Genomic DNA, 144,179 nt, shown 5'->3' on the forward strand with positions numbered 1-144,179 from the left:
ACAATTCTTATAGCACAGGCTGGTATGGGAAACAAATGAGCCACTTTTTACAATAAAAATAAAACACAAAGCAGGTGGCAAACCAGTCAGCTGGAGAATAAAAACCCCAGTAGCCCTTAAATCTTGGGGGAAAAAAATACATTTAACCCCGTTTATGCCTGATTTCACTTAAAAAATATATATTTTCTAAAAGTCTTTTACACCAGAGTTTTAGCTCCAGTGTTTACATTCATTCAACTATCATAACTCTTCAACAGTTTACGCAATTAACGTAATTCTACTGGATTCTGAAGCGGAGAAAAGCAGATTTGTGCTGATATGCAACACTTTACAGTAGTGAAGTGTTTACGCAATCAAATCAGTAAATCAGCTGATTCTGGCGTGGAGAAAAGCAGTCTTGCGCAGTTATGCAACGTGAGTGAAGAGTTGCGTGTGAGCCTGCCTTTGCACTAACTTAAAGTGTTGCATAACGGGACAAAGCCAATTTAAAAAGCTCTCCACGTCAGAAGCAGCTGAACCATGTCGATAGCGTAAATGATTGGAGATTTACCGTATGCCAAACATGAGCCAGAGAGCGTGTGTATTTAAGTGTCAACGGTCACATCCCAGTGTTAAAGCGTTAATACTGGAAAAAAATAAATACATGAAAAATAAACTCAATTCTATTAATTCTTCAGACTCTTGCTTTGTGCACTTTATTTTTTCATAGGTGCAACAAAAGAAGCTAACATTTCTCACTCTTTTGGTTTCCAGTCAGCCCATCCATGTTCACACTGTAGTGAACCGAAGAAGAGTTCACTTGCAAGTGAACCATAATCTGAGACTTTTTTTTTTTTTGGTCCACCTTAGTAGTTTGTACTACGGGTCAATACAAAAGAAAACTAAAAAAAAAATTTAAAAGCAGTGTAAATTGTCCATAGGTGTGAATGTGTGTGTGCTTGGGTGTGTGATTGTGGCCCTGCGACAGACTGGCGACCTGTCCAGGGCGCACCCTACCATGGCCCAATAGTTGCCATGTTAGGCTCCGACGGCCTCGTGACCCCGCAAGAAATAAAACAGGTTCAGAAAATGAATGAATGGATAGATGGATGTTTGTGACGTATTTCAATGTGAAAAAAAAAAAAATTCTTCCTCATATTGTTTGAAATAAATGAAAAAATAACATATATTCCTATATGTTTCATTCAAATAAGTATGTTTTCAAGTAAATAAACTTTTAAATAAATTTAGTTTAAAACATGAAAATGGAAGTGTTACTAACGTAAAGTTAGCCAAAAAGTAATTTTTCTTGGGACAAATTTGTCTTAACAGTTTTTACCATTAACAGAGAAGAAAAAGTTTTATCTAACTTTCACTACTAACTAGCATCGTGAACATTGTTTACAGTCCATTCAGGAAGTTTCCTTTCAATCTCTGCTGCTTTCATTTTTGTGAAGTCATTTGAAGCTAAGTCAGTAGAAGTCAGACAGTCCGCAAAAACTCAAAGACCAGTTTTTTTTAGCTTTCTTGGTCTCCTCAAAGCCAAGGAATGCCCTGAGGGGGAAGCAGCGGAATAATCAGACACGTCAAACAGCTGTTCAGGGAGGTTTGTCCTTTCTCCAAAACAAGCCTCAGATATTGCCTGAACATGGCCTGCGGATTAGTTTGTCTTAATGTGGTAAATCCGGACTCGTGTTTACACGAGGCAGCGGTCCTCACTGGCAAAGCCCGGCTGGACACAGAGCGGGCAAACACACGGCACTGACTGACGCCATGTTTACCAAAAACTGTTTGTCCAGCTGCTGAAGGGACACAGCGAGGAAGCGGGATGGCTGTTAATTAAAATCGTGATTCGTCCCTTTTTCCCCTGGATCAAACGAGTCGAACATTATAGACGACACGACCAAACAAACAGCAGGGATGCCAGTCGACATGTTTGCTAACCTGCATGGTTTGCCACCCTCGGAAGGGAAAAGTAGTTCAAAATTTTTGCTGCGCTTGACGAATATTTAGCACAGCAGACAGTGCTCACCTTGGACACTCATATAGCATCTGAAAAGATGATAAACCTATGTTTGTTTGTTTTTTTGCCTAAAAAGTTTATATGTTAAATTTGACAGCTGGTTCAATAGCAGAAATTAACACGACAAATATTGACATTGACATTAATCTTTCTGCTGACTGTTTGATCTAGATTTTCCTATTTTTTTATGTTGTCCTTGCAACTTTGGAGCACACATTTCAATGTTTACCATCAAATTATTTATTGGCTGTCCGGGCAGAACTTTGGTCACACGTTTGCTTAAAAACAATGACATAATGTATTTCTATAAATGCCCCAGAATGAAAAGTTTTGATTGCTTAAATAAATTATTTTGGGAATGCCATAAGGCAAATATTTTGGGACCTTCTTCCATCATAGGTCAAATTTCATATTAAAATGCTAATATTAAACTATAAGATAAATAAATAAAGAAAAATGTAGTGATTAGTGGTCCTTGCCAGTCCACTCATATAAAAAAGCCTGCATTAAGGATTTAGTTCAAAGATAACATTTTTTCACATTTAGGTCTCAAAGTTGGTGTTACTACTACGAAAAGCATTGAAACTTTTTAACCACTGTTAACATTTGTATTCTGCACATTTCCCACTACATAACAATAAATGAAAAGTTTTGAGTTTTAAATCACATTTCAATTCTACGCAGTTTCGTGTTGATCATTATTTTTTGTGAGTTTTCAGGGTATTTGGAGACACATGTCACGCTCACATAAGGCTCTAAATTACGCGTTAATATGACAAGCTTTTTTTTTTGTAATTTTCTTTTCGACAGATGTAAACGATCCACCGGCTCCACTGACCTTCTGATGCCACGGCCATGCTGTCGTGAAGTTGCTGTCAGGAGTTGAAATCCAATTTGCCCCCAGCCTAAGAAGTGTACCAAATATGAAGGATTGGTTAAACATGGTTAATAAATGCAGCTATTTAATACAATCACAAAGATAACAGAACAAATGAATGTTTGAATCAGGCTCAATTAAACGAATACACCCGATTTGCAAAGTAATGCAGTGTTTTGTGTCAAATAGTGCGCTGGTGCTAAAGATGGCTTGGATTTTATAGGTGGAGCTTCATATTTCCATTTTTAAACATTAAACCTTCCCAAATTAGTTTATGTGTCTGTAGAGTACATAGATGCACAAATAAAACCTCATTTCCAACTATAGTAAGTGACGTGTTTCACAAACTGAGTCACTGAGTTTGCAGCTGTTTTAATTAATCCTTTAAACATTATGACTGCATGTAAGCCTCTTTGTCAAGCAGTAAATGATCCAGTCCTTTCAAGTTTTTTTAACCTTTTTTTTTAAAACCGGGATGATAATGAAAATACCTCAACTATGTGATCAGATGTTCAAAAATGCATTTTTCTTTTTAATTACCCCTTGACACCTTTATTTCCAGGTATAAATAAAACATTTGCTTGCATGCATATGCTAAATTAAGGTAATTTTGGAGCCAAATTGGTTTAGTGCATCAATAGGTGTCAAGGGGTTAATTTGCTAAATTAAAAAGATTTGTTTTCCATGTAAAACTTTATGAATTTGAAAAAAGGAGGTATGAAGGGCAACAAATATCAACTTACAAAAGAGAAAGTGGAGCACAGTGTAGCAGTAGGGATGTATTGTAAAAATAGATCAAATGTCGTGTAAATAGCTGCGTTTTGTGATTTTAAAAAAGTGCTTTAGTTTACATTTCTGCAGAAACAAAGAAAACGTATAAGCGACCGAAGCCACGCCCAGTTTCTACTTTTTAGTACAAGAAATAAATGTTTTAATCCCTGCTTATCGTGTAATTTTGTTTTGTCTTCAGTTATAGCAATAATTTAGAAATTTGTGATATATTCAGTTATTTAAATACAAGGTTTCTGGGAAACTAACCTGAAACAATGTCTGTCAAAACCATATTTCTGACTTTTTGCGAAAGTTTTGTCTTTTCTTTGATCATGTTTATAGTTTACAAAGTACTATGAGTTGAACAGAATAAGAGCCCTGCTTCTGTTTAGCATCAACCTGTGGACTAAAGCCAGAAACACAGGTGTGGTTTGGGGTTAAACACCAGAGGAGAGAGTGGGCATGGCTTCTTATTACAAAGAATATGAGGGAACGTCTGCTTATTTTTTAAGGATGAAAACAACAGAATTTCCTAAAAAAAATAATATTTACACTTTATCAAGCAGAAGAACTTCGTACACATCTCTAGAAACTAAGAATGCATGTTATTTAGTGCCAAATTAAGTTTGAACTGTTTGGTACATTTCACTTCTGTAATGAAGCGCATTAATTAAGCACACTATTTTATTAGGTAATTCTAAAAAAAAAAATTTTTATTTCATGCTTTCACTGCTACTCCTTTTCTGTCAATATTTTTATTTAGATAAATTATCTTTTCTTTTTTCAGCCCTCATAAATAAGAACACCTTTATATTTGGTTTAAATTGCAGGAATATAGAGGGTTGCATAATCTTCAACAAACTTTTATTCCTGGAGGAAGAACAAACATTAGATTACTGTATTCAAGGTCCCTGTTGCAAAAAGTGTCAAGATGAAAGTCTTTTAAGTTAACAAAAAGTTTTAACAAAACTTTATGTTACAAATTATGTTATTTCAACCACCTTTTGGTAAGAACGAGTTTAAACAACTGTGAAACTGGGATTTCAGCCAATACAGTTGAACTTTCTCTAAATTCATAAAAACTAAATCTTTGTGTAGCTTTCATGAGCACCATCAAACTTTGCTGTTTAATTTTGAAGCGTCTTCGCAAAAAAATGTTTCTCTGGAACGGTTGAATTTCAATACGAGTTTATTATAACGACACGAATGTACATCTTTCGAGCTTCAATGCAACGCAGACATCATGTGTCCAGTTCACATTTGTATTTTTTCTCTGCAAAGAACAAATAGGAAAATCTGTCCCTGTATAAACAAGTGCCGCATTTCAGTCTCCATAACTGACAGCCGCAGGCCGGGAGGGGATTCTGCTCCAGATCCAGATTAAAGACCAAAGGATTTTTTATCACAGTGTGACCCGTTTTATCGCACCGTTCTGTTTCTTTCAAGAAAAGCCCAATCAGAAGTCCGCTGACGGCTCTTTTCTCCAGTCTGTGTTTCTCAGAGTTTGTGGTCCAAGAGTTCCTCACAGGTTCTGCTGATCTTTTACTGGTAAAGGCCTTGGAGTTAAAAACTGGGTCAGTTTTTCTTGAGTAGAAAAATAATCACCATGCTCACGGTTTCAGTGCATCCTCAAACATTATGGAAAGCAGTTCTAAGGTTCTACCAGTGTGAAGAATCTCCAAAATAAACCAAGTTGCATTCAAAGAAGTGGAGTCACAGCACTTGGAAACGCCATGAGGCCTGGTCTTTGTAGTCCAAACAGTCTGAGGCGTTGAAGTTGAGCTTCCAGGCCGAAGCCGCCGCCTGCTCTTTGTAATCCAGACAGTCCGTGGAGTTGAAAGCGAGGCCCGGCGCGCTATACGCCTGGTGGTGATGTGTGGGGTGGTGGTGATGGTGGTGGTGGCCTGATGTTTGGCTGATGTGGTGGTGGGGGTGTCCTGACATGGAGCCACCTGTCATGGCGTTGAGCTGGTGCGGATGGTGGTGGGAGTGCATCGGTGCCAGGTAGGAGCCGCATTCCATGCCGCCGAAGTAGGAACCCGAAGCCGAGGCGGGGTAGCCCTGGCTGTAAGCTGCCTGGCTGTAGGACACCGGGTAGGACGGCGTTGATCCAGCAGTTGAGGAAGATGCAGAGCGCTGCATGCAGGAGGCGCTGGCAGGGACCGCTGAGTCTGGCAGATTGGCCGGCGCCGGGGCCGGAGAGATTGGCGCCGGGCTCCAGATGGACGAGACTGGAGCAGTAACGGAGGTAGAGGTGGCAATCAGGCCCAAACCAGAGGAGACGGAGGAGGAAGAAGAGGAGGTGGATGAAGAAGAGGTGGAGGAGGAGCTAGGCACAGGCGGTGGTGTGAACTGTCCACTGCTCTCTGACCCGGTGCTCTCTCTGGTCGGAGATGGCTTCTTCTTCATAGGCTTGACCTTGGCGCTGTTGGTGCTCTGCTGCTGCTGGCGACACTTTGCTCGTCTGTTCTTAAACCAGACCTGAGGTAGAAGCAGAACAGAGAAGGTCACCGTCACACGCCAGATGGGTCGCAGAACCGCCACGCCTCTTCCACCTGATCCCATTGAGTAGCTGCAGCTCTGACCTCTGACCTAACTCCTCTGCTGCCACATTTACTGCACTTCTGTTTGATGGTTTTATGCAGATTTTGTCAACAAAACCGACATTTAGATAAATATTTTATTAATTAGACTGGATCAGAAGACATTTTGCTGCTGCTTTTAAGCCGTTGAGGTAAAGAAACACAAATATCTGCAGATCTTCTAGAAAAGCCCCTTTTTTTCTCCAAAACTGCTCTTCCTGTATTTCAGGTTTCATATACATTTCATTGCGGTGGCATTTAAGAAGATAACTGATTAACTTTTTAAGTTTCAGCAAGGTCAAACTAAAAAAATTGCAAATTTTTACTCAATACTTGAAGTATTTGGTAACTTAAGAAGAATGAGACATTGCCATAGGACAGCTTTCATCACTGCTTAGAACTAAGAAAACAGCAAAAACTTCATTTTTCTATAATAATCTATTAACAACCCTTTGTAATTTTCCGTCTTAAATATATAATTTGTAAAGTGAGTTTTATAAAAATTAAAAATTGAATTTCTATTTGCCTTTTTACTTGAACTACAGGCTTGAAAGAAAACAATTAACTCAAAGTCTTTCTTTTCTTAAATTTGATCAATCTGAAGTTGATGTTTTACATAAAAGCAAAGTTTTCGGACGCCCAAAAACCTCCAGAATAGACGTTTTCCTTTGTACTATTCAGATATTTTTGTTTTAATATTTTGAAATAACTGAGTTTTAAATTTTGTTTTATTATTTATTTGAGCCAGTGAGGACAGGTGTGCGAGTATTACACTCTCATTATGAGCATTGCATAAAGCAATACGGTTGGTTGCAGAAAATAACATTTTTTTTTTGTTTTTCCTGTTCTGTTAAATGAACAGTTGCTATTATACACATAAAGATCAAACCAGATTTAAGAAAAAACTATATATTAAACTGTCTATATTATCTCTGTACAGTAAAGCCATTTTTACAGATTTTTTAAAAGTTTATCAACAAGGAAAAATGCTTCAACTTTTTGTAGTCTTTGGAAAAAAAGATTCTGCTAAACATAAATGATAATAACACAAGAATAAATGAGAAAGATCTGATTTATTTGCAGCAGTTTCTTTATTAAAATCCTTCCTCAGTTCTGCTAACTTTGTAAGAACCTGTTGCATATCACCTTTTCTTCTTTTTGGCCTAAACATTTCACATTATATGTGCAGTTTCAAGGTTTTTTTTGGAATCTACATTAAAAATAAGGACATTTATTTGTTGAGAGAAAAAAGGTGACTAAAATATTTTGCTCACTTTTATTTATTTTAAGTTTTTTGTATGTATTCGTAATTTACTTCTATTTTAAATTAGATGTTCAGCTTTTATTTTTTTTAATAAACTAAAGACAAGCCAGAACTTAACATCAGTTTTAAAAAGGTTTTGATTCTTTTTTCCCCCAGAAAGGTTTTGATTCTTACGTTACAAGGACCAAACTGTTGTGTAAAACTTTAAGGTTGACATGATGAGCGCGTGACCTCGGAAAGTCGCGGTTAAATCGGCGGTTTTGTTTCAGTTAAAACAGCTTTATTCCTCGCGCTCGCAGTACAGAATAAAAAGCTTTTTTTCTATACATCAAAGAAATGATCGCGCTGCCAAACTCTCCTTTTTCATGAAAGACTTGTCTCTACTGGATCTATGAGAACTCCCTTTCCTTTGGTTGATGATCAGACTTGGGGAAGTGGAGGAGTGGAACAGTCAAATTTTTTGAGGTGTTTTTACAACTGCTTCTGCCGCAGTTTTCTATCTATCCTCGCACCTGACGGCGTCTCACCTGCACTCGGGACTCCGGCAGGTTGATCTTCAGCGCCACCTCCTCCCTCATGAAGATGTCGGGGTAGCGCGTCTTTGCGAACAGAGACTCGAGGATGTCGAGCTGCGTGCGGGTGAAGGTGGTGCGCTCCCGCCGCTGCTTCCGTGGGTTGGCTGCGAGAAAAAAGAAAAGAAAACAAGTTTAAAAAAACTGCCTGAAATTAAAACAAACTACTCATGGAATAAAAAATACAACTTTTAAGAGTGTGCACATTGGATGCGTGAAATAACTTTTACGCATCAAAAATGCGTAAAAGTTAGTTTTTAACAGAAACGTTATTAAGCCACAAAAACCGCAAGTTTATTAAAGTTTATAATCTTCTAATTCATATACCTCTAATTTATGTGAACAAATCAGATAAATTATTAAACATCAAAAGCGCCAGAGCGGCCCTTAAAAAGGAGCTTCTGAGCGCGTGCTCGCGGACTCGCGGCCGTACCCGGGTATCCCACGGACGGGTGCAGCAGGTCCATGGCGGCTCCGCTCAGGCCCAGTCCGTTCATCCCGTACGGGGCCTGTTTGAGATAAGACATCATGCTAAAGCGGGGCGGGGGGAAAGGCGGTCTGCGGGGACGGAGCAGGTGCGGGGCCCCGGCGGTTTGGAAGCGCTGCGGGATCCTGCACAAGATAAGGGTCCGAGAGTCAAAAAGGCAGCTTTATAACAACTTTTTAAAAAAAATCCACAATAAAAACTTTTTTTTAACAATTCAAGTTTATAGTAAATAAGAGCAGAAAATATCATTTATTTAGGATTTTATTGGTTTATTAGAAATGTTTTGAACTACTCCTTGGGGCTTCTTCTTATATAATAGATCAACGACGATTTTTTTTTTATAAATTATACATGCAGGAAGCACTCTTAATAGTATTTTACTTAGTTTTAGATTTTCTTAAGTATCCTTATAAGAGTAAAAGTTATTATTAAGAGAAAAACACATTCTCGCCTTATTTCCAGGGAATTGCTTCTTAAAGTTTTGTTTCCAGTCCATATTTTTAAGATAATATTTATTTTTAAAAAAAGAAAATAGTCTTAGTAGATGTTTGAGAAAATCTAACGTTTAGAAAAAAATTCTTTGTGGTTTTCAGATTCAATTAGGGCTTTGATTTCCATTCCACCTTTTTTTAATTTAATAACTCATAATTAAATCGGCCTGCGGAGACTCAAGCTTACTGACTTCTTCACAGCTTCCAACTTCACTGCACAGTTTGTCCTGTTTGTGTTAGTCTTTTTTTGTTTGTTAATTTCTTAAAAGTGATTTGGCTTAAAAAACGTGACTCTGGCGCACGTCCTGAAACTCCTGCAGCAGGACTTGCTGTTTCTTCTGATTCTTCTTCTTAAAAGCTAAATTTTTGTTTAAAATGTTTTTTTTAAATTACCATCTGAAATGAACAAACTTTAGTCAGCAAAATAACTTTCATGTCTGCATGAATTGTGTCATTCTCCTCGTGCGTCTCTGCTGTATTTCGATGGACATTTCCATAATCCACTGGGGTCCGTTTAGCTGAGATTGCAGCCCCGGGTCCCCTGAAAACTGCCCCGGGCCTCACAGCGCAGCAGCCTCATTTCCATAACCGCAGGAAGGAGCTGAATTACGCAATGTAAATGCGCCAAAACTGTGTGCAAATGAACTCCATTACAATTTAGATTAGATCTGCTGCGCCACAATTAGCGGAGAGCTCTTATCGCTGCGGCCGGGGCTGCAGATCAACAAACCAGCCCTCTCCAAAAACACACCTGAATACAGTTTAGTGGTTTCACCCACAACAAATATGCTCTTTTTAAAAGATAACTAATAAATGTGTAATTATTATTTCTATTTATTTGTAAGAAAGAAACAAGAAAATAAGGAAAAAGCATAAGAGACCATTAAAAAATATTTTATGTCACGTTATAGACGGATTTTACTTTTCAGATTTTGAAAAGTTACTTTAAATGAGAGAAACAATTTATTTAAAAAACGGCCTAAATCAATTAATTTCACAGAAGATTATTAGGTAAAAACACTCACCTTGTCAGTATTTATTTCTAAATTCCCGTTAAAAAGCAGTGAGATCCAGAGTTTTTTAGGAAATAGATCCAGGTGGAGGAGCTTTGATTTCTACAGAGGGTAAAGCGGCGGAGCTCCGCGGGCATCGCACGAATGTCTGCGAACGAAAAAGCGACCGAGTTGATCCGAAAATTGCTCCACCGACGAGCGCTGCGAGGGTCTGCGGCGCGGCTGCTCTCTCGGACGGACGGAGGTTGACGGAATCCTCCGAGGCCGGAGCTCGTCTATGAATCAACGAAGCCGCGCGGTTTTTACTGACGCCAGCCAATCAGGACGACCGGAGCCGAAGGAGTGACCAATTAGCTCTCGAGTTGGACTTCAAGATCCCGCCCATTTCGAACAGAACGTGGATCACGTGACGTGGAGTGTTTCAAAAAGTTGCAGAGAAAAATACAAAACGCGACCTTATCAAGGCCACACACACAAAGAAAAATAACCGGATAAAACTATATGTTGAGGATTAAAAAAAAAAATTCTATTTAAAGTCTTTTTTTTTGCTTTTAAATCAACAGAAACAGTTGCCGAATATGGATTTGTCAAGGCCGAAACGGTACAGAGTGCTTTAAAAAAAACACAGCAACATTGATATGAAAATTTAAGCTCAGGTATTTTTTTTTATTGTTAAAGCATAGAAAACATAAACAAGAAGACATAAATCTTCAATTATTTTCATTAAAGACATCCATATTTAATTAGTTGATAACTGGGGGGGGGGGGGGATCCACTTCTATATTTACCCAAAAATGTTGTAAAAGTAAATTTTTTTGAGAAGCAGAAAAGGCTGGTGCACTAAAGCTGCTATAAATCATTGATCTCAATTTACTATGTTATTACTAAAACAGATGAGTTTAAATACATGGTCAAAAATCACTTCGATTTTTTAAAGTTGTTTTTTTATATTCATTTAGTTAAGAGCCATATTTGAAGGATATGAATGTATCCAGTTTTTAAAATAATAGGAAATGTGCATTCTCTGTCATCAGGCGGGCCGTGATTGATGACAAGTATCAAGATATCAAATGAACGGAGTCATTGTTGTTGTGGCGGATTTGGGGGCTTTAATCCCAAATTGCAGGAGTATTTTCTTAATACTAAACCCTTAAATCCAGGGATCAACTGCAGCCTGTGAGATGGAGGGGGGGTCTGGTTTGCAGAGGCTTCTCGCTAGTGTTGTTGGCAGTTATTAAAAGCATGATGCATAAGGTTGTCAGACAGGCAGGAAGGATGTAGGAATGCAGAGGGCTGCAAAACTGTTTGTCTGCGGCTGAAACGACAGAACGGGGAAAAAGATTTCTGCTCCTTTGAGGCTACCAGGTGAGAAAACTGTCACTTTTTATCGTTTTTGTAATAAAAAGTTTAATTTGCGGTCTTGTGCAGAAACTGAAGAAAAGAAATGCTTAAAATTGTCACCTTCAACACAGAAAAGGGAGGTGTGAACCTTAAAGTTAGTAACATGACTAATATAATTATTGACATCCTGCACAACTATTTTTTTATAGCTTTTTGTTTTTTGACAAAATACATTTTCAACTCAAGAAGACTTTAAGCTTGAGGGCTCTTTCTTTTTTTTTTTCAGAAATAAATAATTTACCTTAAAAGAAATGTCAACGTTTTGCTTATGAGAGATGTGCTTCATAATCTGCTCATTTTAGGGAATTGATTTTGAGAGCAGATATTTACAGTGGAGAGCGGAGTCACTTGACCTCTCAGTGGCGACCTCTCATCAGAAATTATGAAAGGCAGAGCCTTTAACAGCTCTAACCTGACTGCCATCTCTGAAGAGGCACAGATTAAAGGCACCAAACGCAGATTAGCTGCTTTAATCTGCACGTGTGGTTATACTATAAATGAAATGTGGAAATCTGTGCTTCTGCTCCATAACAACCTCAACCTCCACCCTCCCACTCAGCGCTGCTTCTATGTGCGCTCATGAACGGCACTTTGCAGAAACACTTGCATCAGCTCTGGAGAGGCCTGTGATTATGCAGCGGGACAGCTGGCTCAGAGCGAAAACCCCGTCAGCAGATGGTCTGAGCCGGAGCTCAACATGTGGAGACGGTCTGAACAGCCAGGAAGAGACAGAAGAAACAGCCTAAATGATGATAATGCAAACAGATCCCTTTTACTTTTACTGGAGAGATTTTTCTTAAATGTTTAAGGCTGAGCATCAGGATACCATCCAAATTTAATTTTTTTTGGCAGCAGAGAGCAGTACAAGCAACATTTCCCACATTGAAAAGGATAAGAAAAGTAAAAATTTGGCTACCAGGAGATGAAAAAGAAAATGGAATCAAGCTTACGCATAAATGAAAGGCTACCTCAAGTGAATATAGTCATAAAGTCATTTCTTTGCTATGTCAACATTTTTCAGAGCGCACTGAGCCTTCTGCCTGTTGTTCATTTTGTTTGATATAAGCTCTAAAAACCAGCCCCTCCCAGTGTCCATGACAGCAACTGCCCCAGATTGTTGAACATTTTTAGTCATGAGGTCCCGCTTTAGTCTGCACCCAAAAATAGCAAGAAAGAAAACTGGATAGAAGGATGGATCATGTTTGTAAACCTGCTTACCCTGCGCCTCTTTTTCTGCCTGTTTCTATTCAGGTTAAGAGGTTAATCTGGTGGAGGGGTGTTAGAAAGAGTAACTTCAAAGCTCAAAAACCCTTTCTAACTCCTAACCAAGTTGTATTGTAGCACGAATATCAAAACCTACGTGTTTTTCATTGAGCTGTGGTCAACTTTAAAGCTCTTGGGGTGAGAATCAGCACCTCCAAGTTTGAGCTTACAGCTAGGAAAAAGGGACATGCCCTCGTTGGGTTAGAAGTTGGTCGCTACTCCAAATGTAGACATCTAAGCATCCTGGAGTTTTGTTCACAAACAAGCAAGGAAGAGAGTTTGAGGTCAACAAAGAAATATGGCATATCTGTATTTCAGTCTTTTGTATTTCAGTCTTTTGAACCTATAAGTTAATGACAATAAACATCAATTCTATTGAGTTATCTCTACTCGACAGTCAGCTTTCTACTTTATGAGTCTAAAAATATTAGTTGCTAAGGAAGTCACACCAGTGAGATTATATATCTCTCATTGAACACCTGGGCATCTTTCTGAAAGAGGAAGAGCTGGATTGTCCATTTGCTTATGACTGTTTTACACTGAAAGGGTGTTTGAGTTACAGCAGAGTCCAACCGCTGTGTTTCTTCTGATTAAAATAAAGATCTTAGATGCTTTCAACAACAGAGAGATCAAGTAAAGCAAAAGTATAGCCTGAAAGCCCCCTTATTTGCCTACTCAAGCTGAAGTGGATGGATGGATGGAAAGATGGATGAATGTGTGGGATGGATTGATGGAAGGGGGGTGAATGAGTACGCAGCTGTGACGTCTTATAAAACCAGAATTAACCCGCGCACACCAGAGCTTTTCTTTGACAACCATAACCCTTTAACTGTTTACCAAATTAGAGTAATTACAGCAGATACAGTCACTGAGAAAAGTGGCTCTGTACCGGAATGCAACACTTTGAGTTAGTATTGTGCTGCATATCGGTGCAAAGCTGATATAAAAAGCCACTTTACTCTACATTAAATCAGCTGATTGATCGAAAACAATTACAAATTTACAATACGTCAAAGAGCATGTGTTATTTAGTAGTCACATGTCCAGTGTTAAAGGGTTAAAGGCACGGCTTATGAGAGCAGTTCATTTTAAGTAAAAAGCTGGCTTTACCTCACTTTTCAACATCAATAGATGAACTTTAGACAAAGCTGAGTGGACAGATGGTCTAGCTTGTGTTCCTGTGCTGTTTTTGTCATATTTTGATATGTAGATCTCAAGTTTCCTGCTAATCGAAGGTATTTGTATAAAATTGTTCACTTTAAGAATGGATTTCAAACATGTTTATCGGCTGAAAGGTTCCTTTGTGAAGCATGGATAGAGTCTGATAAGGTGATGAGACAATTGAGACTCAGCTTTATTTCTGTGTTTAACTTCTTTTTTCATTGCTGTCCAAACAAACAAATATTTGGGGTCTAGTCCGGGATTGAAACCCACTCCATCATTAGCGAATGAATCTGTGGAAATGTTTTTACAACATATCCACAATTTTTGTTTGTTAGCCTCTGGTACCAACACTGTATAACTCAAAAATAAAAACAAAAAAATATTTGCAAATGAAACAGCTTATTCTTTTCATATATTTAACATTTGTATCTTTCTTTTCAAACTGACCTTCACTGTATTGCACTGGGCACTAAAACAAGCTAACAGCTCTTTAATAAGGATTTAAAAGGTTATTAAAAAAAAAACAAGTGGAGAGGCTTCTGGCTTTTCACGTGAAAATTTCCCCCATACAATTTGAGTTTGAGGGCCGGTCTTTTTAGGTTTTATATTTGCTTGTTTGTGTTTTTTGTTTGTGTGGCTCAGAGCGGCTGTTCCTCATATGAGACCCTGACAGACTAACAGACACCCGGGGAGCCGGAGCAGAAATACGAGCTGCCCTGAGTACAGTAGAGATGGCAGCAAGTCCTGACAGAAACACAGTGGAGAAAGCTGAGAGAGGAGCATGCAGCTGTCAATCAGAGCCCAGAGGCCCTGCCCCTCTCATTAAGAAGGCAAACAATGACAAAGTGGGGGGGTGGAGGATGGAGAAATCAGACACCAGAATCCAACTGACCCCATCCAGTACCCATCACCCCCTAAGACACAGGGAGGGTGTGTGAAAGGAATTACTCAGATGCATGTGTGTGTGTTTGGGGGGGTGGACTTCAATCCTTTTAGGATTATGCCCCCCCTCCCTCCTTTCCTCTCCTCTCTCTGGCTGTGTTCTTCACTCTTTTACTCTGCTGCCCCTCGGGCAATCACCTTCAAACTTGCACGACCGGTGCTCATTCAGATATCTCCAACAATGCGTAGCAGCGGTAACCATGTGAGCGCCGGCGAGGCACGCAGGAATGCACAGATTCAGATCCCTGACACCCTCCCCGAAAGGAAAAAAAAATTATAATAATAACTTCCCAAGATGTCTAAAAGAAAATGAAAGCTTATTATAGAAAAAAAGAACTTTCTGTGACTTTCCGTCATATAAAAAGGTTTTTTAGATGAGGTCACTTTACCTTTGAAATTGTAATCCAACTTCAGAGTGATCAAGATATTTCAGAGTGATCAAGATTTTTAAATATGGCAGAGACCCGAGTAAACATAAAATGTACAATTCTGAAACATGACTTTTTTTTTTAAAGGTAATAAACAAGTTAAAGTCTTGAAACTTTTCGAGGTTTATCAGTTTGTCTTCGAGTCTCACACTGCTGGAATTTCAAAAACATCTCCAGAAAAAGTCATTAGTTTCTCAAAATAGTCCTAGACAGTTCGTCTATCCTAAACTATTCTTGATTAAAAGCAAAAAGATCAAGAAAAGTGAAAAAACATTTGAACTCTTAATGTGTCTGATCTTTTGGGCTCATAAATGATCGATTTTACTCACATTTCCATTCATAAATGAAAACGTCAGGCTCCAAATTTAATCAGGAATGTTTACGACATTCGTTCATTGCTAATTTATTGCTGAGTGGTGCCAGGTTTGGGATAAAAATTTTAACAAACTGAATGAATAGGTCAAGAGAATGGACACAGAAACAAACTGGCATTCACAAAAAGTGGATCAGAACAGAGATAAATAAACGTGTCAAGATAGCAACAAGACAAATAGATGAAGTAGATAAAGTAGACTTGTCTCAAGTGACAAACAATTCTTCCCCAGGAGAAGGAAACAGAATATTTTAAAAGGTTTACAATACTCAAACACGGTGGCGGTACTGTGATGATGTGGTGCTGGAATCGATAAAATCCATTTTCCTAGATGAATATAGGGACGTGGAATGTTGTAGATCATTTCATGGGATCAATTGGCTTCTGCAGGGGGAAAAAGGATCCAAACAAAGTAGCAGGTTCACATGCAAATGAATCTAAGAGCTCAGAAAGAGATGAAGACTAGTTCTTTTGGGCATGCAGAGAAAAGAAGTATGATCGATCCTGTTAGGGTTTTGTGTCACCAACGGACAACTCAAAAGCCCAGACACACCCATTAATCATCCATCCGTCCATCCATTTTCCATACCCACTAATTTCTGTGTGGGGTCAGAAGGATCCTTCAGCCTACCAAACTACTTCCAGCCAAAGGTGGGGTACACCCTGGACCCGGAGCTGGTAACCTCAAGAGTATCAACTCTGCCTGTATTCCAGCTCTTCCTGTCCAGGGATCCTAATGAGCTGACTCATGGGATTTCACATCCTAACAGACTAAATACAGCTGATTTAGGTAGTCAGCATCACGCAGTCCAGGGAGACAAATGGGCAGGGTTGTTGTGAGGACCGGCATTGGTCAGTCCTGCCCTGGACAACTCAACAGTCCAGAACATGCAAACTCCACACAGAAAGGGCGCAGTTGCCATTTGAACCGGTCTCTTCTCGCTGTAAGACGAGAGTTCTGACCACTACACCATTCTTCAGCCCCCCCTATATAATGTAGGTTCTCCATTATACAGTTTTGCTCTGTATGCGACGAGAAATACTGCAATGTGTTTTCGCTCAAGACAAATTTCAATTAGCTTAAAATCCAACTTCAAAGTGAGCAGGCAGCCCAAAACTCTGCGGATGTCCTCGTGTGTGCGGGAACTTTGTCTTGTGTAATCACAAAAAAGGAAAAAAATCGAGGCAACAGTCTAATTTTTCCAGCTTCCAATAAAGCATTGAAATCATAATGTTTCAAACCCACAACGACCGTGGAGCTTGTGTCTGGGTATATTATAAAGCTTTTAGAGAAAAAAAATGTCAAAGAAATATCCAGAGTTGCCCTTCTCTAGTCTGTAAACATCAGACGTGTCCTCAGTCTCCAGTGACTTGACCATTACCACAGCATTAAGGGTTTGAAAAAAACGCCACTAAAGGGAAATTCATAAGAAACCTTTTGGCTAATTTAGAGCCAATTTAATTTAGAAATTGCTGTTTTGACCGGAAACGATTACATCAAATCTCCTTCGTTCTGAAAATATGGAACAAAGTTGCATCTGTTTTGTAAAAAAAAAAAAAAGGCAACAACCTTTAATGAAATGAAACTAAGCATATGACCTAAATTTTAGTAAAATGAAAAATAATTAAAACAATATTTATTTAATGATTTTTTCGTCTAGAATTTTTGAAAAGGAATAAACATGAATGCCAAAAACAATGATCCATCAGAATAGCACACCAGTTGTGCTTACTGTCACTTTTCTTTGACCCCTTTAACTTCAAGCGGGTCTCTTTCAATAAAGCCTTCAGTTTTATGTCTTAAAATGTGAGCGTCCACCTTCCACCTCATCCTGTTTGGAGCCACACAGGAGCAAAGGGCAATAACAATTGCCGCCTTCTTACCCCCCAGTTCGGACAAGCAACGGAATTGCCATCCGTCCTTATCTGGAAGTCCAGTCAACTCTAGGCTGCCAGAGAGTTTGCTCCATCATCAGAGACGGCCATTTGATAGGATTCTGCTGCTGCAGCTAATCAATCTGTGGCACAGAGCTGCCAGAAGACCTGTAACAAAGCTCAAAGAGCCTCACAAATGGCCCGGTCCTGCGGATAAGCCTCTGCACAGGATTACATATTGATTTTGAACGTCTGAAAAAGCTTATCATCTGAAACCGCAGCAGACTACAGAAGCAGCGAAGTCTATGCATGAATCCGCCTTTCAGAGAAGAGCATCAACTTTCAAATACAGAGACCCAAAGCATGAACCAAAACAGAAATAAATGCCGGAGAAATCAATGGTACAGCAGCACGTTGTTAACATCCCAACTCCACCAAGGGGGGTGGGGAGCGTCTTTACCATTGTTACCCATTAAGTAAATTTATTCAAATACTTTTGCAAAGTTGTCATTTAAAAACTTTAATAAAATTTTGCTTTTGGTCAAGTAGCAGTCAACAAAAATCAGGTTTATCTTTAAAGCGACTGAAAGTTTTTGATTTTAGAAAAACCTTCACATGTAAAGTCTAGCACTTGAGACAAAGGTTTCTTTGTGGTTTTTACAGGAGAAGGTAAGCGAGCCCCTTAACACACAGGGAGAGGCAGATCCTCCGGGGTAAGATTTTTTGACTCAACATTTCTGCCCCTGCAACTTCCCATATCCAGGTGAAAGGAGAGCAGTATGAATATTTGATCTGAAATCTTATGAACATTGAAAAAGAGGTCTGTTTGTCCAAAACACTCAACATTCAACAACAACTCAAGACTTAACATTTTGAACCCACACAAACACAGGAGCTTTCACAGGAGTGAAAGCGAAAGTGGATCACAGATAAACAATTTATTACAATTCATTTATTTTATATTGAGCAGATAGGAAGTCTCTGAGGTAGAAAGAATGATAAAGGGATTAATTGTAAGAAAATATACTGGAATAAAAAAAAAAAACAGCAGGCAGACTCCTTGCTGTTAACTTATAATCTTGTGAGGTTTGCAGTTCGGGCAGCGTTTTAGAGTCCCACTCGGATCATCATTTGAATTATTTTAAAAATCTAGTGTTCCCAGTGGACTTTTAATTATGATGATATCGTTTTTAACCAAAACTAAAAAACTTGTGTCATTTTCTAAGACATAGTTTCTGCAGAGCAGCAGGACTTCTTTGAAATTCACTTCTGACCGTTGGCGTGGAGCAATCCCACCCCCCCCCTTTCCCTCCCCGTTGCTGAGGGCTCGATGCGAGAAGCTTCTGGCCGCCTGGCCTATTTTGTAGGTCAAAATATGTTTGTTTTTCAAACAGCATTTGTCGTCTATACATCTAATTCACAACCATTTGAATAAAAACAATATTCAGAAGTTGAATTTTGAGCTTCATTTTCTTCAAACATGTCCTCCATCATTAAAAAAATGCCTCAAGAACATGTAAAAAACACCAAAAACATAATTTTAGTCAGAGTGGGTCTTTAAGGCGCTGCACCTTTTTGCAAACAAAGAAATGATCCACGCATGATATGTATAGTGAGTCTGGCAGGCGTGCTGGGACTTTAGAGAAAATGTCAACAGCACCAAACTGAAACCAGAAATAACCGCACCTCTTGATATGCCTCCCAAGAGTCCGAAAGGACCACTGACAATGAAGACAAATGCAGATAAACATCCAATTGCAGCCATTCAAGTCCTCAGTTTCAGTTTTTACATGATTAACCCAGAGAGAAAACATGACTTTTCAAATATTCTTCCTCATAATTGCCAACTGTCATTAAAGCTTTCTCATGAGAAAAATAAAAGGTGTCCAAAATTCATTCATTCATTCATTCATTCATTCATTCATTCATTCATTCATTCATTCATTCATTCATTCATTCATTCATTCATTCAGCACCTTCCACCACCAGCCAAGGAGGCCCAAAGTGCTGTACACAGGAAGAACAAACACAGAACATTGCACAATCATAAAACATACAACAATAAAAAGCACAAAACTAATTTAAAACAGAAATTCAAACCAGCATAATCACAGGCTGATGCTAAAGCACTGAATGGAGAAACAAATATTTTTTTAAATTCTGTAAGAGTGTGACCTCTCCAATTGTCTGTGGCAACTGAGTCCAAAGTTTAGGAGCCAAAACAACACTTGTACAGCTTAGGTTTGGTCCTGGAAACCATCACCACAAACTGGTCGGCAGAGAGTATGAATATTTTAAGACCAGACTGGAGAGGTAAGAAGGGTGTCGTACCTGCCAGGGACTTAAAAGTGAAAAGAATTCCCTCTAAAATGAGCTGAGAGGAAACTAATGTCTCTCCACCTTGATGTGCAGAGCAGTCACAGGTTCAGAAGGGTTTTCCATCAATATTCCTCACTAATAATCAGGAGATTACCTGATACCAGCTAAGCAGATGACTGATGAATGAATGACAGGAAAGCAGCCCCTGCACTCCTTCTTAGTCCTTGCAAACACAAAACTAATGAGAATTGATTTATTTTGGATCGGTCGTCTTATCAGGTGTCAGAGGGAATTATGACGCAGGGAGTTGGGCCGCAGTGAGCTGCTGCACAGTTTCTGACCGACAAATATAAACCCCAGACTTAAACTTTCACTGGAAATGTGAGGGAGAAAAATGTATCCTAAATCCTTCTGAGGAAAACTTGCTTTCCTAAAAGCATCACCACCTTCCTCAGAGGAAACCCACTCTTCCTCTTCCTCTGCCTCGTCACCTCAGCGGCTCAGTTTCTCTCCCCGAACAACTTTACAAACTTCATCAATATGTTAATGACCTAATCTTTAAACACTTAAAGAAACCATTAATAAACATCGATTTGAACACTGACTCACATTAATCCAGTGCAAACAGCTGAAACATGCAACAGAGAGCAATTTGGGGAGGATTACCCGGGCAAATTCTAGGAGCGACAACTTTGCACTTCCTGCAGCCGAGACGAACATCAGACAACAGCTCAGCCTTCTTCTTCTTCTTTTTTGTTTTCTTCTTGAGTCACTGAGGTCAACAAGCAAAAAACACCACACTTTTTTAAACAAAGTAAGCTTATTTAAAAAATGATGCCAGCTTATTAAAATAAGATGCCAGCTAATTAAGATAATAGGTAACGTAGGAACTAATAATGATTAAAAAACAAGAAAAGTATAAAAAAGACAAAAGCAAGTGAACTGACATCAAGTCAGTAACGGGATTTGATGTAAAAGTGAAGATAGACAGGTTCTCCAATCTGTCAGAAAATGCTAAAATATTGTGAGATAATTTTAAAATTAACAAATTATTAGCATTAAACATCAAATTTTAACATTAAACTTCAAAGGTTTTGTAAGTCAACAATGCAGAACGCAGAGAAACTGGAGAAATCTCTGTCTGCTTGGGACCAGCACCTGCATCATTTACTGACATGTTTATGTCAAAGAAATTTCTATGAAATTCTTCAAAGAGCCACAACTGGTATGCTATTCTGCTATAAATGAATTACTGGTGATATACAGATGTTTAAATTTTATTCAAACATGGCTTCCATTATTTATGTTCTCGGATTAGTAAACTCTCATTAACACATATGCAATAAAAAAAAGAGCACAATTCATTTATCGGCATACATTTGCTATTGATGTTTCACTTTAAACTCTTAAAAATTATTACTAAGCTCAAACAGGTTGTGTACAGAGAATATTAGGGCCTGCAAGCTAAAATGAACAGTCATGTACTTTAAAATCTTCCACTACCCCAAATTTTCTTGAAAAGTCAAGTTTTATAAATTCCTTAAATGAGTATTGGCTTCTTCTTTGGAAAAAAGCTTGATGAAGTTATTTTAAAGAAATGAATGAGTAGGTAAAATGTATAGCTTTGATATAAACATTTTCCAAAAAGTTCTTTGGAAGAAATCAATAGAATAAATCTGTAGTTAGATTGCACTTTTAGTTCTTTAATTTACTAAAGCACTGTGTTTATTAACAGATTTGTGAGAAAACTAAAAATCATTCCTATAAAGACAACAGTCAGGCATCAGGCCGTCAGATTTAGCAATCCCAGATTATACGGTCATCAGACCTTTTAGGTGTAAAACAAAGAAAACTGGGAAAACAGAACTGATTCTGGATCATAAATTCTCTATAAGCAAGTAAAAATATACATGTCAATAGCAGAAGTTGATTAACTTAATTTTTATATCACAATTTTCCACATCTTTACTTTATTTAACGATCTTCTTTTATTATGAAAAAAATATTGAGATATTTGCAAAGAGAGCATCATTTTTGCCCTCTTGCTGAGTGGCTTGAAGGGTTTTCTCTCCCGTGGATAATGAATATCTCAGGGATAACACACTGAAATCTCCACAGATACATTTAAAGCCGTGTTCTTGCACTACATTTTTTCCTGTTTGCTTTAGATAACAAATCTTCGGTTGACCCCGAGGGTTAGAGGAGCATTACAAATTAATCCCAGTTTTAATAAGCCTGTTTTAAGCCTGGGATCTTTCCTCCAAAAGAAAGAAAGAAAGAAAAAAGGGGGGAGGGAAAGAATAAAGGGATCTGAGAGGAAAAGAAATATATTAAACCCTGTGATCACAGGCAGCTTTTCTTGTTTGTTATCCCTCCGTTTTACCTTTAATCCAATACTTGCTAATCCAATTTGTCTTTCGGGCTCCGACCCGAACTTTTCCTCTTCCGTTTGGTTTTTTGTTTTTTTAATTCTCGAGCTTCAAGAGGAAGTCAGCGCTCCTGAGAGTCCTGATGAAGCACAGCATCGATTTGAGGGTATTGGTGGCAAAATTAAAGGAAAATTGCGTGAAATTGTTGTGTTTTGACTGTTGAGCTTTAAAAACGAGAAGTTGTTCTTGACAAGTTTAGTCTGAATATGCATGAAGAGCCAAAATCAGATCTGGCGCAGTCACTGAAGGGGAATATCGGTGAGCACAAAGGGATTGATTTAATTACTTGGAGTGGGCCTGTGCTCTGGAGCTGCCTTGTTAGGAGCCAGTGAAAAGGATGGCGGTATCCTTGTGCTATTTTTGTGAAAAGAGGAGGGTTGAGGGGGGGGTGCTGTTGCAGATGGTGGGGCCATGGAGGTAGTCTAGCTTCTTAAGTCACCAAAACTAATCCCGAGTATAAAGCTCTCGGGACTGAAAAGGCATGCATTGATTGCGAAAAACGGAGGGACAGCATTTAACGTCAATCTGGCAAATATTGGTCCTTTCCTTCGCTCGAAGGCAAAACGCTCCAATCCATTATTTCTTTTATCAAAAAAGACTAGTAGAAGGTTAATGCTTTCACAAGTGCAATTAACATTTTTGCTATTTGTCTTTGTCGGGAGACAATGACAGATTGAAGGGTCTTTAGGGAAAAACAAAACACTTCAGGTGTTGTGAAGAGGGTGCAGATGTTAGGCTCCACTGCAGACTTCACCTGATGGATCCCTCAGAGGTGTTTTCACCAAAAGGGCTGCTATCTTCAACGCAGACTTGGACAAAAAGCCAGTCAGAGTGGATTGTAGTGCCTTGTGCTTTACAGGCAGCGGTGACAACGAAGCCCTTAATCATCTCATGACAAAAGCCAAAAGGCATCATCCTATTAAGCAGTGTGCTTCACTGCTAATATGAGCTACTGCCCAGGAGCCTTTCATAGAGCGCTGTGCTATTAAAGTGCTTCTGAACCAGCCAGCGGGAACCTAGGCCCATTCACCTTTCATCTGGGGGCCTGTTGTTTGCCGGCTATAGCGGGGGCCGGCTCAAGATGTTAGTGATCTCATTACAGCGGTTGTGAGAAAAAGCATCTGAATTTGAGCATCTCCAGTCCCATTCTGTCTGGTGCTTTTCAATTTTCCCAACCGGCAATTCTTTCAAAGGCTTCGCCCTTGTGTGGCCATAAATTGATTACTGCTCCCGGTTCACAAATATGTTCCCTTTCCTGAAAAATTTACTCATCCGCACCCCCTGCAGCAGCCTCTTTCTTATCTTCTCTCCTTTAGGGAGGTGTGCTGAAAGGATGGGCAGGTTGAAAAGCAAGAAGGGCCCCCAGTGTCACAAAAAACGTTCAGATTTCTCATTTAGTTGTCTTTATGCTGTTAGCGCCATGTGGTCCTTGAAGGTGTTAAAAACATGGGAAGCACCGGAGGGATCAGAGCAATCTCATTAACATTCGCTCGGAATTGGAGTGGCCCGGCTGTGTGCCGAGTTCTCTGTCGGGCGGCCCGAGGCGGCCGGCGCTGGGCCCTCCGCCTCTTTGTGCCTTTGTGTCCTTTCAAGATTTTCCTTTTTCCATGTCAGGTTGCTTTTTCCTGGTGGGACCTTGCAAAGAGGATCATGGGAAAAAGGTAAATACTTTGGACATGGTACAAGAATTACAGTCAAGCCTGATCAAAGAGCACCTTTACTGAAAAACCTATAGATGGGCTGAACTTTAGTAACGTGGAGATGTCACCACCTAAAGTTTTAAAATTCTGTTTATTTTAACATTGGAGTCTAGAAAAAAAACTTGGAAGTGTCTTTCAGATACAAAAGGTACATGAATTGGACTCAGAGCTGCCAATTCACTGCACTAATAGCTTTGGGCTTAGAACATATGAGAACTGGACCAAGTGAGAATGACGTCATGCATCAAAAAGGTTTTTCTTCCGACTCCAACAAAATGAAGGCAATTCAGTTGACACTTTTGACAGCGCAGATGCCACAATGTTGGAGCCAGATGAGGTCAGTTAGTAGTGACTGGATCTGAGTAGGCCTAAGTCTTCATTTCAAGCCAACCTCTCTCATCAATCAGGAATGCGCTTGTTAGAAGTCCACACCCCGACCATTGGAAGGCGGGCTCAGGAGAATGTCAATCAAATGTTTTGAACGTGAGACCGCATACTTTTACTGAGGCATTTGATTGGCCAGTTTATAACCTACACTACAGGGGGGAAAAATATGAAAAAAAATAGGATTAACAAGAACATGTTAGAAGAGGTAACAGTGCAGGAATGGTTATTCTGACAAATATAATGTCTGAGTGACAGCTGTGTATTTCTTCATGGAAGTCAATGGGATATTGGCTTCTTGGAGCCATTGGGTACTTCTTTGAACGGTGAAGGGGTGGGAGTCACTCAGTCTATTTCTCTTACAAATATGTAGTCAATGAATCGGACTCAGAAAATTTCGAGAAATTACCCAAGTTTTAATTTTTCTTGGATTTATACTAAAATGGTTTTGCATAAACAAGATAGTGTATGTGCACAACAAATGCCAAACTATCTGTTTTATAAGTTTATTGAAATTAAAAAGTAGCACATAGACATAATTGTCTGATCTTCTTCATAACGGAGCCGGTTAGGTTTCTATTTCAGACAAATTTTGCATTTTGTAGCATGGGCATCAAATTCGGAATGGATGTACTCTAGGATCCATTCTTTCAGAAATGAACGTCAGAACATTTGTAAAGATAGCAGCCATACACTCAATTGTTACAAAAATATTTAACGTCTGTTTTCCCCAGTCTCAAAATATTGGCTGATGAATTGGTCGTCCCACGTTTTTGTGATCTGCTTTTTTCAAGTTTCTGCATCAGATTTAAGCTGAGATTTCACAAAGTGCATAGCTCCGTAAGTATTCAATGGAAATGCAAAAAAAGGTTCATGAAGTGCTTTTTGAAACAGTTTTACATTTGTGAATTGCTTAACTTTGCCTTTGTCTTTGGAAAGTTTTGTTTACTTTAGTAAAGCCATCGTCAATAGTGGTAAATTCTAACTCCTAAACACAATGCCTAGCTGACATTTTGAAAAAGTAAGTAGGAAAATCAGGAGGTTTGAAGTTGGTCAATGTGGCAAAAGCAGAAGCTTAAAGTTCCTTGAAAAGTCATCAAAGTTTTAACAGTTAAAAGAACTGTGTTGTGTTGTGTTGTCTGAGTGAACACAACAGCATTGACAGCTTTGTAAAATAAATAATTTGATGGATTTCTGGTTATTATAAAAGCAAACTGCTCCTGAACTAGCTTCACTTTGTAAAAAAGGACAGAAGATCTAAACCGCTTCTTGGCTTTTATTTTGTACGTTTTTTGCGTGCAGATCTTTTGAGTCTGATTTTGCCACAGCATTGAAGAGGTTGGATTTGATTCCCCTCTTGAGTGGCCCTCAGTGAGAGGCATTCATCAGGGGTGGTTCTACTTACAGCCCCCCTGTCTTAACACTTAACATGTAGAAATTTCCTTGATGGATGACATGTGACTACCCTATGTACTGGAAGAGGGAAAATGAGCTTCTGGGTTCTGGAAGATGTAGTATTGGGCTTGTTCAGGGATTTCCTGGAAGGTCTTAAATAAAGCTGCACATCTAAATGAAGCATTTTAAGTTTGGACATCTTCTCAAAGTCTTATTTTTCTTTAGTAATTCCAACAAAGGTACTTTTCTGACTACAGGAGGAAGCATCAAAGCAGACCAAGGACCTTCAAAACAGTTATATGAGAAGCTGCAAAAGCTTTTTAACCCTTTAAACAACGATGGCTTAAGTTTCAGTATTGACATCATCAAAGGGGCACCCGTGGTGCAATGGTAGGTAGTTGACCTCCAATCATAAGATTGTGGGTTTGATTCCCGTCTTGCCCGCCCATGTGTCGAAGTGTCCTTGGGCAAGACACTGAACCCCACCTTGACTCCAGTGGAAGGTTTGCGCCAGTGTTCGGCAGCGGAGCCTCCACCAGTGTGTGAATGGGTGAATGGATCTGTGACTGTAAAGCACTTTGGGCCTTCGAGTAAGGTAGAAAAGCGCTATACAAGTACACGCCATTTACCATTACCATAATTTCTCACTACCATAAATTTCTTCAACAATTTATGCAATTGATGTAATTCCAGTGGATTTTGAAGTATAGAAAAGCGACTTTGGATTGTTATGCAACACTTTACAATAGTAATGTGTTACGCATTGATGCAAAGCCTACATAAAAAGCCGCCTTTCTCCACGTCAAAATCAGCTGATTGATCTTGTAAACAGTCGAAGAGTTACGGTACGTCAAAGAGCGTGTGATTTCCACTCGTCCGTTTGTGGTGCATAACTGTTGCGTTGTGTGGAGAGTTTGTCTCATGACAATCAGTTAGTTTTCATTGTCTCCAATGCGTCTTTGGTCCCCCCCCGCCCAATTCCCACGATTTGGACTGCTTCGATATTTTGCACCAAGCCTCTTCAAACTGTAGGTGTCGGACATGCGCTAGTAAATAGTGGAAAAAGAAGAAGCCCCTCCCTGCTCGTCCAGTGTGCACGCCATGGGCTAAACACGTGTTCAGGAACGCACATCAAATCCTCAGTGTGAATGTAACTCAAAAGGTTGAGGAGATGTGGGTTAGCAGATGAAAAGCTGCTTCATCTGCCTTTAATGATAACTTATTAATCTTATCCAAAGCAGTTACTCTAGCCTTGAGATTTGAACAAACCTTGTTTAAAGAAAGTACAGATTCTACAGGGGATTTCTTGAAAACAAGCTTTTTGTTGTTCATGATTTGAGGTATTGTTTTGGTTTTTTTTTTATTTCCCCAGGGAAGGAGGTCTGAGGCTGTATATTTCCATCTTGGCTGCAGTTACCCACAGTGACATCACAGACCTGCCGGGCCCCAATGAGTCTTCAAGGTCACCTCCTTGAAACATCATCTCTCCTTTGTCCTCTTCCTCCGTCAGGAAGCCCATCACATAGCCAGTCCAGCTGGACTTGGATACTTTGCCTCATTTAATACAAACTGTGCAAATGTTGCCAACCTGTCTCTAGTACAATATGGGATTAAACCAGGCAATATAAAGTGGCTAACTGATGTAGTGAAATGTGTAATGGGTGTAGGTCTCAGCGGAGGGGGTTTATCTTCTAAATCCCAGCAGTTGGCCCTGCTATCATGGACAATGACCCAAAATAATGTCAACAGCTCATTTCCACCAGAGCCGGGCTTATGTGTGGGGGAGTGTGTATGTGTGTGTGTCCTGGGGACACAGAGGTATACAGTACATAAGCTTCTGGCAGTGATACTGGCTCAACAGCAGGCTGATGTGATTGATATGAGTTTTGCTCTGCTCACCACTTTTAGGGTCAAAGAATCCATAAGAGGTTAAATTTAAAGGTGCTGAGTCAAAGAATTGCTGATTTAATTCAAGTTATCACTCGAAGGTTTGTTGCTTTTGTTTGAAGTTATGTACAGAAAAGAAATCTCCAACTATTCAATAAATAAATGTTGGAAAAGTTCTACTTTCCTGCTATGGTGTTTTTCTTTTTTATTTATTTCTGCTGGGAAAACATAAATGAGAAATTTTAGCCATGTAACCTAAGCGAAATGAATATTAATTTTAACCTTTAAAGCCCCACTGATGAAAATATTTTCTGATAATGGAGGATATATATTTTAGGAAAAATAAGATTAGAGTTATATTTCTAAGTATTTCTTTATTCAAATCTGTGTGAATCGGGAGATAACAAAAAAAAGCTGTTTGAAAAAGAGCCTATTTGTTACGTAGAAAATAAAATGGTCGGGCCGCAAGCTTCCTGCTCTGCTCCATTCTGATGCATCTACTTGTAAACAAATAGATCCATGTCTGTCTGTGTTTTCCTCGTCTGAGCTGGAATCTGGCTCAAAACTGTACGGCTGGATAGCTCCAATATTGCGCGCCATTTTTGTTGCACCAGTAATGTTAGGGTTGGAGGTGGAAGCTAGCCGAAAAGCATGTAAACGGAGAGCTCTCAGCAATAGGGATAGGAAGGGGAGGAGGGGGTCGCTCTGTGCAAACAGTCCTACCCGTAACTCAAAGGGGAATTTCTGATGAACACCTGTCGCTCCGCAGAAATTATGTCACATAATTTTTTGATTTTGGGTTAAAAACAAGGCATAATCATAATTAAAAGACCACCAGGAAAGCTTTCACAACAGATGAAAAGATGATTCGTGGGGATCTTTTTTCCTGTCACAAATTAGTTCCCTCAAAATATTCATTTCTGGCTTTTCAATTTAATTTCTGTGAGTCAGAAGATCCAAGAAACCTTAAAACTATGTGTGGAAATGAAAGTATTTGTTTATATGAGAAGTAGGTCAAACCCAGCAGAATATAGACCCTTCAATATGTAAGCCAGAACACTCCGTCCATCAGTCACTGGAGAATATTACCAGGTAATGTCAGGTTAAAATTGTTGCTTTTTTGTGTATTTCCTCTGAATACTTTTTCTTAAAATATATATATATTAAATTTTAAATGAGAAAAAGTATTTTACAAAATACAAATCTTAACCTTAACATAAACTCTTTTTGTTGCTGTGTCAAAACCAGAAAATGGCCTCATTGCCAAGCAGAATTTAAAATAAATTAGCTTCACTTGTTGGTGCTTTAATCTTGTTTATTTTGTGATTGGCGAAACATAGCGTGACAGTTGATTCGTACAACAGTTTTCCCTTAAATCCCCTCAGTGTGGCTTGGTTTCCCAACCACGTGCTCGTTTTAGAGGCTGTCACGAAGAAGACGGGGCGCTGAGCAAATCCAAAACACTTCAGAAATTCATCATTAGTGGGGTGCTACGTTCTTTCATTACCGAGTTTATCAGAGCAACCAGGCGCTGGTTCATGCACCCCTGAGCACAAAGACTCAAGTTGTTCTACATTTACAGAATCATTTAACTTCTTTAATTATTCTTTAAATTACAATTGCAAATAAAGGCGCTGCCCGTGGTGGATATGCATGGCCTGCAAAAAGAGCAACATTTTTAATGATTACTTTTCACATCGTACCAAACTAATCTCCCATGGACAAGAAATGAATGAAAAAGGGAAAATTTTCTCTCCCATTCTGCTTTAATGGAGGGTGCATCCGTCATCAGGCGCAGTGACTGTTCTGGACCAGATGTTGCAGAACTCACCAACAATTGGGCTGAAAATAGAAAAGGAGCAGGGGCACGGAGGTTGGAATAAATTAATTGCTAATTTCGCCGTCTTTGATGGAATTAGGCTCACTTCTTTTTCCCTATGTGCTGTGAGAATGTCCATGCGTTAAACGTTTTTTCTTCTCTCGCCAACCCCTCTCCCCTCTTCGCTTTCCCGATGGTTAAGGGCCACCCAGAGGAGAGCGAGTGATGCAAAACCAAGAAGTAATCCCTCTGTTTATCTCGGCTTCGAGGCTCGGCCCCAACCTCTGCTTCTATTATCCTGAGGATTTAAGGCAAACTTTCATTTATTGGTCGGCCTCCCTTCTCTATCCCGGCTCCTGAGCTCAGGATACCCCCTTCCCGAGCCTGTGTCCCAGTGTGAACGGATTTGCATAGAGCAACAAAGCATGTTGCCAAGGCAGTGGCCAGTCAGCAGTGGGACGAGCCCGCTGTGGAGCACAGTTTGCTCAGGCTGCACATGGTAATAGAAGAATGTGGCCTTCGGAGGGGGGGGGGGGGCAACGAGCACCTGCACAGCGTGGCCGCCAGGCCCAACGCCACCGAAAGCAGCAGATGTACGGCAATATGGAGCCTGACTTCCCCCTCTTTTTATTCCTCCTTCACACAAATGAACAAGCAGGGCAGGAAGTAGATTCACAGATGGGCATTTGGAGGGGAACGGAGAGATGAAGGTTCAACCGCTAAAGTCAAAAACATTCACCTCAAACACCAAGAAGCTTTGTGACTTTGACGGTTGGTTGAAAACTAAAAACATCAAAAATCTCTTTTCTTTTAATGCAACCCCTTTCTTTTAGCAAACCAAAGAACTATTTTTCTGTGAAACAAGATTGTACTTTTATATTAATGTGAGCATTTATATTAGTTCTTTATTATTGAAAAATGTCTAAGAATCCAAAACAAGATCTGGAAATCAAATCCACATTGGATCTACGCATAGCTGACAGTGAACCATGTGAAGACAATGGATGTTTGTTTCTACGAAGTGAAAAATATGTCCTCTTCGTTTTTGAGTACATTAAGACGCTTTCCAAGCAGAGGTACATCATTTTCTTTTAAAAGTACCTTCATTAAATGTGGTTTGTTCGGACATGGCAACAACTTCAACAGCGAAATAAATAAGCTGACACACAAGTGAAAATTCCTAAAAATGTAAAATCTGAACCAAATCCAAAACAAAAGTTGCAAACCAGAGGACTAAAGATGTGACAGGAAGTCATCAAAGCAGTGGGCTTATTTACACTGAAGAAGAACGATCAGAAGCAGTAGCAGCTGCCCTGATGACAAACTCAAAGCTGGTGTGAACTGGGAAGCAAAAAGAAACAGAACCTAAATGAATTAACAAGAAAAACAATCACAAAATCAAACAAATATAAATAAAACCCTAAAAACAAAACCATAGTAAAAGCACATTTATCCTCCTGACACAAACTATACATGTATGTCAGTGATCAAGACAAAGAGCTGATTCTGGGCATCATGTTGACTGAAGCTTCAGCAACAACTACCGTCCTGTTAACATCAACGGTGTCAGCAGGCAGTTATTCATTAGATTTTTGTACTTATAGCCAGAAATTTTAATTTTTAAATTTAATTTTAAGTTTAAACAAGCAAACGATTCTTTAGTTGGTCAAATTTCATTTGCATGACACTGACCTGCAGGTTTTCTTGCTGAGAAAATGTGAAAAAGTTAGAAAATATTGACAGAAGGAATCATTTAATTTCATAAACTCTATATGGAGGGGTAAAGAGTAATAAAACTGTCTAGAAAAAACGCCTTCATTTTTTTTCTTTTTATGTGTTTTGTTAAAAAAGAAAATCTAAATAACAACAAATCCCACCTATCTTATTCTGAACAAGTGGTAATAAAACATTCAGTGTCTTCCATAGGATGTCCTATAATTCAGGATAGGATGGATAGGATAAAAAAAAGAATGTTGTAGAATTGGTGATGTCAACTTCAGAGAAAATAAATGAAACCTACTTACAGAACAAAAGTATTCAGCTGGATGATTATGTGCATAATTGAAAACACTAACATTTTTTATTTTAGTATATTTTTTTAACCCCCTGGAACAGAAAAAAAATTAAATCTCACACACTATTACATTTTGTTTTTATGAGTACTGCTATTTTGCAATTGGTTTTATAGATAGATGACACCAAAAATAATTTAAATATATAATAATTATTTGCAGACTTTAATAACATTTTTTTCCAATCCCCATGCACTATTTTGTAATTTTACCAAAATAAAGGATACCTTATTACATTATTTAGATTAGGGTTACACAACAAGGAAAGTCATGACACTGGAAAAACATTTTGCTTTGGCTGTAACTGAAAACATGGAGCACTGGGTTTTTGTAAACTGCTGCGCTAATTATTCCTAGTATTATTTACCACGAAGAAAGACGGTTCACTGACCAAAAAATGAATCAAGGCCATCCTAAAACCTAACTTTACTGGTTATTGGACAAATGGTTCTCTTTTTAATGCATCATTTTGTCCTAGAATATCTTTGGTATCTCAAAAAGTTATTGGAATCAAATGCAAATCAAAGCAATAGTCAGTTAATAGCTGCGGTTTCTAGGCTACTTAACCGTTAGAACTTAACATCTCCTTTTAAAAAAAAAAAATCAACTTTTAACAACCTCACGTACATTTTGCTGTTATATAGAAAACCAAATAAAGCAAAGAAAGCAATTTTAGACATCAGTTGTATCAAACCTTTCAGGATGATTTGAGAAATGACAGCAGAGAAGAACATCTTCAAAGCGGAAGCATAGTCTTCCCGCCAGACTTTGAGCTCATTTCACCACATTTCTATGGCTGCCTTTGTGAGGGTCTGCATGAGGAGCAGGGCCAGATGTTTCTCAGGATCTTGTTCGGTTTTTGGGATGACTGTTGACAAAGCCGTGGGGGGACACAATGTATAGAAGTAGCCTGCAGGGAGCTAAAACCCCCTTCAGCTACAGGTAAATAAAGACCACCCAGCCCCACATTCAGAGCAACGGGCCTTATCTCCACCCAAAGCATCCACTGCTTCTCTCCCCGCAGAAGATAAAACCATGAGAGAGGGCCTACACGAAGGTCGTTTCCATTCCTAGTGTCAACCAGCTCTCCTGACAAACGAATCATCTCAGTGATCGTATCAGTAAAGTGTCTTTATGTTCAAAACTCCTCTCATGTCTTCCTAGTCAGTTAATAGGAAATGACCACAAGCTATTGGCATGGAGATCTCCACCAACTGCTCAGTTAAACTAAAGATCACGTGTATTTTCAAAGTGTTTCCATAGATCTAATCTGTAGATCACATTTGTAGACAATTAATAAATCACAGTTACGACACCCTTTATGATTTTATGTCTTTTTTTGTTTGATGTTTTTAATTACTCCTGGATACAGATTTTTGGTAGGGTAGTGTTTTGGCAAGAGTCTGGCGGTACGATATGTATCATAATATACATGTCAGATATACACAGAGATGATACAACCACTTTTATAATGTTTAAAGTTTGAAAACCTTTGTCTAAATAAAACTTTTATATGAACATAATTGTATAAAATAAATTTTATATAATTTTTTTGAGCATTAAAGGACCTATATCATGGTTTTCTTAAGACTCTCAGAGCAAACTTTATACTCATATATGATAATATATTACCTGTAGCACTCTAAAGAATTTTTTTTAGTGAAATGTTAGTTCTTTTGCTACACAGAAGTAAGACGACTTGATCTCTGAGGTACCGGTTGTCGCTCCATATGGGTGCCGCCTATTTCGTGATGTCAACCTAGAGCCGGACTCAGTGTTTCGTCCATGACAACAAACAAAATCCAAACTTTTGTAAAGATGGTTGTGCATGTTGTACATATAAAATTAAAGCGTCTTTTTAGCCCATCACCGCTAGCTCTGTTGAGAAAGTGTGTGTGTGTGTTAGCCTGGGGCAGAGCTGACAGTGCAGACTCTTCCTGGAAGGGGCGGTTCTCACTGCTATACATCACTATGTGAGAACCCGCTTGTTTTTGTGGGTAACTCAGAAACAGACCAAAATACCGCTTTGGGGTCGTTTACACCGAGGAATGAACATTGTAATACATTTAAAAGCACAAAAAAATGATTTTTCATAATATAGGCCCTTTAAGCATTACAACTGTATCTCAAGTTTTACCAAGGCAAATTCCATGTGATTTAAAAAAAAACAAAAAAACGGAATACATGTTTTATCACTAAACGTTCTCTGGTTGACATTACAAGATATATTTTGGTATTAAAAAACGAAACTCAAATATGCCAAAACTAATAAGGTTCCTTGTGTATGATTAAGAAATTAGGTGCCAAGTCTTTCCAACACTGCTTAAATGCATTTTATGATGTAGCAAATAGCTGCTGGATTACAAAAAAAGTGAACCATCTCCAACTCAGAAATCTGTCTATTTCCATTAAATCTGTCTTTGAGCTGTGTAACAACAAGACAAATAAGCAAACATTTAACGCAAGATTGTTCTCTTGTTGTTTTAACGTGGTGTGCTGCCAACTAGTGGTCTGGTTTTCCATTAGAACACAAAGTTAACATGCTGAACTAAATGCTCGCTTATTCTAACTAAATTTTTCTTAATCCAGATTCAAAAAATCATGTGCAAAATTTCAAATTCAATGTTTAAGGTTTCCAGTGTTTAGCATCTCCATGTAGTCGCCTTGGACATCTGATGTGAAAAACATCAAACTAACCCTTTATTATAATGTCCACTTATATTTGTAGTTAAATCTTGCTCCACATTAGCTGTAATTGTATGTCTGGAACATTCCCAGAGTTTAAAGTTTGCATCTGTTAATTCTGCGCTCAACCGTTTCCAGGATTTCCCAGCCTCCTCTCCTTCCGTCATTCGTTTTCATATTGGAGGAAGGCTGTGAGTTTGTTGTGTCAGAGGAGGCTGGGCCGCCTGATAGCACACAGAGCTGATATGGCCCTGATATCTGTTGACAGTCAGCTCCTCTCTGCATAATTGACTCCTCCTCCCCCATTAGCAACGGCTCTGTTTGGCTCCCCGGGGCATGTGTTAGAACAAATTTGAGGAGTGTCATATTGCACGCATTTCAACAGGGCCAACAGGGTTAGACTCACATTAGCGTAATGAATCAATCTGCTTGGCTAATGGCTGAACTAACTCCATTAGGACAAGGAGGCATTTGAGGCGAAAGATTCCACTGGGGAGGAGGCAATCCAGCTCATCATCGGTACAATCAACTGACGATTTATTACAAACAAAAATGTGAAAAATATAGTGAAGTCAAATCAAGAAGAGTTAAAGCAAAATAAGGATCTAATCCCCACTTAAAAACTCTATTAGAAACAAAGTCACTCAAATAAAGAACATTCGGTTAAGAATATTTGTATATTCTGTTGACAAGCAGCAGCTCAACAGCAGCATCACAATTTCTGGCATGTGGATGTTTTGTCACCAAGATGCATTAAGGACAAAAGGAAATAACAACTAAGGTATGGTGACTTTAGCACGTGAATGGAGGTGGATTATTGGAGGGGGGTGCCTCAAGGGGGGCTAATTACCTGATGAGCATCTGAATTGGAAAATGTAACAGACTGCTGATAAAAAGCTGATAACCACCTGCTGATCCGTCAGGCCAGAAAAAACTAAACCTCAAGCAGGTGATCAATTAGTCAGATCTGCTTTAAAAAAAAAAGGGACAGTCTGCAGTAAACTATGTTATTACAGCTGATCTATGAGAGTTTTCTTTTTAACAAAATTTGTTTACGGTGGCTAAAAGATTTCACTTGGGATTTTCAAAATAAAACCAAACATGCATTTTGCACTGTTTAATCTTTAACAGTTTTTAACTGAGTAATTTTCTGCTTTATCATGCAAAACATGATGCTTTGGACACGTATATTAGAGAATGGGAGGTAGATATGTTAGTGAAAGGATGTTGATAATCACACTGCCTAAAAGGAGAAGAATCTTAGAAGAAGACCAAAGAAGTTGTAGTGGAGGACATGAGGGTGGCTGATATAAGCAAAGAAGATGCAGAGGAAAGGATTTGATGGAGGCAGATGATTTACTGTGGTGACACCTAAAGGAAGCAGCAAAAAAGGCTGTTGCTCCTCGTCTTTGGAACTCCCTCTCGTCAGATTGACTCCGTTGAGTCTTTTAAATCTCAGATCAAGACAGTTTTATTCCGAAGAGCTTTTAGTTGGTTTTATTCCTTGCTCTACTACGTTTTACTGTGTTTTGTTTTATTATTATTATTGTATTTTATTACTTCTTTGTGTTTTGATCTGATTTTATGCTCCTTTTGTGAAGCACTTTGTGATTCGTTCTGGTAAAAGTGCTATATAAAGATATTCTATTATTCTATTCTAATGACATTTGTTTTTTGAATAAGTCAATAACAAATGTCATATATCTGTCAAACAAACTGACTGAATCATATCTATGGTATCTCCTGGTATTAATGTTTGCTTGTTCAATGTTTGATTGTATGTTTGAACATTGTCAATAACCCATTAGATTTTGTAAACAGTTGCAACTATTATTAAACAAAAGTGTTGTAAATTTCATGTTTTTCAGATTATTTAAGATAAAAGATATGTATACAAATCAAAACAACCCCGCAAAAACATGCAAACATAGTTGTCATGAATAGGAATTAAAGTTATACGCATTTAAAAAAACTTGAAAGTAGCACTTTGAGATTTTTCCTCAAAATGTAAAGCGCATTTTAAATGTATTATTATTATTATTAGCATTTCCATGTGTTTATTTTTGGTGTAAACCCTGATTTTTTTAGGGTATGTGTCAATAGGAAATTTCTACCAACTGCAACCTGCCTCTAGTAGCTTTTGGTGGAACTGCAACGTGGAACCGAAGGTGCGGTCAAAACAGACGATCCAATACATCTTTAAACTTGAATATGTCCTTCAGAAATTAAGTAATTTTGCATTTTCTCATGAAATCAATAGAATAAAATTTTTTATGGTTAAAAAAAAATCTAAAATCTGAAAACAAAAACCCTGCTTGCAAGTTCTGATAAGTGGCAGTCTTTATCTTTAGAGCAGGGGTGTCAAACTCATTTTCACTGAGGGCCACATCAGCATAGTGGCTGTCCTCAAAGGGCCAGACAAAACTTATACATGTAACTAAATGTAATGATAAATAATGTAACTACTCCTTCATGTTAAATAACTCATTATTTATTTATTATGACTTTTTAAAGTGACAATTACAGTTGCATAGAAAACATATGTTTGATTGTTACTCTATCATAAATAATTTTAAATTTAATTCTGACAGGTTAGGTTATATAGACAGTGCCCAATAGTTGCCCAATCCGATATTTCAAGTCCAATTCCCCCTAGATATGAATAAAAACACACCAATCTTATTTTTTATTTTAAGAAATTAAAAACTTGTATGCTCTCGCAGGCCTCATAAAATGACATGGCGGGCCACATTTGGCCCGCGGGCCTCGAGTTTGACACATGTGCTGCAGATGGTTGGTCTGTAGTTGTAGAATCGTTTTGTTTGGTTTAGTGGAAAAAAGTTGTAAGCACGGAGAAAACAAGCTAACAACCACAGTAACTGATGATCTTTACATTCAGTGGAGGAGCAGCTGTGGTTCAAGCACTTAGAGCAGCTAATGGTATAAAAAGCACATTTTTAAAAATAAAGAAAGTTTGATGTAATGTAATTTAATTTATTTCAATTTGATTTCGAAGTCTTCACCTATCCAGCAGAGACACATTCACTCCAAAATGTTCTATCAATCAGGTTTGCTGATGATAAAGTCATTTTCCACAACATGATCAATATGCTTCACATTTAGGGATGAAAGGTCAAGGAAAAAATCCTGGTACAAAATATGTCTTCAGAAAAGATTAAGAAAATAGCATTCGTACCTTCATCTCCTGCAGGTTGGATTACTGTCACTGTCTTTAAATATTTAAAAAACCTTCGTTTTGGACCAAAACAACTGATTGACAACCCTCTATGTCCTCAAATGTGGACTTAAATGCACAGCTATATGAATGGTCAGGGGCCTAAATTTATGATCCCTGATGTTGCATACAACCAGCAGAGTACAAAGAAGCAATGGTAGAACCAAACAATTAGCTTAAGTGATCCAACTGTATCCACATCACCATATATGATCATGGGAATTTCAGGATAATAACTGCACACATAAGAGCAAATGGCTGTATATTTACTGTTTGTTCCTGTAAAATATTTATTAACTTAATAAGAAGAATTTTTTCTCGTTTTTTACTTTACAATTTTCACTTTTACTATTTTTAACCACAGAAATTGAAGTTTCTTTCATTTTAGATTTGAATCTTAATTTTCCCTTTAAAATAAATTTCACTGGAAAAAGACGTTTTACTTATAATTCTCCCTACTGGCACAAATGGAAGAAAGGTACAGTGTGAAAATGAAACCAAACAAAGTAATTTGGGAAAGAAAATGTGACATTTATTTAAAAGAAAATCTAACAAATGGTTGAAAGAGAACTTTTACACACAAACAGTAATCTTGTTAGTCGGGAAACATGAGTGAATCTGTTGATCAGGAATTTTGGTTTATGGAGTAACTAGATTTCTAAAGGACTTCGCCAAATATCTCAAACCCAGCACAGCCACCTGCCTCCAGTCCGTATAGGCTCCACCCCCTTCCCTTTTGAGCATCCCTGCCCCCCATCCCACCAAAACGAACCCAAACCGATGCCTTTTTTTTATCTGCAGATTGTCAGACAATGCCTAGAGGATCCCGTAGCCTAATCTCCCCCAATCCCTCCCGTCGCCTTTATCCCACTGTTAAAGAATGTTTGAAAGGGCGACAGAAAGCTGAAAAAAAGAATCAAAAAGGAAAAAAAGAATAGCGGGATCTTGGGGTGTGGGGGGGGAGTAACATCTGGGATGGTATATGAGCTAAAAGGGGGTTTGGGGGGGGCTTAGAACCATGGCTGAAAGGACAATAAATGACATTAAAGAAGATATCAAAGACCGAATTTGTGAAGAATTTGCGTTGTAGTGTGAACAAAAGCAAAAATAACATTTTAGATCATTCTTTTATTCAAATATTAGACATATTTAAGTGAATAAGCTGAAATTAAAAAGTCTAATATATTAAATTATCTCAAAATGGCATTTCATGAAATGCAATTTCATGATTTTGGACATCTTTTTCAAAAAAGATTGAAATGTCATCATGTTTGTGCCATCTTTACATAAAAAACAGAATCAAAGCCGAGAAAAAACAAAGAAGCCGGAAAAATCAAGGTTGACTTTAAACCAAAATTTCACAGAGCACCACTTGAGTGTCACGCAGGCCCACTCAGAGTTTAGAAGGGTATTATGTTTGAAAGACTTTATTCCTCCCATTCCTGTGAAAGATTATACCAGTTATCCCATCAAAGTTGAGTAAAAACTCCATTCTTGTGTCTTTAAGCTCTTGCAATGGAGGTCAATAAGACTGCGCCTCTGCTTACAAGGCTGGGCCGGGTGTAATCTCGCTGAAGTTACATTAATTAAATGGTAAGCTTCTTTAGCAATACGTTGCTAAAAGAACTTGGCTGATAATGCACTTATAGCGTTTGCCGGCTGCTTGTTTCAAAGCCAGCAGACGTTTAACCATGCGGCTCACGTACGGCGGCTTAAAACCTTCCACCCGAACCACAATGAGCCAGCGCAGCCTGGCACCAGAAGTGAAATTCAACTTATCAAAGGAAAACATATTTGCTGCAGCATGTTTGTTTTGCACATTAAGAGTCAGAGCTGAAACCTGAAATATTGGAACATGTGCAACAACTTTGTTGATCATTTGGACTTTTGACGCTGGAAAAGGAAGACATTTTATGGGTCAAGTTTGTGAGCATTTCTAAAAACTGAACATTTAAGGGTTTTCTGAGACCTGGATTTCTTGAAGTTAACAGAATTTTACGCCATTATATCACCAAAAGACAAAATGATTCTAAGAGGTATAAATTAACGCTTAATATGATGTTGTTTCTAATTAAAGGGTACTCAAAACCATGCATTGTATACCCATTTCTGTTGTTTAAATGTAATAATCCTCAAAATATATAGGAGTACATGAATTTATTATACGAACCAACAATCATAGAATCAATTCTATAAACTTCATCATTGCTACAATGAAAAAAATACACTTTTCTGGGGTTTTTTTTCCTCTTTTGATCATAAGTTTTTAGTTGTTTCGCAATCTAAGGGGTTGTTTCAATTTGGTTTTGAATTCTTTCAAATTTCTAGTTTTTGCAAAAAGTTAAAAATCTTTCAAACTGTACTAAAGCTAAACTTTTTTTTTAAGAGTGCAAAAAAACCTGGCTCACAGTGACCACATTGAACTAGGGCTACGGATTATTGTTTTTTTTGTTTATTTATCTATTATTAATAATTTAAATGGTACTTCTGGCTCTTATAAGTGCTAATTTACCAATCCTATTAATGACACTGGGTTCACAATTTTATTCCACTGTGAAAGAAGGAAAAACAGACTTAAGTTATAAACAAAAAACATTACAGATTTTTAAAGTGTGTCTGTGAGTGTGAAAACTAAAAAAAAAAAAAAACAGTCAAAAAATGGAACAAGATGAGTCAGTTACAATACTTTTCTTGGTACAATTGTCCTGGAAAGTAAAAAAAAATTCAGATTAATGCACTTTTGGTAGTTTTTCATGGTTAGTTCAGATAATTGTGTGCTTGGATTTTAATTTTTTTTAATGTAAAAACTGGATTTAATTGGTTTTCATAAAAACTCTCAAAGGGATCCACAGCTTAGCTCAGGTGTTGCTATACTTTTCTAAAGAAACTTTGAATGCATGAAGTATCAGAAAACTCAGAAACTGTATGTTGGTAAAAAAAAAAAAAAAAAAAAAAAAGAAGAAAAAGGTTCAGGGAATGAGAGATAAAGCATATTAAAAGAAGGACCTTTTTTTAAAAAAACAAAAAAAAACAAATACACCCTTTTTTGTGTTTTAATTTGTGATAATCATAACAAAAGTGCAAGTGACACTAGATGGTGTATTTTTCTGCACATAAAACCCAATACTGCTGGACCCCTGCTGGCAGCCCTGGCCTCCACCATTGATCAAATATCCTTCACAAATCAATTTTACACTTGATCGCAACCCGCACGCCCCCCTACCCAGATCCCCTCCTCTCCAATTAAGCACCCGCATTAGCATATATATGTGTGATATCAGTGGAAAACATCAGTTGGCTGGTGATTCACCAACGCTCCTGGACAAAAGGAGGGTTGAACACCTATTAACCCCGAAGCAGCAACACTGAAACCAGCTGAGAAACTCCCCAACCTTCTACCATTGGACGAAAAGAGGAGGCGGAGAGAATGAAAGGCTTTGATGATAAAGGAGAGGAATGGTGCAATCATATCTGCGATAACTGCTTTAATGAGTCAATTCTCAATAACAACCTGGATTAAAAACGGAAAGAGAAGCTGATTGATAAATCTGTTAGAATGTCAATTGTGATTTTGGATTTTAAGGTTTTATTTCGTCAATTGTGATGCTTAAAAACAAACAGACAATCTATTATGCGAAATTGAAAGAATCTTATTACAGAGGGTCTAGTAGTATAATGACAGCTTGTTGTGTAATCACACTGCACTTTTGGGAAAGGAGCTATTGCACTGTTTCTGGTCAGTAAATATGTGGCCACATGCCTTCTTGGTTCAATAAACTTAAATAGCCCTGGAAAACCGGAGCTATAGCTCCAGTATTTACATTCTTTCGACTACCGTAATTCTTCAACTGTTTGCGAAATTAACACAAATCCAGCGGACTCTGAAGCGGGAAAACGCAGCTTTGCACTAATATACAACAGAGCATAGTAGTGAAGTGACAGAAGATTCTGTCGAGAAGAAAAGCGGCTTTGCAACGTTATGGCGGAAAGTCGCTGATTCCATTCACTGCGTAAACGACCGAAGAGTTAGGCTACATCTAAATTCATTCCCTACCCCTAAATTTAGCTCTTCAAGTGGACAGTTAAGGAAAAACAGTGTCTTTAAATCGGACGTTGCTACCACTCAATGGTGACATCGATGGCTACCAGTCATCTACGTTGGCGCATAACTGCCATCAATCAGAAAATACATAACATCGGTTTCATAACTTTAGAAAGTCATGCTAAAACGTACTTGTTAGTCATTACTTACGTTTAAATGTAAACTTTTGTGCTTCGGAGCACACCCATGTGAAGAAATACGTTTCTCCCTCCCGGTGGAGGGAGACCTAGCCCCAAGTCACCACGACTTCCTCTTAACAAACAAGTTCGGACACCACTACAGCCGCAAAGGCCCCTGGAATTGGAACAATAGGCAGGAAACAGAGGGGTAGGGGAAAACCTTATAGTATGTCAAAAAGTGTGTGTTATTTAGGCGTCGCCGGCAACTTCTCTGGTGGGAAAAGGATCTTTGGGAAGATACCTTCCCAAATGAATGGGAAGGTATGTCCAGACTTTTGGTCTGTACTGTATCTGCTACCGATATTATTACAGCTAGCAAGACTTTAAATACAACAAACATCACATGTTAACATGGTTAACCACACGCTAATGTAACCACAGTGGACTCAGTTTACACTTGTGCTCAGACTGCATCTAATGCAAACTAAAAAAGGGGATCTGCCCCACAACCAATCCCTTTAAAGACCCACTCCAATGAAAATAGTGTTTTTTGTGTTTTCAGCATGTTCTCATGGCAGTTTTCAGATGATGGAGGACATATATAAAGAAGTGTAAGCTTAAATTTGTATTTCTAATTATTTCTTTCTTCAAATTCTTGTAAATCAGGATGAAAAATGCCATTTGAAAAAGATCGTATTTGTGATGTAGAAAATACTCTGCTCTGCTCCATTCTGATGCATCCACTTGCAGATAAATAGATCCATGTACGTCTTTGTTTTCCTCGTCTGAGCAAAAATTTGGATCAAAACTGTACGTCGGAAGAACTTTGATATTTCTCACCATTTTTGTCGCACCGGTCATGTTTGGTTGGGGGTGTAAGCTAACTGGAGAGTGGGTGTACAGATAGCTCTCAGTCATGAGTGACGGTAAAGGGGAACAGGGTTGCTCCGCGCCAATGATGCCACCCACAACTCAGAGGGGAATTTCTGATGAAGTCATGCAGAGAAAACTGCAAAACCATAATCAAACGCCCAGTGGAAAAGCTTTTAAAAAAACTTAAAAGATGATTGGAGTGGCTCTTTAAGTCCCTGATTGCAGTGCAGTAACATTTAATAACACGACACTAAACTGTGACCAAAAAAATCAATTGTAGTAACAACAAATGCAGTAAATAAAGCTTTGGCAAAGTCACAAAAATGGACCAAAACAACAGAAAACGTCATGCCTACAGTGAGCAGGCATTCTTCAAAATAAAAGTCAACATTTGGCACTCACTAAAAGGGCTCTTCTTCACAGCACCCTCTTTGAAAATAAAATGTATCTTCTTCTGTTTTCTCTGAGAAACATTTGAGTGGCTGTGCTGTGCAGTCTACTTGTGCATCAGCTAGTAACTTTCTGTTGACATTGGAGGCTGATGCTCACACATGTTTGTGAATTTATTTGTTGTTTTACTTTTTTGGCACGAGTTTTAATGTCAAGAAACGGCACGATTGGCTATCGCAACTGTTTGTCTCGGCTCACTATCAGGGAACAGCCTGCTTTGTGGATTTTAAAAAGCCTCAGGCAGATTTCACTGAGCCCGACAACCCTCTGTCACTTTCGGCTTCTCCCATTAGGGGTCGCCTACAGCGAAACAACCCTCCCACGAGGATGAGTCGCACGGTAAACTTGGCAATGTTTTTACGCCCGATGCCCTTCCTGACGCAACCCTCTCAATCCAACCGGGCTTGGAACCGGCACAGCAGCAGAGAAGGGAGCAGCCCGGATTCGGACCCTGGTTTCACGGACGGAAGGCGCCGCAAACCAGCACGAGCTACACCGGCCCCACTGAGCCCGCCAACCCAAGATAGCTAAAATGTGATTGGACAAAAAATCTACCTGAGCATACAACACTATTAGCAGCAAGAAATTAACTATGATATTTTTTTAAGTAATTTAGTATATATTTAAATTAAATAAAATAAATAATTTCCCTTTACTGAGTAAGTTGATGTTAGCACAGGCGGTCTAGGGCACCATGAAGGACCACTATGGATTTCTTGTTTGTTAGTGGTTGGATTTTGTTTGTGTTCTGAAATGCAAAAAATAAACATATAAATATAACAACATACAAAAAGAGGGAAAAAGTGAATACTGCATCTGGAGGATATCTCCATATATTAGCAGTAATTGCCACAAGATGGCAACATAACACCTCATGACTTAACGTAAGTTAAGCTACCCAGTTGATCACATGGAGCGCACCAAAAGCACCATGGTTTGGTTGTGCAGCTTTAAATAGTCCATCCATCTCCATCCATCCATCTTCCTCCACTTATCCAGGACCAGGTCGCAGGGACAGCAATCTAAGCAGAGAAGCCCAGACTTCCCTCGCCTTAGCCACTTCTTCCAGTTCCTCGGGGTGGACCCTGAGACGTTCAGAGTCCAGCTGAGACGCATAGTCTCTCCAGCGTGTCCTGGGTCTTCCCCGGGGCCTCCGCCCAGTGGGACATGCCCGGAACACCTCTCCAGGGAGGCGTCCAGGAGGCATCCGGACTAGATGCCCGAGCCACCTCAACTGGCTTTTCTCGCTGTGGGGGAGAAGCGGTTCTACTCCGAGCTCTCCGCGGGTGACCGAGCTTCTCACCTTATCTCTAAGGGAGCGTCCAGGCACCCTACGGAGGAAGCTCATTTCAGCTGCTTGTATTCGGGACCTCGTTCTTTCGGTCATGACCCAGAGTAGTTCCATTTTTAAAGTAATTCATTATTGGCCTAAATGCAAAGAAGTGAAAAACTGCCACTTTTCTGCTTCTAAAATCAAAGAAAAAGCACACACATGATGAGAGCTGAGCTTATGCCAGCAGCATCTGAGCTAGAGAGCATTTGCTTTCACATCAGTAAAAAACAGCCTCCAGTGTCGCCTGGAAAAAAATGCTAGATTTACCACAAGTCTCTCTTTTTTTTTTCCTTTTTCAAATAGTCAATGTGGGGTTAAAGAATATCTAAATTTATATAAATAAAGTTGCCAAGTTGGCAAAGCCGTCAACAAGGAAGGGAAAGTGTTGCCCCCTCAGCCAAACCTGGTGTGAACATAAATAGGAAGTAAAAATAAAAAACAGAGCTCACCAAAACAGAACTTTTTCAAATTCAAAAGCGAAGTAGAAATTGGCCTAAAATTAGAAAATTACAAACCAAAAATTAAATACATAGAAAGAAAGACAACAGAGGAGCTACAAACTGGGACAAAATGGTTTGATCCAGTTTAGTTAACCCAGTTTAAAACCAAAAACTCACTCAGTTTTAACAGCAGCGGTTTTAGCACTCTCCGGGGACTTCTGCCCCTCAATGGGGTGATTAACTTCAGGGCAGCGAGAATTCACATCTATTGATGTTTTGTTTTTTTACAGCTGCTTGATGATGACATTATCAGGTTGTTAATTAGCGATCCATCAGCAGCTTGTCCGCCTGACAAATTGACAGGAAAACACTGAGCCGTCACCCGTGTAACCTCCCCTATTGTGCCTCAACGACTTTAACGTGGCTGGCGCTCATCGTTAACTTCCGGTCCGTCACCATTATCTCTCTTGTCTTTTCAAGCACGCCCTTCATGAACTTTCACTGCTGCGGAAGACGAGGGGGAGAAGAAAGCTTTTCTGCTGGAGTTCCTTCTCTTTATCTTTGCTCACAGCTCATGTGTTCGATGTGTGATGAGTGCTTGCCCTTTAACACTCAGGTGACAACAGTTCAACCAAAAGCCTCACTTTCTAAATTAACTAAACTGAACAAAAATATCCCCAAGCAAGTAAAACACCAAACTAAGAAAAATGTTCAAGTAAATGTAAAAGTTTACAACTGTTGTAATCCAGTTTAGTTCAAATCTTCCCGAAAATGCTCAAAACCATCATGACAGCATTTTTAAAATTGCTTTTACAGGAAGAAGCTGAATCAGACCTTTTAGCCTTTCAGCAGCAGCAGCTGTAAATCCTGGGATTCAAAATCATTTCAGAGTCAAAACTAAACATTTTAAATCAGGGCAGATTTTTCGCATTTAAAGCCAAGTTTTCTTTTTTTTTTAAGCGCATTTAACATTAAAAACCTGTGGCCAAATCACACTTCGCTTTTGATGCGATATTAAAAAATATAGTTTTTTAAAACATTCATCACTTAATGATGGCAGCTTTATGTTTTGGATAATTAAACGTTGGAGAAAATCATCAAAAACTCCTATAACTGTCGTTGAAACTTCTGCGCCATCGTTAGCTTGTTCCACACATGTTCAGCAGGATTTAGATCAGGGTTGATAGAAAGACGCTTTCAGAATTAAGAGTCCAATGTTTTGCTCTGTCAATCTCGGGTGTTTTGGCTCAATGTTCTGTCAGGAGACCCTTGGATTGGTGCTCGGCCGCAAGCGACCTGCGTGTAATATGAAGAGCACCTGTTAGACCAGCTGTTTATTAAAAAATCTGCATCTATAAGAGACCGGACAAGATATACGGTAATCATAATTAAAAAACCACTAGGAACGCTTTTACAACAGATCAAAAGATGGAGGGAGTGGGAATTTGCTTCCAACAGTGGTGTCTCTGATCGTCTTGTCAAGATATCTTGACTTAAAAGCTGATAAGACACTGATCAGTTGACTTTTAATGTCATCCTGGGCTCTTTGATTACCATTTGTTGCATCACTTTCCCCTTGCAGGTTAACTTCAGTCTTGTAGACCTTCAACATCTAGACAATCTGTCCAGCTGCCGGAACATCGAGCTTCTTGGCAATAATTTCAAAGCCTTTTTAACCTGCAGCTGTATTTCCTCTCTGGGTTCCTGACATAATTCTCTTCTCTTACTATGGTCCATGTTTAGCGTGGTGAACTCCAAACAAAGCATAGAGACTATTGTTACCCTCTCTTTCATTAGTTTCTTTTCCCAAATTATTATTTTCAGCAACTGTTGAAAAAGGTGTCTAAAAATTGCATTAAAAACAGGTGTTATAACATTAAACAGAAATGGGTCATCTTTTACAAATTTCCCGTGTGGTATCAAAGTAATTCTGACACTGATTCTGATTTTAATTCTTCATCAGTCTCTGAACCAAAGCGTTCCAAAATAAGGTAATTTGCTTTTCTGAACTTGTTTTTCAGCTGATTTAAAAGATTTTTGGATAAATATCATAAATTTTACACATGTAAAGATTTTATAAAGGGACTTTCACACCATTTAAAACAGCAAAACATGAAAATGCTGAAGACATATTTACAATGTCGTAATGGAAATTGGGTTTAAAACGGAAAATAAGACATTTATTTTATTCATATCCCTAAAGAAATGGATCATAAAAGTTGGGTTTTTGTGAAATTACAATAGAATAAGTTGTAAGAATATTTTTTGTGTTTTTCTCTGTGCATCAACACACTTGACAGCTGTTTTCTTTAAAATTGCTCCTCTGCAAATACAGACACTGTTGGTATAAATCCAGTAGCATCTCATTTACAGCATAAAAACTGGATTTAATCCCTCTGGGTTTCATATCTGTTGTTTCTCTTTATGCTCTCACAGTTAAACCTGCACTGGACTCCAGGGACTCAAACCAAACAGCTCTTATTTGAATGGCCTCTGACACAGAGGTGTTTGTGCAGTGGTTTTATCTTATGTTGCAGTGAGCGACAGCCCACTGAAGGTGTGATGTATGTTATGGTTTTGGATTAAGGATTAAAGGCCGTTAAAGCCGAAGAACAGGCCTAATCCGGCTCTTCAGCTCGGCTTTGCAGGCGCTGATCCACCATCAGTTTACTGCCCAGCCCTCATTGTGTGGACTTGAAAACAAAACCTGTTGCAAATCGCCGCCACTTACCTTCACTGCTCTTCAAAAATACATTGGAGTTCAATCAATTCAGACTAGAATAATAAAAATTGACCTAAAGCTCAGATTTTTATGAAAAAGACACTTCTCTCACGCTATCTGCATGGAAAGGAAGCAGATCCACTTTCCACGTAATTCCTCTTCATTTAATCTAGAATGATTTTGTTTTCTGAACACCAAAAGCACATAAATCAGTCAGTCAACCAAATGAAGAGTCATGTAAAACAGGAAAGAGATGTGTATCTGACAGTGCAAATCACATCAACAAAACACTGGACATCGAAAACGTGTTAAAGATAATAACGGTTTGGTCTTTTTAACATTTCAATTGATTTCTGGAAATTACCTTTGTTTCGGAAAGATTTATTTTTTCCTGTGGAAACTGGAAAAGGTAGGTACTAAAAGGGACATCACTGATTGGGTGGTGACATTTATCCATTATTTCATCCTTAAGGTTTTTGGCTCGAAGCGATACTAGATTTGCTCCGTACTAATATAAAAACTTATATAAAATGTGGACGCATTGGAAAAAGTTCAAACTTTAAAAAATCAAACGTTGTCATCCAATTATTGATGTCCCATAGTATATCTACCTTTTCCAGTTTCTTTTTGGGTTTTAGATTTTAACATTTCATTTTGATTTCTGGAAATTATGTTTGTTTTGCAAAATGGTTCATTTTTTTGTTTTGTTTTATGCAATTGTGTTTTGCTTCTTTAATTTTCGTTGTGATCTTTAATATGTTTTTGCGTCAAGTGATTTGTTGGTGTGATTTGCACTTCAGGGCCACCGTCATCCCTCACTAGAAAGACTATAGTAAGAAGATGATAATAAAAATATGAATACATTTTATCAAGGGGGAACATGGATGTTCAAATGACAGAGATGGGAGTTACAATCTAAGAAAACAACTGAATTTCAAAAAGCAGTGCATTCGCACAACAAAAAAGAAAATGTGTTTATCAAAGTGTGGAGTGGATTTATGGAATGGATTGGATGAAGGTTTAAAACAAACCAAAAGTTTACATGTATTCAAAAAAACCTACAAGAAGTATCTAATAGTACTGTATAAGGCCAGAAACGATTAATTAAACAAAAAATGTCACTTTAGCAGTTGCCATACAGAATTGTACCGTGAATGTTTTGTTCCTATCTGTAAATAGCAACACGTGTGTTGAATACGCATCATCAGCTTTTGTAAAAAGGGGTGGGAGGAGACAAGATTTCTTTTCAACCCACTCCTTTTCAAGCACACTGTATTGTTTTATTTCTTTTTTAAACCACTGTGTTGATTTTTAATTTGTGTTTGAAACTGAAAAAAGAAAATGTGTTTATCAAAGTGTGGAGTGGATTTATGGAATGGATTGGATGAATCCAAAGAGCCATTTTAAAATTAGGTCAATGTGACGCTGCGTTCACACAGGCGTCGAGTTTCAATGTTAAGTCAATGTACAGAGACGATCAGAGGTTCGGAGGCGCGTCAACATTTCTTCATTACTCACTACGTTTGTCATTTTGTAGTGCTGTCGGGATCTACAATTCCAAAACCGAGTGCCCTAGAAATTTCCCATAAGTGTCTGCAATGAGATATACACAGACACCGCTCCATGTAGTGAAAACATTTGGTGGCAGCTCACACCCAGATGTCTGGGCCATCAAAAAAGAAGCAAATTTGACACACGAATCGTGTTCGCTTTGACTGCAGCTTAAGAGTTCTAACACTTCTTAAATCCTTTAACAAAATGAAAAATTGTTTGAAACTTTTTATCTTCGAAGGGAAAGGGTTTGTGGTACAAGTGGGAGTTTAGCAGCACCATAAAAAAAACAACATCCATGTCTCCTGTCTGCCACGTGTCGGTTTTTGCTTTTCAAAGCAGGAAAAATAAGGTGCAGCGAGAAAAAAGAAAACCAGCATGAAAGAGAAAATATTAGGAAACAAAACCACAGTGATGCTAAAAGCAATGTTCCTGTCCTTAAATGTTTTTTAGCATAAACAGTCAAAAGTCTTAAATTGGTAAATTTCTACTAAAAAACAGTTCATCTTTAGATTTCGTTTATTTAAACCATAAATGGCTTAAAATATGATTACTTTTGCTGAAACCTTCTTGCAAAACAATTTTTCCTTCATATGTTTGGTAAATTTCTGCATAAATCCTAAATCCCAAAGCAGGTTTTGAATTTCTAGATGTCTCTTTTTTTACTCTTTATTAAGACGTCAACCTGAAAATAATAATACGACTGTTTCTGCCAACTGAACTCCAGAACTCACACAAGCAGATCCCAAAGCAATTTAGCAGCATCTTTATTCTGCTTAACAATGCCAGCAGAGAAACTAATTAAGTACAATTCACTCATTTCCATGTTAATGCTTTGTTTGTTGCCATTGTTTGAGGAGACAATGTCAGGAGATGCTAATGAAGGATTCCCAATACCGGTGTCCAAATGGGAGTCCATTGACAGTTGTGAACCCAGAGGCTTCTCTGATTACCCCAGAACCCCCCACAAATGGAAATAAAGTCTTTCTCAGGTTAAACCTTTGGTTTTTACTGATTAAAATCTGGTTCCAAATGTTCTTTTTTTTGTTAGAACTCCAGATTTACAGCCCCTTTTTGGTACATTTGTTAAATAAAAGAGTTCTCATCAATTCAAGTGGATGGAAACTTTGGCACACATACAAGATGCTGTCAAAATAAAAGTTGCCTGAAGGGTTAGCAGTTAATGAAAGTTTGGACAGTAATTCAGAAAAAAACTATTTCCTGGTGATTCATGATTATCAGCCTGTTTTTCATGTCACTCGTGTAGCTAATATTTCCTAAAATTCCATGTTGTATTTTGTTCTGTTTTTACACTGTAGTTTTTTTATGCACAAAGAAAAGAAATGCATCCCTGAAACAAGCATGGAAGTAGCTGGGTTGTAGTAGCGTGGCTAATCAAAGGTTCCCTCTTCACGACGGACAAATGGAGAACAGCACCAATGTTTTCTTTTTAACATTTATTTTAGCAAAGCTAATCTTACAGCTGTTACATGTCCATGTTTACTGTTTATGTAATAAACATGAATCATAAGGAACACATAGTCATAGAATTCAAAAGGTATTGGCTGAACTAAACTAAACAGACTAAACTCAACTGGGCATCCCTGCCCTTAGACCTCCCTTGCGGTAAGGAAAAACTCCTGAAAAAATTAAACAGATTCTGGAAAAAAAGAAGAAACCTCAGGGGTGCCCACATGAAGGAGGGATCCTCCCCCAGGACGGACAGGCAATGTACCAGAACTCTTAGAGAAGAATTAGCTTATCTAACTCTACAACTACATGTTTAAATAGTCCAGCAGATACTTCCCTTTTTTGTTGGATAAGTCTTCGGTGTGACCTCTTGCCAGCAGCATGGTAGTAGAAAATATGCATAAATATTTTCGCCTTACAAGCTCATAGCACGTTTGCTCATTTATTGCCCGTAGACAGTCCGTATCCACCCGTAAGGGCAGTTGTGACTAAGTCATAAAGTCAGAGAACATGGCAAAAATGAATCCATGGAAGAGTTCAAGGAAAATGACACGAAGACTCACTTCGAATCTGACTGAAACATCCGCCTGATTCCCCAAACCCTTTGGACAAATATGTTGACTCATGAGACAAAAGAGAAACATTCTGGTGTGTCCTGTTCCATGGAGTCAAACTAACTTAACAGAAAAAAGAGGAAGACATGAGTGGGATAGTCTTGGGTTGCTCCTCTGTTCGCATTTTATCAGTTTGTGCCTTTAACCCTTGTGCTATCTTAGATGACCCCACCCTTGCATTGACGTGTTCTCCCTACCATGACAAAGGTGGATAAAGGTGGAAAGATTTCATGTAATCCATGGACACCAGTGATGTTCACATATCATTGAAGAAAATAGGTTCAGCGCATTGTCTAGTGCAGGGGTGGCGAACACGGCTCTCTTGGCCAATGAGCGTGCGGCTCTTTGCGTCTCATCATATTTTCTATATAATGTGCTTCATTTCATAGTTTTTTCCCTCTTAAAACACACTCAAATCCATCAGAGGGTATTAAAAATAAATAATAATAAAAGTAATTTGGCAGTGTGTGTGTTTGATGCTGCTCCCGACACATACATGACCGCCAATCACTTGCGCAGGTTACGCCCAATGCCGAAAAAACAAGTCAACATTGGATCTGCGAATAATGGGAAGATTCTTCCTTTTTTACTGAACAGAATGGCAAGTTATGTTTCTTATTATGAGCTTTTGGAAGCAGTAAAATTTTTCATGACAGAAACAAAACGTATCCCCGGGAAAATTAAAAACTCTTCCTGATCTGACACAAATTGTCTCCTTTATGAACAAGTTGAAGCTTTTCAAAGTGCACATTCAAAACTGCAATCTGTCCCACTGTCTTTCTTTGCGGAGCTCACAGCACAAAGCTAAAATCCAAATGAATAAAGCGCAGAACGTGACGCTTTTTGCGCAACTGGATGGAAACGACCGCAGATCACTTTTCTCATGGATCCTCTAATGCAGTGACTGACTGCCTGAGATCCCCGCTTGTCACTGATGAGGCAGCGAGCGAACCAGAGATGATTGAGCTGAAATCTCTTTGAAAGAAGTCAAAAGAAGGAAAAATCCCTGTGTGTAAAAGAGCTGCTCTCAGAATGCTGTCAATGTTCTCCTCAATAAATATGTCTGCCAGTCCCTGTTGAAACACGCGAAATCAAGGCATCAGTCCATTCTGACTGACACGCATGTAAAGGAACTGCTCAGAGAGGCTACAACTGGCCCAGGGGTTAGCCCCGCCTTCAGCCCCTAAGATTCATGGGAAGTAGGGAATCTTAAGTGTAAAACCATGAGCCAGGGAGCTATGAGCAGAAGTGGGGTCCATGCTGTTTGGCTGTTTGAGTGTGTGTGGAAGTGAATGGGTTCTGAATCTAGACAGAAAGGGCGCGAAAAACTCTGTAATGCAGTCAATTGATCGTCATCACACCAGGTAGTCGCTGTGTTAACTCTGGCTAGGCTGCATTTAATGTTTATTAAGGGTGGACACTTTCCTTGAAATAAACACAAGTACAATACTTGCTGTTGTGTTGTAGGGAGAGGAGTGTGTTATGGAAAATAATACGGCTTTAATTATGTGTTTTTGTGTACGTCTTGGCAGGTCAGTGTGTGGTGTGGCACTTTGACTCTCGCAGTGAAAAAATCCGGCTCTTGGTGTCAAACTTGTTCGCCACCCCTGGTCTAGTGGGTCTAGATCAGTAGATCAGTGGTCCCCAACCTTTTTGTCACCGCGGACCGGTACAACGCAAGGCACGTTTACCGCGGACCGGTGGGGGAAGGGGGGGGGGGGGGGGCTGAGGTGCAACGCAAGGTGTGTATCACCTGATGTTTGATGTCGCGACTTTGACTTGCGTTAAGTGTTACGGATGTAACAGAGAGAATCCGGTCACTTTTCAAAATAAAACGTTTCTTTCGAAAAAAAAACAATAAAATGGAAATGACTTTTTTCTTTCTGTGCCTCCCGGTGTCAACATTTCCCGGCCCGGTGGTTGGGGACTACTGGTCTAGATGACCAAACTCCCAATGTTAAAGTGCCTAGGATAGCACAAGGGTTAAGCTCAAAAAGTCGTGTGTCATGCGGCAAGACAAAAAATCAGAAACCAGCAAACCACTTCTGAATGAACCAACAGAATTAGAGCTGTACTCACTCTGGAAGGGATGGTTTCCTCTTAAAGTTTGCTTCCTTTAGAAGCTCTGAAAGTTCACTTTAAACTTGGTCTGCTTGAGAATAAGGACCTCTGTCCACTTGCAAATGAACCCTGGTGTAGTTCACTTTAGAATGAATGCTCCTTAGACTACTGAGGGGAAGGAAATCAAAGGAAGAAAAAGATTTCCTGCATTTCTAAATGTTGCTTACTTAGTGTTTGATAATCAAGTCAGGGATTAAATCAAGAAAAATAAAACCTTTTAATTCCACTAATCCTCTAATTATGGAGTAGCAATGAGGCCATGTACCTCCTTCCTAAGGCCTTGTTACTCTGTTAGAGATTTTCCAACTTTTTTGTTAGTCCCGTTTTTTATTATTACTCACTTCAAATACCTTTGAACTTTCAAAACTAAGACTTCGGTCTTCAGTGGACCACTGTTTTTTTGTTTGTTATCCCAAGAGTTCAGGTTGGTTTTCATGCTACCTCAGGAAAGAACCTGGTCCGTGTCAAACTTTGCTTGCGTAAATGAGCCCAGATTGCAGTTTATGAACCCTTTTACACTGGAGATGATGACTGCGACACCTAAACAACACACACTCTTTGACCTACCGTACATCTCCGACCTTTAACATGATCAACGTGAATCAACACTTTTCATTAAAGCGTTGCATACAGGTGCAAAGCAGATGTGTAAAGTCCATTTTTTTTCTGCGTCAGACTCAGCTGATATACAATGATTGCATAAACACTTTACTATTGTAAAGTGTTGCATATCAATACATTAATTGTGTAAACGGTTGAAGACTTAAAGTAGTCTAACAAATTGCCAACAGTGGAGCTAAAGCTCTGGTGTTACGGGGTTAGCATGATCACTTTGTTCCAAACTTACCAGAGAAGAACTGTTCCAAGGCTGTGTTGTTTTGGGTGTCAGCTAGAAAATGCTTCGCTGCACTTTGGTTCGGTACAAGTCACTAAACACGACAGGTAACATCGCAGGTTCTGTATTAATAGCTTTGAATGAGTAAATCCACAATGTAAATTAAACTGCAAACCCCAATGAATACCAAGACCGACCATAGATGAAAAATTAATCCTATGTTTATTTTTTTAACCCCAAGATTTCCTTCTTTTTGATTTATTGGTGGATTTGGAACCAATGAAAACACTGCATAGCCCCTCCCAGCACGTGACGTATGTCATCATCATCTGGCATCAATAAGTGATGGGTGCACCAACCAGAGAAGAAATTTGCTGCTACCTTTCACTATTATAGGGATGTTCAGATGTTTTATTTCATTTTCACTATCATTGAAATCTGTCCATCCTGTTTGCCTTACAGAGATTGGAAGATTTGCATCTCTTAAAGAGGCGGACCGGCATTTCTTTTGGAGTCTTTATTGGTTTTTGTCAGTTAGGCAACAAAGTGTCGGCTTCTTTTTTTCTAAAAAAAAAAAAAAAGGCTGCAGAGTAAAGAAGGTGCTAATCCATGGTGGTTGCCCCCCCCCACATGCACATGCACGTACACACTCCCTCCTCTTCTCCACAGAGGCCCTGCACCCAGGCCGAGCTGCGCTGAAACACACAGACACCCTCTCAACCAAAAGGCTTATCGCTGCTCTCCAGACAGCCGCCACAGATCCGTCAACGAGCTCCACGATCGATGCATCTGATAAAGAATTAAGTCAGAAAATAAACTGTACGCGTTATCAGGAAGTCTGTACATGGCCTAATTATGATGCTGTGTGTGTGTGAGGGGATGATATGGTGGAGATGGAGCAACGAGAGGCTGCAGGAGGCCAAGTTTCTGGGGAGTGGAGGGGGTTACAGAGATTTGTATGCTGGTGGCCCAAAATGTCAATACAGAACAGATATTTAAAAATGTACCAACATTACCCAGAAGTCCTCAACTCTTTTTTATTTATTTTTTTATTTTAAAGGAAAGAACTAAATTAAAGCAAACACTGGCATTTTGAGCAGCTAAACTTAATATTTTCATGATTACAGGATCACCAACATAATCTGAAAGGATGCTTGATCTTTCAAGCCAAATTTATCTGGAAGGGAGTTTTATAAATGTTGGTGGGGGTTCTCAATTGACTCCATGGAGCTCAGAGATCTTAATAGCAAAAGGAATATTTATCAACTCAGTTTTCATTATAGGTGAAATATCATTTAAAGACTACCTCTTCTGGACTGCATCCCTACTTCACACATGCATGTGAATGTTGGAATGTAAAAAAAAGGAGGGAGTCTACCCACTCATCCCAACATCAAGACCCCCGCCACAGCAGCCAGGGCCAGCAGGACTGCCACATGGGCCCCCAAACCCAGGCACAGACCAGGGCCCCCAAGGGGGACCTGCCCCACGCTCCAGGCAGCCACCCACCCAGCCCACAGATGGTCAAGGAGAGAGCGAGGCAGGGGCCGGCCACCCTTGCCCAGGAGGAGGATGCCCAAGAGAGGTAAGGGTCTACAAGGAGTGTAGTAAACATGGCCACCAGGCTCACCCATAGTTGGAATTTTGGAGAAGGTGCCCAGTACCAAGTTATTAGTGGACCGGTACCGGTCCAAGGCCCAGGGAATGGGGGATCTTGGATCTACAAGACTGAAAACAGTGAAAAATCTTCAGCCTCCGCCAAATTCTTTAAGCCCTGCAGGATAAGTTGAACAGTGGTGGTCCAACACAGTGATGCCTGGTGTGAGCAGAGGACAGATGGTCGGATCCTCAGCTGATGTGAAGGAGCCCATGTGTCTCACCGACCAGATTCCAGCTCATGGAGAGAAAACTCTTTGATCTGTCTTCAAGCTGATTCACGAACAACAACTGACAGGGCGGCACAAAACACCCCGACACCGGTCCGGCCGGGCCTCAGAAGAAATATGTGCTTTCATTTAGGGCAGATTCCACAACACATGGCAGAGGAGAGGGATAAAGCCTGGAAATCCCCCAGAATACCTTCAAAGAACCACAGTTATCAACTCACTGCTTTCTTTTCTTTTTTTTTTTTTTTGATGAATTGACAGTTGAGAAATAATACTTTTGGCATCTTCACATTTATCTTTCATTTCTATTCAAATTTAGCTTCTAAAAAGCTGCTGAGAAGACCCAAGCAGGCTGTTGGGTTTTCTTCCATGTATTTAATGCCAGGTAAAATTTTCAGTAAGAATTTTACAAAAATAAAAATTTTAAAAAGTTAAAGGAACTTTTTTTAAGAACATAAATGTTCATATCATTTGAATGTGTTTTCATTTTTTCTTCAAACATGGATGCAAATACATAAAATCTGCAACCTGTGATTCCAAAAAGAGCAAACAGGTAGATGTTTTTAATGCAAAAAATAAAAAAGCTGCTTGCAGTGACAGGTTCTGGCAATAAGGCATGAATAGATCCAGTGGCTTTGAAGAGTGTGTGAGAATAATAGGGCCCTGGGTGTGTTTGTTTGTGCCCTCAACCTGATCGGCATGTGATGAGCAGGGAGGTCTGGTGGCCTAATTGGCCTCTTTAAATGGTAAAATGTCCAGCAAGCATGACGCATCAGTGAGGCAGCAGCACCTAAAATACCAGCGCTCTACTTCATCTGATCACCACTTCATAAGCGCAAACTGCTCCAATTAGCAGCAAAGCAGTCATGGAAATAATAATCACCATAAATTGGATGGTTGTAAGGAAGGATTTAAAAGTTTAAGTTGATGTGATGTGTTTAGAATAGTTTAATCTGTAAAGTTCCGTGCTTTTATTGCGTAAATTCTTCTACATAACACTAAAGTAACTGTTCCAAAATTGACATAATAACTATGTAAAAAAAAAAGGGGATTTCAATAATTTGACTTTTTAAACATTGAGGTTTTCATTGATCTTATTTTGACAGTATGTCTTTGTGTACAAACTGCAACTTACTTTTTATGCATACTTCCATGGGATGTTTCTTGTTCATTTTTGAACACACTGAATGATTCTTGGCTATTTTTTTTTTTTTTACTTATGTGAATGGACCAATAGACAGCCATAACATATCTATCTATCTATCTATCTATCTATCTATCTATCTATCTATCTATCTATCTATCTATCTATCTATCTATCTATCTATCTATCTCTCTGGTATATCTGAATCTTCAAAATATTGAATTCAATAAAGCAGTTTGAAAAATAAAAGGAAGTTTAGAGTAAAAAGTCTTTAAAACAATTTTACATTTCAGGTTAAAGAAATTAAAGACCCACTCTGACGAAAATCTTGTTTTTTCTGTTTTTAGCGTGTTCTTGTGGCATTTTTAACAATAAAGAACATCTATAAAGAATATTAATTAAAAAATTCAATTTCTTTGTATTTCTTTATTCAAATCGTGATCATTGAGGAGCAGCCAAAAGCCACAAGCTCCCTGCTCCGCTCCATTCTGATGCATCGGCTTGCAGACACATGGATCCGTGTACGTATTCATTTTCTCGTCTGAGCTGATATCTGACTCAAAACTGTAAGCTAGCGTGTGAACAGATGGGTGACAGGAAGTGGGGCCAGGGTTCGTCTGTGCCAACAGTCCCGCCCACAACTCGGAGGCGAATTTCTGATAAACCACTGCCACTCTGCAGAAACTATGTCATAGAAAACTAAGCAGGTTTTTTTTTTGGCTAAAAACAGCACAATCATGATTAAAAGACCACTTTTAAAATAAATCAAAAGATGATCTGAGCGGAACTTTAATAGCTTATCATTTTAAATGTAACCACTCTGTTAGAGTTTTTCCAAAAACTGTTGAAAGAAGATGATGTGTCAGACTTTCCTGTGGTCTTCACCCTTTGCAGATCCTGTGTCAGATATTGCACAGAATGTATAAGATTAGCAAAACGTGTGTGAAGTCACTGACTGTTTCTTTTGAAACGATGTGAAGCCAGCTTTTTTCAGCCCAGAGATCAATGCCATCTTTGTTGTAATCTTTTGGATACCAGATGGTAAGTGTATATTCTGTTTGATGTGAATGTTAATGTGAATGAAAAAAATGCCCTGATTGTGTAACAGGACACCTAGTGGTTTCCTAGTGAACTGACTTGGCTCCAGTCACTCAACATTTTTTAAACAAGCTAAAGGAGGATACTATGGTTTTTCACTTTACTTGCACTCTGAGAATAATAGGGAACCTGTGCTAATTCAGTAATTGACACCAGTATGAAAATTTTACAAGAAATCAAAGTGAACGTTTCAAAATAAAAGTTTTCCGATGCAAGATCAAATGACAAACACGATGTACTAAAAATTTAAAAAGGGACAAAATGCTCAAAGGAAAAAAATATCTTAAGCAAGTTAATGCATTATTTGAACGTTCTTTTGTTTTGTTTTTTTGTTCATCAACATTTGTTTTTCGGGTTCAAAAGCATTATTTTAAAGATTGTGAAGCATTTTTGTTGTGGAATGCGTTAAATGATGGTTGAGTTTTTTAAAGTAAAGAATTTCGCTGGTGGCGGCGGGGTCGGCGGCTCAGAGGACTGCAGGTGTCAGTTTGTTTTGAAGCTGCTCGTCCAGAAAGACTGAAGTGTAGCTCTTTAAAGAGGCAGACCAAAGGCGAGTCAGTGACACATCAAAGGAGTTCCTGAGCCGTTCGCTTCTGTCCAGCAGCGAGGTCACTGTCAACTCTGACAAGTCACAGCTCTGCCAGTAAGTTTGGAGAAACTTGTGTTTTGTTCCCCCGTCAGTGGGAACCTTTGGGGGCAGTGGGGGGGAGTCAGTGGTTGTTGTCGGAGAAAATCAAACAGAGTCCAATTAAACTGATTCCAACATGCCAGTGGTCACGAGCTCACCTGGATTCTCCTCTCCTCAAAGACACGCCAGCACCTGCACAACTCATGAGACACTAATCACCCCAGCCCCACGGCCGTTGGGGATCTTTGATGTGCCAACGGGCAGCTGATCGCCGCCTTCCAAACTTTTCTGGATTCATTGTTACCATTTTTCACCCTACTGGGCACAAAAATTCAAAGCAAAATCTTATTTTATTGACAGAAAATAGGATTTTGTACAACAAAACCTCGCTGAAGTCAGATGGGACTTGGAAAAGCAGGTAGAGGAGATGGTGGCAAGGATTTGACAAAGGCGACCTTAATGTGCAAGCCAATATATTGTGCCTTTCAGACCTTTTCTTTTAAATTAGATAAATAAATGCAAAATGAACATGTTTCTCTGAAATGTAATATTCCCAAATAGTTATATGTCGAACAAGACTGGTGGGATGTGCTGACCATAAGCACCTTATTTACTGTACACAAGAACCTTACTTTTTGATAGATCATCAGCTATATTCTTTTAATGAAAACTGCCTGTGAAATATGTTAACTGTAATCTAAACTGTGCCGGGTGATAAACCTACAGACTAAAAACCAAGTTTGTTGGCTTCAACTCTAATTATCCAGTTTCAAAGTGAACTTAAATTGGCAGAGAAAATGTCATACTAACATATTGCATGCATGTAAAAATTTGTCAAAGGGTATCTAAAATCATGGACTTATATATATATATATTTTTTTTTTTTAAAAATAAATAAAGAGGCGCTGTGATGACTCCAAATTAAACCCTGTCAGAAGTAAGAGCTCCGTCTCCTCTTCCGATCACCGGCGGGAGCCGTTTTCAGAGTTAGTCACACTGCAGCTTCCAGAATCCCCAGTGAACACTTCCTGGATGCCGCACACCTGACTCTTATTCATTCAATCATCCACAGCATACTTAAGCTCTGCACTAGAGCCCTGCGCGGGACTATTTTCTTCATCCCGCTCCCGCCCGCGCCCGCTGAATTTCTGACCAATCCCGCCCGCTCCCGCAACGTATGCGTTACACTCCCGCCCGCTCCCGCAATATGTATGTCCACTCCCGCCCGCACCCGCAAAACTCATAGAATTTAGTCCCGCACAGTAATAGAGATGCATTGATTTTGTATCGTGTCCCGTCCCGCAGGAAAAAAACACGTATTTGTATTGATATTATTATAGAGATTCATGTCCCTCCTCCAGCCTCATCTTTTCATGCATTCCTCTTGTGTAATGTGCAACTTAAATATTAAATATATTTTCACATTCCTGTTCGGTTAAAAGTGTGCGTGTGTGCGCGCGTATACAGACGGCCTGAAGCGCGCTCTTAGTAAGAGGTGGGGCGTTGCACACCCCCAACAACAGGTTAGATGACAGAGGCCATTAGGCGTCTCTACCTGGTGCTTTCACGGAGCTTCAGTACATAAGAATCCAACAGCCGCACAAGCCTAACGTAGTCCGCTATTATATATTCATGAGATATTCATGGCAGCACTGATCCCGCGGGTTTTTTTTTTTTGCCGCCCGCTCCCGCCCGCAGCACAATTCAAACCGCCCAATCCCGCGAGATTTGGGTTGGGTCCCGCGGGACCCGGCGGGAACCGATCCCAATGCAGCCCTCTACTCTGCACTGAGTGAAGCTCAGTGCGAAGTATTGTTTGCACCTCTCTGCCATCATGACCAAGCGTTGTATGTGGACCTGATCTGCTGTCTCCTGACCCCGTTTCTGACTCTGTTCGCCTGCCCCGACTCTCGCCTGGATCCTGACTACCCCATCTCTCCTCTGATGGTCTCATACCAGTTATCGAACCCTGCCTGCCTAACCCTGATTTAGCTTTGTGGACTTTCAGCTGAGCTAATAAACCTGCTGCAATTGGATCTAGCCGTCTGCCTGTTCTTGACAAACCCAGGTGTGATTATAGACTCTAAAACTCTAAATGACGTTTTTGAAAAGCTATTGTTTCCAGTCCAGAACAAAAGACATTTATAAACTTGATTTTTTGTAAAAAATAATATGATCATTCAAAAAATACACATTTGATTGATTGGGACATTACAATTGTTTCTGATTCCAAAAGGTTATATTAAAGAAGGGTTTTAAATTGGGGACAGTTATACTGTAATATGACAGAGACTTAAAATAACCGTGTGTAAAAAAACACAGATTTTTAGCTAAACTTTTTTTTTTAAGTAAATGTTCATTGGTGCGCTGCTTGTTCAATTAAATCAGTTCACTAAGGAGGGATTACATTTTTAAAGTCTTTTCTAAATATTAACAAATGTCACCACACCCATATGTGTTTCTGTGCAATGGAAAGGACATTAGTCACACTTTTAACTCTACATTAGTTCATAAAAAGATGACCAACAAGAATGCGCAAGGAGAAAATAAATCAGTATTGGGAAAAAGTTTTTTTTTCACAATAAACATTTTTGATAATGGAAAGATGGGGGGAAAAAACTTGATTGATTGTAACAAAAGTTTTTCCTAGAAACTTTATGTGGCTCCTGTTTTATATCAGATTATGTAAACATAAATGTTGGATTTTGATTCTATTTGGTCAAAACCAACTTCCCTTTTTGCGTTTTCAAATGTTTATTTCTGACTTCATGTATTTATGACTACTTTGTCTCACATGACAGCCAAAATGCTAATACCATCAAAAGGACTGATATTTCCTCATCGTTTGCACTATGTCACCTTCATTCAACAAAAAACAAGAGATCTGAATTATTTTTTTTCTATAAATGTCAGTCCCTTTTTAATGACTTTTTCTAAACATCAGCTTTTGACGTGACGCATAACTCTACCGCCGGTGTCACAATAGATTATGAAGCCCCCATACAGCGAGGGGCCACCAAACAGCACAAAACAATTAATGCTTCTGCAGTGCTTTCAAAGGCCACCGGTGAAAAACGACGTGCCACGCATGGCTGGAGCGCGGTCTTGAAAGAGAGAGTAATGAGTGGAGTCACATCAAAAGGCAACGAAGCAGGAGTCGCAGTTCTTACAAAAGGCTGCAATTAGCACTTCAGGAATACATGGCAGGACGGCACACAAGTATCAAAAAGCTCCATTTACACCAATTATTGCTACAAGAGCTTTGCTATTACCAGACCAGTCCATCAGCCAAATAGTTCGTCTACTGTGCAGCATTGGTCAAAAATAGATATTTATAAACCCCAGGGGAATTTTTGCTTCATTTTTATGCAGCTTTTATTTGCACTCAAAAATGATTTAGTGTTATTCCATAATACATATACCTACTTGTTATGGTTTGATTCTTTGGTTTGGTTTTTTACCATGTTTGACGATGTTTCCCATCTTTTACTTTCTTCAACATTTTTAAACCCCTCATGATAAAATCTGCTTTGGAAGCCTACCTGGCTGAAAGGTTGCAGTTCCTCTAAGGACCACTAGAGTCTTATTTCATTATGGGGCAATATCCCATTGACTTCCATGTTCAAAAGTCCAGCTTCACCCCAAAAATGATCTCCAGTTTAGTTTCAGAAATATTTTTGATCTCTATTAGTTTATCTTGACTACTATGACTACGACCATGACTATGGGAAGTTATCTTTAATCATCTGTTTTTATTTTATTAGAGTTCTAATTTTTACATTATCTGGGATGTGTTTTTGATTGGCAAAACCCATACTTTGCCTAGTCCAATCGTCTATATATATGTATATATGTATTTTTGGTAGGTTGTTGAGGTGGGCGGAGTAAACTCTGGTCAATATGAGGTCATTTTTACCATTCAAAAACCTACAGGTGACATCAGAGGTTATTGTTTCAGTCTTTCGTCAATCGTTCCTGCACAGCTGGATCCAGTTTGCTTATTATTCGTCATCTGCTCAGGAATCTTCAAAGGTTCGCTCACGGCTATGGTCATGGTACGGTCCATCTGACCAAGCAAACTGATACCAGTCATGACACAGCTCTCATCTGTCTGCCCAGCTGTTGGACAGGACAAGTTAAAAAAAAAAAAAAAAAAAAAAAATTCACCGACACAGGCCGTGCAGTGTTGTTGCTAAGGGTGACACACACAACTCATGGCTCCTCCGGTCACGTGACTGATGGAGCAGTCCAATTGGCTGGAGGGTGTTTCGGCACAGAATACTGGAGTAGCTCACCCAACCAAAATATCTAGAAATGCCACATGCACTTTTCTTTTCTCATTTATCACATATCAAATCCATACTTTAATAGAGGAGTCTATACCCAAACTGATAATGTACGGGTATCTATAGTTCAATACCGTGGTATTAATGCTCCCATCACAACTGAACTAAAAATAAAGCTTGAGCACACTGAGGGAACCAATCTTTAAAAATCCACTTATGAGGCTCCAACTAGCAGAAAAGCTAAAAAATGCAACAAAATAAGAAAATCCCAACTAGAAATTAACAGGAAAAAAACGTAAAAACGCAAGATTTTTTTTAATTTGACCATTTAAACAACCATCAACAGAAGCTAACCTTCCTATTTATATTTAAACATTTGTACTAATATATTTCAAAGTATTGGCAAAACATGTGAAATCTGTCATTTTTTTAAATCAAATTTCTCTCTTTTGTGCACAATTTAAATACAGTCTGAGCATCAGTGGGCCTCTGCTGGTGACGAAAGCTCTCATACCTTGTTGCATCACATTAGTAAGTGAACATTATTTCTGGTGGCTGAACACCAAAGAGCCATCAGTGCAATGTGCAGCCTCAGATTAGATGCCAAAATTTCTCTTTTTCCCCGACAGGCAGAAGTGCTTATATTCTTTACACCGTCTGCAAAAACAAGAAACATCTCGCCCAAAAACGGCACAACCCTGCGGGCGTACTTATAGAGCAGCGCTGAACGACGACAGAGAACAAGCTGTTTGGAATGAAGGGTCATCTGTTCACTTCCATGGATAAAACAACAGACATGTTATTAATTGCATGTTGCCTTGAAGTCTTATCAAGCCTAAAATTAAGATGTTTCTGAGACGTGCAGCGCTCCCACTCAGTCCGTTTTCTCCAAGGGAACAGCTCAAAGACGCATTTACAAATGCAAACACAAGAACGTGGGTTCCTGTCATTTGGAACAGATTCTTTCCAGAGACGTCTAAAGCAAAATGATGAAAGTTTAGAAATACCACGTGTACCTGCTTTGAGGTATGTTGGGTTCTAGGTCCAGGAAAAAACAAAAGAGTAAAGCGTGTTGGTGTTTTTAAAATATTAAAATACTTTTAATATTCTAATAATTTACTGGTGTTGTTCTAAATAATCACAGGAAAGCTTTTTTGCTATAAATATATGCACTAGTTGGCATATTTTTTGATAAGTTGCTCTGGAGTATAAGTCGCAGCAGCCAAAAAATGGATAATAAAGAAGAAAAAATTTAGACTTTTGGAAGATATTTTACAAAATACAGGAATAAGAACGGACATTTCATCTTGAAAGGTAAATTATATAACAGAATTTAAAAACAACAATATATTCACGCTCCACTACTATAACACATTGATGCTTATTTAGATTCATGAAACAGAAGAGGAATCTAGTATATTAGCACAGCATATGAGCAATTATTCAGATAACCGTAGCATAAGGAACTTGCTAATAGGTCAACTAAACTTTTATATATTGCGTCACATCACTAAATCTGTTAAATTTTTCATCCTCTGCATCGCTTTAGAACAATTCCGCAGATCTCGGCAAAAGACTGAGGCTATGTCTGAATTCCCGCCTGTCCTAATAACAACAAAAAAACGATTGATTGTCCTTTGGATTTATAAAGCAATTTGGACACCATGCTCACTAATAAAAATAAAAAAAAGGCAAACATGACATCACTGATTTATATGAGCATTAATATGAGCATTTTACGACTATTTATGATTTCACCGTGTTTGATGGTAAAAACGGGGATGGTTTGTGAAAATAACGTATTAAAATAAATGTAAGATTTTTTTTTACAAAAATTGTTCAAATGCAATGCATTGTGCTCTATCTTAGTCAATCTAGTGAGCATCTATGCACACTGGTTTTTCGCCGAGATGTCTGGGAAATTCCTAGGGCACTAGATTTTGGAATTGTGGATTTGGACAGCACCACAAAATGGCGAACGCACTTTTTTGGTGCACTATGTACTTGAGTAGTGAAGGTATTTCGACACAACCTGAGTGGCGCTTCTTCTGCGTTGCTGTCAGTATCAAATACTGATACACACAACTACAGTGCCCTCTAGCGGTTGTTGCTATTTGTTTCTTAAAATTTGATTTGAAATGGTTTATGTCAAGCAATCAAATAAGAATAATATACAAAAAAACATTACAATTATTAGTTATACATTCGGCCAAACTGCCAAAAAATGTGACTTGTTTTCCAAAAAATGTGGTAGTTGATGTTTTTTGAGGTTTTTGGTAAGTCTGTACTTGAAATTTTTAATTCAAGTTACCAAGGCAACATCAAAAATGAGAATTTTCTTTCTTTTGTTATATTTTCTCTCAGTGTTACATCAGTCTCTTCTGCAAACAGGTCGCAGGAAAGCTTGATATGGTTTTTTATTATTATTTTTACAGTCTAAAAATAAATTGCAAGATCAAAAATGAGGTTAAATCCATTTTAGCTACAAAGAATAAAATTGCTGGAAATTATCTGATGTTTTTCTTAATTTGGCAGTATTTTACTTTGTTCAGTTGCAGGAAAGCTGTGGCTCTTCACATCCCAGCTGGCTGTGTTTTACTTTGGAGATTACTTTGTGTGATTGCATCATCATTTTGGCGTAAAGCGTGGAGAGGAGCAGCTTCCTCAGGCGTTAAAACAGGGTTAAAGCAGGAGCTCAGGCTCAGTGCCAAAAACACAGGGGCCCGTTTGGCTGCTGCCTGTCGCCCCCTGCTGGCCACCCTACTTCAGTTTTGAGGCCCATTCAGAAGAATCCCTTTTTTGCAACAATAATGAAAGAAAAGTAAGACATGAGGTGTAAAAATATAAAAACAAAAGTGTAGATGAAGCCAGGGGGAGCGTAACCATCGGGCAGAGGGGGCCGGATGAAAAATGGCAGATGATGGCAGCAGTTACAGAAATTTAGTCATTTTTTTTAAAAGCTAGAACTTCATGGACACCAATCGTGTGAAACTGTTCAAATGTGTTTTATAAACAAAGTGTTTTAGAGCTCTAATCTTACTCAATTTGTCCTCTGGTGTCATAAAACGATTACATTATTCCAGCACACTGCAGAAACCCATGATGTCAGGCTGTGGATGCAGCCAACACTCTCAGGCTGATGCTGCTTTTGCATCATAAGCTGGAAAGGAAGGACCTCATCATGTTTAGGTATCAGGGGTTTCTGCTATTGAATTCAAGAAAGTTCCTCTGATCAAAGACCCAGATCTGATCCTGGGTGAGAGAAAGCCTCATCAGTCAAAGATGTTGTCTAATGTCTTTCAAGAAACAAAGAAATTCTGATTTTGTCTCCAAGACTGCTGCTCAGGTCAAAAAACATTTATCATCCTTAATAAACTTAGTCTGCTTACTGTAACTTTGGACATTAAATGGTCATTCTAGATAAATTAACAAATTAATGCTCTTTTTAGGCAAGTTCTTTCCTCTTTTATTTTATTGATTTTTGGCTGGATATGACATCATCAAACCCTTAACTACTCAAAAATTAGGTGCCGGGCAGGACAAACACACCTGACACAGGTTGGATTATGCCCAGGCTCAAATTCTGAAGCTGTCCCTTGTCAATCAAAGGGCCATACCCCCTATTTTAAGCAAAAAACAAATATAAATTACCATAATTTAGATCCATTGAGACTTTGATAGCTCTCATACAAACTTCCTATTATTGTATTTATTTTTATTTTGTATTTGTATTTTTAAATTGTATTTATCATTACTACACTCAAAAGGAGATGATTTTACGCTTACTATACTATGAAGCCCGTTAAGACGACTGTTGTTGTGATATTGAGCTATAAATAAATAAAATAGAATTAAACTGGACTTAATTTGTCTGGATAAAACAGTTGAGATACATGGATTTAAAATGTGTACCCATTCCAATCATCTTTTGATCAATTTTTTAGTGATCTTTTAAATATGACAATGCTTTTTTTACACCAACATTAAAATAAAACCTGCAGTTTTCTAGGACATAGTTTCTGCAGAGCGGCAGTGGTCCATTAGATATTTACCTCTGAGTTGTGGGCGGAACTGTTGGTGCAGGGCAACCCCCCCCCCCCCCCCCCCTCCTTCCTTTTCCCATTGCTGAGAGCTCTGATTATGTCTTTGTGGCCCGCCCAGCATATTTTCTACGTCACAAACAAGCTCTTTTTTTGAAACAGAATTTTGTGGTCTGCTCCGGATTCACAACAATTTTAATTAACAGTAAATACTTAAAACTTTAATAAAAACAAAAAAAAGCCAATTTAAGCTTGATTTTCTTAGATACAAGTCCTCCATTTTGTGACAAATGTCACAAGAACATGTTAAAACAACAAAAACAGGATTCCCATTTTCACTGATGGGAGACATCAGGACTTTAAAAGCTACGCAACATTTTGTATGTAGTTAGTGTCCATGGAAAATGAAACTCAAACGTTTGAATTCCCATGCACTCCATTTTTAAGCAGAAAACACAAATTAGGCTAAATCTGTGTAGTAATGAAAGCTTTTGAAGTTAAAGACTTTTTTTTTTTTCAAAGCTCCTTTAATGTGATTTAATTGAAACTGGAATCAGATGAGCTGAAGCCAGAACGCAGAGCAGACGGCTTTCAGGTGAAATAAAAATCCCCTCTGTTGTCTGTTTGCAACTCATGAAACTGATTCAGCAGGAAAAGGTCAAGCCACTTCTTACCGAGCTGACACACGGGAAAGGAGCAGCCTTTTAATTAAAATGTGATAAAAGGCAGTTTGCTTGCTGGAGGGGCTGAAGCCTCCTGGGTTAAAAGGTGCGGTGTATGTTCCTGCGGCCATCCCAGGCCCCCGGAGCGGCATTGAGAGCCCGTCCTCCTCTGGGCTCACGGGCCACACACCTGCGCATGCATCAGGGCCAGATAAGCCCAGATTAAGATAAAGTTACCAGCTCTCTCCCTGCAATGTCATTCAAAACCTCAGCGACAGCCGCACCGCGGACAAAGCGCCTTTTGGGGCCGTCCTAATAAACGCCATTAGCTTTGAGACATCAAACATGGAGGATTATGGGATTTTCTAGCCCAAGAAAAAGATGGAGATTCTGGAGGACTCCGGCCGTACTCTGCACAAATTGTTTTCCCTTTTTGCCACAATTCTTCAACAAAAAGTGTGGCAGTAATCCCCGTAGGATGAAAGTCGGAGAGCAGCAACAAAGGAAGATTACACCCGGATTTGGAAATTGTTTCTGTACTCGAGGGTGTACAGGAGGTCGTAACAGGCAAACTGAGCATGTCAGCCCTCTACAGCCCAAACACATTTGGGATTTGTGTTCATTGGAAGTGTGGCGTTCCTGAAGATGCCACTTTCGTTTGAAGATTCTGGCAGAAAAATCAACAAACGTGAGAAGAAGTGTTTAACTTTGTCTCTGTGTTTGCCTTCCTTCACATAAACGGGCCGTCTTTGAAGGCCCGCCTCCTCCTGAGCGAGCCACAAGTCAAGTCGTCCCTAACAGGAGTCAAAGGTTGGGCTGCTGCTAATCCATGTAACAGTAGTCGAATAATCCTCCGGCCTGTGGACAACCCTGCTCTCCAGCTTTCTGTCGCTCTTTTGTTTTTCTTGGAAATGACCTTAGACATTTTCCAGCAATGGCCTCCAGTCGGAAGACACGACTACCCAAAGATTTTTTGGAAGGTTTGGAAAAATTTGGTGTCATTTATGTTTTTTCCTCCACACAACAAGATTATTTTTAAAAATCAGATAATAAAACTGCTGACTTGTTGGATTCGCATTTAGATTTAGAACAAAAAATGTTAACATTTTGTTTTCCTAATGTTCTTTCTAAAAGTCTTCTGTGTGTAGTGGAGGACTTTCCTTAAAAATTCTGAGATGAAACTCAAAATTGACATGAACAGATTTTCACACTAAACTGTTTGGTCTGAGAATAAAAAAGATAAAAGCAGCGTCTTTTCTCTTAAGGAAAACCCCCAAATTACATGAAAGTAAAAAAAAAAACTTACTGTGGATAAATGAAGATCAACACAGATGACAACCAGAAGAAGCTTGCCGGTTTTCTTCTTTATGCATTAATTTCCGTTCCTGGCCAGATCTTATTAATACTGCCCCCACATGGTCAACTGCTGGAACTGCAAGCCATTTGTAACCACAGGTTGAGCAAAAGACAACAGGAGCTCAGTAAAGAGAAAACATCACAAATACACAGAGTCTAGGGCTCCACCAGTGTTCATTGCTTAATTAAAAATGACCATCAACTTTATAAAGCCTGGTTGGACAGTACTGTCTCAAAATATACATTGATATATTAAAATAATGTTAACAGCATGATTTAAATGCAGTAAAAAAAAGATGACACAATGAACCAAGTGAAGAAGAAAAAATAAAAGATTGACTGATAGTGACAATTTGGATATGATATTAGTAAAAAACTAAAATACTAAGATACTTGAATACATTATTCAACCATTCACGTATATACAAACATGTCATTTTCAACTGGAACATTTCCTGATGGGATGAAAACTGCAAAGAAAATATCAATTTCTGAAATGGAAACAAACACATTCTATCTCATTGTAGACTTATATCCCTACCTCAATTCTCCAAAATATTGGAAAAAATATTTGTTGCCAGGTTGGACAAATTCCTACATAAAGAAACCATTTTAAACAGCAGTCAGAATGGGATCAGAGCAAATCACTCCACAAGAACGGCACCGATGGATTTAACAGAAGAAATATCCACAGCAGTTGACAAAAAGCCATTACATCAGCAATTTTATCTACCTCAAATGAGCATTTCACGCAATAAATCACAACCTTTTACTGAAAAAAAAGAAGTAAAAATTGGATGAGTCCCCCTAAAATGGATAATTATTTATTTGATAGATAGCAAACAGTTTGTACAAGTAAAAGACATAAAATCCACATGAAGTACCGTAACATGTGGGGTACTCCAAGGGTCAGTCCTGGGTCCATAACTGTTTAACAGATTTTTAACTGTTTTCTCCAGCTTCCTCCCACATGCTTCATAGGTTAATTGGTTGCTCTAAATTGTCCATTTGTGTGAATGTGAGACTGCATGAGTGTGTGATTGTGGCCCTGCGACAGACTGGCGACCTCTCCCGGGTGTCCCCTGCCTTCGCCCACAAATGGCCAAGATAGGCTCCGGCAGCCCCGTGACCCCAAAAGGGACAAAGTGGGCTTAGAAGATGAATTAATGTTTAAAGGAACTTTTATTTTTCTTATTTTAAACTTTCTAGCATCAAGTCAAAAAGTTAAAATATTACTGTTCTTTTTGGGATGTATGGTGTTATGAGATGTTTCTAAATTTAAACTATAAATTTTAACTATACGACTTGTCATGTAAATCAAGTATATATTGACACTTCTGGGCTGGAGGGTCGCAGTATAAATTGCAGTTAAACCATTCTGATAGATTTCAAAGTTTTTATTTTATTTGAAGTGCTACAGTTTAAAGTCTCCATGGTTACCTATAATTATGACTTGCAAGGACAATTCACTATCGAAAGCAAAACACATGTGTCAGGGATACCCACAGGAAGTTTTAAAATTATTATGGGACGGCCACAGGACCATTAGCTTGTCGGCCATTTTGTGGTAAGGTGTGAAATTTGGCGAATTTGATAATTTTGCACATTATGCAAAAAGAAAACTTTTGTTCCAGCAATCTTCACAAAATTTCCCAGACATGGTTTTAACCCATAAGAACCCAGACCCATTCTTTCTTAAAAACAACATTTTGATTTTACCACCACACGTGGACCCCAGAATCCATTTCTAATATTCTTTTGTTACACCTGATGGGTTAAACAAAGTCCTTTTTAAAATAAATCCCCTTTTAGTACAAATTAAACTCCTCCTAGGTATTTCAACCTATCGCCGCTTAATTCCTCGTAGATCAATGAGAAGCTGCTTGGAAAAAAAACATTGGAACTAGTAGTTGAGGATTTTTAACCACATTATTATAGAGAGCTCGCAAAGTGGCGTTCAATAATATGAAAAGGTCATACATCAATTGCTGGCTGAAGTTGAACAAAATGACATGACACGGTTAACAAAAAAACCTTTCCAATCCAACAGTTTATTTCAACAGATTCCTCTAAAAACTACATAAATGTGTTTGTCGCCTTCATGCGACTTAAACATTAAATGGCTGCAGAAAATTTGTCATTTCGGTTTGTCATTCGTTTGTCCTGTACAGCTCTGACCAGGTCGATAGAGGGGGTGAGTGAAAGGCCTAAAGAGGCTGCTTGGGGGGTAACAGGAACAGGTAGGGGCAGGGGGGGTTAGCGCCAGCGGACCATACAAAGTTGCTTGTGGCTTTTATTCTATATTCTCTGGTTAGGAAATGGGTATTCTTAGAAAACCACATAAATGTGGGTGAAGCTGTGAAAGAACTTCAAAACATGAGATATATACTTAAAAAAATCAAAATAAGTAGAATTGATTTTACTCCATTTTCCTTTTTACTTTAGTGAGGTTTCAACAAAAAGTGGGGGTCCCATGCACGTAAAATAATCCCAGGATTGTGTTTTCTGATGATTGATGCAGATGGGGGAGAAGATTTTTGGCACTTTTCTGCAGTTTTTCTTTTTCCCCACAGCAGCCAGTTATCCTCCTGGTGTTGATTTGTGTTTTGTTTGATCTTTGCAAACATAAAGAGAAGCTTTTTCCCATTTTTTTCTGTTTGGAGCTACATTTTACTCTCTAGTTGAAGGAGCTTAATCCCATTTCCTGGTAAAAATAGAGTCATCAAAGTGTTTTTGATCAACACCACAAAAACAATAATTTTCGTGGCTGAACTTTGCTTTTCTTTGAAGGCAGCTTCCCACTGTCACTAGGAAGGGTTTACAGTTTCCCTATTTAATTTGCTGTCATTGTTCCTTTTCCCCCTCTTCTCTTCTTGTTTCATCTCTACAGTTTGATTGTCTCACGGTTTAATCAGAGCTTACTCCTGGGCCTTGTTTCCTTTTACCGTGTTGTTATTTCATCCTCCTCCTCATCTCCGAGTTGTTTTCGGTGGGCGCTGCGATTCTTTAATGTGTCCCTTGACGACAGAATATGAAAAAACAAACAAAAAATAAAGAAAAGGAGAAACCCACACTTAAACACGCCGGAGGAGAGAATCAAACAGACAAACAGAGCGGCTGCGTGACACCGTGCAAAAGAGGGGAGAAAAGTGATGGTGCAACACGATGAAACATCCGTCAACACAAAGATAGTCGATTTGAAAAGAAAGCCACGGCCCCTCATGTTCTGCACGAGAAGGAGATAAAGGCTCGCTCAAACAAACCGTGGATTTACATCCTTAAGGATTGTTCCAGTTTTCTGCAGATTCCTTTCATTGTTAGCGACCACAATCAGGAGTCAGAGTTACTTTCTTTTCTTTTCTTCCTTTGTTTTGGCATTTCATCTTGGTGAGCCCAAAATATTTGCAAGAACAAACTAAAAATCCTTTATTTTTTTAACACACATAAATTTTAACATAGATCAGTTTTATTAGATTCCATCTGAACAACTTCTTTTGAGAAGAACACCTATTTGTTTTTTTGGGATATCAACAGCTGTCTTTTAACTAATCTTAAAACCATTCCTTTGCTGCTAATTTGACCGCTCGGTGCTGAAACATCACTAAGCCACCACCCCCAAAAAAACAGCACAACCAAATCTTCAACCGTGAATAGGAACAAACAAACGTCCATAGTGACATGAGAAAAAACAAGAAGAATGGCACCCAAGGAGACTCAGATGTGCCAATGTTGTAATTTAGAAGGTCTGTTAAATCCTTTACCTTTAAAATGTCATGAAAATGGAACATACGATCATCGAGCATATGGTGAGGGTGAGGTGAAGAACTTGTGGGAATAATATAAACTGTAAGCACCCATGATGTACAGGTGGTGCTGTCATTCGGTGTCCTAACACCACACTCGGTGAGGTGAACGTCCTGGCTCCCTACTGACCGTGCTCAAGCGCTGCACGCTCAGGGTGTGCAAGTGATACATAAGTCCCCATAGGATGCCGACACAGACTACACTCTGATCTCATTTCCTCATTTCTAACAGTCAGACTGCAAGCAAAGAGTGTGCATTTATCGTAGGAACAGCACTAAATGGCCCCCATGTGCAGGATTTAGGGGGGGACCGAAAAAATGAAAAAGCTGTATCTCACCTATTTCACCCTGACTTACCCTTACGTGTTGTATGTGTTTGCTATAGTTTGTCGTCAGCAACATGCCCATTGAAAAAATCCATAATCATTTATGCTCTATGGGCTCACTAAGTCGTCTACAACCTTGAAATTTCATGTGGGCCACCTGGGTGCCCCATACAGGTTTTTCACCTGCAGATGGTCCCTCTCTAACATCAAGAGCAGCTGTGACTAAATCTATGTTCACACCGCCCTCTGCAACGCACGTTCACGTACCCACATCCAATGACAAGTCTATATAAACGGGCATAAACGTGCAATTCGGTCTTCTGCGTTCAAAAGTCAACTCAAGTTCTATGACTTGTTTCAGTCTCTGAGAAAAAAATGTCATTGAATGTGCTTTACAAGATAAAGCAGGTCAAACTCTGACATCTTTGCTGCACTGAAGACAGCCCACAGCCAGGAAACATTCACGCACTCAAAATGCACAGCGCTCCTCTGCGCGTCGGTCAGTGGGCACACGCACTCACAAAGTATTATTTAGCCGTACACTCTCCTAGTCAGTGTAGATATCTCCAGTCTGAACTATATAAGTTGCAATGTTTGTGGGCTTAACTTTGGCCCAAAGAGGCTGAAAGTTCTGAACCACCTGAATGATCTAAAAGCAGGTTTAGCTTTACTGCTGGAGACCCACCTATCTAAATCTCATCTTTGGTAGCAAAGTCTGGTTGGCACCGCATTTATTTCACAGAAGTGCCAACCGTTTGAAAATCGATCATGGTGGATAAATTAAAATTGCAGTTTGTGCCCGACTGGATTTCTAGGACAACTCACATTTCAGAATTGCACTGTGAAAGAAAAAGCTTGGATACACCGCTTTGACATTTTGCAACAAGAATCCACCTGTAGTAAACAGTAAAAAAAGAAGAAGCCCCTCCCTGCTTGTCGAGTGTGAACAAACACATGTTCTTAAACACACATCAAATGCCTGGTGGTTATGTAACTTAGGGCTTTTCTTGGATATTACCCAATTTAACAGAACAATACAATAATGATATCTAATGCATGTGGACGCCTTGAGATACAGCATTCATTCAGTCAGCTCTCTTTTGTGCTCAGTTTCCTCTTGAACTACCTTAAAAACTGCTGATGTCATAAATAAATTCTTGTTTCCGTTGATATCTCATCTTTGGTTGGGATTGGAGGAATTCCTTTTATATTGAAAGAAAACTTCACGGGAATAGAGTTCTTTTTAGCTCACTAAATGCTAACAAGTTTGTATAAAATTATAGCAGAGAAAGCATCTCCAGCTTGTTGTAAGAAGCAACATATTTAAGATAAGCAGCTGGTTTAAGAGTTTCCTTAAATATTTATATTTTCCTTAATTTGAACTGAACGCTGTGATCTTTGATTAATGAAATAAAGTAATGAAATATGAATTTCCTGATTGTTATTTGCCTTTGAGGTCAATATTCTACTAAGAAGGGGGCAATGTGACAGTTTTAGGTCAGGTGTGATTCACGTTTCTTCCAAATGAATTCAGTCCAACTCAAATATTGAAAAACAAACTATAATTTTAGATAATTATCAATAATAGAATCGTTTCTCTGCTATGAAAGAGTTTGTAGAATGAGATGTTTCGTCTCAAAAGTATTGGAGAGGCCTCTCCTCTGATGGGGGGGGGTCAGATCTGCAAAGCTTTATGTGTTCAAATATGAACTTGAACAGGCGGCGAACAAACTGGGCTTAAAGGGCTTAGACTGTGATTTAAAGGGGCTAAAAGAAGCTCAGGACTTTAAGCAACACAGGGTGGCGGCGAGACTGAAAGCTCATTTTTCACCGAGTCCGACTGTGTTTTATGGGATAATCCCGGCTTTTGGCTCATAAAGCCGCTTGATAGATCTGCGGACGCAAGAGCCAGAGACTCAACAGACAGAGGCAGATCTGATCGTCATGGTCAGACAGGTAAATCACCTGGCCGCTCCTCAACTGTTCCTCATCACACCCTGCAGGTAGATCTCACCTCCCCTGTACTGTACACGTCTAGATTCTGCAAAACTGGATCCAAACGGTCTCGATGAAAACAGATGTAAACCAAATTCTGAAATATTGTTTATTTTAACCTTTTTGTTGTAAATTTTTTGACAGAATAATCTTACAGTTGCTGAAACACCTAAACAAACATACACTTTGTTCTGTGGTAATGATTCACTCAAAATCATTAGAACTGAGGAATAAATGTTTAAAATAAGATGGCGTTCACACCTTTTTCTGTCTGAATGGATGAACGACTAAATGACTAAAGGATCAGAAAAGGGCAGATTCTTCTGCTCCTCTCTAAAAAGGAGTCAAACAAAAGAACAAAAATAGTTCCCGAAGAGCGTCGAAATTTTAAATTAAAAAAATTCTTACAACATAACCAGAAAAGCTGAATTTCCTTCAAAAATTCATGTTTGAGTGCTAACCGCTAAAGCTGGTCTCAAAAATGCTTTGTTGTTATCAAATACCGAATTTGTGAGTTTTGGTTGATTTGCTTTAGTCAAGTTTTCATTTATGTTTAGATTTTTAACATGTCAGATAACAAATATTGATGCACAAAGTCCATATTCTTGTCTTCAGCTGCACAACAGTTTTAGTTCTTTCTGTATGTTTTGATTTGATTTGAAATGGTTTATTTCAAGCAATGAAAGCAAGAATAATGCACAAAACAGTACAATCAGCAGTTTTACATCCATAAAAATAAGTATCAATTTCATTTACACGTATAGATAAAAAAAAAAAACTGGATTCTACACCAATGTCGTTGTGTTTATACAGCAAACCGAATTCAAAATTATAGAAAACGTCATGTTAGACTTGGCTTTCCAAGAGTTTTAATTCTGTAAACTGTAAATCTGCTAGAGTGAGTCTGTATTTTATTTTGAAATCCGTTCCTTGTGCTGCTGTCACAAGTAAGAGAAGTTAAAATTGTTATAAGTAGAAGGATATATCACTTTAGCCGTATAATTCAAATGGTGTAAATATTTAAAAGCTACATTTGATAAATGCATGGCCTAATGGTCACAAAAGCATAGTTTATTTTTCTAAACAGCTCTTGCTGGATTTCAGTGGCTCTTTTAGCCTTAAAGGTGACAGACCCTTGATCTTAACTAAAGTATGATCAAATCAAATTTTCAGGCAATTACTTTCTCTTAGATTTTTAACATTTCAACCATATCTTTTGGAAGAAACAGCATTTCGAGCTCCAACGGTATGTTCAATGGGGGGGGTTGACCTGTGCGATTTCTGTAATGGAACGACACCTTGGAGATAAGACAAAGAAGAAGGAAGCTTTTCCACTTTCAGCGTGAGATTGCAAGCTACTATGTTGAGGATAGAGATATTTCTGGAGGTTTGCTGGTGTTCCGCGGTGCCATCTCCACGGAACAATCTTATCAGAGCGTCTGCAGAAGGCACTCCAGAGAGTGACGGCGAAAAGGCCTGCAGAGAGCGCGAGCGTGTGAAGCTCGCAGAGCCTCAGACAGATAAATAGTTTATCGGCGAGTCAGAAACTCTGCTGGAAGGAGGAAGGCCATCCTGCTAAAGAGGAGGAGGAGGAGGAGGAGGAGGAGGAGGAGGAGGAGGAGGAGGAGGATGAGGGGAATGAAGAGGCAGAGAGGCCTGGTGAATCATAACACCAGGCCTGTTACACTGTAGACAGGAAGGGTGGGTAAATTTCAGGAACCAGGAGGGGGGATGGAAACGATAACAAAAAAAAAGGCATTTCTGTATTCAGACGCCTGACATTTCTGATGACATTTGAGCCCGTTTGAAATTGCAGCATTTCATCCCGAAGCTCCACTTCAGTGAAAAGCCTTATCTGCCAGATAATGCAGCTGTATTATGTGGAGGTATTATGCAGCACTAATAGTGCATGTAGATACCTCACAAATGATACTAAAAATGCCTTGCGTCACATACACGAAGGATTTGGCCCTTCAATAAAAGAACACTTCTGTGTATGCAAATGCACACAAAAGAATTAGGGCTTAGCAGCTTTGACTCGCTCAAACAATAGCATGCAGCTCTTTTCCCAGGATGCAACTGTCCGTCAGTTTGCGGGATTAGGGCTCTGGGTTGTGACAATGTGTTGAATGAAGGAGGACAAAGAGACAGTTCCTTTATTACAGGGATATGATTATGAGTGTTGCTTTTATTATGGCTGACAGATGATGAAAGCCTGAGGAGAGAGGAGGGAGAGGTGAGACACTGCCCCCTGTAGGACAACGCTGCCCACAGCCTCTCTGTGTCCACACCACCACACAGGGTTACGGTAAACTGTAATGCTGCTCCATGTGAAGTTTGGATTTTTATATATGGTCTTAAGTACCAGTTGTTCTAGCTAGCTAGAATCTCAGAGAGCATAGAACAGATGGGAATGTATGGTGCAGGAAAAAGGACAAAATTAAGACATTTGAGCGACAGAACGGCTGAAGGAGATACATACATCGGATCTGCACCCGATATACCTCAGCGTTGTTTTTAAAAATGAAAAAAAAGACATGTGGTGGTAGAGTGGTCAACCTCTGATCAGAAGATCGCAGATTTGATTCCCGTCATGTACCAAAGTGTCCTCAGGCAAGGCACCGAACCCCACATTGCTCCTGGTGGTAACAGATTGGCACCAGTTTTGGCAGTGGAGCCACCATATGTGTGTGCATGGGGAATGGAACTGTGACCGTAAAGCGCTTTGGGCCGTCAAGTAAGGTAGTAAAGCTCTATACAAGTATACAGCGTTTACAATTTAGAAACCAAATTAAGGGAGTTTGCCTGCAATTATCATTTAAAATATATATTTTCATGGCAAACAACAACAGATGTGAGGGCAGAACCCAATGCCCCACAGTTAAGTTCCTTTGTTATATTTCTTTGTTGAATAAACCATTTCATTTTATTTCACACATTACATCTCAACTCAACTCAACTCAACTTTATTTATAAAGCACTTTAAACAGAACAAGGTTCACCAAAGTGCTGAACAACACAAAAATTAATAAAAGCACATGAAAATATAGAGCATACAACACATAAAATAGGTCCGGATTCCAACTCAGTTAAAAGCCAAAGTGAAAAAATATGTTTTAAGAGCAGATTTAAAAATGTTAAGTGAGTCTATCTGTCTGAGGTACAGGGGCAATTCGTTCCAGATTTTTGGTCCGAAGACCGAGAAGGCTCGGTCACCTCTCAGTTTTCTCCTGGTCTTCGAGACGACCAGCTGTGTCTGATTTGTTGACCTAAGGGAGCGGGGAGGAGTGTACACCTGAATCAGGTCAGACAGATATTTTGGAGCGAGTCCATGGAGACTTTTAAAAACAAATAGGAGAGTTTTAAAATCAATGCGTAAGCGAACTGGGAGCCAATGAAGAGATGCTAAAATGGGAGTGATATGTTCTTGTTTCCGTGTACCAGTTAAAAGACGGGCAGCAGCATTTTGGACTAACTGCAAACGAGCAAGTAATTTCTGGGAAAGCCCAACATAGAGAGCATTACAGTAGTCCAAACGTGTTGAAATAAAAGCATGGATTAAAATCTCAAAGTCATGGCGAGAGAGGAGAGGTTTAACCTTGGCCAGTTGTCTCAGGTGAAAAAAACTGGATTTCACCACTGAGTTGATATGAGCATTAAAAGTTAAATTACTATCCAGTTTCACACCTAGACTTGTTGCTGTCTGTTTCAGGTGATCATTTAAAACGCCTAAGTCGACATGCGCTTTAGAGACGTCACTTGGACCAAATAGCAGAACCTCTGTTTTTTCCTGGTTTAAGTGCAAGAAGTTACATGACATCCATGTCTTAATGTTATCAAGACATTCTAATAACTGGTGAGCAGAATATGCTTCTTCCTGTTTTAACAGTATGTAAATCTGACTGTCATCAGCATAGAGGTGGAATGAAATCCCGTGTTCGCGGAGAATAGACCCAAGTGGAAGCAGGTACAATGAAAAAAGGAGAGGCCCCAGAACAGAGCCCTGAGGTACGCCACATGTGAAAGTTGCTCTAAGGGATTCTGCACGTCCAAGACGGACACAGAAGCTCCTCTCATTTAAGTACGATCTGAGCCATTCTAAAGCACTACCTCGAAGACCCACCCAGCTTTCCAGGCGAGACAAAAGGATTTGGTGGTCAACTGTGTCGAATGCAGCTGCCAGATCGAGCAGGACCAAAACAACATGGTGACCGGCATCCGATGCTAGAAAAATGTCATTTGAAACCCTCAATAGCGCAGACTCTGTACTGTTACGGGTTTAAATCCTGACTGAAACACCTCAAGAATGCTGTTCTCCTCTAAAAACGTTTTAACTGGCAGTACACAATTTTCTCCAAAACCTTCGAAAGGAAGGGGAGCTTAGAAATTGGTTTAAAGTTTGACAAAATGGAGGAGTCCAGGCCAGGCTTTTTAATAAGTGGTGTTACTACTGCATGTTTGAAGCACGAGGGCACACTCCCGTGAATTAAACTGCCGTTAATTAAACTGAGAACATAAGGAGCCAGAGTGGGAAACACTTCTTTAAAAAGACGAGGTGGAGCTGGATCATTGGGAGATCCTGATGGCTTCATCTGACTAATTAATTTTTCCAAGTAAGACAGACTGACAGGCTCAAACCGGTGGAGAACAGTAGAACATGAGGTGGAGATGGAGTGACTGAAAGAGGGGGGGGGCTAATGAGGGTCCTAATGTTCTTGATTTTATCAATAAAAAAGGTCACAAACATCTCACAAACCTTAGTTGAGTTCTCAAGAGAGACCGGTTGTGGAACATTTAAAACAGAGTTAATGGTTTTAAATAAAACCCGAGGATTGTGCTGGTTACTTGCAATAATGTCTGAAAAATGTTTAGTTTTAGCAGCCTTCATGGTCTTTTCATAAGATCGCCAGCTGCCTCTCAACAACTGGAAGGAAACTTGCAGCCGGTCTTTCTTCCATTTCCGCTGGGCTCTCCTGCACTCTCGCCTGACGGCACGAGTGGTCTCATCTAACCAGGGCTCAGACCTCAACCTGGAGAGCCTTGTTTTTAGCGGAGCTACATTGTCTAAAACAGTTTGACAGGTTGAATATAAGCAGGATGACATGTTCTCAACATCTGAATTGCAGCTCTGATATTCTGGTAAAATGATGGTAGAGTTAAAAGCTGCAGAGAATTGAGCGGCCGTATGGGAGTTAATAGTGCGACTGCATAAAACAGGGGCTGGAGGTTTAACTGTGTGACATGGCAGCTGCACATTAAACAAAACAGGCATGTGGTCAGAAAACACAGCATCACAGATTTCAAGGTCAAAAGTTGTTAAGCCATGGGTTAAAATTAAGTCAAGTGTGTGACCATGTTCTTGCGTAGGGGCAGACACAAGTTCAACAAGATTAAAAGAGTTGATAAGATTCAAAAAGTCTCTGGCCAGTGATTTATCAGGACAGCAGACATGAATATTAAAATCCCCAACTATCAAAATTCTGTCATATTTTGGCATTATTCCAGCCAAGAACACAGCGAAATCATCAATGAAGTCCTTGTTGTATTTTGGCGGCCTGTATATAACAGCACAAAACATTGAGAGAGCAGGGTCTAGCTTAAAGACGCTTGCCTCAAAACTAGAGTAGGTCTTTGTTAAAATCACCTGTTTACAGTTGTAGCTGGTCCTGTAGACGGTGGCCACACCCCCTCCTCGACCAGACGATCTATGAGCGCTAAAATATGAGCAATCCGGTGGTAAAAGTTCAGTGAAAGCGCTACTATCGTCTCCAGAGATCCAAGTTTCAGTTACATAAAGGAAATCCAGTCGATGGGTGACGAAGAAATCCTTTAGGATGAAGGTTTTGTTGGCTAGCGATCTAGCGTTCACGAGCGCCATCCTAGCCGGGATTGGAGTGCCCTTCATTGGCAGAGCGCGAGGAAGCTGCCGCAGGTTGTGGAGGCCTCTCCCCCGCTTGCGGAGGTACGGCAAGGTGGGTCGACGGCCCCGCAGCTCCACGTCCACGCCGACCAGAGAAACCAAACAGGGAGCGACCGGGTTCGTACAACGTACAGCTTTCAGTTTCACCAGTAAACCGCTACGCTTCCCTCGACGCCTGCGCCGCCATCGCGGAAGCGGAGCACGATACAGGTGAGCTGGTATGCTTGAGAAAAGCGGGGGACAGCGCGATTCTTGCCCGGGGAGTTTAAGTTACATAACAAAATTAGCTTAATGACTTGTGCACACATTTAGTTAATTTTGTTTTGAGTAATTCTATTCTTTTGAGTTCTGTCTGAGGGCTGATGCTGGGGCAGAGGAACTTCGTGATGTGGCAGTGGGAGGAGCAGAAGAAGTTCCTGATGAAATGGAAAGGGAGGAGCATGGACAACTTCCTGAACACTTCCACCTGGAGAAGATGAAGGGGGAAGACAAAGTTTATTCTTATGTTGGACTATTGTTTGTATTTTTGTGGATATGTTAAACTTATTTTGAAGTATAAGTTCAGTTTCTTGGTTAAAGCATTAAATTACTAGTAATTTACTACTTTAGTTAATATTTAGGTTTTGAATGTTTTGTGTTTGTGATTCCCTCCCTATTGTGTCATTGGTCTGATCAGCCAGTATAAAATCTCCCTAATGTTTCCTGTTGGTGGGTCAGTTTTGGTTCAGTTGGTTTGAGCTTTTGTTATTGATTCTCTCAGTTACATTTTTTGTTAAGTTGACCCCCATTTTAATTTGGGCCCATATTGTTATGTGTTGGGTAAAATAAAAACCCCTGATTTGAAGATCTTTTTTGTCTTGTGGCTCAATCTCTGCCGAGCGGACCCTGACAACAGATTTGAATATTTCGTTTCCTTTACTTTTCGCCTTTACACGATATACCTTAATGTTGTTTTTAAAAATAAAAAGAAGACGTGCAGTGGTAGGGCGGTCGACCCCTGATAGGATGATTACAGTTCAATACCCGCCTTGCCCGCCCATGTGTCAAAGTGTCCTTGGGCACTGAACCCTACCTTTCCTCTGGTGGAAGGTTGGCACCAGTGTTCGGCAGCGGAGCCGCCACCCGTGTGTGAATGGGTGAATGGGTTTGTGACTGTGCTTTGGGCCTTCGAGGACGGTAGAAAAGCGCTATATAGGTATACGCCATTTATCATTTACCATTTTTTTGGCTGCACAGTCAATGATCACATGATTGTGAATATTTAAAACCTTTTTTTTGTGCAACACAGTCTGTCACATGGCAGGTCATGGTATCCCTTGTGCTATCCTATAGGGTCAAGATGAACACTGACATGTTCTCCCCGACATCACAGAGGTGGATAAAGGTGGAGAGGATTTCATGTAATCCGTGGACACCAGTGAAGATCACAAATCATTGAAGAAAAAAGTTCAGCGCACTGTCTTGTGGATTAGATGACCTCACTCCCACTGTCAAAGTGCCTAGGATAGCACAAAGGTTAAGGAACTTTTAAAGACCCACTCCAATGAAAATGGTGTTTTTGGTGTTTTTAACATGTTCTTGTGGTAATTTTCTCATGATGGAGGATATATATATATATATATATATAAAGAAAATTAAGACTAAAACTGCATTTCTGATTATATTTATTTTTCAGCTGTGGTGAATCAGGAACAGATAAAAAAAATGTATGTAGTTGTTCCATACAAACTACAGTTGGCGGGCCACACTGCTCTGCTCCATTCTGGTGCATCCACTTGTAGGTGACTAGACCCATGTATGTCTTTCTTTTCCTTGTCCGAGCTGGCATCTGGCTCGAAACTGTACAGCTGGATAGTTCCAATATTGCCCGCAATTTCTGTTGCACAAGTAATGTTAGGTTGGGGGTTCAGGGGCTGTAAGGTAGCAGGAGAGAGTGTAAGCTAAGGATTAATGATAGGAAATGAGCGCTGGCTTACTCCGTGCCAGCGGTCCCGCCCACAACAAATGCAGGACCAAAGTGAAGTAGAAAGTGCCAAAGTGGTGCTCTGATGAGCTTTAGTAGGCAAAGCATCACTAGCCTCTCAAGCAAGATTTGAATGTGCTTGTGTAAAGAAGGGGTGATGGTGAGAGTACCAGAGCACCAGTCCATACCAGATCATCACTCCAGTTCACTCCATGGCAGCACGGAGTGCTGATTTCTTAGTCTAGTTTCATTTTAACCTTTCCGAACTGTCCAACGAGTCCAAGTCTTGTGAACCAAACAACTGATGACATTAACAGAGGTGACCTCACAGCTTGTTGTTCTGCCCTCAGCAGAAAATTGGGGCTGAAAGAGGAAATCTCAGAATTCATCCTAAAACACTAAACTATCTGGGTGTAAGCAGCAGCTGACGATGCTCTTCTATTGGTTTCATATCTCTGTCCAATCTGAGAATAGGCAGTGGGCTGAGCAAGCTATCTGGCAGAGGAGTTATCGGGCAGAGCAGCACCTCCACCGACCAGCGGCTCTCCGTCCCATCACACTTCATCTGGCTTTGCTAATAGGAAAATATACTGCGGCAGATCATGAATACAGAAACTGAACTATAAAACACCAACCAGATTATTGAACACATCCTGACTGGAGAGGCAAGGTCAGCCTTCCTAAGATGGGCTTCCACAGTGGATCAACACGATAAAAAACACAGAATCGAGCCGGAAAAACACAAAACCCATCTGCTGATTTGACTTCATATCTGTCAGCCATCATGTTTCCAAACTGTAATCTGTAATAAACAAACCAAAAACAAAACATTTGGTTAAAAAAAATAGTGCAGGCAAAGTCATAATTTGTAATATGAAACATCCAAAAATATTTTAACACTCAGAAAATGCTTCTTGCTGGATTCTTAATTGGAAATCAGCAAAGGTTGTGGACACTGAAACTTTAAAGAAAATGCATATGGCCTCATATTTATGACACTTAGTCCAACAATCAAATCCAAGGATTTATGGGATGTTCCAGAAGCCTCTTTAGGTTCTATTTGTAAATAAATGTAATCTTTTTTGTTTTATTTCTTCTCATACTTAATCATCTCCCAATCATATAAACTTGACAGAGGTTCTCTAGTCCTCTCATCTCTGTGGTTCTGCAGGTATTGGCGATACTTCACAGATTTACATTTGCACGCTAAATGTCTGCTGTGTTTCTTCACAGTTGCTGCTGTAGTTAAAAAGCTTAACCAAAACTGTTAAACATGGTAAACATACGTATCTTTGCACCATCATTAATGATAGCGTTTGCAAAAAAAAGTCATTTCTCCAAACAAACTCCTATCCTTTTTGCAGAACCTTTTTTTCAACAGACTTTTGGCCACTGAAAAACACTCTGGTTTTAGAAACCGTTGTGCGTTAGAACCAGCTTCATCCTGAGCTTTGGTCATGTATTTATGCTCTGTGAAGAAACAATCCAAATCTTTATACATAAAAAGTAAACTGCATCCACTGCAGCTTGGTACACACATCATTTTGAAACAGGAACAACTCTCTTTTTTCACAACAAAAAAACACTTTGAGCATCTTAAAAAAAACAATCCCTCCAAGCAGGATAGCGTACACGATTACAAAATTCGAAAAGTGAATTCTAAAACAGCCAACCCTGTTGTCTGTCTGCTGCTGTTCCTCCTTCTTTGTGGTTGTCCAATCATTCGTAGGGATTAGCTAACTTCAAAATTGCCAAAATAATTTCATTTTATGTTTTACTATGTAGGTACGTGGTTTTCTACCCATTTTATAATTTAATATTTAATTGTTTTAACACCGTAAAGCGCTTTGCATTACTGTTGTATAAAAAGTGCCTTATAAAGTTTGATTTGTTGTGTTGAACTTTAAAATATGACAAACTGAAGCTCGTCAAGTCTGAGAAGAATATTAAGACTTTTGAGTTTCCTTCTGAATCACTCAGCTTGGTTTTGGACCAGACCTACGTTGGAATCTGCCTCTGAAAAAAAGTCAAAATCAAACAAAGTTTGATCCCCGTTATTTTTTTCCACAACCGTATTTCCTCATTTTTTCCTTTTACTAGCTTGTATTAATGCAGTGGTTCTCAAACTTTCTTCAGTTATGTACCCCCTTAGAAATATATTTTTAGTCAAGTACCCCCTGACACGGGCAAAACATTTTTGGAAGAAAAAAGAGGTACAGTGCTGTAAAGTCAAATTTATTCAAGCCAAACAACAGTGAACCTGACAAAAACATTCATATGGTAAACATTGCATGTACAAACAAAAAAGAAAAACAGAAGACGTTGACCACCAGAAGGCATAAAACCAGTTAAAACTCAAATGTGCAAAATGCTGCTAATAATAAATAAAATAAAAAATATACATCCATCCATCCATCTTCCTCCGCTTATCCGGGACCGGGTCGCGGGGGCAGCAGACTGAGCAGAGATGCCCAGACTTCCCTCACCCCAGCCACTTCCTCCAGCTCCTCTGGGGGGACCCCGAGACGTTCCCAGGCCAGCCGAGAGACGTAGTCTCTCCAGCGTGTCCTGGGTCTTCCCCGGGGCCTCCGCCCAGTGGGACATGCCCGGAACACCTCTCCAGGGAGGCGTCCAGGAGGCATCCGAACTAGATGCCCGAGCCACCTCAACTGGCTCCTTTCGATGTGGAGGAGAAGCGGTTCTACTCCGAGCTCTCCGCGGGTGACCGAGCTTCTCACCCTATCTCTAAGGGAGCGCCCAGCCACCCTGCGGAGGAAGCTCATTTTAGCCGCTTGTATTCGGGACCTCGTTCTTTCGGTCATGACCCATAGCTCATGACCATAGGTGAGTACTGGAACGTAGATCGACCGGTAAATTGAGAGCTTTGCTTTTCGGCTCAGCTCTCTCTTCACCACGACGGACCGATAGAGCGACCGCATAACTACGGACGCTGCTCCGATCCGCCTGTCAATCTCACGCTCCGATTTTCCCTCACTCGTGAACAAGATCCCAAGATATTTAAACTCCTCCACCTGGGGCAAGGACACTCCACCGACCGAGAGATGGCAAACTACCTTTCTCCGGTCAAGGACCATGGCCTCAGATTTAGCGGTGCTGACCCTCATCCCAGCCGCTTCACACTCGGCCGCAAACCGCCCCAATGCACGCTGGAGGTCCCGGTTCGATGAAGCCAACAGGACAACATCATCTGCAAAAAGCAGAGAGGAAATCCTGTGGTCCCCAAACCAGATCCCTTCCGGCCCCTGGCTGCGCCTAGAAATTCTGTCCATAAAAACTATGAACAGAACCGGTGATAGAGGGCAGCCCTGCCGGAGTCCAACGTGGACCGGGAACAGGTCTGACTTACTGCCGGCTATGCGGACCAAGCTCCTACTCCGGTCATACAGAGACCGGACAGCCCTCAGTAAGGCTCCCCGGACCCCATACTCCCAGAGCACCCCCCACAGGATGCCACGGGGGACGCGGTCGAACGCCTTCTCCAAATCCACAAAACACATATGGACTGGATGGGCGAACTCCCACAAACCCTCCAGCACCCTAGATAGGGTGTAGAGCTGGTCCACTGTTCCACGACCAGGACGGAAACCGCACTGTTGTTCCTGAATCCGAGGTTCGACTATCGGACGGACTCTCCTCTCCAGTACCCTGGCATAGACTTTCCCAGGGAGGCTGAGGAGTGTAATTCCCCTATGGTTGGAACACACCCTCCGGTCCCCCTTCTTAAAGAGGGGAACCACCACCCCTGTCTGCCAGTCCAGTGGTACGGTTCCCGACCGCCACGCGATGCTGCAGAGACGTGTCAGCCAAGACACTCCCACAGCATCCAGAGACTTGAGGTGCTCAGGGCGGACTTCATCCACCCCCGGGGCCTTGCCACCGAGGAGCTCGTTGACTACCTCAGTGACTTCAGCCCGGGTAATGGACAGCCCCACCCCAAAATCCTCACTCTCCACTTCTTCAAAAGAAGGCGTGTCAGTGGGATTGAGGAGATCCTCGAAGTACTCCTTCCACCGCCCGACAATGTCCCCAGTCGAAGTCAACAGCTCCCCACCTGCACTGAAAACGGTGCCTGTGGAGAACTGCTTTCCCCTCCTGAGTCGTCGGATGGTTTGCCAGAATTTCTTCGAGGCCAACCGATAGTCCTTCTCCATGGCCTCACCGAACTCCTCCCAGGACCGAGTTTTCGCCTCCGCAACAGTCCGGGCCGCAGCTCGCTTAGACTGCCGGTACCTGTCAGCTGCCTCTGGAGTCCCGCAGGCCAGCCAGGCCTGGTAGGACTCCTTCTTCAGCTTGACGGCATCCCTTACTTCCGGTGTCCACCACCGGGTTCTGGGGTTACCGCCGCGACAGGCACCAGAGACCTTGCGACCACAGCTCCGAGCAGCAGCAGAGACAATGGAGGTGGAAAACATGGTCCACTCGGACTCAATGTCCCCAACCTCCCCCGGTACCTGTTTGAAGTTCTCCCGGATGTGGGAGTTAAAGACTTCCCTGATGGAGGGCTCAGCCAGACGTTCCCAGCAGACCCTCACAGTGCGTTTGGGTCTTCCAAGTCTTTCCGGCCTCCTTCCCCGCCAGCGAATCCAACTCACCACCAGGTAGTGATCGGTGGACAGCTCCGCCCCTCTCTTCACCCGAGTGTCCAAGACACAGGGCCGAAGGTCACCTGAAACAACTACAAAGTCGATCATCGACCTCCTGCCTAGGGCGCCCTGATGCCAGGTGTACTGATGGACACCCTTGTGCTCGAACATGGTGTTCGTTATGGACAAACTATGACGAGCACAGAAGTCCAATAACAAAACACCACTCGGGTTCAGATCAGGGGGGGCGTTCCTACCAATCACACCCCTCCAGGTGCCACTGTCATTGCCCACGTGGGCATTGAAGTCCCCCAGGAAGACAATGGAGTCCCCCGTTGGGGCACTTTCCAGTACCCCTTCGAGAGACACCAAGAAGGCCTGGTACTCCGAACTGCTGTTCGGCCCGTAAGCCGAAACCACAGTTAGAGACCTGTCCCCCACCCGGAGGCGGAGGGACATGACCCTCTCGTCCACCGGGGTGAACTCCAACACTTGGCGGCTGAGTTGGGGGCTCACGAGTAAGCCTACGCCAGCCCGCCGCCTCTCACCTTGGGCAACTCCAGAGTGGTAGAGAGTCCAACCCCTCTCTAAGGACTGAGTTTCAGAGCCCAGGCTATGTGTGGAGGTGAGCCCGACTATATCTAGACGGTATCTCTCAACCTCTCGCACCAGCTCAGGCTCCTTCCCTCCCAGAGAGGTGACATTCCATGTCCCAAAAGCCAGGTTCCATGATCGGGGTTTGGGCCGCCGAGGCACCCGCCCTCGACTGCCACCCAAACCACATTGCACCGGCCCCTTTTGAGGTCTCCTACGGGTGGTGGGCCCATGGGAGAGTGGTCCCACGTCGCTCCTTCGGGCTGTGCCCGACCGGGACCCGTGGGAAGAGCCCCGGCCACCAGGCGCTCGCCTCCGAGCCCCGACCCTGGGCCTGGCTCCAGAGTGGGGCCCCGGTGACGCCAATCCGGGCGACGTAATCGGGTCCTCGTTGTTTCTTTTCATCAGGGGTTTCTGAACCGCTCTTTGTCTGGCTCGTCACCCAGGACCTGTCTGCCATGGGAGACCCTACCAGGGGCTTAAGCCCCAGACAGCTTAGCTCCTGGGATCACCCGAGCTCTCAAACTCCCCCACCACGTTAAGGTGGCGGTTCACGGGGAAGAAAAAGAATCTACATGAATAACAAAAATCTGCCGCTGGAGGTGTGCCGGCTTCATGCTAGCGTTTGCTAACTTTTCCCCGCAAAAAAAACACAGTGCCTGGGGTGGGTCAGAGCTCGCAGACGTAAATCCCATTAAAACATAATCTTCATTGTACTTTCTGGACTTCGTCGCCTCTTGTTTTGTTTTCTTTTTCACTTGTCCATCTGTACTTTCAGCAGCATGGCTGCTGCGCTTTAACCACGCTTCCATAGTTACAGCGTTATGGTCACGACAGGTCGTTGATAAGTGCGTGCCGTCAGTGGGTCAAACTAACTTGGTGTGTGTGTGGGGGGGGGGCACAGTTTTATTTCAAAGGATATTGAAACTAATTACTGAATATAAAATTCAGTGCATGAACGCATATTTATATTTTATCGAACTTTTTACAAAATAATTTTTCTCAAGATTTATTATTAGGATGAGCCTACTGATTTAGATAGATATATTGAAAAGCGTCACGTACCCCCTGCAGTACCTCCACGTACCCCCAGGGGTACGCGTACCCCCATTTGAGAACCACTGTATTAATGAATATCTCTTGTCATGGTTCTGGATTACACCCATCCTGCACAATTCCTAGCAATCAAATCAAAAGTCCACGTCCTCTGTGAGCAAAAACTGATTGTTACCTGTGTGGGAGTCAGGATTTCTGCTGCTGTGGTGTCCATTTGGCTCTCACTGGGCAGATTGTAACCTTTCACATCACGCATGGAGGTGGTCGCATTCTGCACGGTGTGAGGGTGGCAGCCTGCTGCTGCCCCCCCACCACAAACGGGGAACGGGGAGGACAAACACAGACTGAAGGTGACCCATGGAAGCATTTAACAAGCCTTATCTGCATCAAACTCTGTTCCACAGAGTGTTGGAGTTTTGTGTTGCACTGCCAACTATGAGGCCAGAACTGTCTCATATTTTAGAAATGGACAAACTCCGATTCACAACTGTAAATTTATGCAAACGTGCAATACACATTTGGAAATGCACACTAAATGTTTCACAAATGCACAATAAGTGTTTCTCGCAAATGTACACGCTGTCTTTTACAAAAACAATACATTTTCAGAAATTCGCAATGAATGTTTTAGAAACACACAATAGATGCTTCACAAACATAATTTTTGCTACACATCATACAAATTGCAGAATGTGCATCTAGAAACCCCCTCTCATTTGTTAATCTCCCCACATTTGTGAGATAAATCTCTGTGGTGAATTTTGAGACTCTCCTAACGCAGAACTGGAGTATAAATCGCACTTTGGGGGGAAATTTATTTGGAATCTAGTAAATTAGCGCAGCATATGAACAATTATTTCGATAACCATAGCATAGAGAACTAGTCAACTAAAGTATTTATATCACCTCAAATCCCTTAATCCGTTGAATTCTTCATCCTCTTTGTCGCTTTGAAACAATTCCACCAAGCTCGATATAAGACTGAGGGGGCTTCTCATGCTGCTGTCAGTAGCAAATACTGATAGACACCTACAGCACTCTAGTGCTTTTTGGTGTTTTTTTTAAACCACATTCAAGTTGCATCTGAGAATACAAGTACGTCTCAGCCCCAGCCAAACTATGCAAAAAGAGAACAAAAACAAAAAAAGCAGACTTATTCTCCAAAAATGAACTTTTTCACTTTTAAGCCCTTTCTGAAGAAACAATTAGGTTACGTGGAGGGGGGGGGGGGGGGTACAGCATCCAGTAGTTAGTTTATTCATATTTGTCTGGTACTTTACTTAAAAACAACATGTTGGGTTTTTCAAGATGGCTGTGAAGGAGGATTTTTGTTTTTTAAAGACGCTTCAACCAGGAAGCAGTGACTTTTATTGCAGTGGCAGTTTTTCTACAGAAAAAAACTGATGAATAGCAAATAGATCCTTCATGTTTTGTCTTTTTTTAGTTTCCATGTTTCTGAAGTTGGCTTTTTTTCTGTAAATATTTCAGTGGAGTATTATCTAAAACTGCAGCATATTTAATAGCTTCAGTCTGTTGATTTACAAATCTATGGGGTAAGGAATCTGTCAAAATGAAAAATATTCATAGGGACAAAGTTGTGTAAAAACTAATACTTTGTGCACAACTTTGAAGAAAAAATATAAACGTGGACTTTTTTATTCTTAATAAGAGGGACATCTGCTGCACTTTGTTCACACCACTTCCGGGTGCGATGTATTGTTTATTTGTAGTGGGTGGCAGAGGCTCAGGCGGTTTAACAGGTTGTCCAATGATCGAAGGGTCGGTGGTTTGATCCCCGCTCCCCCCAGCCAACTGTCGTTGTGTCCTTGGGCAAGACACTTCACCCTCCTTGCCTCCAGCGTGGCTCCACTGGTGTGTGAATGTCCCTGTGACTGTCAGAGGGGCCGTAGGCGCGAACTGGCAGCCATGCCTCTGTCAGTCTGCCCCAGGGCAGCTGTGGCTACAACAGTAGCTTACCATCACCAAGTGTGAATGAATAATGGACACAATGTAAGCGCTTTGAGTGTCTTGAAAAGCGCAGATAAATCCAATCATTTATTATTTGATCAGCTGTTTTCTCTTGGAAACAAAAAAAGCAGCATGTCATGTTTTTTATTATTATTATGAAACAGAGCTATGGTATCAAGATAATTTTCCTTCCAGGGGATCAAAAGTTTCTAAAAAGTTGAATTCTGTATTAGTATAGTATATGAGCCTTAATGCGCATGCTCACCCATTTGAATCGATGTTTCTTCAAAGTATGACTGCGACCCTGTGACGTATTTTTGACAGCTTAACAGGGAAACTTTCGTATTCAAGACAAGCAAGAGCTGTATTCAAATCAAAGACAAATCAGATTCAAAACAGACACGTCACACGTAAAAATATTTTAGTTTATATTCTTTTCTATTCAAAATTTTTATTTAAGTTGTGCACAGAGTTAAAATTTGTGAACAACTTCATATTTATGCATTTTTTTATGGACAGTCATCTTACCCTATTGAAATCTCTCTTTCATTGTTTCTAGTATTTAGTGAGGCTGGTGCCACTTTTACACATTATGTTAAATCAAAGACAAAGTTAGATTTATATCTAATCAAAAGGTCAAAGTTTCACACAAAGGGGCTCGAACTGAAGACAAAAAAGAAATGTTTTAATTGAATAATAGTCAAAAATAAAATGCACATTTAAAAAAAAGATTAAATTAATGTACATTTAAAAAGATATGGAAATGTACTTTTTCATCTGCATTTTGAAATGACTGAAAACTACAAGATATTCTGAAGCACAGAGGAGACAAAGTGTGCTGGGGATGATGGGTAATGAGATGATGCGCGGCATAGTGTGTTGGATGTAAAACAAATAAAACGGAGGGGGTGTTTCTGACCTCAAACTGCCAGGTGAGGAAACAAGCTGAGCTTGGAGGGTGGATCCACCAGCATCCACCTCTCCTCTCCACCCCGTGGACAATCTGCCCGGTGATCGCTTCCCTCCATCTGCTGGACGTGAGCAGCATTCAGAGGACGAACAGCAGGCTGGGAAGTAAATGCTGGAGGAGACAACTGAAACACAAAAGGCCAAGCATGTTTCATGTTGATGAAGTTTATTGGATATGTTTAGGACTCGAATTCAGATTAATACAGTTGGCAGAAGAAGAAACCAGCATCTAACAAACCTCCATGCACATCGTCCGGAATTTTCTGCTATTGGCCCTTCAAAGTCTCCCTTCGATTATCTTTTGATATAATGTATAAGCGTTCTCAGTGGTCTTCGGTCATTTTTAGCCTAAAGGCCCGTTCACACCGGGACGAATTTCGCCGGCGATTTTCGGCGACGTTTAACGCCTCGTGACTAAACAAAGGGCACCAATGAGAGTGTGCACACCGACGCGAAAAAACGCCACGTGTCAAAGCGTCAAAAAAAAAAAACGCCTCGGGTTAGTTTTTTTTTTTTTGACGCCTCGCGTCGAAATCTATTCGACCAATGAGAATGGCGCTTTCTGGAGCTTCTGAAGTTACAGTAAAACACCACTTGGGGGCAGTCAAACACAAAACTGCCTTGCTGAGCACACATACCATCGAGGAAGATAGACGCCAAGTAGAGTCTAAACTGCCGCGAAGAAATAATGACGGACATTCTAAAATATCCCCTTACCAAGCACCAGTTGGAGCTACTGATGCTTGAAATATTCATGTTTTCTCTGTATGATTCTGACAAGCGCATAAATACTTGCTCTCTTCTTCTGAGTGAAAAGCGACTTTAAGAAGCGTAAAGTTGCGCAGCGCCACCTTGTGTACAGGGGTATTTCTGTTTTACATTAAGCGCCATCTAATGTCAGGGAATGAAATTGCATGTTTGCTCGGCTCATCGTCAGCGAAAATCGCCTGGGTGTGAACACAAAAAACGTGGCGAAAAACGCTGGCGAATAACGCCTGGCGAATATTCGTCTCGGTGTGTACGGGCCTTCAGTCAAAAAAGCTGTCATTTTCTGAGAGTGTCTGCAGAAGTTCATTATAAGTTTGAATCTAAAGTTGTGAGCAGGTCACACACACACACACACACACACACACACACACACACACACACCCCATTACCCGACATCCAGCTGTTTGGGTTCTCTCCCGCTGGCTTACAACCCCTCACAACAATAACTGCGCATAAAACACATGCCCGGAGTGAAAGTAGCATAAAACTGATTTAGTGGCTGTTGCAGACAGCACTACTCTGCAAATCCATGGAAGAGCGTTTAAAAAAAAATGCAACCAAAAAATGCTGTTTTGTTGTGACATTTATTGAGCATGACACTGTGGACAAGAGCATCATTAAGCACAAAAGAAATAAACTGATGAATAAAGTTAAGACACGTTGTCCCAGTGGGTTCACATCTTTCCACCATCCTGTGGATCGATGTAACTGTCTGGAGGCAACAGGGGGCTGAAGCGCAGGAGCGGCAGGTCCACAGGCAGGCGGCGCTCTTTGCCAGGAGCCCAGCTGTCCCTGGAGCCTCTGGCAGGCGGAGGTGGGGGAGGTAGGTCAGAGTCTGCGGGGCTAGAGTAGTGGTCCTCGTGGTGGAGGTGGTTGTTGTTGGAATCAGGGGGAGAGATGCTGCCGCTGTTATGGCAGCGGACCAGGAACGCCCCCCTGTGGTGGCGGTGGTACAACGTTCCAGCCACCGCCACCAACATTAGGATGAGCGAGCTGAGGAGGAAGAAGAGTATATAGACGCCTTTTGTCTCAGAGGAAAGGCCTGAGCTGCAGTCTGTGGGGTAACAAAAGCAGACAGGAAGTCAAAAGGTGAAGCAGGAAGTAAAAACCAGAACTGGAAGCTGACCTTACATAACTATTCTTATATGTAGCATTTCTGATAACACCCCCCCCCCCCCCCCCATCTCATTAGCATGATCCAAACTTTCTTTAACAACGATTTGTATATAACTTAGTACACATTTTCTGTCCTGTAGCAGTGGTCCCCAAACCCCGGCCCGCAGACCGGTACCGGTCCGTGGGTCATTTGGTACGACGGAGTATTAGGGCCACCAAAAAAAAAAAAAGTAAAATTACGAGTTTTTATCTCGTAAATTTAGGAGAAAAAAACTCGTAATTTTGCAAGATTTTAAGTCGTAAGATATGAGAAAAAAAACTCAAATTTACGATATTAAGTGGAAGTGAACATGCAGAGCAGCAGGTGAACGCCTCGCAGCAACAGAGCAGACCGACTAAACTTTGTTGAACAGGTGAGCTGAATGAGCTTGAACGTTCCAAATATCTGGAAGCTCATTTGTTTGATTTACAATTTATTAAAGTTTTATTTATTGATGGTTGGTTTGCAGGGTCCCTGCAGACCGATGAAGCCATCGGTTTCCCTGCAGCTTTCCACTTCAATCCTTTCTTCCTCCACCAAAAACAAGATCTCTACGTTTGTGTGACGCTTCCGTCTGAGGAGGAGGATCACTTTTTTTGGCATTTTCAACATTCTAATGCTAATATAATAGACTATTTTCATTCATCTTTGTTGTTTAATGATATAACGGGATGTTTACTTCCGCATTGGTGTTCGGATCTGATGACAGGTTCATGACGTAAGGTGACAGATGAAGATTCAGGGTTTGTGAATGAAAAGGAGAATAAAAGCTGCAGCGGTCCTCTACACCCAAACATGTCTCTGAGCTCCTTATTTTACATATGAAACTCCGCTTTACTGACACTGAACCCCGGCTCCACGGACATTAATCTGATTTTGAGTCGCCAAAAGTTCAGAATCTCTTTGTTTTAAACCTATAATCCGGAAATAAAGCTTCACAAAAGGCTCCACATCTTTCATCTTCAAGCGATGCTCCGATAAACGGACAACTTCGGTGTTTTCTCCTTGTTAATCTATGACTTTTTTCTCGTAAATTTACGAGAAAAAATGTCGTAATTTTACTTTTTTTTTGGTGGCCCTAATACTCCGTCGTAATTTGCTGCCGGGCCTCAGAGAAAAATAATATAACTTTCATTACTTCCGTTTTATTTATTTCTAAATCTGAAAGATGTTTGACTTTGAAAAATTGCCCGATTCTCTGTTACATCCGTTTATGTTACTCTTGACGCAGGTCAAGTCGCTCGCCTCGGGCACATGATAAGTTACCGCTAAAATAAAACCCAGGAACTAGCAAAATGAAGGAAAAAAAAAACATCTTTGGAAAGTTTCTTTGCCAAGTGGAAAAGGCCCAGCCAGAGGACAGAAGAGGAGCTTTCGACTTCCAAAAAAAGAAAGCTACATTTATTAGACAGTATCAGGAGTCCTACTTAATATACGGATTTATCCCAACGGGAGATTCCCTCGAACCATTCACAGCATTATGGTGAATTGGATTTTCCATGCACTTATTTTGAAGGCATGTTTAAATGTTATAATAATTGCGACCAGGGAGTGTTGCGGGCAGAGAGGACGTTGCTCATGTCATAATTCGTGTTTATTGTTATGTTTTCATGCAAGTCATTATTTTGTTGTACTGTAGTGTCGGTCACGTGCACGTTTGGTCTGCTGTCGGAGTTCCACAGGCTGCAGGGGTTACCGTCGGAGCTGGAGTCACAGAGAATTATGGGAATCAATCCCCTTTGGCTACTTTGGTCAAAATAGGTTTGAGCACGGGTGTTTCTTTTTGCCTACGGGTCCTTTCATCTGGCAGTTCTGTTGTTTCACCCTTAGTTATTTCTTCCTGTTGTGTTTACTTCTTTTTAGCACCATGAGTGTGGGAAGGGGAGAGGATGATGACACCTATGCGATGTTTAGTGTGTCAAAAGAAAAGTGCAGAGTACATCGTATCACGTGTCTCTGCCTTTATTGCAGCGTTGCTGCAGCGTGTGTCTGCCACATATAACATACCGGTCCGTGAGAATTTTGCCAGACATCAAACCGGTCCGTGGTGCAATAAAGGTTGGGGACCGCTGCTGTAGAGCATTATCACTATGGCTGCTTAAATAAAATTTCACAAACACTTGGCAGGAAACATTTAGCTAATTTAAAAACCTTTATAGTGAACAAAGGTCCATTTTATTTATCTTAAAAATGACTACTTGTATTAGAAGAATTCAAAGTTTGTTCATGATTAATTCTTTAAAATACAGTTATATTGTGTTAAAAATGTGTGAATCAAATATGAGACTGTGGGTAAATAACGTGCTTCTTCCCTGGACACTCATGGTAATATTTCTGCATCTTAAACTAACATTGGTGTGAGCAAAAACTGACCAAATCACCCAACATATAATTGATACTATAAATAAAGATTTTGTAAAAACAATGACAATTCTTCCTTATTATCTAATAAAACATGATATTGCAACATTTTGGTGGATTTCAAAGGGTTTAAAAAACTTCTTAATTCCCCCCAAAAATTGAAATTTGTCAATTTGTTGATGTTGTGGGCTTTACGATGTTATAAAATTAAAATAATGTAAACGTTAATACCGAAACATAAGGCAAAACAGGAAGTCTGAGGCTCGGGATAGCTGCAGAAACCAAAGGCAAAGCTTGCTTGTACCTGTGGTCTTTTGGTCCGTGCAGATGGTTCCTCCTGATCCCAGGCGAGACTCATCCTTAAAGCCTTCTCTGCAATGGCAGGAGTACGAGCCAAAGTGGTTCACACAGTCTGCATTAGCGTCACAGAGAACCAGGTTGGTCCCACACTCATTCACATCTGAAACAAAACATCAGAGTTAAAAAGACAACCATACCTGCATTTGTTTCTTCATGACTGGTCTAGTATGGGTATGTGCTACTCATGTTAGCTACATTCTCAGTAGAATCAGACTGACAAACTTAAGTTGACTCCTGATTCTTTATGATCTCGTTCTCACTTGAAATGTTCAAAATGTACTTGTTCTCTGCCCAATCTCATTTTTCCAACACCACTGTGGCTCAATTTAACTCCTTAAGGCATACCGGACTTTAGGCCCTGCTTTACCTGCAGTAGACACAGACATGATGATGGCGTTCTTGCGGTTGACTCTGAGGTTGACCCCTGAGGAGAGGAGGCCCTGCATGGCAGAGTGGACAGCCCTGTGGACCTGCCCACCTCCAGGCCCCTGTCCAATCTGCAGCCAGAGGATGTACAGGGCACCTGCATTCAACCTTCCCAAAAGGTGGAGTGAGATCCATGACACAATGAGGAAACCACACTTTTATCCAAGTCTTGCTGTGACAATGAAACTAACCTTTTTATTCTTTTAGAAGACAGGGTGAGCTGTTTGTGCAGAATATCCAGGTGTTTGCTGATCTACATAAAGACAGAACGATGAGCCTCTGTGGAGACCATTCATGGTCCGTTTCTGCATCCACATACCAAAGCCTTCAGAGATAGCAGCAGAGAACGGGCCAGGGCGTCCCAAGACTCCTCCAGATCGGGAATGAAATTCACCTCGATGGCCACTTCGAACAGGTGATCTGCTCAAGAGCAAACCGTGGTACCAGAGCACCAGCAGAGTCAAATTACAGTTTAAAAAAACCAAAGGGGGAGAAATACTCAGAAAGCAAAGACTCACCACCAGGAAGATGAAGAGTTTCAGTGTGATTTTTCACAGTTTCTGTAAAAAAAAAAAAAAAAAGAAATACAACCGCAATTTAAACAGGTGGCGCTTCCGTGAATTGGAGAGGATGTCATCTATATGTTACTAACTAATCTGCACATTGTACACAGAGCCTGAAAACAATTGTAGAAATTTTGTAGCGACACATGAATGCAGGAGCCCGAAATGCAAGTCTACGCACTTGCATAGGCTGTTCATTGGAAATGGCAGCTTGGATGCGAGTTGTTGAAGGTGGTGTGAACGTAGCTAAACTATGGTGGACGAGAGGTGCAAGGCAGTTACATTTAAGATACAACAACAATAACAAATATCAGTACAAATGACCAAATCCAGAAACACAACAACGAAAGCAGAGACATGGTTTCCTACAGAAAGGGATGGAATTTAAAGCAAATTGTGTATGATTCGTTAAAGTTATTTATTACTGTTTTCTTTATGTGGACATTATAAACACATGAAACAATACATGAAAGGCACTACAATAAAAATTATCGTACAACAAAAAACAAAAACACGACAGCCGAGGATGGAGAAACAATTAAGGAAAGTTAAAACGAAAGCCATCAGAAAGGGAATACCCTTTATACCGGAAGTGACGTAACGACAACATCTATGATTTGTTGTTGAGCTGCACACGGTGAGTTAGCGTTTTGTGTATTATGCCCACATAAAGAAAACTGCAACAAATAACTTTAAAGAATCATAAACAATTGGTTTTATATTATGTCCCTTTCTATTAGAAGCTGTGTCTCCGCTTTCATTGTTGTGTTTCCGCACTCTGTCATTTTTTCCGTGATTTGCTGTTGTGTTTCAGTATCTGTTCATTTGTACTGGGATTTGTTGTTGTTGCATATTAAATGTAAACGTGTCTTGCACCTCTCAGCCACCGTTCTTAACAGAGTCCTAAAGGAGAAGCTCAGGTTTACTCACTGATCTCTCTGTGGTCATATCTCTGCTCCACCACGCTAGGAGGAGGATGTTGCTCTGCGCTCCTTGGATCTGGTGCGTCAGACGGGAGCTGGTCCGAGGCGTCTCTGGCCTCAGGCCGTTTGGTTCCGTCAGCAGGCATCAGCTCGTCCGGTCTGCTCGTTTTCATGCTCTCGGTCTGTGCTGCAGTGGGAGCTTCCTCTACACTACCCTGCACTGGTGATGAGGAGTTAGGGGCTCTTTTGTCCTGCTGCCGCCACTGTGGAGGTAAGGCTGCCGAGTCAGACTGGCTGAGAGCGACACCTCTTCCTGACCGGAATGTTGTCCTGTGACCGGACGGCGGTGACACCACAAACTGATAAGAATGGCTGCTCTCGGAAGATGCATGGTTTTCAACCACCTGGAAGGAGACGGACAGTATCCCAAAAGCAAAAGAGATTGTGAGGAAGACTGAAACAATCTGCAGAACGAGACCTGTTTATCTATCAGGACAGCATACAAATATGTTAATCTTAAAAAGCAAAGATGGTTGCACCAGATTGTAGCTCAATAGCTAATTTCCATCTGTGGCCCTAACTTGTCTGTAGCCCCAAACCAAGACATCTGAAAATGTAGATGATTGAGAACCAAAATAATTATGGACTGATTTTAGTTGTATTCTTAAAATAAAAATTTTTCTCACCAATTGCCAGTTCAGTTTTTCTAATTTGTGAATGTTTCCCTTGGTTTTGGAAAAGCTGTCTGCAAGTCATGTAATCTTGTTTTTGTTTTTATTTTAAAACTTTCCATATTCATTTACAAAGATGATTGCCTTTTCTTCTTACGTAAATTGGAACCAGGACATGGGTTAGGCACCCAAAGCCAAAATGCTCTGATCCTCCTAAGCTCTGCCAAAGGGACCCAAAGGTCTCTCCAGGCAAACCAAGGAACTGCAACTCCAAGTGTTGTCTGGGCCCCCATGTGGCGCCCGATCCATCCAAGTAGAGCTGGGCGATACAGCAAAAAATAAAAAATCTCCAATTTTTTCATTCCAAGCCCAATTAGAATAGCTTATTTTCTCCCTGCTTTTCCTTTTTTTTAGCAAAACTTAAAAATGGAATACATTTTACAAAAACTTTTATTTTAACATCTCCTTTGAAACTTGACTAACAAAAGTTCAACTGAATAGAAACTGTAAATATGTTTGCAGAACAATGCAGAAGGTGTTTTGTGAGCTACCGCTAGTATGATACTAGAACACACTCGGCAGAGTATGATTGATTAGAAATCAATCTTTGCGCTCTGCTTTTGGTGTTTCCATACTGTGTTTTTTTTCATTAACCACAAATGAGTTGTTTCTGTTTTCTTGCTGAAAAATGCCCCCCCAACTGTAACAATTTGGCTTTACCAACTGTAAAGTCAAATTCAAACCTGCTGAGAAAACAAGGACAGATTTACTAAAGAGAAGCAGATTGACAGAAAAAGCACTTTTTCCATTTAACATGAAATCCTAACAAAGACATGATCATGTTTTGGATTCTTGCCATTGACAGTAAAGAGGCAGCACTCAAACAAGGAGGGGGGCTTTTTGTCAGATCAACACCGGCTCTGTAATGTACACAGGCGCTACTAATAAAGTTTTATACAAAGTGCCTCTTTTTACATTTATAAAAAACAGTTTTTATAAATGTTCTGAGAATTAATTTTGTTGCATTTTTCCGCCACATCTGCAAGTCTGACTTTAAACCGGTCCATGGTTACATGTAGGGGACATGCGGAACAGCTCATTAGCAAGACATCATAGCATAGCATCAGTATCAAACGACACTGCCGTCTCCAAATCAAAACTTTTTATCAAACTTTCTGTTGCTGCTGTAAGTCCAACAGGTTGATCCTCCAGTTCTTTCTGGATCTTGTTAAAAATCTTCGTCTTTGGCTGCTTGATCAGCTTAAAATGAAGCTACACAGAGGCAACTAGCAGAAGTTACGGGGGTGGGGGGCGCGTGTTTTTTTTTTTTTTTTTTCTCTCAGCCTAATGGAAGAAGTTCCTTATTACTTGCTGTTTTCACATCTGCGCTTTGCGAGAGACAACAACGGAAGCATTTAAGAGCAGAGAGCTGTCAAAATAAAATCTACATTTTCCCCAAAACGAACAGTCGAAAACATCTAAGGACCATCTCCGGACAAGTTTTGCAAACTTTGTCGGTTTGGTTACGACCTAAAGCTCAAGAGAAGGAACGATAATTGACCGCATTACATGGAGGACATGTTTACTCATCTCTCCCCCACAAGACCCTAAGATACTAGAACTCCACTTGAATCAGTTGCTTTTCAACCTTTTCTTGTTATAGAATTGACATTTGACTTGGGGGTGCCAATTTTCACAACAGCCCCATCATCCGACTGCAAACTGCCACATTACACACTGAGGTGAAGCAGGACAACGTCATCTGCAAAAAAAGCAGAGATTTAATCATGTCTTCCCGAAACCAAACTCCCTCCAGTAACCAACAGGCTGATCCTACAAATTATATGCATAAAAAACAAACCAGTGACTAAAAGATTACTTCCAGAGTCAAACATGCACTGCGAACGAATCCTGACATTCCGAACTTGTTCCACAGATAATTGAAACTTACAAGGGTCCGTACCCAGACTTCTCAGAACACCCATGCACAACAACAAGAAGGACATGATCACCACTTCCATGTTTCAAAAACACATGTGGACTGATTGGGTAAACTTCCACAAACCCTCAAGCACCTGATACAGTTGAGTCAAACAGTTGGTCTAGAAAGCCAGCATCCGGCTAGTTTTTTTTTTAAATATTCCTGCCCTCCATGCGACTGATTACCTGGATCAGGTGTGCTTTACCAACAAGAAGCTACAGGATTTGGAAAATAAGAAGGAAAGCAGCCCTCAAGACCTGGAGTTTGACACCTGTGCTTTGTAGGCTGTTGACTTTGTCCTTTTTTCCCTGAAAAACAAGAGTGTCCTGAATTTGCCCTATAAGCACAATCCTCCCCTTTTGCACCCTGAAGTAGACTTTACCAGGTAGACCTTTCACCCCAGTTGCCACCCCAGTTTCACCAATCAACCCAGTTGCGAGCCAAAGGAGTTGCCCCCAACTGCTATGCAATGTTGCAAAGGCGTGTTATCCAAGACAGGCCCACAACATCTAGACACTTAAGGCTCTTGGGATAGAACTCATTCAACTCCAGGACTCTGCCATTAGAAACTTTTCTCAGTGATCTCAGGTTGTGATAAGGTCTTTTAGGGGGATAGAGGAGATCCTCAATGGAAGGAGCATTCCTTCTACCAAGCAACAGTTTTCTCAGAAAAAGATACAGCTCCTTGTCTACACGATAGACAGCATTAATAAAACACCTCAACCTCCTACTAAGGCGCCTGATGGTTTGCCTCAACATCTTCAGAGCTGACCAGTAGTCATTTTCATAGCCATCAGCTGCCACAGAAGTCACACAAGCGAGTCAACTCAAAGTCCTTCTTTATACTGACCACTATGAGTGGGCTGTCAAACTGACAGATACAGAAGAACTTAGTAAAATTCCTCCAAGTACATTTTAAAGTTTGTGACTTTTGCAGACTGAGCCAAGAACTCAACTGAAATTTAGAGAAAAAGCAGAAACAAACAAGGAGTGAAAGTTTATACGAGACGACTTGGAATTTAACCAGCCTGGTTTGGTTTTTTTAATCTGCAATCTTTCAATCATTTGTATTTTTAAGTCACTGTGTTGATTGTGTGCCCTGGGACAGACTGGCGACATGTCCAGGGTGTACCCTGCCAACAGTAGCTAGGGCAGGCTCCAGTAACCCTATGACCCCAAAAGAGATACCGCGGGTTAAGCAATGGAAGTTACTATGTTTTCCATCAAGTGCAATAAGTGGGTTTACCTAAAAACCATAAAAATGTACTCTGTAAAATTAGAATTGTGTTATGTGAACAGGTAATTTCTCTTGATGATGGCATCTGTAATGACCCAGAACAACAAAAATTAAACAAGTGTCCTGATTTTCATCAAAAGATTTGATAAATCTTTAAAAACGGTCTTTTCTGTAAAGTATGTAATGAAACAGCTGCAGTGATGTTAGATGAGTGTGTGCTTCTACCTCTGTGCCTCCACTGGAAGCTTTGGACTCCCAGGGTCGCTCAGCCATCGTGGCAGGATCATAATAATCGTACATCATCTCAGGACCTGTCTGTTCGCTGTTCACAGACGGGTCGCTGAACTTTGTTAGTCCAGGTTCCGCTTCTGATTCTTTGCTTCTTATCCCCCCGTCCTCCCCTGGGTTGTAAACCACGGGGGGTCCGAAGGCCTGGTAGCGTCCATAAAAGCCCCTGTAGGAGGAGCTGGGCCAACCGCCGATCAGCAGAACCACCTGAAGGATGTTTGAGGATGAAGTGTACTTGGCCTCCTGCCAGCACTTCTGCAGCACTTTGTGCTCCCCGCCCGATTGTCCGGCAGGGTCGTCCACGTGGATCTGGTCCTGCTTGGCTTGGCAGGCCTCGTCAGGGGTCAGGTCCTCCAGGTGCAGGTGGATCCTCTTCCCAGGATCCACCTGGATGGTCCAGTTGCACCACAGAGGGGGGTTGGAGCACAGGTACTCAGGGGAGAAGAACTCGCCGCTGTCACTGCGCAGCAGCTGGTGGCAGCTGCGCAGGGCGAAGAACGCACTGCCGTCTACCCCCCGCCCATCTGGGGGAGACAATCCGCCATGAGCTCCTCCTGCTGCTACTTTCTACGTTTGTCGAGTTTCAAAGCAAAACAGACTTTTATAGATTTTAGCTAACATTAGTTTACCTTTAAATAACAAGCAGAAATGCAGATTTATTTATTTATTTATTTGCTATTTGGCTCATCATCCAGAACTTTCTTGGTTCTGATGAGTTCTTTGAGTCACAGATTAGAAAATCCACAATAAAGCTGAATTAGCATGAGGCATTTTTTAATCTGCAATGAAGCAACCTGCATAATTTTATGAAAAACTGTCAGTCTGCTTTCTTTAAACGGTTACCAGTAAATGTTCACATTTCAGAAACATGACAGAGACTCACCTGGAGGCCTGCTGGCACCGTCTGGGTTCCCCTACAGACAAAAAAAAACAAAAAAAAATGTTTTAACAATTGTCCTTAATAATTAGCTCATTTCCAAAGGCCCCCCTCCTACCTGTCCATCACAGTGTTTCCAGTAAATTCCAAACATCAGCAGAAATAGGAGCAAAGCTACGTTCAAGTTGCTCTTTTGAGGCATTTTTGACTCTCCAAACTGTTTCCACTCAACTTTTTTAAGGAGAAAAAATAATTTCAAGATTTCCCTGTCAGCTACAAAAAACTCCCTCCTTCCTGTCCTGTCTGCGCAGGTGCTCTGCATCAGCTGATTGAACTTCCTTTTACCTGCAGGAAGTACACGTTCCGTCCAGCAGGTGTCAGTGTGCTTTTACAGACAGATCTAAAATTAAACAGACATTAAAAAAATCAGCCAAAAAAGATGTCAACACTAAATAAGAATTACAAACACTGTTTTTGGAAAATTAATAGTCAAAAAGTCAAACATTAATAAATTTGACAAATGTTCAACTACTTTTCATTTTTTTATGCATGCCATTGTTCTTTAAATGCAAGTAGAACCTGATAAACAAAGCAGCTCTAGGCAATTTGTGCTTTTATTGGAGGGAGGGACAAATAATCATAAACACGGTGTGCTAATAAAGTTGAAATGCAAATGGATGGGTGGATGTAGCTGTGAAATTGAAAGCACATTAAATGATTAACCAAAAAAACTAATAAGAAAAAAAACATTTTGACTTTTAACCCTATCTTAGATGACCCCACCCTTACATTGACCTGTACTCCCTACCATGACAAAGGTGGATAAAGGTGGAAAGATTTCATGTAATCCATGATACCAGTGAGGTTCACATATAACAATGAAGAAAAAAGGTTCAGCGCACTGTCTAGTGGGTCTAGATGACCCAACTCCCAATGTTAAAGTGCCAAGGATAGCACAAGGGTTACGAGGTGCATCTTGAATCATCAAAAAAGTCAGGCTTTTCTTTTTTTCAAGTTAAGGAAGAAAGCTTCTCCTTTTTCAACTTCCTATCTGTAATCTAACACAAATCACATTTACTTTTGCATTTCTACAGTAAAATATAGTTTTTCCCCATTTTCAAAAAGATTTTTGCAATATTAGCTTGTTTTCTGCTGTCTTACACTTTTTTAGCCATTATATTATCGAATCCATTGCAGTTTAGGCATCCACCATTTTTCCGCTTTTTTTATTTTCTCTTTTTAGCATCTCAGTTAGCACTTGTTCATTAAATGTTGGTTTCTTTCCATAAATCAAATCTTTAGAGCGACTTTAGCTAGGAATCCAGCATTTGATCCTTATTAGTGTTCAGCTTTGTCAGCACTAAACTCAAACTAAAAAACGTGTCGGGGGCAACAATCTTCTTTACCCTTCTGTTTATTAAGAAGGAAAAAAGTAAACAGCTTTCTCAACAAACAGTAGCAACTTCGTATGACAAAAAATAATAACAAAAACCCTAGAAATTCTTGTCCGGTTGTTCAAAGGAAGCTGTTCTTATTTTCACTTTTTTACTTATGTATTTCTAGCCATTTGCTTTTAGACTGCAACTTCCTGGTTTCAGTTTGAGATGCAGATATGCTTTATCTTCAAGGCCAGACCTGAAACTCTCATTTTTGATAAAGCTTTTGGTTCGGGTTGGCCTGGGCGTCCCTGAGACATGCATCTTTTTAAGTAAAGCCTGCATGTGAGTTGTAACACACTGGGCCTCTTTTTCTGTTGTACATCTTTACTCTGCCCCCCCATAAATGTCATTACTGCAGAAGAAAGCCACTTGTTTCTCCGTTTCAGCAAAGTCCTTTTGTTTTTTGGGGGGATTTTGTTTCTAAACTCGTCCTCTCAAAGCAGTTGGACTTCATCCCTGGAGAATTTGTGGTTTCAATTAAGAAAAACAAGATTTTTCAACTAAAAGACACAAAACCTAAAGGGTAAATTCAATGTCTCTGTAAATCCGCTGCATACTTTTCTCCATCACTGACACATTAGTCTGTCCAGGTGTGTCGAGCCACCTGGACGCTAATTCACCATACTGGAGATTTTTATTCCGATCGCTGCAGCGATCTGACCTAGTTTCATTTAAAACACACAGGCTTTCAGTGCCAACACAACTGCTTTATCATTTATTATCCCAAACAGGACACAGTATCAGCTAAACTCCCCACACTGAACGGGCTTCAAGTATCCGGTTTCCCTCAACAATAAAGTTTATTGAAAATTGTATCAAATACTTGTTTGAGCTGAAATGGAGACCATGTGGTTCATGTAAAAAAAGATTCTGTTTAGGAGGTTCAGTGACAGCACAGCGACACTTGTTTGGCATATACACAACAGATTTTGAGCAAGTCAGAGATAAGCTGTTGCACAGCCACACACCACAGCAGCGTCTCTAAAAGCCGCTGGGGCTTCTCCTCTCCCTTGAAATGATCGGCTCACAGATTGGACATTTGAAATACACACAAATGCTTAAATCTCACTGTTCTATGAATACATGTCTGTCATCTACACGCTTCTTTAAACATGTGACCACATCAGTCAGAAAACAGAATTGAAAACAGTTTGAGGAACAGAGGAGCTGTGGTCATGTCACAGCCTGGTTTGGATCATTTCAACAGTCACATCACCAAATTCATTCTTTTTTTTTGTTCTTTAGCTGAGGAGCCAACAGATACCTGAAGTGGAGAGTCACTAATTGGCTTACCAGTGCCATGAGGTTCCCTCCACATTTTTGATCCAAACTTTGAAGCTAACCCAGAAAAAACAGTTCATCCTCCTTTAAACAACCACTGTGGGCTGGTTTCACATGGCAACAATACTTCGTTCCCTCCCATGTTGAAAAAAAGTTTTTTTCATTAAAATTGTTTTTCAGCTGTTTTAATGTTATTAATTTAATGTTATATAATTTATGCAGTATCAAGGGTGTGTCTTTTTGATTGACAGATGGGCAGACCTATTGGGTTGACTCAAGAAAACTCTTCATTTACTTACCCAATCATCCATTTTTTAGAGTGCTGTTAAGGTGGGCGGAGTTAACTCCAGTCATAATGGTCGCCCTACAACATTCTTCCTATTAAGAATCCTTCAGGTTACCTCACAGATTGTCAGCCTAATTAACCCTTTAACACCAAAGCTTTAGCTCCTGCGTTAGCATTCTATCGACTACCGTAACTCTACCACCGTTTACACAATTAACGTAACTCCAGAGGATTTTGAAGCAGAGAAAAGAAGCTTTGCACCGATATGCGACACTTTACATCAGTGAATTGCTTACCTAACTAACGTAAATCAGCTGATTCTGACATCTGTTTATGCAACACTTAATGTGAATAATGTGTTTTGTTTTGGTGCAAGGCCATTACGAAAAGGCGGTTTTCTTAGTGTCAAATTTATCTGATTCCATTTGATTGCATAAACAGTCGAGGAGTTCCGTTTAGAGACATTTCCAGTCTTAGAGGGTTAATTAACTTTAAGAAATGATGGAAAAGAATTTCCTTTGAAGGGGTTTAAGGTAGGATCGTATGTAATAAAAGATCCAAGTCAAGTAAAGAGCTGGGAAGAGGCTGATTGAAGACTGGAACTTACCAAAAACGGGTTACAATTGGAAAAAAATAAAAATTTAAAATAAAAAAAAAAAAAATAGTTGTTTAAAACCAGCAGGGGGGAGTAAAATTGCATCATTGGATGTAATCTGAGGTAAATTTAGCAGAAATTGAGAAACTAGCAATCATTTGGATTTGAACAGGAATGTTTGGATGGTAAAAACAACGAGATTTGAAGTAAAAATGTAGAAAAACAAGTTACAAAAAAGTTCTGATTATTCAACCTGAAATGCAGGTTAAACCTTCACATAAAACAAGTCAAAAGAGCACCAAATGAAACAAATAAAGTAATAAATTATCTGGAATCAAACACATAGGTTTGAACATCGAGCATATTCCTGAAAAAATTGGTAAAAATGTCAAAAGGGGTGGAATGGGATGCGTTCATAGACAGTCCAGCTCAGGGTGGATGATCCATGGCCAGATCTTCAGCATCTCCTGCGGCGTCCGACTGTGAACCACCATCAGAGTCCTGTAGACGCAGGGATTGCTCCTGTACTTCTCGTCTATGTCGAAAGTCTTGAAGCCGTCGTGCTTTTCGGGAACATGGCCCAGCTTCTTCAGACACATCCCTGTGTATACATCATCAATGGGATATAAGACCACTCGCTGAGAAACGTTGTAGAGCTGCAGCGCCAAACTACCAGAGAACAGGTAGCCTCCACCGCCGGCGTAGGGCGGGTACCCCCCAACATAAACACTCTTTGGGATGAAGTACTTCAATTTTTGGTCTCTGTGGGGCCCTGCGTTACTGATGACATCACCAATGAACAGATCTTTGGCCTTGTCCTCTGACAGGCCTTCAAGGAAGTACAGAATTCGTAAAGTGTTGACAAAGACGTCATCGTCCCCCTTGAAGACGTACTGCGCTTGTGGACAATGCTTGTTGAACCACTCTAGAAAGAGGACCTCTTTGAGGGTAAGGTTGAAGAACGTGTCCCTGTAGTCCCACTGGAGGAGGTCTCTGTGAATCTTCGCCTCGTGGTACAGCATTTCTTGCAGGTCTGGGAGGTCGTCCCCTGGTATGGTGTTACCAAGCAGGAACACGATTGCCACGTTCCGGTTGGCGTAGACACCGGCTCGACCCCACGTCTTTCTAATCGCCTGCCTTCGGTCAAAATGTGGGATCAAGGATTTGACCACCAGCAGCAAGAAAGGCTTTTGGTCACAGACGTGAGTTTGGCTGATCAGAATGGGGTACGACCTGCAGCGCATGTGCAAGAGGAAGTCCTTGAAGCGACGCGGCAGGATGTTGTAGTCCGAGATTCGGGTGGCGACCCTCCAATCAGGCTTACAGGGGTCATGTGGTCCAGAGTCATGTAGCCAATCGAGCTGAGCCTCGAAGGAGTCGTTGGCAAGCACGGCGCTGAGAAGGGGGTTGTTGATGAAGTCCAGTCGCTGCTGCTCCTTATTCCAGAAGGATTCGCTCAGGACCTGCTGGCTCCAAAATCTTTCTGGGATTTTTATCTTCTTGTTGCCTTTTTCACCCCTGAATTTCCACGATAGGCCCATCAAGACACAGATGAAGATGTTGAACCCCATCAACAGGCAGAGCAACAACACTTTCCTCCGAGGAACAGACATGGTGCCCACACTCTGCATCTAAACACAGGAGAAGATGATTAGGAACAGCAAAACCAGAATAAATGAGAAGAAAGGTCAACCAGTGTCCAGTTTCAGAGCTGAAACTTCATTCCGCATGGCTGCATGTTCATTCCCAATCCTTCAGGAAGGAATTTTTTTCCCCTCCTTTTGTTCTTTCTGCACAGGCGAGGAGGAATCACACGCTTCCAATTCAGTTGTGCACATGACTGCCGTTTCCTGCAGCCGTGAGTTCACAGACAGTCACTGCAAACAATCCAACCAAAACTACACAAGATCCTGTTTCCCCTCCTTTAATTCATTCAGTCAAAAGAATTATTAAAAATTATCTTTATTTTTGATTTATTACGTTTGTAAAGATAACAAAAAAGTCGCTTTTAAACAGTTTTGTCATTAGGAAAGAGGCTTTCCAACTGCATAAATGGAACGAATCCCTGGCTAATCCATTAATGAACCTCATTCAGACCTTCGTGAACACAAGCTTTTTGTTTCATGATCCGACTGTTTCCTAAACCCAAACTGCCACAGAAATTCAAAGTAATCCAAGTAAAAATGACCGCTTTGACCAGCTTTTCACCCTAAACCTACCTTCGCACTGCCCTCCACGAGACGTGTTGAAGCGACCACTTTCAATAGAAAGTCTATGTAAACATGCGTATATGTGCGTTTTAGGCTTCTGCTTTTAAAACTCTCACATTCATGCAAATTTACAGAAGTGCCAACCGTTTGAAAAGTGATCACAGAGGAGAAATTAATAATTGCAGTTTGTGTCCGGCTGGAATTTTATGACACCAGGTCTATCATATAAGGGATTAGATCTGTAAAAGAAAAAGCCTGGAGCGAGATTCGAGGGATTTTTACCGCTTCCACATTTCAAACCAAACCTCTTCACATGCCTGGTGTGAATGTACGTTTAGTTTAACTGAGATTATTGTCAGGAGATGCTTAGATTTTCTTGATCTGAATCATTTACCTCTGAGAATCATACTGAGTGCAAATGAAAAAGATCAGAAGGGGCTCAAACACTTCAACAGTTAAATGCTGCCAGAAGCAGCAGATTCTACGAGGTCCCGTACCAAATAATAGACAAGAGAAATCCAGGCGGGTTTGAACACCGCTGCATTAGAGCAGAGAAGCAGGCCCAGCATCCTGGCATTTATGACGCCATCTCAGCAGCTTTTCAGCCCAGTACAGGTTTGGAGTTTGGATCCAGTCTTTGATTCCTCCCATTTATGATCCTTGCCCTGCTGAACGACCCAGTTTCAGCCGAGTTTTTGAGGGCAAACTAAGTCCACATCATCAGCCTTCCACCTCTGTGCTACAAATATTCCATATTCGGGCCATAGTTGGCATGTATTTTAAAATGCATTACTGTAACCGAGGCCTGGAGAGACTGAGATGACATCGACTTTGGAGATGGCGGCAGTTGCTTAACCGGATAAAGGAAACTTTTTACAACTGCTGTAAACTGTGATCTAATCCAATAAAGTTGGAAGACGTCTTCATTAGTGAGGGCTGTCATCTCTGCGCTGCTCTGCTATAAAATATCACAAAACAAACCTTCAGGCTGAAGCTAAACTTATTTAGAAACATGTGACTTCTGATAAGTGAGAGCACAAACTACGCTGTCAGTAAATGAACAGAATGCTTCAGATACTACGTTTTTAGAGCTCTACTTTTATAGATTTTCATAATAATAATGTTTTTACTTTAGCTTTCAATAACCTGCAGCTTTTTTAACTATAAAAAATTCAATTGCTCCAAAGTCCCACTTCTGTCATGTTGACTCATATTGATCAGGAAGAAGCAAAAAGCTACGTGTTTCCTACTTTAAAATATTAAAACGATTAGGATTCTTACTCTTGTATCATTTACTGACTGATGCACAACCTCTGCAAACTGAACCCCAACACTGACACTCCTCAAAACTGATCTGCTGTATTTATTCCATCACACCCCTATGATAATTAAAGAATTAGCTCTAAGAACTAAAGTATTTTTTGCTTACATTTAAATGAAAATGTTATATTTTTTTAAATGCAGGACCGTGCCAAATTTGAGCTAAAAGAGAGCCCTTACCTATGACATACTCCAGACTGATGCGCTGGTGATCTGTCATGAAGAGATGGACGCCTGCAGCTCCTCTGGATTTACTTGAAGGAACTCCTGAATGGAGGAGGGAGTTTTTGTTGCTTCCCCGGCCATCAATGATTCAAAAGAACAAGACTGGAAAATACACACAGAAAAGGTAAATGTGCAGAGTGACACTGTCTGGGGGCACTATCTTTTTTTTTTTTCAAGTGGAGGCTCCCTTTAAAGTAATAGTCCATAGCAACCATAGTATTTTTTTAATGTCTTCGGCTGAAAAATATTTCCAGCAATTTTAATGTCTCTACAACTAAGTCAGTTTGACAATTTTCCTTAGCAACCAGTATTTTCCACAGTTTTCATATTATGACGTTAAAATAAATAACTTTGGAGAGATTTTGTTCAGAAACATTTCAGTGTTGATGGCAGAACTTGCATTTCATTTGTTGTGACTGCAGGAGTCATCTTTACAGACCACAGTAGGAAAACAATTCCACGACTGCTTTTGATTTCTCTAACTTTTAATGACTCATGTCTATGGATGAGACAGCCTAAGGACACATTCATGGGTGTAATAGATGACGTCTATTTTACAAAAGCTTTTAAAAAAATTAATTTTCCAGTAAGATGACTCCTGGTCTTAAAGTTAAGTCGTTCCATTTAGGTCAAAATGTTTTCAAATTTGTTTTCATGACAAATTTGAAATTACAAATGATGCTTTCATGTTTTCATACTTAATGCGTCTGCCAAAGAAACATATAGCAAGACGATTGTATGCTGTTTTCTTGCATAGTCAGGAGTATTTAGGAGGATTAAAGTTGTAAGTACTACACCATCCAGAACAGTATTTGACTCAAACACCACCTGAATCTGCCACTACCTTGTCTTCAGTGCAAGTTACTCCTAAAACCACATTTCAAATCACAACGACACGAGGAGTTCAGTGAGGTTTCAGTCGTACCGAGTACAGCCCTAAAGGTGAGTCATGTTTTAGTGTGAGCCTTTCTAAGGGTGAAGGTCCAAAGCTGTCATTCCTTTTTCACTTCTGGTGGGGTGGATGAATGCATGCAGACATAGGCGTACCTGTCCTTTAATAATTCCTACACAACCTTTTTGGATACATCGATACGCATGATTTCTGCTGGTTTGATTTTTTATTTTCACGCAGTAAATTTCATGACCAAAATACATTTTTGCATCTATCAACTAAAAAAAAAGTACTATCATCTTCAAAATATTTTAAGGATTACAGATCTCTAGTCTTTACTACAGTAAGAGGGTTTTTACAGGAAGACCAAGAGGCAGCTGCAGCTTATTCAGAACTCTGCAGCTCAGGTTCTCACAAGGACCTAAAAAGTAGACCGCATCAGTCCAGTTCTGAGGTCTTTATACTGTCTGCCTGTCTGTCAGATGACCGACTTTAAAGTTCTGTTGCTGGTTTAAAAAGCTTTGAATGGTTAAGCACCAAAACACATGACTGACCTGCTGACCCACTGTATGTACCAGCGCAGCCCGACTTCTCCAGTCATCTGGATCAGGTCTTCCTTCATTTCCCAGAGTCCAAACAAAACACGGAGAAGCTGCATTCAGCTTCTATGCTCTGCATATCTGGAACAGAATTCCAGAAAGTCTTTGATCAGCTGAAACACTCAGTTTATTTAAATCCAAGTAAAAGGCCCATTGTTATTGTTACAGACAACACGTCTGCGTTGTTACTTTCAGCTTCCTTTAAAGTTCTTTTGAACTTTTTTAGATTTTTACTTTCATGTTCACTCCTTTACTATTTCTTTTAAATGTTATTAATGTGAATCACTTTGAATTGTCTGTACACAAAATGTGCTACACAAACAAACTTGCTTTGTATTCATTTTAACTCTGTATGAAAATGTTGCCACGTCACTTAGCAATAAAAAAAACAACACGTTACCAGGTATAGAAAATGTTCCATGTCTGATAATGACGCGTTTGATGCTTTACCTAAAGATGAACTTTTGTTCCAAAAACTTACAACATGCATGATGTGAGGTTGGCAACATAAAGTCAACAGAAACAACGCTTCTATCAAATGCTTTGTCGAAGTTGCAAACTTACGATATTTCCATTGCAACCACACAATTTCTGTAATTTTAGAAGCTGAAAATAGCTGCTGTCACCATAATGTCTCTATGCAATGTAGAAAAAAGGCTATTTCTCTTCATATTCACGTTTTATTTAAAACAAAGAAACAACTTTTAATTCAGATTTATCGTAATAGTAACAATGACATCAATAGAAATTATTTTTTAAGGGTGAACTAAGACTTTGTGGCTGTTGTCATTGAGAAATGGACCTGAATTGCTCTTTCGGTGTTGAAAGTTGCAGAATCTTGTTCTGAAGAAATAAATTTTTTCAATTTTTTTCTAATAAAGTCAGAAGCACATCTACTTCCATTTGATGTTTATGGTCAGTTCATGGCCTCTGTTGGAGGAGGAGAGTTCTGCACATGAAGGAACCTATGAGCCTCAACTCTCTGCTGCGTCTCTAAAGATCCCGTTCAATAAGAATTCTGAACATTAGGAAGAAAACATTCACATGTTCTAAACGCACCAGAACACGTCACTCTGAGCGGTTTTTTACTTCTCTGGGACTCCGAATCGCCGCGCGCTTCAGCTAAGGGCGCATCCAGACGCACCACGCAGATCCTTTCTGACCACACATGCAAATCCCGAGAACTGAAACTTAACAGTTCAAATTCTCTAAACGTATTAAACCAAAAACATTGAATGAAAACATTCAAATTCAAGTGAAGTCCACAAACCTCTCCTGAGGATCCACAGGAACCCGGATCTCCGGCAGATTCCGGGTCCGACCAGGTGCTGGTCTCAACCAAAACATAGAGGGCGTGAAACCGGACCCTTCCCTCTCACGTGTCCCCTGTGAGGGTGACAGGTACAGCGGACCCACGCGCGCTTCCCGTGTCTTAGGCGCAGAGACTCCTCCCTCATTTGAATTGAAGCTCAAGTTCGGGACTTCCAGGGGCGGAAAGAGCAGATCTGGGGCCAAGGCTGCTGTGGTTAATTAATTTATAAACTGCTCCTAAAGCCTGTAAAATATGAAGTGAGAGGAGGTAAGAAATCACATTTTAAGTATACTACATGATCATTGTTAAGTGTGTGCGTGTGCGTGTGTGTGTGTGTGTGTGTGTGTGTGTGTGTATATATATATATATATATATATATATATATATATATATATATATATATATATATATATATATATATATATATATATAAATAAATGGGGGGGTGATGAATGAACTACAGAATTTGAAATTGTAATTCAAAATAAGTAGTTAGATTGATTGTACATTTCCAAAAAGATTTAACTGTATGTGTAATTGTTTGTTTATAGAAGACTCCATAGGCCTACATATGTATGTATAAATTTACTTAAAAATAAAGTCTATAAAAATATTTGACGTATGAAAAATTGGAACTTTATATTTAGATGCTTAATTAAGTTCAAACATGAGATTTATAAAAATGTATACACACTTCAACTTAATGTCAAATATGCACTTTCACATCGTTCATTGTGTTTTTTCCGTTTTATTATTGAAAATGTTTTTGATGAAATAGTTTTGTTTTCTGTCTTGACAGAAGACCTTTTTGATCTACTTATTCTCAAGTATATTAGTTACATGTTCTATGACTTTATGCAGGCATTCTATTCAAATCTCTTTTTTTTGTTGGAATATGTTTTATTATAAAAACTTAAAACCATCACTTTAATCTTTATGTGTTAAGATTTAAAACCAACGTGTAGCAAATTGTATTTTTTTTTTTTTGGTAGGAGGCTTCTGTCAGAGTTTAAGGAAGTTTTTTTGTACATATATACCCACAGCTATAGATATCTATGGATATCAGCATTTAGAGAGTAAAGATGTAGAGAAGTTCTTCACCTTTGCTCAATGGTCTAAAAGGAACAAGATAAGAAACAAAATGTAAACTTTATTACACCTTTTGTTTCTATAGAGGAAGCGGAGTAGATAAAAGGTGAAGCAATGAGGTTTCTGGAAGTCATGACACGTGCCTAAGTATTTTTAAATTCTTTTCTTGAAATCATGGGACAATATTTTAAAAGGTATGCCCAAAAAAATCAGCAGGAGGATTGACTTGCCTGTACTATTTTTGTAAATATTAATATATTCTATTAACTGTTTTAATAGGAGAAAAGTAGAAGTATAAAAAAGGTTTACATTGAGCGGCAGAGAAAACTTGTCCTTCTAGTTTGGATGCATGTCAGACAGATGACTTGCAAATGCTCAGATCTTCTTTTTCTATGCTCTTGTGATCTTATTGAACTACAGTCAGGACCATAAATATTTGGACAGAGACACATGTTTTCTAATTTAGTTTCTGTACATTACCACAGTGAATTTTAAATAAAACAACTCAGATGCCAATGAAGTGCAGACTTTCAGCTTTTATTCCATGGGTTGAACAAAAAGATGGCATAAAATGTGAAAAACTAAAGCATTTTTTAAACACCTTCATTTCATGGGCTCGTAAGTCATTGGACAAATGAAATAACTGAAAACCAAATGGTTGAAACCCTTTGTTGGCAATGACAGCCTGTAGTCTTGAACTCATGGACATCACCAGATGCTGGGTTTTCTCCTTCTGAATGCTCTGCCAGGCCTTTACTGCAGCGGCTTTCAGTTGCTGTTTGTTTGTGGGCCTTTCTGTCTGAAGTTTAGTCTTCAACAAGTGAAATGCTGCTCAATTGGGTTAAGATCAGGTGACTGACTTGGCCAGTCAAGAATATTCCACTTCTTTGCTTTAATAAACTCCTGAGTTGCTTCGGCTGTTTGTTTTGGGTCGTTGACCATCTGTAATATGAAACGCCGCCCAATCAGTTTGGCTGCATTCACCTGGATCTGCGCAGACAGTATGTCTCTGAATACCTCAGAATTCATTGGGCTGCTTCTGTCCTGTGTCACGTCATCAATAAACACTAGTGTCCCAGTGCCACTAGCAGCCATGCACGCCCAGACCATCACACTGCCTCCACAGTGTTTTACTGATGATGTAGTGTGCTTTCGATCATGAGTTATCTCCACGCCTTCTCCATACTTTTCTCTTGCCATCATTCTGGTAGAGGTTGATTTTGGTTTCATCTGTCCAAAGAATGTTTTTCCAGAACTGTGCTGGCTTTTTCAAATTCTTTTTAGCAAAGTCCAATCTAGCCTTCCTATTCTTGAGGCTTATGAGTGGCTTGCATCTTGCAGTTACCCTCTGTATCTACTTTCATGCAGTCTTCTTTTTATGGTAGACTTGGATATTGAAGATTGACCTCCTAGAGAGTGTTGTTCACTTGGTTGGCTGTTGTGAACCAGTTCCTCTTCACCATGGAAATAATTCTGTGATCATCCACCACTGTTGTCTTCCGTGGACGTCCAGGTCTTTTTGTGTTGCTGAGTTCACCAGTGCTTTCTTTCTTTCTTTCTCAGGATGTACCACACTGTTGATTTTGCCACTACTAATACTGTAGCAATTTCTCGCATGTTTTTTTTCTTTTGTTTTCTCAGCTTAATGATGGCTCCTTTCACCTGCATTGAGAGCTCCTTTGACCGCATGTTGTCTGTTCACAGCAAAATTTTCAAAATGCAAGCATGAGTCCTCTAATCAACTCCAGGCCTTTTATCTGCTTCACTCATAATGACATAACAAGGGCATTGCCCACACCTGCCCATGCAATTGCATGGAAGTCAATTGTCCAATTACTTACGAGCCCATGAAATGAAGGGACTGTTTAAAAATGCTTTAGTTTTTCACATTTTTATGCAATCCTTTTGTTCAACCCATGGAATAAAAGCTGAAAGTCTGCACTTCAATGGCATCTGAGTTGTTTTTTTTTAAATTCACTGTGTTAATGTACAGAAACTAAATTATAAAGAATGTGTCTCTGTCCAAATATTTATCCCCCTGACCGTAAATGTTTGGCTCCACTCCATGTTAGCCTGGAAATGCTATTCACTTTGGATTTTGGTTAATTTTGAAAGATCCTATTTACTGATCCAAGATCGATCCAGCACATCTTTAGCCAAAAAAGAATCAACCAGTGGAACATTGAGATAATTACTTTGGTACTGAACAGTTCAGGTGAAGTTTTCCACATTCTTTGTATTTTTTTCCAAGATAATCAAGTATAAATTCAATATGTGTATAAAGAAACAAGTAGACAAGAATTAATGGCAAATCCATTCACATCTAGTGTTTTTCCGCATCAAAATAATACAAACACAACATTAGAACATTCTACCACCCTGTATGGTCACATGACTTTGTAAAATTCAGTGTTTCCACACATTTAGACTGAAATGATGGGTTTATCATTTTTGGCTGCCATCACATGTGCGTTGTCCCCTGTGATGCACTCGGTTGTGTTACATCATGTAAATGTACTGTATATCAATCTGGTTCGATAACATTAATAGAAATCGATTCATCTGTTACACCCCTAGAAGAAATGCTTTAACACATCGTGTTAGCTTAGCATAGATGTGACTAGCAAGTGATGAATGTGTACATTTGGAGCTTCCTTTTGTAAATTTAATATTGTCAATTTCATGCAAGGATTCAGCATGCTTTGCATGAAATTTATAAAATAGGTATGAACACAAAGATGCATGTGTTTGCTCATATTTAAAAAAAATGCATATTACTACATTACGTGAACGCATTGAAATGATTTCCATGGAAATTACCAATGAGAGGCTAGCAGTTGGCATAAAATCCATCATGGTCTGCTTTATACTGCAAACTTCCTAGAATGAGCACCAAGTTGCAGATGACAAGAATGGCTAGAGCAGATATTCCAATTCAGCATGGAGATGCTAGCATGCTAGTTTAGCTTCTCTTACTGTGTTTCATTGAATAAAATACTATTTTAGTTGATCTGCAAGTATTTTGTTGATTAAATGGACTATATTAATAAGATTTCCATTAGCATTTAGACATTTGCTTGCACATTCAGTCATCCATTCCTATTCCCTCAGCTACGTTAGCATTTGCATTTAGATGCTAATGACATGCAGGACTCTCTCTTTGCAAGTCACTTTTTAGCAGCATGTCCTCAACCAAACACCCACTGACATGTATGTGAACCCAATTTCAAGTGGAAGGGGTGTGGCCTTCTCAAAAGCTTACTCCTGATTGGCGAGAGTGGTTGCCATAGAAACGTCGGCCAGATCCCCATTCAAACCACAAAAAACAGAAACTCTATGCATCATTTTTATTAACACTTCACATTTGAACATTTTATTTATTAACAGGCAAAGTTTTCTAAGGTGTTGGACATGATGAGATGCTTAAGGACACAATTATTTCAAAATGAACAGATTAAATCTTAACGTCTAGTGGAAAATTCTACTTTTTTAAGTTGAGGTGAGCCCATCATAAAAAAAACTACAAAAAATTAACTTTAGCATTGAAAGGTTCATGTTTGTTGATAAATACTGATCCTCATCGTCTGAGGTGGAATGATTTTGGTCTTTATTACACTAGATCACTGCTTTCTGAACAGCTTTAGTTTCAAAATATGTTGAAAACTGCATATGTGCATACCTTTACACGCTTCTATCAGTTTTACACATGTCCACTGTCAGAGTCTTTAAGAGGTTGTAATGGAAAGTGCGAATTCTCTCAGAGTGCGTACAAACTGGTCGATGCTGCTTTGTTGCAGTACTCCGCCTGGCAGGAAGGGGGTGCAGTAGAGCGCTGCCGCTCAGCAGCTCTTAGGTTCTGTGAACAATTCTGTCAATGCTTTCCTGGATGTCAGAGAGTTTTTTCAGAACCTCGTTGACTTTGGCTTCATTAAATTCCACACACACAAACTCTGAGTCCTGAAAGAAAAGAAAAAAAACTCAATGTACTTAAAAACGATCATATTATTCAGAAGGTGCTTTTAGTGGCACTTTACTAACTTCTTAGGCGGCCCAAAGTGCTTTACAGTCACTGTCCCATTCACACACACATGAACACACTGATGGCGGCTCCGCTACCACAAACTGGCGCTAACGTAAAACCACCAGGGGCACCATGGGCTTCAGTGCCTTGCCCAAGAACCCTTTGACACATGGGCAGGAGGCAGAGGGGAACCAAGTCTGGGATCTTCCAATCCAGCCCAACACCAGCTGGATAGGCTCCAGCAACCAAGGGATGGCATATGAGAACTAGAGCTGGGTAAATAAATAAATTTACATAAATTTAAATTTATAAATAAATTTAATAATTTAATAATAAATCATGCACCATAGATTTACAGAATAGATTCAAAATCACCAGAGCCTGGATTGAGTAGATTCTTTAGATTCACTAGTTTTGACTCAATTAAATTCCTAATTAATCTGATATAGTTCACATACTTTGGCGATATAACTTGTGGTACATGAACAAATAGCAAAACAACCAAAAAAATAATTTCCATTTCACTGCAGCAGATTAATTTAAATAAAAGTTAACCCATTGTCTACACAGGAGGCCAACATTTAACATAAACGAGCTCCATGCAATTGGTCAACAACGTGAAGGCGTCCATCTGATTGGTCAAATGCATAAATGGATTTATTTGATTTGTTAAATACTTCAAGCAACCATAAGATTGTTTAACTGTTTATAGCAATTTTCACCGTCTTTTGCGATATGCGTATTTGCACAGCTTGATGTTGCGATAACGATAAATTAGCGATTTATTGTGCAGGCCCACTTTTATATCAATGTTTCATTCAGTGATGAGACACAAAGCTACTTTAGCGTTCAGGAAAAGTTGTACGTCTGGGTTTTGTTCGACTGGCAGTAAAGTGACTGTAGTCCAGCTCCTCCTGTGTTGGTCTAAATCCAGATTTTGTGTCTGTCCATCATAATCCCGTCCTTCTAAAAATAATTGCACATTTATTCTTCTTTAACCTGCAATTTAGACTGTATGGCATATCACCAAAAGGTTAAGCCTCTCAGGAACCCCTCACCCAGGGACTCTAACCCACAACCTGCCTCCTCCATCAAAGCAGGACCTCCTTGGTTTTGTAAACAGAAAAATCCAACAAAAAACAACAAAGTGGGCAAAAGTCAATGATTGTGATTTAAAACAAAATAAATGAATCCCTCTTCTTTCCAGCTGCTACCCCTTCCTCTCAATAGAACATAATCTAACAGCACATCTGGCTCTTGGGAGCATTTTTCTGATCATAGAAGAATCATCACAAACATGAAAACAAGCGCCAGACTAATCAAGTTTAAAAAATAACAAATGAAATGCATCACCAGGATCCGCCTGACCGAGCAGCTCCAGCGGGGAAAATTCTGCCCCCACAATCTGGATTACTGCAGCAGTAAATACTCAGCGGCAATCCTAACATAGTCTGATAGTCTGAAAGGACAGACCAGATGACAAAAGCCGGTCTGACGGCCCTGGAAGGTAATCCGATCTAATTTTATCATCACATTAAAAAAAAAAAAAAAAAAAAAAAAATCGGTATTAAAGGAGAAAAGGAGGCAGGATTATTGACTAATCTTGACTCGATCTGGATTTGACTTTATTGAAACCATAATTGAATTAACGTTTGAAGCAAATAAATCATCCATTCATCTGTTTGCAGGGCGGCCGTGGTGCAGCGGTAGGGCGGTTGACCCATGATCGTAAGATTGGGCCTTGCACGCCCATGAGTCGAAGTGTCCTTGGGCAAGACACTGAACCCCACCTTGCCTCTGGTGGTAGGCAGGCGCCTGTGTTCGGCAGCGGAGCCGCCACCAGTGCGTGAATGTGTGAGTGAATGTGTGTGTGACTGGGTGAATGGGTCTGTGACTGTAAAGCGCTTTGTCCTTGTAGGAAGAAAGGCGCTATACAAGTATACGCCATTTACCATTTACCAGGGTCGCAGGAGTCTACCCAGCTACTGTCTAGCAAGGCCGAGTAACACACTGAACAGGTCGCCAGTCCGTCACAGACCCACACCAATGACACACACACACTCTCTCTCTCTCACACAAACACACACACATGCACGCACGCACACACACACACTTACTTTCCACAAGATTTGAACCAGGATGAGCGGCGAGAGTGCTAACCACTACACCACCATGCAGCCCAAGACGGTACCGACATAAACTGCAAAGGGACAAAAGCGTGAAAAGTTTCTGCATGTCCTCCAAACCTCTTTTGATCATGATCATAAAAAGGGACGACTGCATGGTGGTGTAGTGGTTAGCTCTCTCACCTCGCAGTGAGGATACCCTGGTTTGAAACCCTGTGTTTTTTTCCTCCGGACCCTCTGGTTTCCTCCCACAGCTCAAAAACATGCTCCATAGGTTGACTGATGTCTCTAGTTGTGTGATCCTGCACAGACTGGTGACCTGTCCAGGGTCTACCCCCCCCCATCGCCCTACAGCAGCTGGGATAGGCTCCAACAACGCCATGACCCCAAAAGGCATTGAGTGGGTTCTGAAAAAGGACATGCTCTCCCGCTAGCTTACAGCCCCTGGCTACAAATTGGATTTTTTTGTTAAAATGCATTTTTGGTGTACTTTGTGACTCGCCTGTCCGGTTCTGCTGAGTTCCAGCTCCATCAGGGCGACTGGGCCGCTGTGCTCCGTGTCTCTTTGACGCCCGGCGGCCTGCAGGTCCACCCTCCAGGAGAGGCCCCTGAGGCAGGGCTCCCAGCGGCTTTGAGCCAGCAGCCGCTCCCTCACGCGGACGCGTTGGCTCTTCCAGAAGCGCGAGAGGGCGGCGGCCTGCTCTGCGCTCACCCCGCCACCTCCCTGCTTTTTAGACTGCGCTGTGAGGAAGGCCTCCAGCTGGGCGTGGTCCATGTCTGCTGTGGAGATGGACTGAGAAGAAAAGGAAGAGCAGAACATCCGAGTGAGGTCAAAAAAGTATCTGGCAGTCACAGATTCTGCAGGTTTTCCCACTTAAAAAGTAGAGAATAGCCTAAAATTGTCATTGTAGACTCAACTATGAGAGGCAGAATGTAAAAATAGAATCCAGAAAATCCTCTTGTTTGTGAGTCTCATCACATGACCTTCTCCCAATTCTAATTCTAGGAAGAATGCCGAGCTTCATCCCAACAACACCAAACCTCGTGTGAAACATGGAGGTGGAAACATCATAGTATGGGGCTGTTTTTCTGCAAATAGAACAATTGATCTTTATTGAAGAAAAGGATGAATGGAGCCATCTATGGAGGGATTTTGGCCAAAAACCTTCTGTTAGTGAGAGCACAGAGGATAAAAAAAAATAGCTGCATCTTCAAGGAGGACGTTGATCCCAAACACATCGCCATGGCAGCAAAGAAGTAGCTACTGGAATGACCTAGCTAGTCTCTGGACTTCAGTCCGACAGAGAGTCTGTGGAGAGGGTAGAATATGATGTTGCCCAGCAACAGCCCCAAAACATTAAGAAGATCTGCATCAACAATGGACCAAAACAGGAGCTCCAGTGAAAACCTGGTGACCTTTGACCTCTGTCATCGACAACCAGGGTTACATTACAGAGTTTTGAGGGGAACTTTAGTTATTGACCTAATAATTATTTTCTGCATCAATATACAAATAAATTATTTAAAAAAAAACATGAAAGGATGTGATTTCTGCAATTCTAAGTTTCGATTCTGTCTTTCACAGCTCAAGTGTTTCTAGGATGAACATTTCAGACCAAACTCAGCTTTTTATGTGGAATAACCTGTAGAATCTGTGACTTGCTTAACTGTAAACATTGCGCATATCACTGCAGAAACACAGAACTGATTCAATTCACAACTTCAGTTTGAAAAATGTTAAAATTTAACACCATCATCAATTTAAAGTTAAAATTTCACTCTGAAACTAGATTTGATTGGTTGTGAAAAACTGTTTTCAGTTAACTATTAATTTGAGTAAAAAGTGAATCATTCATTCATATTTTTTTGCAATAAAAATTGAAAACGAGCTTTTTTTTTTAAAGCATTGATGGATTTGAATAACTACGTCCGCATTTTTAAAGAAAATATCAATTTGATTTGAATCTGAATCTTTTGTTTAAAACTCTTTTCACTGCATTTAGATTATTCATGTGTCAACTGTAAATGAACATTTAGACACAAAGTTAACTCAAATATTATATATTATCTATATATTATTTATATTATTATATTATATAATTATATATATATTTAAATTGTTGTTATTTTAACTGTTTATTGTATTTTATATCCTGTATATATGTGGTAAAGCGACTTTGGGTGCTCAGAAAGGTGCCTGATAGGCCTGCACAATAAATCGCAAATGTATCATTATCGCAATATCAAGCTGTGCAATATGCAAAAGTCTGTGAAAATTGCAATAAATTGTTACCTTAAATGTTCTAAAACAATCTTATGGCAGCTAGAAGTTTTTAACGAGTCAAATAAATCCATTTATGCATTTGACCAATCAGATGGACGCCTTCACGTAGTGGACCAATTGGATGGAGCTCTTTTATTTATTTGTTTAGTTTGGAGGTTTCTTATGTTAGATGTTCGCCTCCTATGTAGATCAGGGTCATTTGGAGTGTAATTGAAGTTATGTGGACTCTTAGTAAGGGTTAATGGCCGAAGAAGTGTGCATTATCACTTTTTAACGCACACCGTGGAAGCCTGAACCGTCCGACGCAAAGCTCATACAGGGCTCGACATAGCCATTTGTCCGCTGGCCCGGTCCTGTTTTTCGAGCAGTGCGGACCACAAGACTTTACTTTTCACTTGTCCGCTCGGGCCACTAAAATATCTAACGGTTTATATATTCTTCACCTTTTTCAATAAAGTAAATTTTGCGAAAACGTGTAGATTTACCTCGTCTTCATAATTTAGTTTTTCTGCTAGTCCTGTGTTCAGACTTCAAGGGTTTCTATGGGAAACCTTTGATCACTTCTCCTTCTCTCCCGCCTGCGCGCGCTCGGCTTTCACTGCCGAGCACCACGCGGCACGCGCTCACTACTTTTTTTTTTCAAACTTTATTGAATGTAACAATTCAATACAAAACAATGTTAAACAGCAACAACGAAGGCACAAGCCAGTGGGTTATTATTACATTTGATTATAAATCTGACACCGTCACTGAAGAGAGACTGAAGCATGTCAGAGATGTGGAAGACATGGCAGGAATAGATAGGAATATGTTGGATGGAGTAATGGGTGGAATTGGTAGTATGGACAGCAAGATATTAAATGAATGCATTGAAGATGAAACTGTATCCACTAAGCTTTAAGCTGAATGTCAAAGAATCAAAGGCAACTCCAAATACCTGAATCTCAGACTCAAATGCAGTAGAATGTTAAACTACTTAATTTTGTTTTTCTGTACAACACTGTAAGCAGTAAGTATTTCTAGTTAGCTGAATGATCTCAGTTAGACCTGCACAATATGAGGAAAACTCGCGATATGCGATATCAGAGATTAAAATTGCGATAACAATATAATTTGCGGTATATAAACAAACAGCAAAATAACCAAATAACCATTCCCAGTTTAAAAATTATACTCCAAATGACCCTCGTTGACATAGGTTACAAACATCTAACATAACAGGGCTCCATCTGATTGGTCAACAATGTGAAGGCGTCCATCCGATTGGTCAAATGCATTAAGGGATTTATTTGATTCGTTAAATGGTTCAAGCTGCCATTAGATTGTTTTAACACATTTAAGGTTTATGATTTATTGTGATATTTGCCGTTAGAAGCACCATGAAAACTTCTGAACTAGTGTTACCTACTACACTGCAGTGCTCTCTTCAAAACATCTGAAACAGACTAGAGCAGATTTAAGTTTGATATGGTCTATTTTCAGTCATTGAAAAGTGTAGAAATAAGTGATGTCACCAGAATGCACCAAATTGCACCATATTAAAAGTTTCCGGGGGGGCATGCCCCCGGACCCCCCTAAAGTTGCAAGCACCTGCGGAGCGGCGGGTCCCGCTATGCGCGGTGTCGGGCCAGTAACTTTCAGGCAGGGCCAGTAAGTTTCAAAAACTACTGGCCCTGTGGGCCAGTGCAAATTTCTGGGCTATGTCAACCCCTGTCATACCATGGTCACTTACAAAAGTAATAAATATTAACCAGTTTTTTGCTCTTAATTCTTGTTTTTTTTCCCGATTTGTATCGCTTTTCTCACAAACAGCGTACGAATAGTCCGCGTTGCGCCGCACCACCGCTGCAGTCAAGATTTGGCAATATAAAGCAATATATTTAAGCTGATCTTTCCGATGAGTTGAATAAAGCATCAGTTCAGAGAGAAAGTTCACCTCTTACCGCTTGTTTTTGTCCAGATGATGAAGCAAAAGGTTGTTTTAAAGAAGCCGGCGCAGTGATAAAGAACATTTAAGCTAGGTGACCGGAACTTCTTTTTTCACGGTTATCCTGTTGTATGTCACTTTTTGACGCACACCCAGCAACCAATCAGAATCGAGTATATACCCGGACCATGATATAATTTGAATTAAACTGTTGCAGTGAAATGGAAATGTTGTTGGTTGATTTGCTATTTGATCATTTACCGCAAGTTAGATCATCATCGCAATATTGATTATTAACATCACGAAATTTCCTCATATCGTGCAGCCCTAGCGCCTTATAAATAAAATGTATTATTATTATTATTATTATCAAAGTGCCTATTTCTGATAGATTACTGAAACTACACTGATTAATTTGAATGATTAAATCACTATTCTAAAGACAAACAAAAGAGAAATGCTTTGCTGCTGTACTCTGATCAGGATGTAATGTGTATTTACAGCCGCTAGGTGGTGCTGTTGCACCAAGACTGAACTAAAAATAACCACCAAGTTCATCCTCAGCAGACTGGCTCTTTCTGGCGGTTTCCTTCCAAAATACCAACATAAATTTATCTCAGCAATGGCTAAAGAACAAACGAGCTTAGAATGTCAAAAAAAAAGAACAAATGAAGGGAAAAATTCCCAAATTTGTTGTCTGAATAACACTGAATGCTCAAAGAAAATAAACTATGATATGAAACCAAAGAGAAATGTACCTACTAAAGGAAAACTAACATGTTCGCAAAAAACAAGGAAAATATTTCTTTTTGCTTTCTTCATGACTCATTTTGAAAAGTAGAGTAGTTTACTGTAGTTTTTGTAGTTTACAGCAAACATGTTACCTAAAATCTAAAATGTATTTGCATGAAAAAACAACCATCTGTTCTGTTTTTTGTGTTTGAACAAACATGTATTTTTTCTTTTATAAAACAAATAATCCAAAAAATATGTTAATATTTATTTTGAAAAAAGATAATTACAAGTACATCTACAAAAATAATAGATATAAAATAGTTTTATCTCAATCCATTCAAGAAGTAAAATGTATTTTTTTCTTCAACCTTTAAATGTATAAAAATTGTATTGTCTTTGTAATTTGTTATTTCCAATTCTATTTATTTAATGACTATTTTAAATAATGACACATTTCATTAATGGCGTATATATTTATTTCAGAATGTCCGGTGATGCCTCCATATCTTTCAGGCTTGGGGTGAGATGCGAAAAAACCTAACAGAACTTATTTCACCAACTTAAACTCCAAAAAGGAATTCAGCATCGAATATCTTATATAAACATATGTACTTTAGATTAATAAAGTTTGATGACAACGGGGATTTTTTTTCTTGTATTTTTTGAAGGAGAAAAACATTAAGGGTGAAGAAGAGGAGCAAACTGAGCAAGAAAGATTTTTTTTTTAGTATTAAATATTAGACTTTTAGCAGTTCAGAAGAGGTTTGCACTAAAGAAAATTGCTTATGATGAATAACTTACCATGGCAACTATTTAAAATCCTTACTCTTAAAAAAATCATAAGGCTTAACTTTGCAAAAAGTAGTCCACTTAAGGGTACTACAAATATACTTAGAGCTACAGTATACGTACTAGAAGTTTACTTTTCATTTACTATTTCATAAACGTATGTTTCAATTCAGTTCGTACACTGTACATGTACATGGTTTATATAGTATAATTTGCTATCATATTGAATTAATATTAAGTGTAGTACTTAAAGATAAGGGTTGATTGCATGTGTTATCCTCTCTTTTGGAAACGTATTACGATTTTGTAGTTATCGTTTTTTCATTCATGAGCTTTAGAAGTTTCTTCGTGTGGCGTTTATGATTCACAGTTCTTTTTCTCCAACAATTTTAGCAAATTTAACCACTTAATGTGGCAACTTCTGCATTTATTTAGTTGCTTAATTTGCATTAATTCGTTTGCCTAATATGTAACTTGTTTCAGGTCATTTATGTCGCTTTTCATGTAAATCGAGTTTCTTCACGGACCTGCTGCGGCGGTCAGAATTCACAGCTTCCTTTACAGAAGAAATTTTTCCTTTTCGTTTTGTTTTGTTTGCGTAAGAAATATAATTTCTGTCTAAGCCAGACGAGGCGTTTAATTTAGGGAAAAAAATTGTCTGTTTCTTCTTCCATTTCAAGTGTTTTCTTACCTTTAGGAGGCCTCTCATCTTTTCGTGCAGAGCCTTGAACTCCTCCTGCGGCAGCTCCGGGAAAAGTTCGCTCTTCAGCAGCTCCTCTGTCATTTCGTCATTGTTAAAAAACATTTTTTGAGCGATTCCGTTCAACAGACCGCTCAAAGACTTCGGAACTTCGACGTCCGCCATGTTTGCCTACTGTTGGTGTCACGTGACGCTTGTACGTAAAATCACGTGACAGTTTCCAAGGCATTGTGGGAATGGTAATTTATAACAAAAAATTTTTACAGGTTTTATTTTTTTAATTCAAATCTTTATCTTATGTAGTTTTAAAAAAGAAAAAAAATTGTATTAATGTTTCTAAAAAATTATAAACAGGAAAATCATTAGTTTGACTATTAATATTTAATGTAGCAGCACATTTCAAAAGGAATGTTTTTGTAAATCTTTGTAATAGATAAAACAACTCATATAAGTTCACAAATATTCACATTTTTATTTGTTCCTCTTCTTTTATGGACAAAGCACTTCATTTTTGTTGTGAATTATCATTGGCAAACATTTAACATTGTTTATAGGGGTCTAACAATTAATTACCAACAATAATTAATTAATAATTAATTAATAAATCAATTTATATTCCCATGATCCAAGCAGAACAATCTGTTTAAGGCAAGTTGGTAATGGAATTAAATAGAATCAACCTTTACCATGATAAAATCATTTCAAATTTAGATAAACCGATTCTGATTACAGTAAAAACTGATCAGTCCATCATTCCAGTCCAATGTGTGGAAATACTATGAATTTAGCAAAGACATGTGACTAAACAGTGTGGTAGAATATTCCAACAATGTTCCCCTGGATTCTTTTGATGTGGAAAAACAACAAGGAATGAACTTTAGGAAACTAAAATGTGAATGGTTTTTTTGTTAATTCTTGTTTACTTGTTTGTTTGTTAAAATAACTTAATTCACACTTGATTATCATGCAAGAAATACAATGAATCCTGGAAAACTTCACCTGCACTGTTCAGTACTCTGAGTCACACTGGTTGGTTTTTTGGGATAAAGATGTCCTGGATTGATTTTAGAATTTTAGAATGGGATTGTTCAGAATCAACCAATTTCAACTGTGAATCGGCAACCACAAATTATATGAATCGAATTGTCGCTGAAATAAATAGTTACTTTTTTAAGTCTATTTTTTTCCTGACATTTTTCATTAAAATAATTAATGTTAGTTAGTTATGTGGAAAGAATCAATTTAAGATGACTTTAAGTCAAGGTACGGTAAAAATCAGTTCAAAAAGATGCTTAAAAAACATTTTAGCAAGGTTTCTACTGACAAATATTGAAAACAAATTAAAAACAATGTTTTCAAATTTCTTTTATGTGCTATTGACACGTTCGTCTATGCACAATATTATTTTGTACACATTTAATTTTTGTTGGTGGAAAGGCAATGCAAGATAATGCACAATAATAATCTTAAAATTTAGAATTTACAGATATTTGGTTGCAAACCTATGGAGAGAAATTCAAGGAACTGGATCAATAATTCTGTTAATGTTTTAGTGTGAGGATGTTTTCTGCAATGTAAATACTCTAACAAAGACTCTTCAAACAAGATCTGCACATTCTTTATTCAATCTTTTCCTACAGGCAGCCACTTTAAAAGGACAACCTTATCAGTTGTTAAACGAATGCCACACTTGTGCAACATCACACAGCTCTACCTGGATTTCTGTGAAGTCTACATTCTCACTACTGAGGTGCAGTCGTTACTCCCTGGGTGACACAGATGGTAACTATGCTCCAAACACACGTGCCGCTGAAACTTTCCGTCCGTTTTTAACGATGGAATTAATTTAGAAAAGTCTGTTGCTTGGGGTGAGGCGGAGCCAAAGCGGGCGAGACACACTGGCGTTTTTTGTTTTTACCAGTCCCAGGGCCATCTCCTGCAGCTATATAAGTGTCCACGTGAGGGCGCTGTAACAGAAGACAGAAACAGGTAAACTTGGGAGTTAATTTGCAGAAATGCCCCGTCACCGTAAACAAAACTATATATATTTTGTACTTTTTTGTGTTTTTTTTCCTTAACAGATTTATTTCATAGATATATATTTATGTTGGCAAACATCCTAAAATAAATGTATTTAGTAGAGTTACGACGGAGTTTTAGGGCCAGATTACAAACGGAAATTATTTTGTAATTACGACTTTAAAGTCGTAAATTTACGACAAAAAAGTCATAACTGTAAAATTACAAGAATAAAGTTGTATATTTATGACTTTTAAAGTCATAGGCTAAACTTGTGACTTTTTTTCTTGTAAATTTACAACTTTAAATCTCGTAAATTTACTTTTTTTTTTGGTAGCCCTAAAACTCAGTCGTAAAGTTAGAAGAGAGTGTCTGTTTTAAAATAATTATAACAAACAGTAAAAAGTCCATGTTTAGTTGACGTTTTACAAGTGTTGTTTTTTTGGGTGTGGATTAGTCTTTAGTAGTCTTAGTTTTATATTAGTTTATTTTAAGCTTAAAACTCTTAAAGTTTCACTTTGATTTTAAAATACCAACACTGGTGCAATTTCAATAAGGAAGTTCTACCTCACTAACACATCATCATCAATTAAGCCTTCTTTATGAACCAATAGAACGGTCTGACCTTTAACCACCATCACTGTCTAGGCTCTTGGGTTGGCACATCTATGGTTTAAGCTCATCCGGAGCCTAACCACCAAAGATTACAGACTTATTTTTCCGTAACACAATAAATCTTTACTCTCATTCCTAACATCTCTGCTTATTGAAATGAACACAATAATGAGAAGCAGCGTCAAGCATATCAGGAAAAGGTTTGGCTTAGAGCACCAAATTGGACTAAAGAAGAACACTTTGACTTCCTCTTTGAGGCCAATTAATAAATAAAAGTACCTGGAGTTGGGTCAGTTCAGCAAATAACCACTGGGTGGCCTGAAACACGAGCATGTCAGCTCTCATTAGGTCAGTTTGTTTCTGTTACTTGGTCTGTTCAGTTTCTTATGTTAAAGTTAAGTTGGTTGCCTGAGTTCATTATGCTTATGTTGAGCTTTTTTAAGGGCCCAGTTTGTTAATCGTTTTACATTTTTTGAGAAAAATTAAAAACTTTAATTTTTTGACAAACTTCTGTTGTCCTCTCTGGCCCCTCGATCTCTCACACATACATTTTAAATTTAGTCCGAATATTCTGGGTGCAAAGTTATAGCCCGCTGCCACGATGAGAAGCCACTCCGTTTTAGAGTAGCCGGCTGGGGATTTGGAAGCTGACTTTGGCGGGAATTTCAACTCAGGTCATTGCGGTGAAACATCCTCATCACTGTAAAACTACTATATCCTATTTTTGTTGTATTAAGTCAGGGGTGGGCAATTCCAGGCCTCGAGGGCCGGTGTGTCTGCATGATTTCCAGAAAGTCTTGCCCTACTCATGGCTGATTACCTGGTTCAGGTGTGTCCAGCCAATAATCTTGCCCTACTCATGGCTGATTACCTGGTTCAGGTGTGTCCAGCCAATTAGAACATGCCAGAGCAGGGTATGCTGGAAAACATGCAGGAATGTGGCCCTCAGTGCCCACCTCTGTCTTAAGTGAATTCAAACCAAAGAGGAAGTGAAGATCCACCCACGCAGACATTAAAACGCTCCTACCTTCTCACTGGTAGAACTTAATCTCTGTGTCTACACAGTCAAAGAACAGGTCTCCCAGCTCGTCTCCTGGTATCTCCCCGTTGAGCATGGCTGATATCTCACTCAGACACTGGGACTCCAGATCTCTCAGGATGTCGTAGACGGCTAGACCTTCATCCTGAGGAAGACGCAGGATTGAATATCCGGATAACTGGGTCATTTGAGTTTCAAACAGAAGATAAAACTCTTAGCTAAAACATAAATCTTTTCAAAACTAACTATTCAAAAGAAAAAAACGTAATATTCCCCCCCAAAAAATTGAGACATCATTGTATTTATCAGAAGACAAATTCTAAATGCATTCTTAGAAGTTGTAAAGTTTACTTTATTAGTTCAACACAACTGAAAGTAAACTTTTCAACTTCTAAGATGCTTTCTCCAAACAAATTACAGATAAAATGCAGATTTACCCTAAAGAAAACAAGGATTTCCTACGTCACTGTGTTCTGGGAACTGAAGCCAGTCTTGTTAGTGACTAATCTGAGACCAAACTGGATGCTGGCTTGTGTGTGACCTGCACTTATCTTGTAATTACAATTATAATCTGGAGACAGGACATCAGCAAAAATGCCTAAATAGAAAACCTGTTTTGCAGCGCTTTGCTTGCTCAGTTGGAGCCTGAAATGTGCTCCTGCAGCAGGTTTATGTTTAGTCTGAGTGACGCAGGAAACATCTTCAACTCTGCTCTGGGATTTATGTGCAGGTACTGTTAAGCGCACCTAGCATGACAACCTGATCCAATGGGAATGAATGTGTGCGCACCGGCTTGCTCTCCATGTTGCTCAGCGCCACCTGGTGGGCCTTGTACAGGTCGTGTCTGCGGTCCACGCGGCTCCGGAAACGCGGCTGCTTCCTGACGGGGTCGTCCGGGCCGAACTGTGGGGAGACCACCCTCAGCACTCGGGTGGGACAATCCGAGAAGATAAAAGGCTTGAAAATGGACCTGCCAAAGGGGCGGGGTCGACCGGAGGGAGAGACAGGAAAGAGAGAATGATGGACTCACATCCCCATCATCTCAGACAGAACACAAGAGTTTCTGTGACTGATTTTTGGCCAAAACCTTTTAATTGTAGGGGCAAATTTTATTGGTTAGACTGATGACATATATGTTTGAACCTCTAAACTTGATTGGAAGGGATAGCTTGACTGGTGGAACTTTAGATACAACTACATTTCCCTGAATGCCTAGAGAGGCCAAGTGGCATAGGATTGGTCAAAGCAGTTGATGGGAAGTTCTGTGTGTTCAAGTGAGCTGTAAGTGTTTTTATTCACAAGTGTTTTTAAAAGTCGCATATGATCACATCTATTCTCCCGCCTCCTTTTCGCAAATACTGAGCTAGCATTCACATGTGAGAACACCATAACTAAATGTGTTTGTTCAAAGTGATAAAAATAAAATAAAATGACAAAATAAAAATGTATAAAAAGAACTGGTTAAATTCTCAGAAATTGGTGCGAATGCAACATTCAGAAGTCCTACATAATAAGGAAATTGCATGCTAATGTTAGCATTAGCTTGTCTGGTTCCACAAATTCATCAAAGTAAAACAACTTCAAAATCTCAAAATAACAGACTTAGCTTAGTGATAGCTTATCTAATATTGTTTATTTATCTTTTAGCACAGATACATTTATTAAAATAGCATGCTAACAATAGCAATAGCCTGCCTAGCTAAATCATATCACACTTCATTATACAATTTGATACTTTTTGTTTCATATAAGCCTAAAACTTCCACATTAACTGAAGTGATCGGCTTATAGACTGCAAAAAATGGGAATTTAAAAACCTTAGAATAGAGTTTTATTTGTTTTATTTCAAGTTGCTTGTAAAATAATTGAACGCTGTTTGAGTGAATACACGATACAGCATTCAATTTAGCAGCTAACCTTGATGGGTCGGGGGTGGCAGTGAAGAAGTGAATGCAAGGCAGGTTCATGTCTCTAGGTAGGACGGACACCATGCTGCCTGTGGTGCAAAACCCCCCAGAGTCCATGCAGATCCCACTGGGTTTATCCCTCAGAATGGACATCATCACCTCTGCTGTCATTGAGCCTGAGGAGGAGACACACACACTGCATGCACTGCTTTTCCACAGAAACCCCCGTAGTTCAAACAGGGTAACCTACCATTGTGCTGTTGGATCAGTGCAGTGCCTCCTTTGTAGCGCTGCTTGGCTAGCTCCATCCTGGTAGGAGGGTTCTCTGGGCTAAAAGTCTGAGAAAAGTTGAACTCTTCTTGGCCGTCCCACCAGCCCTGAGCCTGGGCCACGCTCCGCAGCTCTGGGTGCTCGGCTGAGATCTCTGTGCTAATCGTCAGCTGGTTGGAGATGTTCTTTACGCCCTCTGAGAACCATCAGACGAACACTTTTAAACTATCTTACTTCAAATAAAAAATAAAAAAAGATCCAATCTCCTGAATGAAGAAGTAATGTATTTGAATTGTTATATGTAGTTTGACATCCATCATGATGAGCGTCACAAATGAAAAAATTAGATTCCTCAGACTAGACCTGAACTTTGAAACAACAATGCCAGTGGAGAAACATTTTTATTTTATGCTCTTAAAAAAAACTATGGTACATACAACAACACAGATTTCTGCAAGAAATCATTTTAGATACAGAAATATTTTAACATTCTTTAAATAAAAGGCAAAAATATTTGAAGATCAGCAACAGATCAAGCAAAGTATTTACTAAAATTTCTAAATTACTGGTACCTAGTATGTGTAAAATTTATTAGAAAATCTAAATCTGAGAATCCTATATTTCTAATAATTTATTTATTTTTATTATTTTAAGTATCATCTTGTGTTATGGCTGTTTTACCCCGATTGTTTCTGTCGTGACTTCATTTACTTTTCTTTTTCAAAAGTTCTTGCCTTTTTCCAGGTCACAATTGGAAACAAGATTTTTTTTCTTAATCTGTCTTGCCTGAATAATTAAAGGTTAAATATTTAAAAAAATGAAATGCACAAAAGAGATGCACAAAAACTAAAAAGAATACAAATTTATCTGGGTTACGCTTATTAAATGTAAAACAGGTGAAAGTAATAGCACAAGTGCTGCGCTGGATGCTAAATTATCAAAGGAACGTTTAAAACACAACAAAAAAATTAAAGGTATGTTGAACATTTTTAACGACAAAAAATGTAATATAATGTAAATATAATCTAATATTCTAAAATAAAAACAATGTAAGGAATATTATACACTTCTCTAAATAAATACTGAATGCTAGTAAAAAATGTATCCAAAAGTTTCAGAAATTAATGCGATAAATTTTAAATGAACAGCTAAAAGAGCCTATTTTCACACTAACTGCTTTATTTACTGCAGAAAGTTCAAGAAAGTTTTAGAAGATGTTAATAATTCGGGAAAGTGCTAAAAAATTTAACTAAATAATGCAACTAACTCAATAAAAATGAACTAAATATAAACTGTTAGGGGATAAGTAAGCCTTATTTGTTTTATTTAATAATTCCTTTCAAATCAACTTTTATAAAACATATAATTCATAACATAAAAGAGGTTTACATTTTTGTCTTCATTTAAGAAGCACTATTCAGAAACCAAATATCCTTTTTTCTTTTGGCGTTTGCTATTCATCTCTAGATCACCTTTTCTATCAAGTGTGTTTGTGAAAAGTTCCAAAGCTTCTAAATTGTTTGAGTTTAGCGAGATTCTCAGATTTATTGCAGTTAAATTATTTTATCTATACCTGACACTTTCTGCGCCACCCAGAGCCTTCCAGCGGTTTCCAGCACCCACGCCTCATGGCGGTCCACCAGCAGGAAGGTGTTGTGGTAGCTGAAGGGCTCGGGATCCTCCCTGCATTGGCCCCCCTGGCCGTGCTGCTCCAGGAGGTCGGTGATCACCGTCAGCGCCGCCCGGGCGCTGTCACCACGCTCCAGCCCCAGCCTGCAAGTCAAAGCCTCTGCTGTTTTTTTCAACACTTGATCATTTGGTCTAGCAGAAACCGTGAAGACACGCTGAGCGTGTTGGGTGATGTCTGCAAGCTCGCTGCCATGTGCTTGAAAGGAAGTGCTGCATAGTTTTACAAACCCTTTGCAGCTCTTCATGCTGAGTGAGTTCTTCCTTTTGCAGGTAAGAACCGTTGCAGGCAACGCTTCACCAGCATTCACGACCCCTGTCATAACACGCTCGTAGCAATCTGCACACCCATCTGATCAAAGGCTTAGAGGATTTTCTTAACACCGTTACTTAGTTCACAATATCCTTGATTGGTTTTTGTGTCTTCTAGGTATGTGAGAAATATCAAAGGTTTCTGAAGCTCACCGAACCAGGTCCATGCCTAGCAGAGCCTCTCCGGGGGACACGGGCTCTTTGGTCCAGACTGCCTCATTACCAATACACACCCCTTGGTCATTGGCTCCCATCTCGGCACCCCACATCCAGGCAGGTTTGCTGAGGACGACAGCATGAGTCTGCTCTACTTGAGGGATTTGGATAAACGTGCACTGTAGAAAACAAAACCCAAAGAGAAGGAGAAACAAGCATGATTCTTACACCACCTGCATTCTTCAAAGAGCTGTCAACAATATAATCTCTACATAGAAATTACTGGTGTACAGAAAAACTTCAACAAAGAAGCAAACCAACAGGTTGACATCTGAAAAATGTCTTCACACCACAATGATCTCACAGCGCCGACATCAACAAATCATAACGATGAGACAGGTTTTGTGTTTACCTCAAGGATAGGCTTTCTTGTATGTCAGATTAAGACAAACAATGCTTTTGTTTGGTTTGGTGGAAAATCATTTCCTATTTCAATTTATACCAGAGGAACTAAATACCAGGGGAACTCGAGAGAGGTCCCAGTGTCGGGCTTCGTGTCCCACTCATGAAACCTTCCAGAAGGGTACCTCGCGTCTATCCAAGTTCATGTGCTGTCTCAAGTCTCTCTTCAGAAGAGCAAATCTTTTAGATAAGATCCAGTCAAAATATGAGCAAATGTCAAGTCACAAAGATCTGCTCCCAAGTTACATATCAAGTCCTTAGTCAATGTCCCAGTTAAACCTCAGGCTAAGGTCTACATAAAGTCCAAACTTCAAATGAAAATATCAAAGCAAGTTCATAGTCTTCAGGAACAAGTCATACTCAAGTCTGAAATCTTTAGACACAGGTCACACTCAAGCCTCTGACCACAGGTCCAAGTATAATCAGACATCTTGAATGGTTGTCCATTCTCTTGTCACTTGTCTGAATTGACTACATTCACAGTATATGAGAACTGGACAGTCAGTGGGACGTCACCCATAGAAAGTGGCTCTAACGAAATTAAGTCAATTTAGTCACCATTTTTTTCACGATATCACAACGTTCGAACCAGACAACATCAGTAAGCAGTGATTAGTCCGTGTCAGTCTGAGTCAATGTTTCTATAGCAACCACTCTCACCCATCAGGACTGAGTTTGTTGGAAGTCCAAACCCTTACCACTTGAAAGCGGGCTCGGGAGAATCTGCCTATCAAAAATTTCAAACGTGAGACGTGAGACCACATACTTTTATCGAAGCGTCTGATTGGCCAGTTTATAACTAGCACTACGGAAAGAATGTGAAAAAAATTAAGATTAGCAAGAACACACTAAAAAATAGTGTGAGAGCAAGACCCAACGAGTACTTAATTCGTAACGTGAGGGGGGAGGGATCACTTAGTCCAGTTCTCATGTACAGTCCATGGTTAATTCTAAAGTATCATCACAAGTCCTTGCAAATGTAAAGTGTTTATTCACAAATCCAAGCCAGCTGTTACTACAGAAAGACCAACATGCAATTTAGCATCATAAGGAGTTCAAGATCCCCATCTAACATTTCCAATGTCAAAGCCTCCCATGGTAAAAATGTGTCAATTTACACCAAATGTATGCGAAGTGTCGTGGATTTAATTTTTTGATTGGCAGGTGGGTGAACTCTCTTTAATCTGTCCTGCCCAATCAGCATTTTCAGTTTGGGGAGTACAGTCACTTTGGCTACGTTCACACCGCAGGCTGAAACGACCCAATTCCGATTTTTTTGCCCCTATGCGACCGGTATCTGATCTTTTCATGACAGTCTGAACGACACAGTTCCGATCTTTTCAAATGTGACCCAGGCCACTTGGGTATGTGGTCCTGAATCCGATACGTATCCGATCTTTTGAAATGGGACCTCCGTCCGAACGGCCAGGCCACATGTATTCGACCCATACATCATTTATACGCTACAAACGTCATAATTCTGCGTTGAAGTAGGCGGGAACGAGAACATAAACATCAACCATGGCGGACGATGCTGCTGAGACCAGTCAGTGGAAGGGAAGTGAGGTCACCGATTTGATTAATATTTAGGGTGACAGCTCTGTTCAGGCCAAACTCGAGGGCTCTTATCGCAATCAGGCAGTTTTTGAAAAAATTTTCAGCGAAATGGCCGAGCATGGTATTGAACCTTTCCAGCGATTACTTTTTTTTCCGCTTTCTGACCGTGGTCAGAAGAAGCGCGGGGGACCGAAGGCGGATCCTCCTTCGGGGTTCACTTCCTTGAACCCTCAGATTCTCCAGAGCGGGTTAATAAAGAGTCAATAGCAGTTCTGCTGGATGGAAGCCTTCTTTTATTATCGTTCTCCTTCCTCCATAACACAACATGAATGCGCTGCCCCCCTCATTCCCCACTGCGCTGCACGCGCTCTCTCCTCTCTCTTACACACACAGCACATTCACAGCACACGCCCCCAGCACATTCACATTCCCATTCTACAACAGTGGGTACAGACGATCCTGGCTCCAATGCCTTCTTAAAATGAGAAGATTGTAATTGTGCTGGCTGCTTTGTGAAAATAAATTTATTAATGCAAAAAGAGCTCCGCTGTTGACAACACTGTTGTTGACATCCATTGTTAACGTAAGCTACTTCCGCAAACAACGAGTGACGTCGTTCACCGTTGAGTACTCTTCTGCGTATGCGGGTCACTTCTGGGTCATTTCACGGTCACACAGGAGATCACAAAAGTTTGCATTTAATTGGAAATGTGAACGGCCTTGCAAAAAAATCAAATGTTTTCAAAAAGTCTAAATTGAGCATTAAGCCCTGCAGTGTGAGCATAGCCTTTGTGCCTCACTTTCCCCATTCAGACTACTATGGGTGAGGTCAGAGGTTATCCCTCTGGTGTATGCACCTCTGGATGAGTAAAACATTAGCTTCAAGAAGACACGTTTTATCCTCCACACCAGTGAAGTACTTTAGGGCAAAATGTACTTAGAAAAAATAAATGTGCAAGAGGACTCGGGTGTGAGACAGCCTATGAAAAGTGATCTGTCAAAACATGGAGGTTTCGTTGATGCAACCATCATGTCGGGGATCTGTTGCGTTTACTCAAGAGTTTCAACACTTCCTTCTCTTTACCCATTAACCGAAAAGGATATGTCAGCGTCAGTCCATCAAGTTAATGTTCAACCATATGGACTCCACTTCCTTGGCTTTTTCCAAAAGGTCAGATCCTGCTTTACCTCCAACATGGAGTCTGGAGGATTTGATGCCGCAGGATAGTAGGCGACCTCCTGCACCTCATCCCGGGGACGGTCAGAGTTTTTCCCAAAAATGACGTGGTCATCCCGAGAGCCAGGGGGCAAGGACACAAAACAGTCACAGGACATGGGGGGCTCTGCCATCCTGAAACACACAGAGCAGAACACAGGTCAGGATCCTCCACGGTGATGAAATGCAGCATAAGCAGCAACTTCACTGCCTCCTGTAAACAAGCAGATTTGGCAGCAATCATCATGAGTCAGTGCGTTTGGCATCCCGCAGAAATGTGCAAGCCTCCACTCTTCCACCATCATATGCGCACGCAGTTCCTTCCCTCGGAACCAACCAGCCAGTGCGCGCTCATCTCCTCACACAGGGATTAGAGGAAGAGCACTTTATTCACCGTAATCTCCACAAATCCCGCCGCCACGTTGCTCTATTAACGCCCTGTGCGCACATTTGCCGCTTTCAGAGCCGGAAATTATGTCGCAGAAAAGTGCAGGAGGAGCGGCGCGAGCGCCGTGTTTGTTGTGACCGAGCAGAGGCCGCGGCCACGCCGCGTCGCCTCCCAGCGCGGACCGGTCTGTTCCGGGGTGGTGGTTGGGAGGAGAGAGAGGGGGAGGGGGGAATCGGAGATTCGTGTCTTTTTTTTTTCTAGAGAGGGGAGGCAGCGGCTGGTGGAAAAGGTTCGGCAGAGGGTGGGTTCAGTTAAAAAAAAAAGTCAAAAGCGCGCGGCACAAAGTGTTTACCTGCTGGGGTTATTTCAGCGCTGAGAGCGGCGGCCAGCTGGGAGCAGGGCGGCTGGAGGGAGCGGGTCACGTGACGCCGAAATCCAAAGGTCTGTACTTAAAGGTCTCGTCTCGTCTGCCCGCAGGCTCAGATCCCCGCCTCAGAGTCCAGTCCACACCTCCGGTCCCCAGCGACGGATCCCCCACCCCCCACCCCCTCCACAGCTGTCACTCACGGGTTGTTGTGGAGCCTCCTATCATAACCGTACAAGTATAATTAAACCAAAACGGATTTCAGCTTCACTCGTAATTTCACGTCTGTGTGACGTCAAGCTCGAGCGCACCCGGTAATCACTAAAGTAAACAAGCGTTCAGAAGTTTACCAACGTCAGAGCTTTTACCAAAACAACCCAGGTAACACAGCAGCACAGGTGAGAACAGCAACATTCTAACCACAATATTCTGACACTTTATTGAAAATTTGGTTGAAATTTTCTAGTGTTGTTTCGATAATGTATTTCTTTTATAATTTATTCTTCATGGAAGCTAAGCAGGTCAGAAACAAAACAAAACAAAAAAAAACATATTATAGTAGCTTTCTTTACAAAATAGGGGTGTAACCATTAATTGATGAATCAATTTATGTTCATATGATCCAACCAGATAGATCTGTCTGAGGCTGAATTGAATTGGCCTATACCATTAAAAAATGGTTTCCGCAGGTGCGTGCCACGACGGCAGAAACCAGAGCGAAGACAAGTGGACAGGTTCATGTCCTTTTATTCATTTTGTACAGTCAAGCCAAAGCAGCGGCACTGCAACCAAAAGAAGATGACATAAACAACAATGTGACATCCACAAAAATGTTATAAGAAATCAGCCAAAACACCAAACACAATGTATAAGAATGTGAAAACAAACGTATACCATACACAGCAAAAATGCACAATGCACCCCAAAACCAGAAACGGCCAAGTGGTACACCAACACACACACCTGTTCCCCTTTTATGCCGCACACGCCCCTTAACCGAATCCCCATTGGTCACTCTAGCGTATGTACTCACAGTTGGAGGCTTGGTGTGAAATGTCCAAGCGGTGCTGATCTTCCTCCAGGCTTTTTCTTTCCCAGGATGTCATTAATTATGTCTTGCAGGCACAAACCACAATTAATAACTACTTCGTGATCAATTTTCAAACAGTTGCCACTTCCGCTACCCATACGTCGCTACCAAATCAGAGTGCCTCATTGCTCAAAGTTCAACTGGTTTAACTTTGAACGTGTGTTCAATGGCTACACGTTCTGAACGTAGAGCCAAAAAACTGATTGTTAAACTTGTGCAGCAACGCATGAATGCAAGAGTTTTGAACGCGGAAGTCCAATTATCTGCATTCATGTAGACTTTTCATTGAAAGTGGCGGCTTGATTGTGCATTGCACAGGCCGGAGTGAACATAGCTTCACTGTGTGCATCATACATGTAAGAACCAAGCTGGGAAGACCCATAACACCTTGCAATAGGTAACGCAGCCAGCACCACAGCATTGACTGCAAATAAGAACTGGACTTAGTGGGCCCTCCCTCCTTTCTTCCAAACAGGAAGTACCCGCTGGCTCCAAAAAGCCAGAGTCCCATTCAACTGAGAAATAAGCAGCTATTACTCAGTCATTATATGTGTCAGAATAACCGTTCTTGCTACCTTTTTTAATACGTTCTTGCCAATCCATATTTTTTATGTTATTATTTTTTAATTACAAGTTACTCAAAGAATGTTCAAAATGCTTAATTGAAAGATTCTCCCAAGCCCGCTGTCAAGTGTTAGGGGTGTGGACTTCCAACAAGCTCATTCCTGATTGGCGAGAGTTGTTGCAATCAAAATGTTGACTCAGACTGACTCTGACCAATCACTGCTTACTGACGTCGTCTGGCTCCAACAACGCAGCATCCGAAAAAATGGTGACAGAATTTGACTTCATTTGTTCGGAACCGGAAGCGAGCCATTTTCTGTGGGTGACATCGCAGTCAGTCCAGTTCTCACATTCAATGGACCACACATAAACGACCTGACATCCACCCATCCATTGGTAGAAAGGGACGGACCATCACAAGACCCCACACAGAACATCACCAGAAGCTCATGGACTCCTGACCTACACAGAAAGTTGTCCCATCAATGAGCCTCACATCCCCCAGAGGCTGACAACCACTAACCCTAACTACACAACACTGCAAACTAGACAAACTGCCAATCAGTTCCACAGAACAGCCAGAGAGGGTGTAATGGGAAAGTTAAAGAGGAAGGCTGGGGCAACAAATCAAGACAATCAAGCCTGGCTGTTAAACAGAAGATAATAATGGACAACTCTCAGTAAACCTGAAGATGTGCAGTAACACAACTGCTGTTTCAATTTTCTCCATTTATTAAACTTACTGCTTTGCTGTTTGCTGTTTTAATCAATTAAACACCATCAATAAAATTAATGTTGACATACAGAAGTTAACTTTTGACAATCCGATGGAGAATTTGCACAGAAGATCACAGTGTCTAAGATTACCTTTCTAACCTACAATTTATAAAGAACTTAGGTCAAAGGTTCACTGTGAAGGCCAAAGTCAAAATTCAATGCTATCATTTGCAAGTAATGAAAATCAAATAAACGTCCTGATGTCTCATCAGAAGCTTTTATTTCCCCTCATAAAGGCTCAAGCTCATCATCTTTTAAGGCATTTCTGTTTCAACTAAACACTTATTGATCAGTTTTTCCAAACACCTCAATGAGTAAAAGGGAAACACCGTCTTAGAAAAGGAAAACCTTCCTCTAATGTTCATGTTGCTGTGTTTGACTTCTCTAAAGTTTGTGCTCAAACACTAATAATTTTTTTTACCTTTGTCACTACAAGAATAGTTAAATTTACACGAAAAGGGCAAATTTTAATCTTTCCTGCTTGAATTTTTTTAATTAAAATTTCATTTTAATTCAAGATAGCAGTCTATTTGCTCAAATATAAACCAAAGCCAGCATAGCCTGGCGATTACCTGTCAACATAAAAAACATTTAAACACAATCTATCATTCTAAGTGATGATATGTGAGTTAAAAAATTGCAGCTCTATGGACTGTTAGAATTATATTAGATAGAGATCTATTTAAGCAATTAAATGGATTAGATTCATGACAAAAATGACAAAATAGTTGAATATGAAAGTAAAAATTTGTCTAAAATTTCACTGCGAGATTGCAGTTTTTTCGTTTTAAAGCAGTGGGATTATTAAGAGTAGAAACTTCAGGAGTCAGGAATCAGAAAAAGAAATCAAGTTTATTCTCAAGGGTAATGGTTACATGGATCACCACCGCACACCACTGTCTGTTACCAGTTTGTCTGGGTCCCATGTTGGCTAATCAGTGTAATTAAAGTTTCTGTGTGTCAGTAGTTTATCGAGTGGGTGTCTCCCATCGGTGGTGTTTCATTGGGTTATGTCCCTGACACTCCCTGTCTCAGACTCTCTGAGTCCACAGCATTTTCACTTTAACTATAACAGATCCTAAATCCACATTTAATATTGAAGATGGACAAATTCCCACAGAATCATGTATTGATGGTAATTTCTAAATCACATCCAGAAGAAAAGTTTCAAGAAACTACTTTATAATTACTTTATGGTACTTTGTCCGACTTGTATCTATGACACTTGGTTTGCTGGGTTAAGTGATTTAAAAATGGTTATTTTGACATGTAGTTGTGTAATGAAGATATACTGAATCATTTAGAAGAATAAAGCCATGAATGCAGTTAAGGTATCTATATAAGAAAAGAGCAATCCTTGCCAGATATTTTGGTCAACTAAGAAGCTAGAAACAAATTTGGAGTCAACCCACAGGGTAAGAGTTGTTTAGGGTCCTTAGAGGTTGTGCACTTTATGATTTAAAAAAAAGGAGGAGAACCAGCCTCACAGGCTTATGTAGCAGCAGTGCTACCTTGTCTTAACAGAAGAGAAATTCTGAGCAGACAAGTGTTAATGCTTAGGATCACCATGCAGGAACAACTGAGCTTTTCACAAAAAACAAGACAACCCCTAATCAATGGAAATGTCTAGTCAATGAAGCATCTGCTGCTGTGGGTTTGGATCAGACACATCACAGGGATTGCTTTGCAGCCTCTAATCAAATGGATTTTGAGTTGGGACATGCTAACCTTGCATAGCCTCATGTCTAACTACAGTTCAATAAATGATTCAATTGGAGACTGCCATTGCAACTCATTTATTTGGCTCGCCACTAACAGCAACTTGGGGTCTTGTGGCGTATGAGTGTGCTTACGCCATTTCTGCTGATGTACTTCATGCTAGTTGCTAGCAACTTGTGTGTATGTGTGCAGCTGTATTTCTGCCTCATCTCCATTCCACCCCAGGCAGCTGTTTGGGT

General features: G+C 40.0%; 5 protein-coding genes and 1 long non-coding RNA gene across 12 annotated transcripts; 1 reads left to right on the top strand and 5 right to left on the bottom strand.

Moving 5' to 3' along the window:
- Positions 1–4,821: 4,821 nt before the first annotated feature.
- Positions 4,822–82,042, bottom strand: LOC101169019 (homeobox protein OTX1). Of its 4 annotated transcripts, none has more exons than XM_078954217.1 (4): positions 80,929–82,042; positions 8,502–8,680; positions 8,024–8,175; positions 4,822–6,131 (listed from the first exon to the last, which is right to left on the bottom strand). In XM_078954217.1, exons 2-4 carry the CDS (start codon positions 8,596–8,598, stop codon positions 5,364–5,366), a joined length of 1,017 nt encoding a protein of 338 aa, XP_078810343.1. In that variant the 5' UTR covers positions 8,599–8,680; positions 80,929–82,042; the 3' UTR covers positions 4,822–5,363. The 4 variants fall into 4 exon arrangements, with proteins under 4 accessions (XP_078810343.1, XP_078810341.1, XP_078810344.1 ...); XM_078954215.1 differs by lacking the exon at positions 80,929–82,042 and adding an exon at positions 69,111–69,233; XM_078954218.1 differs by lacking the exon at positions 80,929–82,042 and adding an exon at positions 10,072–10,343 and having other exon boundaries at positions 8,502–8,577.
- LOC144994879 (uncharacterized) lies at positions 82,042–82,852 on the top strand. Its single transcript, XR_013658559.1, has 2 exons — positions 82,042–82,399; positions 82,537–82,852. It is a non-coding gene; the product is annotated as an uncharacterized LOC144994879 (long non-coding RNA).
- A 10,839-nt stretch (positions 82,853–93,691) lies between these two features.
- Positions 93,692–104,323, bottom strand: zgc:66455 (uncharacterized). Its single transcript, XM_004065773.4, has 10 exons — positions 104,088–104,323; positions 103,976–104,006; positions 103,030–103,616; positions 98,923–99,319; positions 97,948–97,989; positions 97,749–97,849; positions 97,621–97,682; positions 97,371–97,537; positions 96,948–97,103; positions 93,692–94,180 (listed from the first exon to the last, which is right to left on the bottom strand). Exons 1-10 carry the CDS (start codon positions 104,289–104,291, stop codon positions 93,801–93,803), a joined length of 2,127 nt encoding a protein of 708 aa, XP_004065821.4. The 5' UTR covers positions 104,292–104,323; the 3' UTR covers positions 93,692–93,800.
- A 1,771-nt stretch (positions 104,324–106,094) lies between these two features.
- LOC101173680 (N-acetyllactosaminide beta-1,3-N-acetylglucosaminyltransferase 2) lies at positions 106,095–114,329 on the bottom strand. Of its 2 annotated transcripts, none has more exons than XM_011472921.4 (4): positions 114,087–114,329; positions 112,772–112,897; positions 111,281–111,427; positions 106,095–109,201 (listed from the first exon to the last, which is right to left on the bottom strand). In XM_011472921.4, exon 4 carries the CDS (start codon positions 109,199–109,201, stop codon positions 107,984–107,986), a length of 1,218 nt encoding a protein of 405 aa, XP_011471223.1. In that variant the 5' UTR covers positions 111,281–111,427; positions 112,772–112,897; positions 114,087–114,329; the 3' UTR covers positions 106,095–107,983. The 2 variants fall into 2 exon arrangements, with proteins under 2 accessions (XP_011471223.1, XP_020569688.1); XM_020714029.3 differs by having other exon boundaries at positions 112,772–112,889; positions 114,087–114,201.
- A 4,220-nt stretch (positions 114,330–118,549) lies between these two features.
- On the bottom strand, positions 118,550–128,015 carry commd1 (copper metabolism (Murr1) domain containing 1). Of its 2 annotated transcripts, none has more exons than XM_020713926.3 (3): positions 127,791–128,015; positions 121,855–122,157; positions 118,550–119,174 (listed from the first exon to the last, which is right to left on the bottom strand). In XM_020713926.3, the coding sequence occupies exons 1-3, from the start codon at positions 127,962–127,964 to the stop codon at positions 119,067–119,069; spliced, it is 585 nt and encodes a 194-aa protein (XP_020569585.1). In that variant the 5' UTR covers positions 127,965–128,015; the 3' UTR covers positions 118,550–119,066. The 2 variants fall into 2 exon arrangements, with proteins under 2 accessions (XP_020569585.1, XP_004065718.1); XM_004065670.5 differs by having other exon boundaries at positions 121,867–122,157; positions 127,791–128,011.
- Positions 128,016–129,395: 1,380 nt separating this feature from the next.
- Positions 129,396–140,081, bottom strand: scrn2 (secernin 2). 2 transcript variants are annotated; one of them, XM_023955178.2, is made up of 9 exons: positions 139,779–140,081; positions 139,011–139,173; positions 135,801–135,982; positions 135,223–135,422; positions 133,630–133,845; positions 133,390–133,555; positions 132,262–132,442; positions 131,461–131,617; positions 129,396–129,766 (listed from the first exon to the last, which is right to left on the bottom strand). In XM_023955178.2, the coding sequence occupies exons 2-8, from the start codon at positions 139,170–139,172 to the stop codon at positions 131,465–131,467; spliced, it is 1,260 nt and encodes a 419-aa protein (XP_023810946.1). In that variant the 5' UTR covers position 139,173; positions 139,779–140,081; the 3' UTR covers positions 129,396–129,766; positions 131,461–131,464. The 2 variants fall into 2 exon arrangements, with proteins under 2 accessions (XP_023810946.1, XP_020569521.2); XM_020713862.3 differs by lacking the exon at positions 139,779–140,081 and adding an exon at positions 139,433–139,641.
- Positions 140,082–144,179: the final 4,098 nt, after the last annotated feature.

The sequence above is a fragment of the Oryzias latipes genome, chromosome 1 (assembly GCF_053564925.1).
Source record: "Oryzias latipes strain Hd-rR chromosome 1, Olatipes_Hd-rR_3.1".
NCBI lineage: Eukaryota > Metazoa > Chordata > Actinopteri > Beloniformes > Adrianichthyidae > Oryzias > Oryzias latipes.

Bases quoted from the DNA above. Each gene is read 5' to 3' on its own strand.
- commd1 (XM_020713926.3), bottom strand. From the start codon at position 127,964: ATGGCGGACGTCGAAGTTCCGAAGTCTTTGAGCGGTCTGTTGAACGGA. The intron at 122,158-127,790 runs GTAAGAAAACAC...TTTTCTTCTCAG, and splicing joins AGATGAGAGGCCTCCTAAAG to TCCATCTCCACAGCAGACAT. The intron at 119,175-121,854 runs GTACACCAAAAA...CTTTTCTTTCAG, and splicing joins CCGGACAGGCGAGTCACAAA to GACTCAGAGTTTGTGTGTGT.
- LOC101173680 (XM_011472921.4), bottom strand. From the start codon at position 109,201: ATGCAGAGTGTGGGCACCATGTCTGTTCCTCGGAGGAAAGTGTTGTTG.
- zgc:66455 (XM_004065773.4), bottom strand. From the start codon at position 104,291: ATGCAGAGCACCTGCGCAGACAGGACAGGAAGGAGGGAGTTTTTTGTA. The intron at 97,850-97,947 runs GTGAGTCTTTGC...GCTCTTGAGCAG, and splicing joins AACTCTTCATCTTCCTGGTG to ATCACCTGTTCGAAGTGGCC. The intron at 97,104-97,370 runs GTAAAGCAGGGC...GTTTTGTTTCAG, and splicing joins CATGTCTGTGTCTACTGCAG to ATGTGAATGAGTGTGGGACC.
- LOC101169019 (XM_078954217.1), bottom strand. From the start codon at position 8,598: ATGATGTCTTATCTCAAACAGGCCCCGTACGGGATGAACGGACTGGGC. The intron at 8,176-8,501 runs GTACGGCCGCGA...TTTTTCTCGCAG, and splicing joins CCCGTCCGTGGGATACCCGG to CCAACCCACGGAAGCAGCGG. The intron at 6,132-8,023 runs GTGAGACGCCGT...CTTCTACCTCAG, and splicing joins TGCCGGAGTCCCGAGTGCAG to GTCTGGTTTAAGAACAGACG.
- scrn2 (XM_020713862.3), bottom strand. From the start codon at position 139,488: ATGTGCGCACAGGGCGTTAATAGAGCAACGTGGCGGCGGGATTTGTGG. The intron at 133,846-135,222 runs GTATAGATAAAA...GATGGTTCTCAG, and splicing joins GGTGGCGCAGAAAGTGTCAG to AGGGCGTAAAGAACATCTCC. The intron at 133,556-133,629 runs GTAGGTTACCCT...TCTCCTCCTCAG, and splicing joins ACTGATCCAACAGCACAATG to GCTCAATGACAGCAGAGGTG.